This window comes from Rousettus aegyptiacus, unplaced genomic scaffold, assembly GCF_014176215.1.
Source record: "Rousettus aegyptiacus isolate mRouAeg1 unplaced genomic scaffold, mRouAeg1.p scaffold_m13_p_8, whole genome shotgun sequence".
NCBI lineage: Eukaryota > Metazoa > Chordata > Mammalia > Chiroptera > Pteropodidae > Rousettus > Rousettus aegyptiacus.
In genome coordinates, this window is record NW_023416311.1 from 33001094 (window position 1) to 33145272 (window position 144179).

Genomic DNA, 144179 nt, shown 5'->3' on the forward strand with positions numbered 1-144179 from the left:
AATAAGAATGAATTTTTTTCCCTCGAATGTTGACAGAATTCACAAGTGAAACTATCTGGACCTGGTAAGGTTTTAAGTTAAAACTCACTTTTTAACAGATATATGGCTGTTTAAATTTTCTCTTTCTATTTGTCTCAGTTTGGTAAATTGTTATTTTGAGGATTTGTTCATTTTATCCTAGTTATTAATTTTATTGATATAAAGGTACTTTTTAATATTTGTGGAATATGTAGTGATAGCCTCTCTTTATGTCTGATATTAGGAATTTGAATTTTTGTCCTTTTTTGTTGATTGATATTGTTTGGTATTTTGTAAATTTTAAAAAGCTTTCGAAGAACCAATATTTGGCTTTATTAAATTTTCCTCTATTTTCTTTTCTGTGTCATTGATTTGCATTTGTTGTCATGTTCTTCCTTCTACTCTTTTTTTTCTAACAAATTTACTCATGTTTTTCTAACAAAATCAAAAGTTTAACCCACTTCCTGTTTGCCCTGAGAATATTCCCTGGCAGTGCTTGTGGCTGCAGCATTTACCCAGAGATAATTCTCAGATTAGAGCCCTGACCTTACCCCCAAAGTTTGCAGCAAAAGATCTCACTTTTATTATTACTTTCTCATCACTCTAGTATAGCGATAATCTTTGGAAACAAATGGCATCATTCTATTTATAGCATTCTGTTGTTAGTAGTCGTATTTCTATTTACAAAATATAGAAATTCTCACTGAAAAAGTCAAATCCTAGATGTTCTGCTTTGTGTTGTTCTGTGATTTGAAATTTACCACACACAAAAAAATTATTAAATACTGATTGATCATCATATACCTTTCTGTTAGATTAGGATTGGAGACAAGTTCTGTTTAGAAATAACTCCAAGAATAGTTTTTATATTTTATTTTCACATTGAAAACCAGTCAGATTTGCTTCCGTCTCAAGAAGCATGTTTACATAAAATTAAATTAACGCTGGCAGCGAGCTGCACTTTTTTTTTTGTACAAGAAATGGGTTAAAAAGGGCTAATAAAATTTTCCTATCCTCCTCCAGATTATGTTGTCTTCTTTTAAAAGCTGTAGTTTTTAAAATTATTTATTTATTTTTCTTCTATTGGGAGGCAGTTATTAGTGAGTCCTCTTGTACCTGTTGGGCTTTGTTTTAGGCTTGTTTCAGTTTTGTCCTTGGTAATGACTTTCAGTCTAGGGCTTGGTCCTGATCCCTTTTGGGATCTCAACTGAATGGCAAATATGCACTATGACATTACTGCCCTGGCTTGCCTGGGGCTCCCACCTCTCTAGGCATTGCTGCACCTGGGCCCTCTGTCTGCCCATTGCCCCCCAGCGGTGGTTCTGTTCTAGGCACTGTGGAATCTCACTCCGCACACTCAGCCCAGCTCTTGGCCAAGGATTTAGGATGAACTCTCATACTGCATTCTGAACAAGGGATTTGTGCTTTTTTTTTTTTTTTTTTTTTAACTACCCCGTCTTGTAAAGTCAGCTATCTCTGCAGACTCAAACTCCCGTCCTTACTCCTCAACTCAGGTTGTCTTTCTTGCCCAGCACTCTGTGCTGGGGTCTATCTTTCTGTGCACTGTCTGGAAGTGCTCCTAGGTAGAATGCTAGGACAAACATGGAACCAATTTTGTGTTTCCCTTTTCTTAGCTGGCTGACTGTTGTCCAATTCCAGAAAACAGTTACCTCATATATTTTGCCTAGTTTTAGAGTTGTTTTCTCAAGTGGATAAATTGATACCAGTTACTTCATTGATAGAAGCAAAAGTCTCACTGTCATTGAAATTTAATTTCTAAAGTTCATTTACTCTAGGGGAATGTTACATCAGTTTTACTGTTGTGGAGTATAAGATATTTACATACAACTACTTTTGCTGAGCAGGAAATAAATAACGTGTTTTATTTAGAAACAAAACTAGTGACTACTATTATCAGGTAAATTTATCTCTGATACTGAAGGATTGAGTTGTGGTTTAAAGTCAAGGATATGAAGTCCTATCCATACTTACATCTAAACTGAAACACAGAAACTTGAAACCAACATTGCCAAAAGCAAAAGCAAAAACAAAACAACAGCGTAATTCTGTGTTTTAGAAACAAAGGTTAAATTTGTTGTTTTTTTTTTTCAAAAGATGCAGCTGTGACCATTCAAAACTTCAAAATGTCATTTTAATTGCTTGCCAACTTAGAGAAATTGTTTGGAATTTTGATCTTCTTATTTTAGATAAAAACAAAAAAAGACAAGTGACCTGAAGAAGCCTCCTCCTGACTCTTAATTCGGGACTAAACCTCACTTCAAAAAAAATTACTGGAGAGTAAACAATAAATGAAATTTTATTTTTCATTTTTAATTCATAGATTTAATTCTAGTAAACTACTTGAATTCCTTAAAGGTATGCACCTTGCAAATGAAAACTTCAATATACTTAGATTTTTCTGCATTTATTTTCTTGGAGTTTTCTAAAATGGAAGCATTTACAATTACTGAAAAAATAGGTTCCACAATAATTTTCGCATTTTTCCTTGGGAAATTTGTTTTACCTGTGATGTCTTGTTAAGGTAGAGGTCTACTTAGCTAAATTGCCATATGAATATGTAACTGTTTTCTACATTTTCGTAAACACTAAAATGGGTTCTATCTGAATGCCGGACTGTTACGGTTCTCCCTGCATGAAGGAAGGGAGTGGCAGAGAGTGGGGAAGAGGAGGATTTTGCTGTCCCTCCCCCCACGGTACATTTAACAATATCTGGAGACATTTTTGATCGTCACTACTGGGAGGGATTTTTACTGGCATTTAGTTGATAGAGGCACAGGACAGTCTGCCCACAACAAAAAATTACTTGGTCTAAAATGTCATTATTGCCAAGGCTGAGAAACCATGTTGTATTCTTATAGACTTAGGTTCAAATGCCAACTGTGCTCCCTGGTTACATATGTGATTTTGAAAAAATTATTAAAATGAGACTTACATTTACTTTCAGTGTTATCATGAAGGATAGCTATAAGGAACAAGAAGTCAGCACAGCGCTAGGAACATAATAGACCTTTAATAATCAATACTATTATTATTGCTACGATTGTTTTGCAATATATTAATTTTATATTTAGATGAAGTACCTTAGTGCTCAGTTTTAAATTATCACACCTTTGAGACAGGAGAGAAAAATATGTGAAAAAGCGATTAGCTTGTGTATGGGGAGTTTTCCACAGCATAATCCCTTAGGACATTAAAAGAGACCCAAAGGTTACACTGACTATGTGTAAGGCTACATACTAAAGATATTTTGGTTCAATCACAAATCACAGACAACTCTGTGGCACACAGTGAAAACTAACCAGATACATCTTTTGATTTCTAATATTACCAGTTCTGCCTCCACAAGTAAGATGAAACAACAGAGCCAACAATTGGAGCCCATTTCTCTGGTGACAAATACAGTATTTCAAATCATACCTTTTATAATATGTTGTATATTTTAGAATACATAATATATTATGTTACATATTTTAAAAGCATCTAGGGATACAAATGATGCTCTTTACATTGTGTTTATCTAGAGAAAGTGTGGTAAAGTTCCATCTCTAAAGACTTTCCATGTATAAGCTTGGGGATCATGCTATCATTTTGATAGATAATTAAAAAATGTTATCAAGCGGGCTTACTTTTTTATTGCAAGGTTTCCTTATCTTGTAAATGGAGCATAGAATTTTAAAGCAGAACCTTGATGTCTGCTAATTAACTGAGCTACCCAAACAGGAGGCATTCATTCCTTGATCGGTGTTTACTGAATGCTTGCTATGTGCCAGGTCCTGTGCTAGAAGTTGAGAGTATTGTTGTAAGCAAAATAGTCTAATAAGGGAGGCAAACATTTATCAAATGATAATATAAACATATAATTTCAAACTATAAGAAGTACTATGAAGAAAAATGAAAAGAGCTCAAAAGAAGTAAGAGAGCTCTGCTCTGAACAATTTTAGTAATTTCTAAAGATACTTTTGTACTAGTTTCTTTATTTGTTCATTCATTCATTCATTCATTCTTTTATTCATTCATCCATTCTTTCACTTATGTACTTGAGAAAACTTTATTAATTCTACCCCAGTTATATTCTAGTCAGAGAAAACAGTATGAACAAGATACTCATGGTATTTTCATAGAATTTATGATTTAGCTATTGGAGTGACCAAATATTTAAAAGAAACAAAATGAAACATTGCTTTTTCCCTGGCAAAGTCACAAATAAGGGGAAAAAAAGAAAACGAGACAAATTATCTGCAGATCAAATTAAATCACACGGGTATTATTAGTGATGCCAATTCCACACTGACCTTTATGTCAACACATGAACAAATCTGCCATTTATCATCAGCATTTGCAAGGAGAAAGGAGAAACTCCATTGACATCATTAAATAATGACCTTAGTTACCGAAGAGGAAGAAGGCACAGAAGAATGTCAGCAGAATCTCTTGATTACATGATGGTTTCCTAGCAGGCAGGAGACTCTGACTAGAAGACTTATCCTTTGTCATCCATTTCTAAAATTAATTATATTTGTTCAAATATTCACAAAACATATAATTCCTTTCTCTGTCTCTAGTAAATAGAAATTATAGATAGGTTTTAAAATTAGAGGTCTCAAATTTAATAACGTATTTTTAAGTAATTATTTAAAATTACATTTATTAAGGTTTAATTGTTGTCTCTTCTGTATGAGTCCATTGTATACCTTATAAATGTTTCCAATAATCACATGAAATTTTAATGGATACACAGTAATAGTCATTAATTTTAAATTAAATGTACTTGTTCACTTTAAAATCTAAATTTAAAGTGCCACTATAAATAACTCAGGAAAATAAATTCATTTTTACACGAGAGTAACTATTACTTTGGATTTTTATAACTATAAATACTGTTGTTCTCCTCAAAGAATAAAAATAACTGATAGAGAGCCTTTTGTGTGTGTGACATGTACAGGTAGTGATTATTAGATGTACTTTACATGGATTATTTAATTTAATTTTTATGCAGTAGTAAGGCAGACCTGGTCTTATGTTTACTTTAGAAATGTGGAAAAAGGTTTAGAGTGATTAAGTGACGAGTTAAAAGTCTTGTCTTCTAAGAGTTGGTAACAGGTTTTAAATCTGAATGTCTGAAATCCCATGGACTTAACCATGTTTTAGTAGAGCAACATCATTGCCTTCATTTCTGATTTCTAATTAAACTACCGTTAATTAGGTACTTTCTCCAACCTAGATGCTTTCTTGGTAAATACACTGTTGAAAAAACAGGCAAAATGATAGCAATGAAAGCTGGACACCATTGTCATCAGGGGAGGAGACTGCGGTGTGCTGGAATGGGCTCCTCCCGGCTGACAAGAGTCGGTGGTTCTGTATTTACCAGCATCTCCAGTCAACAAAGTCAAAAATCCTTGATAGGGAAGCGGGTCACCAATATATTTTTCTGTCTGCTTCAAGTAATCGCAATATGCTTTTTAATTTTTTGTGTTTTATTGGAAATTTTACCCTTGAGTAACATTTAAAACCTCTTTCCACCTTTATGTTCAGTATAACGGATAGCCATAGGCAAATACCCCATACGAAAAAAACCTCTTAAATTCTACAGAATTGTTTCACTTTTATATATTCATATTATTTCATTTTCATTTATACTTTATACCATAGGTCTAGAGGAGTATTACCAAAATAGTAAATACTTGCTCAAAACAACATATCACATAAGTTTTATTTTACCTTAATTTATTTCTACTTTGATGCTCTTCCTTATTTGATACAAATAGGAGTTTCTCATCTATATTATTTCCCTTCTCTATAGAACTTCTTTTAACATTTCTTGCAAGACAGGTCTACTGGTAACAAATTCCCTCAATTTTTGTTTGTCTAAGAAAGTGTTTATTTCTTCTTCACTTTTGAAGGATCATTTTGCAAGATACATATTCTGGGCTGGTGTTTTTTTTTTTTTCTCTCAACATTCTAAACATTTCACTTCATTCTTTTTGTTTGCATGATTTCTGAGGAGAGGTCAGATGTAATTCTTTGTTCCTCTGTAAGTAAGATGTTTTATTCCCCTCTGGCTTCTTTCAGGATTTTTTCTTTATCTTGGTATGTGGCTGTAGGCTCAGTGTTCCAAGGTAAGGGGTATGAGGCTCAGTTGGAAGAAAATGCGGGGAGATGTAGACAACTGCGACACACCTCTTTACTCCAGCAAGGGCATAGTCAGCCTTGCAGGGCGGCGATGCCTTTTTTACACGAGTTAAACAATAATGACACTCTACCAGATAACTTCTGCTTGGAAGTTAGTTAACAGTGTTGGGAGGGAGCCTGACTTTCTTCTTTCTCCACGCACTTGGGTTTTTTCTTTTCTCTCTTTTTTTGTAATTTTGCATTAGTTTTAACAAAGCTGTGGGGGAAATATTTATATATGTTTTGCTTAAATCAGTTCTGAGACAAATCATCTCCAATGCTCAGCAAAATAGATAACTGTTTTTGGGATATTGTTACTGCTTCTTTTCCTTCTTCTTCACTTCTTTTCCTTCTACTTTTTCCTCTCTCTTCTTCCTCTCCTATTTTTCCTTTACCTCTATTTTTCTTCTTATAACAATATAACATGGTGAACTCTTTAAATGAGGCATAACTTTACTGCTTTGTATGATTGACTGGCTTGTGTTTTACTGACTCTCAATGGCTGTAAGTGCAATAACTAATTTTCAAATGAATGAAGGACACTGTTTATATAAATTTATTTAGGAAGATGGATAGTTGAATGAGAAAATTGTATTTGTAGTTCCTATACGAAAGCAGATCATCTTGTCAATAAAATGTCATTGCAGATCATCTCGTCAATAAAATGTAACGTCTTGAGCAACGGTCTAGAATTACAGCATCTGCAAGTGCTTGGTGCTTAATTCGTAGAGCAAATTGCTTTTTCTTTTGAAAACTCATCATTTTGTCTCTAAGCATCTTAAACCTTTGTTCCTATTCTATGGCTTTAGGAGTCAAAAGAGAATCTTTTAGCATTGAGTTCCTTTATTAGCAATGCTGTTACTTAAATTTTGTAGTAATACTTGATGCCGTTTAAAGTAATTTCCATTGAGGAGATTTGTCTGTCCTTTTGAAAGCCTGTTCTATTGTTTGGAATCATTCTTGCAGTGAAATACTTTTATCTCAACCAAAACCAAAACCAAAATCCAAAAACAAAAACCGCCTCTCTTTCCTTAAAAAATATTCAGTTATTTCCTATCACTTTTTTTCTATGAAGATGGGAAACAGCTGGCCATTGACTTACTAATAACAGGACCTTCCATAATTACAGAGTTAATATGCTTATTAGTTTCTCTCTTCCACAATTAGAAGAAAAATAAATAAAGATAAGTAAGGTAACTTTAGAAGAATAAGTATAACCTAATTGGTTTACAGAATGGCGTGTTTTCCTTATCTGTTTGGATGATGTTACTTCACATTGAGACTGAATTTTCAAAATGCTTTGATATATCATGCTATGTTTCATCTTATAGAAGACTTGAAAGTCAATTAAGAAGCTCCTTTAGTTCTCTGATTTATGTGCATGGAAATGAAATCTTCATTCTCAAAGTGACACAGCTGGCGGAATTTAAACTAGAACTGAAGTATGCAGTCTTTTACCTGAGTGTTAATTTAATTAATCTCTCAGAGTTCCTTCTATTGTATATGTTTTAGGACATAGAATATTCTTTTGTGTTCATATGTAGAGTCCAAGAATTCAGCCCATTTCATATATTTGTTGAGCACTGAGTGAGCAGTAGATTTGAGCAGATGCTAAGTTACAAATATAAATAAACCCTGGAGATGCCTGTGGTAGTATGAGTGCAGACCCAAAATACAAAGTATATTAAGCTGACTAATGGGTGTCTTGGGAGATGTATTGATTGTGAGGGTGTTGTAGTTCTGATGTTGACTGATTAGTAAGGTTGGTTTAATTGACTAGGTTAACTAGGTATCTATCTCTTTCGCCCTTCATCTCTCTGCCCATGTGTCTTTAGAATTTTATCCCAGAGGAAAAACTTTCCAGGTGGGAAAGGGTAGATTATTAGCCAAAATATAATTATAATATATTTATAATTATAAATAAACCATTATGGAGGAAAGCCGCAGTGAGTAGGTGTTATTTGAACCAGTCCTTGCAGGATGAGTACTATTTCTACAGTGAAGGACAAAGGTAGGTGTGAAAAACACATTCCACGAACAAGAAATGGCATGGACATGATGATAACATACAAAGGGTTTTGCAGAAGGTAAAATTGTTAGGGAATGATGGGAGATGATAATGTCAGTGTGATTCAAAAGAATAGGATTATCTTTCCTTTAAAAAGTGAACTCAGAATGTGTCAATTTTGAATGACTTTCAGAATAATTTGATGCCAAGGCTTCAACTTGAGGAAATCAATGAATCAGAAAGAGCTTGTGGGGAGCATGAGGAAATATGGAAATTTTAGGAGAAAAAAAGAAAACTTGGAAGAATAAGAAATGGGAAAGATGTTGAAGACAAGAATGTGCTCAGAAAAATAAGTAGGAAATATCTATATAGTTGATGTTTACACAATTGCCTGTGTGTCTGCTGCTTGGGGAACTGGGTAAATTGTATGACAAAGCATTACTTTGAATGATGATTATGCTATAGATCTTAAGGTGTTTCTTAAAATGAAGTGAATTTCAGGACCTAAACAATACTTGTATTTTTTGGAGAGCAGAGAACCTCGGTTCCACAGTAGGATGAGACCATTCTTCCTCTTTTGACCATTTTCAATTTGAGATTCTAGAAGGAAAAAAAAAAAAGTTTCATTCCTGATAGCAGTATATCACAGTATGGTTAATGGTTGATTAGGGGATGATGTATTAAAATTAACCCAGAAAACTGTCCCCTTTGAGACTTGTGAAAATGAGAGGGTGTTAGGCTCTATTTGGTATCTGAATAGCACCCTTAAAACTATGTTCTTTAAGAAATTTTTTCAATGGGGGGAAAATGTTTAAATCTGGATCTACTAATAATCGCTGCATTAAAAACACAGCTACACAATTTTGCCTTTTATTTCTCTGGGGCTCAGGCTTTACTTGTGGTTAGTCATGTGCAAAACAGAATGAAAACTTCCACAGTCAATTTATGTTTATTCCCATCTGCCATGAATGGTAACCCATGATCTTTTCTCTATCGGGTATTTTTATTATGTTCTTGTTGCTATTTTGCAAAGAATCTGCAATCACTTATTCTGTGCATCTCATCCAGTTCTTGAAGAGAGACAACACTTGCAAACATAATGGCCAGATGATCTCAGGATGCAAGAATCCTTCAGATGTTTGCTGAGAACTATTGAAAGATGCTTCAGTTTGACAAAAGCAGGAAATGTTAATTTCCAGTTCTTTTATAAATAGAGGGATGATCTGTAAAGGGAAAACTGTTGTCACAGCAAATGTACACTTGAGTGACTCAAACCTAATTAGTGGTTATATGATTCACTTGGAATATATTTACTGTAACAACTGGTAAACTGCTTTTCCAAATTCAGCTGTTGAATAGTCTCTTTTTTTTAAAAAAAAAACAGCTCCGAAAATTTATTTTTCCCTTTTTTCTTACCAAAACCAACATTTTTACACCTTCATCCTTGATAAACATGCTACATGTAACCAATAATTAGTTCCCTCCATCTTCTTTCTATCCTCACTTTACCCCTTTCTGCAAAATTTCCAATATATTTACTTTAAGAAAACATATTAGCATCATCCACTCTTTCTCGGCAACAGAAGAATGTGACTATTATTTGATTAAAGGGTATGGCAACTAGACAGTTATTTAATTATAAAATATAAAGTCGCATTCCTCAAAAGATTTTATTCCACAAGATGTTCAAAGCAGTTGATGTATGGTAATTTTCTGCTATGCCTTCTTGTTTTGTTAAAAACTTGATTAGGTATGACCAAGAAAATAAAATTCAAGCAGAGTTTTGTGATTTAGTGATTAACTGTAAGCAGTTTGCAATATGGTTAATTTAAAGAAATCCTAAAAGCAGACATAATTTATCTCTTAGATACACCACAAATTTATTTGGGGGGGGGGAATTATTTTGAATCAAATAATCAGAAATTTAGACAATGTATACCCCAAACCAGCAATAATGGGAAGAATATTATTCTCCCCTACTTTATATGTTTTCAAAAATATGATCATAAAAATAGCAAGTTTGTGGTTTATATTTTGGGAAATGTAGAAGAATAAAAAAAACGTAGTGTTTCCACTACTCGTAATGTTTAGAGGTATTTGGTTCCCAAATGTTCCTAGTGTCTGAATATGGAACTGTATATTGATTTGATATGATTTCAGATCCACTTGTTTGTATCTCAGGTGAAGATGTTTTAATCCATTTGTTTATAACAAAGAAAAAATCATTTTGATACAAGAATGAAGTAAGTTGTTTTCGGGTGTTATCATCACACATCTGTTGTCAATTGATAAACACTCTGGCCCGGTTGATGATATACACTTCTGGGGGCTTATCAATAAAAACATATGAAGAATCAACTATGTCAAGGGGGCATTTAGACTATAAGTTTAGGAGAAATTCTGAGAGTTTTTCATATGGGTGGGGTGACACCTTGCTGGCCTACATAGCTCTCTGAGGACCTTTGGGGCATTAGCTTCTGCTGTGGTAAAGGCTACTCTTTTACCCATGGTGGGAGAACTGAGAAGTGGCCCCCATGAAGGACATCCGCTCTCCTGCCAACACTGGCACCGTGGTTCCCTAGCAACAAGGGACTTTTTTTTTTTAATTGCTCCAGCAGCTGGAAGTCAGCTCATGGTTGGTTAAGCCATCTCTCCTGAGTGCTTGCTTGTATAAAAAGGTACACCTTATCTACATTTTGACTTTATTCTTTTTCATCTCCCCTCTCCTGGAAAAATGGTGTAATTAATCTATCATTTTTTTGAGTATGTTATTTCTTGATTGTCTTAGTAAGAGACATATCCTGTATGCTATTAGCTTGTGAAATTCCTGCAGTGAACCTGTGTTAAATAAATTGCTGGCAAAGATAAACTGTCTCTGAGCGTAATTTGCTGCCCCAAAACAAAGCAGGAATTTAAAAAATATTTGGAATGTATTATGTACAGACTTTTGTAGCTTCTTTGAAATGAGTTCTTTTCCAAGTGCCTGCTTGGATGTCTACATACCTAACTGAGCTCTTTGAAAACCTGAGTCCTCCTTGTTCCAGAGATAGACATGGATCGACAAAGAATGCAGCTGTATCATAGATATGTCAACATGCATTTTCCTAGAAATGTGAGATACTTTTTGAAAATAGTAACTTTTACCTACTGATTTATGAAGGTTAAGATGTTAGAAATGAATAAGTTTTAAACATAAACATAAATGTTAATGCATATTTTAGAAGAAATAGTTGAGGCAAGGAAAGTTTTAAAAGGTTTATTAGGCAGTGAGAACAGAGACCTCCAGAACTGGCTCAAAGCCACAGTCATCATATAAGTGAGGGGGACAGCTGGGTTGGGAGGATTTCACTTCTCTACAGAGAAGAACAGAATTATTACTTTACCAGGTGATCATGCTTAGGAAGCACTGGCATTAGTTGGTTCTTTCAGCTGGGTTTGAGTACAGTGTAAGGGTAAGCTCTTGATTTTGGAATCCATGTAGGCCAGCTAGCTTTATACAGAAAAACAAAACAAAACAAAACAAAAAGCCCATTCTTTGGCTGCAAACAATTCTGCCCTGATGAGGTCAGTCATATCACTTCATTTTCTTTTAGAATCATAGCTAAAGAAATGAAAAAAGGATCACACTGACAGCAAAGAGAAAATTACTTTACATAGTGGATGGATAATGTGCTGTGAGGTCAGATTCTTAAATATTGCGGTTTGTTGGAATCTTTAAAAAACTTTTTTTATAAGGCTGAATGATTTTATTACCACTAATAACCCTTGTGGCTCTGTGAACTAAAATAATCTGGGTAATCAAAATTTATGCTTTAGGATGGAAGATGATTATCTTGCAGTTGAGAGGGAGGAAATTCCTCTTTTGCCAGTCCTCTCTGCTAACTACACTGTGGGTTAATAACTGCCTGGAGCTTTTGGCTAACGTTCTGTGGTGGAGGTGGGAGTCTCTTTGAAGATCACATTTTGGTCATTGTTGGCAATGAACTAGGCAAGTGACTGAATAATCCAAAACTTTTTACTCAGAGAAGAAGGACCACTTGGAGATACTAAAAAGGAGGGGAAGGCTGATCTTGAAATGTCTGCTCTCTTCATTTTAAACTAAAACAGCTGTTTATGGTGGAGATTACATTTGTTCCAATGTATAAAAGTTCTACCATTTTTGAGAGTCCTCCTTCCCTGTGTTCATCAAGATGGCTGGTTTATTTTAAATGAGGAGTTGGGGGAGAATTGGATTAAATATTTGCTGGATTTAAGCTGGATTTATGGAAGACAGGACTTTTTGTTTTCATGTAAATGTGAATGGATTCTTTTTGTGGATTTCTGTCCAAATAGTTGAAGGAAAATCATTCAGAGTGGAGGTAACAGATTATAGTTATGTGAATGTCCTCCATAATATTTGGTAGAAGAAACAGAGTTTACTTATTTTTTTTTCCTAAGTCTGATTAAATCTGATCCAGAGTCCTTATACATGAGGGTGGTGAGAAATATAAACTCATTCAAACTCATCCTTCTAAAAATGAACTTGTGTTTCAATGGTCCTACACAGTTTAGAAAAATAATCTCTAAAAAAAATCTGTGCAGGTAGTATTTTATTAATATATTTATTATGAAATATACAAAAATAGAAATACAAAGAGACATATATAGTAATCATTTTGAAGCATTTTAATATTAAATTAATGGACTAAATCTTTATAATTATTATTTATCATAATTATTGAACAAAACTTGATCAAGTGTACTTTATTGTTTTGAAAATCTTGGTGTATCAGTGATTCAAATGTTGGCTCATAGGTCCAGTTTATTTTCACACAGTTTTAATGAAAAGATACCTAATAAAGATAAATAGATTTAGATGGATGAAGTGGTAGCTTGACTATGTGAAATTATACTTTTTTCATATCTAATAATAGAAAAGTTTTGTTGCAATTCATCTGGTACATATCCATGTTCTGCAATGTCAGTGAGTTAGTGGTTCTCACACATTTGCTCAAAGCTATTCCTTTGTTACATTTTTACTAAAGGGTTCAAACTCAATGAAACTCTTTGTATAGACTATTTTAAAACAGTCTAGCAAATCATGTCTCTAAGTATTTAAAGTGTAATATATGAAGTGTCTTTTTTTTTAAAAAAAATATATAATATGCTTACTTAATTTTGGCAGCAAGGTCACACGTTTCCATTTCAAAACATCTATTTTCGAAATGATCTCTCCATAGCTCAAAATCCTTTCACAGTGTGGTCATTTTTGCCCCCTACTCTTAAAATGTCACCTTAACTTGAAGGAGCAAAGAAAGGTGTTTATATTCTTAGAGGCTCAGTACTGATTATCACAGGGAAGGTAAACAAATTTGAAATACATTTCTTTGCCATTAGATAACATTATATAAAGATGGTCATACCCCATCTCGTTCCACCACTCTGCAAGATTCTCTGTTTTAGATCATATAAATTTACAAACTGATGCATGGAGGTATAATACATAGCAGTACATGGGAAGTCAGAGAAAGCCTAAGCAAGCACTGCTACCCCTCTGCATTGTAGACCTACCACGTTTGCCTGAGGCTAGCTGCCTACTGTGGCCGATGTAGGAGAGTCTGACAAATGGACTATGTTTAAATTCCTCCTCTTTTTTTAAGTTTTTACTTTTAAAAAAATTACACTTAAGTACAAATCTAATCCTTAGATTGAACTACAAGGCGTATATTTACAACTGGGAAATGACTGGCATATAGTCTTTTAGGAGTGTCCACATTGACACCAGGGGACAATGTTCAAGCCCTTGAGGCTCTGTTACTTCTGTGTGCATCTTGAACTTGGGAATATTTGGTGAGGCTAGGGCTTGGCCGCCTGGTGTCCAGCCTTCCTACCGACAGTTACGTTTGAAGTCCAGCTACCTCACTGCCGTCCTAGAAGGAAATAGAATAGCTTTCTCTGGACCCATGAAATGTGCCTCTAGGGAGTTGTCAGTGTTTGCTTCATACCTGAAGTGCTTTATGCAGTTTCGGGGTACTCACCGTGAGGTTCTAGACTCCTGATTTCCAATAGTATGAGACATTTTAGTATTTTGAGAATATTCTTTGAATCTAGGTTAAATGTTGAGGGGCAGAAAGGGGGAAAGCCCGTGTGGTGCATTTGAGGAGTTTGAGGAAGGCTCACCTACCTTATAACTATCTCCATCAGGAAGCCTAGTATTTAAAATTAGTCATATGCATGTTTGAATAGTAACTCCACTGGTTACTAGTTGAGTTACCTTAACTTAGGATTAATTTTTTTAATACTTAGTTTTCTCTTCCACAAAACAGACATAGAAGTCTTATCCATCAGAGCTGGCGTGAGCATTAAGGATAATGAATGTAAAGTGCTTAGTACACTACCTAGGTATTCAATAATTGGTGGCTTTTAATTTATTTCTCCTCTTCCTTCTCCTTTTCTGTGTTGGTCAGATCCCTTTTAGGTGTTTGGATGGGACAAGGACAACATTATAGACTGAATGTTCATGTCTCCCCCAAATTCACGTGTTGAAATCTTAATCCCTTGTGTGATACTATATGGTCGTGGGGCTTTTGGGAGGTGATTAGGGTTAGAATGGGTGATGATGGTGGAGCCCTCATGATGGAAATAATGCCCTTATAAAAAGAGGAAGTGACACAAGATTCCCCCACCCCTCCACACCGTCCTCCTCTCCTACCTTGTGAGGATAGAACAAGATGGTGACAAATGGTCTACAAACCATTTGTAGAAGAGGGCTCTCGTATTTGATGTACAAAATATATCTTACTTTGCAATTGGGGAATAGGACTCAGAATGTTTGAATTGAAATCCCAGCCCTGATACTTACTGACTCTGTGTTATCTTGGAGAAAAATTTTAACCTCTTGGAGTGTATATCTTCATCTATAAAGTGGGTTTAAGTAATATAGAGTTATTGTGAAAATTGAATAAGATAATTCACTTAAAGTCAGTTCTTCACAAAAATAATAGCATTATCAGAAGCTGATGTTATACTCAAGGGATTTTACCTGTTGTGGAAAAGACATTGTTCCTACTCTCAAGAATTTTATAACCAGAAAGAGATATTTCTTAGCTTGAGGAATGATGCTAAAAGAAATGAGTGTCATACTGGGGCTGCATTGTTTGTACTTAATTATAAATTACATGTTTCTAAGTTCTTTATCACTGCCTCCTGAGCCAGATGTCTTTCTATGAATTATCTGCATTCAGCAAACTTTTTTTCTGATATGAAATCTTTCTTGTATATTGCTTTCTTTATTTGACAGTCTTAAGTTTGCTATGTAGTAACATGTCAAATAATTTGGAAATGAAGTTTTATTCTTGAGATTATTATACCCTACTCATTTCATTAAATAAAAATGAGAAATTCACATACTAAGATAGACAATTATTTAGGTTTGTATCAATAAAGTTCTTTTCAATCCTTATTATTTTCAAATAATAAATGAATATGAAAAGAGAAAAAGGAAGTATATGGTTTTTTTTCTTAGTTAAAATTCTAGATCTTGGTTACAAAATATATTATTGATAAGACAATGTAATATTTTCTGCTATGATGTCAAATGAATTACAGTGCTGAATTTATAATTCAAACATTTTAATATAACTCTTCATGTATACATTTTTCTTAAAGTGGGAGTGTTTATTTAGCTTGTTCTATCTGGGGGTGTTTTAATCCCTTACAAACACATACAGACTCCCCCCGAGAACAGCCTTTGAATCCAGCAGCGTCAACTCAGATTTGAGATTCATTGAAAGAGTTATGTTAGCAATTACAAGATATGCTCCTTTTGTTTATCACACAAACATAAAATGCATAATTTGAAACAAGCTCTCTCTCTTTTTTCCTTTTTTTTTTTTTTTGGTAGAGGGAAAGGAATAAAAAGTCTAGAATTCTATTGAGAATAACAAAGAAAAGAGACAGGATTATTCTACAGAGTATTATACCTAACATTTCTGCATGCTTATCTTGTATTTTCTCCTAAAAATCTGTGGAAAAGAAACCTGAAAATTATATTTGTTTCTCAACATTAAAGAGAAAGAATGATTATAGTTGTGAAAGAATAAAATGTTTTTAAGAATCTGAGAGAATTTGTCAATGAAAAGAAATATATCCGCTCAGAGGAAGACAATGTGCTATTACCAAAGGGATTTTACATGACAGGAAACGACACTGTTCCTGGTCTCCAGGAGTTTATGACCTAAAGGAGAAATAAGAAAAGGTCTGACTATCACTGAAATGCTAGGCTGCATTTTCCTATAACATTTATATAACCTGACTATATCTATTTTTTGGCAAGAACAGATTATTGAAAACATTTGGGAGGGCGAGTTCACTACATGACTCATAGAGAGTTAATATTTGTTTCAATGTCAAGTCCCTAAGGCCACTTTCCTTGAATCAGAAATATTATCCTCACCCCAGGATTGAGTCTTGATTACTCAGTGTCAATATTCCTTTCAAAGTGACCATTTTCTCCATCTCCATGGATATATATTAATTGTTCATTAGCTCCTTTCAGGGAGGGACAACTGTAAATACTTAAGAGCTAATAAATTTTATGTGTGTTTATGAGTAAGTTTGTCTAGATATTGCCTCTCTCACACAGAAACTAAAATTGCAGCCAATAGCTGAGGAGTAAAATAGATTTTGTCATATTAACCATTTTTCTCATATTTTTTTATACATAAACTAATTAGAAAAATTGAATTGACTGGATAAAAGTAAAAGTTTTGAAAACATATTTAGAAGTTAAAAAATTGACATAATGGAAGAAAAGAGTGGAAAATTGGAAAGGACATTTCTCTTTTGCAATCACTATTCTCCTACATTTCACCTTTGTATAAAATTCCTTGGGACGTATTTTAGAATCTCCCTTTTTCTATGTAACTATATTTTGCTATCAGTGTAAATACAAATGAGATCCTTTAAATTCTTTCTTACCCAATGTTGTAATTTTATGTTTTATCTAATATCTCAGTAACATTGATGTGAAAATGAATTTAATTAAGGCTAGATTGGTATAAAGAGATAGCGTTTGGAAATCCTAGAATCATTGAATGCTAAGGTTTATTGTTCTTCTACCTTCTACTTAACATTGGTTTTGGGAAAATAAATGGTATAGGAATATACTTCCCCCACCCCCACCCCAGCTTTACTGAGATGTAATTGACACATAACATTGTGTAAGTTTAAGGTATACATACACATATATTGTAATATAATTACCACGGTAGCATTATCTAATACTTCCATCACATTTCATATTATCATTTTTTTTTGTGCAGTGAGAACATTTAAGATTTACTCTCAGCAATTTTCAAGAATATAATATAATAAGTATAATCATGAAACTGTTTACAGATCCCCCAGATGTATTCATCTTCTAACTGCAAGTTTGTACCCTTTGACCAACATCTACTTAATTTCCTCAACCCCCAGCCCATGAAAACATCCATTCTACTCCCTATTTCTATGAGTCTGGCTTTTTAAAATTCCACACCTAAGTGATGTCATACCATATTTGTCTTTCTCTGCTTGGCTTATTTCACTTAGCATAATGCCCTCAAGGACATATGTTGTTTTAAATGGCAGGATTTCCTTTTTTCATGGCTGAATAATATTTCAGTGTGTGTGTGTGTGTGTGTGTGTGTGTGTGTGTGTGTGTGTGTAAAATGCCACATCTTTATCCATCTTTCCATCAATGGATGCTCAGGTTGTTTCCAGATCTTGACTATTGTGAATAATGATACAGTGAAACAGGAGTGCAGATATCTCTTTGAGATCCTGATTTCATTTCCTTTGAATATAGATTCAGAGTAGGATTACCAGATCAGATCATAATTCTATTTTTATATTTTTGGAGACACTCCATACTATTTTCCATAGTGGCTGTACAAATTAAATTCTCACCAACAGCACATGAGGGTTGACAAAGAGATGTTCCTGTCAGGTGAATTCTTCTCTGGTTTGGATAGACTGTCTTCTGGGAATTTGTCTAATTTTCTACTCTCAGTAGGACAATTGTAATGGCAATCTTTAGTTCTCTTTGCTGCTACCTAATGGGAATCTTAAAATTAGAGCATGTCCTAAGCAGCCAATTCTCAACTTTTGCTCCTTGTAGACTAATTTGTCTAGCTCTCCACCATCAAAAGTACCACTCAAGTATGTGTGTCTGTGAAGTCATGGTGTTGGGAAGAGAGTAGATGACATGACAATGAGGAGACAGTAAGAATGTTGATAAGAGAATATAAAACAAGAAGTGTGGCTTTTCAGAATCCAAAGTCTAACTGGACTGTGCCTAGCCTTAGCGTAGTTGTGCTTCATCCCGAAATGTCTTCATGGTCTGAAAAACTTTAGGTTTTTAGTGGAATATCCTAATACAATGTGAGCGAAGCATGGATTGAAAGTAGGTCTTGACCGATTACTGTTACTGGGCTGTTGTAGTCTTGATGTTACAGTAGCGAGGAAAATCATCTTCTTTTTACCAATGTTTTTATTTCCATTCAGTATAATGATGTGAGGGAAATAATAATAACTATGAACTTGAAAGGAAATATTTTAATAATTAAAGTGATAACATACTAAGAAATAATATAGATACAAAGCAAAGTGAGTAAAGTAAGATATATTCAATGAATGCCACAGAATCCATTGTCTTTGCAAAAACAATACGATGCAGTGAACTTCAATTTATTTTAAGTGTTTTCTCTTGAGAATCACTAGAATATTAACGTCAATAAAAAATAAAATTAGGTAGCATTCTCTGTTCGTAGAACTTTTGCTCTAGAACTCAGAAAAATTATATTTCAATATAGAATTCAAATGATAGGTTATTTTAAAAAATAATGTTACTGGATAGGAAAGTTATAATGTCATTTTGTGGGCAAAATATTTTCTCAGATTATATGTTGTTGAAAAAGATTTCCAATCTTGAAGTAGGTATTTTTTTTCTGTTATGAAAAGATATCATTTTATGTGTGCAAAAGCACATATGTGCACATGCGTGTGTGTGTGTAGCATATACATGTGTTCCGCTCTCATTCCCCACACCTCCATAATGCTGAATCACTTTGTTTGTGAAACTTAACTAATTTTGTTTCAAACTCCCATCTATAAGGTGCTGGAAGACCCAGAATCTGTAGGCATTTGGAATGGAAGGATTTCCATTTCTCTCATCTCTGCCTGTGAGTTTTGCTTTTACTGATGCAGGAGCTACACTATCTGATTTAACTCTGTGTAAAGCCCTTCTGATATATCCCCAAAGTTACACATATTACTTCCCATGAAATTCCATTGGTTAGAACTTAAGCCCATGGTCATACCTAGTTGCAAGTAAAACTGGAAAATATTTCTTCTGAGTGGCCATGTACTAAATTAAAAACTAAGATATCTATTCCATCCAACAACAGCAGAATATACATTCTTCTCAAGTGCACACAGAACATTCTCCAGGATAGATCATAGCTTACAAAACATGTCTTAGCAAACTTAAGAAAGTTGAAATCATAACAGTTATATTTTCTGGCCATGATGGTATGGAACTAGAAATAATAGCAGGAGGAAAAATGGAAAATTTACAAATATGTGTAAATTAAACAACACACTCCTGAACAACCATGGAGTCAAAGAAGAAGTCAAAAGGGAAAGAAAAAATATCTTGAAGTAAATGAAAATGGAAGCACAGCATACCAAAAATTACAGGATGCAGCAAAAGCAGTTCAAAGAGTAAAATTTATAGCAATAAATACCTACATTAAAAAACAGAAAGATATCAAATATACAGCCTAATCTCACACCCCAAGGAACTAGTAAAAGAATACCCGATAGAGAAAGAATAGTCTCTTTAATAAATGGTGTCGTGAAAAGGATGTTCACATACAAAAGAATGAAGTTGAACCCCTATCTTACACAACTCAACAGAAATTAACTAGAGATGAATTAAGAGTTTAAACATGAACCCTGAAACTTTAAAACTCTTACAAGAAAACAGGGAAAAAGCTCCTTGAAATTGATCTTGGCAATGGTTTTTTGGGATATGGTACTAAAAGCACAAACAACAAAAATAAAAATCAGTGTCAGACTACCTCCAACAAAATCTTTTGCACAGCAAAGGAAACAATTAACCAAATGAAAAAGCAACCCGTGGAATGGGAGAAAATATTTGCAAACCATATATCTGACAAGGGGTTAATATCCAAACTATATAGAGGACTCATGCAACTCAATAGAAAAAAATATGATTACAAAATGAGTAAAGGACCTGAATAATATTACTTTTCTAAAGAAGACATACAAGTGGCCAACAGGTACATTAAAAGGTGTTCACCATTGTTAATCATCAGGGAAATGTAAATTAAAACTATAATGAGCTATCATCCCACAACTGTGATCAGAAAGACAGGAGATAAGAAGTGTTGGGGAGAATGTGGAGAAAAAGGAACCTTTGTGCACCGTTGGTGGGAATGTAACTGGTACAGCCACTATGGAAAACGGTATGGCAGTTCCTCAAAAATTTAAAAATAGAACTACTGTATGACCTAGCAATCCTCCTTCTGGGTATATATCCAAAGGAAATGAGATCAGGATCTTGAAGAGATATCTGGACTTCCATGTTTGTTGGAGTATTATTCACAATAGCTAAGATATGAAGACAACATGTGTCCATTGACGGATGGATGGATAAAGATGATGTGAGATGCACACACACACACACACACACACTCACACACTGGAATGTTATTCATCTGTAAGAAGAAGGAAATCTTGCTACTTGTGATGACATGGATGGACCTTGAGGGCAAGGAGTGAAATGAGTCAGACAGAAAAAGACAAATACTGTATGATCTTCCTTACATGTGGAATCTGATAAATTCAAAGTCACAGAAGCGAATGGTGTTTGCCAGGGACTGGGCAGTGGTGGAAATGAGGAGACGATGATCAAAAGATACAAACTTCTAATTATAAGAGAAATAAATTCTGGGGATACAGTGTACAGCCTGGTGACTATAGTTAACAATGCTGTACTGTATACTTCAAAGCTGCTAAGAGAGTAGATCTTAAATGTTCTTACCATAACAATAACAAAATTATAATTATGTGAGGGAGGCGAAGGATGTATTGACTAGCCTTCCTGTGGTAAATATTTCACAAAATATATGTGTATGAAATCATCATGTTGTACACCTTAAACTTACACAATGTTATGTATCAGTTTTATATCAGTAAAGCTGGAAAGGAAAAAAAGGGGAAAACAAACCCAAACATGTCGAGTTCTTTTAATGTTGGAGGAGGAATCAATAAGGGAAACAGCTAGCGGTGTTCTCTCCTGGGGCCATATTCGTCACAGGGTCATCTCACACAAAGCACAGTGTAGCACGGCAGGGAAATGTGAAAATTAACTTTAGTGGTGCCCGGTCTTCAAAGTCCTTATAATATTCCATCCGGCAGGATTTCGTCTCTGGCCTTCTATTCCAGCTTTACTGTCTGACCGCATTTCAGAAACCTCAAACATTTCCCTTTCCCTCTCCTCTTTGGCTCTATATCCTTATTTTCCAACCTACAAAAGTTTCCTGTTTATGTAATTGAGAGCATTTACCTGCCTCCTTGCCCAATGCTAGAACGATAGCTTCGTAGTCAATTGTTACAAAGACCAATCTGATCATCTAAATAAGTGAAGTGGACCAGGTATGTGGCAGAAGGGAGTAGTGGAGACTGTGACAGATTAGAGGGTGTGTGCCCCATCCATGAGGAAAATAGCCTACCCAGCTCTGGGAATCGTGCCATTCCAATACACAGGCCAGGTGGCCACACCTCCTAGCTTTTACAGGAGAGCTGAGTTTGGATTCTTAAGTTAACTTTCCTCTCTATTTAAGTGTTAGCAAGTGATTCACATTTTTCCAAAACAATATGACAGCAAGCAATGTACTTACTTTTGCTGGCTGGTCCAGGGAGCTATTTTGCAAACTCAGCTTTAAAACAGGCAAGCATTACACATGGGGGACTCAGCTTCAAAACTGTCCTATTTGGGTTTCTCTTAATGGAGACTTTCCTCTCTCTCAGCGACTGTTGCCTTATACTCTCTGTGGAGGTACTGATGTTCTGATTTTACATTCTCCTTTATAGTTTTTAAAAGAGTTTTTACACATATTACATATTAACCTTTAACGATAACTCCTGAAATTTGGCAGAGCTAACATTATCTTTACTTTAAAGATGAGGAAACTGAAACTCAGAAGATCTAAATATTATAACTAAAATGAGGTAAAGGTGATTCAAGGATTCATATCTTCTGACACTTTGCTTAGGGCACTTTCTGTTTCATCCAGTCTTTTGAGAACTGTGACTAGTTTAAATATATAATATATTGTGAAATCTCAGCATTCAAGCTCTTAAGAAGTACTTGAAAATCATTAAAAACTAATTTCAGTTTCCTGAGAGGTAAACATTATTGTGCTATTTTATAAAAAGAAGAAAGAGATTCAGGTTCAATCGTCATGGGAATGTCGTCAGTTCCAAATTGTACTTCTTGTCTTTGTATTTCCCAGTTTGATACTCCAATAACTAGAATTTTATGTTCATTGTTATTCTCTGCTGTGATTCTAAATGTAGCATCTTCCTTGCCATGAGAAATCACTTTAAGCATTTAGTGAGCGCCTAGAGCATTGTAACAATTGTCGATGAACTGGAGAAGAGAAATTAAGACTTGTCTTTGCATGTGTCAGTTATGAGAGGAACACATGACCTATAACAAATAATGTGCATATTCATAAGAATTTTAAAATAAAATTAACGCATACATATGGTAAAAAAACAAACAAAACCAAGGGATGCAGAAGAGGTGTCTTAGTCTGGGTTCCTCATGCTGGTTGATTCTGAGATAACCACCTCTGGGAAGGTAGTTTATTTGAGAGATGATTGTGCAGAGACAAGGGAGAGTGGGAAGACTTAAAAAGGAAAGAAGAAAAGTTATTATAAAGGGTTATTATTACCGGGTTGCCCACTATGGGCAACTGTAGCTTGATCACACGAAGATCTTATGAGAAGCATTTGGAATGCCTTGATGAATGATCTGTGCAAGGATTGCCTGAGGAAGCGCTCACCATGGACTTCCATGCTCTGCAGGTTGCACATCAATGCATGGGATGGCCTTCTGCTGGTGTGGGATTCTGCAGCAGCATCAGAGAAGCTCGAGTATAAAAAGAAAAGCCACAGAGGTGGCATGCACTTAAGGTAAGGAACCATGAAGTGAGTTGAAGCCTGCACAAAATGATCTCCATGGGCATGGATAGAAACAAAGGTGAGGCTAAAAATCTATTTGGCTGTGCACGAGAAGTGTCTGATGCAATGGCTTGAAAACAAGAATAGCTATGTCCTACGTGGCTATTTTGGCCTTCAGTTTTATGGTGGGTAGTTCATCACACAACTCTAAATAATATAAATATTATACTATTTCTTAATTTATCAAATTTATGCACTATTTCTTCCTCTAAGTTGCTATTATTTTTAGTTATTTTATCGATATTATAGTTTTAAATAATATACTCAAATGCATGATCTCTTATTTTATTGGTTGACAGTTATTTTTGACTTCTTAGCAAGCTGAGATTTTTCCCCTTCATCTATCTCATTCTGTATCTGTCTCCAGCAGTTGACAGCTAAATCTTTTTTTTTTTTTTTTAGTATCAAGGATGATAGTTTTACATTCCATTTTGTGTTCTTAATTATCTCTGCTTTTCACTGTACTTTGACTAAGAGTTGATAATAAATGATATTTAACTATTCCGCCTATGTAAATATTCTATGCAAAGCTGAGAATATTTAAAATATGCTAGGCTATATTTTCCTTAACTGATCCAAACGTATGACCTTTGTACAACTTGAAAAAGAATGTTTCATTAAGGTCCAAATGAGTTATCTTTCTTATAAGCCATCAGAATTTGAGAATCATGCCATGTAGACTTCACTCTGTGTGCGTATGTGTGTGTTTGTGTGGGAGCCTGTACACATGTATGCATGTGTATTTCCCTGGAGTTTCTAAGTGCCTTTCATTTCTTTTTGTTAAAAGAAAAATAATACCTTATTCACCACATTACTTTCAGTTTCTTAATGATTCTATTTCTGGAATGGTATTTATCCTATGCATTTTTCTTCTTGAAGATATTTTTGATACTATTTTCCTGATATAAATTTGACCAATTGTGTTGTGCACTTAGTCCACTTTAAAGATCATGTGATTATATTTACTGCACTTCTATATTTTGTATTTCTTGACTCTCATATTTTCATTTTCTTGATTTTGACTGAGTTTGCTTATTTCAATATGTTCTCAAGTAACTCAGAAATAGCCTTGGCAAGAGCTCTTATATGTCTTTATATGTTTGAAAATGCCTTTTATTTGCACTCCTGTTTGATTGATGGCATAGCTGGTCTGGGAATCTAGTTCAAAATAATGTTCCTCGGTTCTTTGAAAATACTGCACTGTTGTCTTCTTGCATAAAGTTTTCTAAATAAGAAGTCTAATACCACTTAATTCTTCTGGCATTTTTGTTTGTTTGTTTGTTTGTTTTGGTGTAATATCTTTCCCCAAACTCTACTACAGAAACTTTTAGAATCATCTGTTTTTTTACCCTTGAATTTCTAACGTTTAAAACAGAGCTTCTTTTAATTCATTGCTTAAGAGCTGCTTTTTATAACAGGATACTTGTTCATGGAACTGTTTTATGATCTATGCTCAAAAACTTCCTTTTATACCAGCCAGAATCCACTGTGGCCTGGATTTTATCTGCTCCTAATTTAAATAACATCTTACAAATGATACAGTGCCGAGGGAATTTCTGGACTTGGCATTATGAACTCCCCGTAGCCCTTACGTCAGGATATTTGATGCTCACTGTTAGAGTGGCTTTGGCAATTGAAGACTAGATAACTTTTATCCTTGGACTAGTTCTTTTGGGGGTATTACAGTGCATCACTGGAGAAGACCAGTCAAAGGCAAACATAACATACGGTGTCAACCTGCAGAATGGACCTTCAACTTAACCCAGGCTACAAGGTGCAGAATCAGCCTGTTATCCATTTTTATGTCTATAGCCAAACCTCAAATGTATCATAATTTATTTATTCTTTTCAAATCCAAAATAAATTTTAATTTTTAATCTAAAAACAAAAAAGGTATAAGCCTGTTTTCAATGAATTTGTTCGGCACTCAGAAGCTCTTTTATTCCAAAGATTTATGACTTTCCATGGTTCTGGGACATTGTCTTCCTTTTTTTTTTTTTTTTTTTACATAAAAATATGATGCAGAGTCAACACTCATACCAACAGGCTTAGCTTTCCCTAGTCAGTTTATTCAATCTGTTTAGAGAGGATTTCTCTGACATATTTGCTTGGACTGCAAATTACCACCATGGGTTGCTGTTGCTCTGCATATGGGGAGGGAAGGAAAATGGTGTAGGTTTTACTTTTTTAGCCTCCCTGTTCTAATTTTTGCCTCTCATTCCTGCTTCTGAGCTTGAGGTCTCGAGAGAAAAGCAAGAAAACTGAATCCTACTCCTATTGCAGCCTTCACTTGAGAATATTTCTAACTTCCTTCACTCTCTTTTCAACAGCCAGCATGCTTTTCCCCGATTTCTACCTTCCAGAAATTTGTAGAACTCTCTATAATTCTGTGGTTCTCCTCCCAATCTAATCTTCTCACTAGCTTGGTTTAATTCCCTCTTATATTCTTTCAAGGTTATTTTAATGGCATCTCCCAAGGAGGCTTAAGGAATGCCTATTTTTATTTAAATTTCTTAATTCAAACCTTAGCTCTCTCTCCCCTGTACTTAATTTCATCTTGGAAAACACTGATTTCATATCAGTTTTCACTATGGTCATGGTAATAGAGATATTGGTATTCACTCCTGACAAATAGATGTGTACTTGTGAAAATAACCAATACCTTTTCTAATTGTTTCTGTTTTGATGCAATAAGTAACAAGATACTTTTCACATGTCCTTCAAGAGATTTGATATCCTTTTAGTATGTGGGAATATTTTTGATATATGAGCTCATTGAAAAAGGAGAGAAAAAATGTAAAATTAAATGGTAACATTTTACAAAAGTTATTGTTATGTAGTGAGCCTGTTTTTCTGTCAGCTGGGAGTCTTGTGTAGATAATAAATCCCCATCAGTGATTTAGCATGTATAAAACACATCAATCCTTTTTATTATATTTTGTGAGCCTTGACATTTATGATAATTTCCCCATATCTACTTAAAACTCTTTCTCTTATGATTGCATTATTAAAGTGGATTTTTGCCCTTGTTGGCTTATCTCATTAGCATGTGTTTATCATATATTTTCAGGGTAATTACCATTTTGGAATAATGCACACAACATTAAATGGATTCCCTAGTTTTAAAAGGTGTCAAGATAAAGGCAGCAGCTTTCACCCCTCCCATCTCTAATCCCCATCCCCTCGAAAGACTACAAAAGACATTTTGATTTCTTGTCACTTGGGTCAATTGGATAATGGCAAGGATAATATGCCACCCCCCTAACTGTGTGTCCACCGTTGGTCCTGGAAGGGAAAAGTAACACACTGTAGAAATGTGATGGGAATACATTTCTATTCTCATTTCAGTGCCTCTGTTGTCTATCAATCAGTGTTCTGATTTCTGGATTTAAGAAAGGACAGTATCCTAATTGATGCTTGTACGCAAGGCGAAAAGCTTGTTTTCCAATCCTCTTCTAGTCAGAGTGACAGTTTGATAGGAAAGTACAATTTAGGGAAGGAATCGTTTTTGAATTTATAATTATTAAGTCAAATGATAAGATATATTCCCATTTAGTCACTCTCTAAATAATTAAAATGGCTTCCTCTTGCTCCTTTCATAAACTTCTACATATGAAAGAAGAGCTAATGTCCTTCACTGTTATTAAAGATGAACATGAATCACTGGAAGATGTTGATTTACCTTCTAAATTGTCAAAAAAAAAAAAAAGAAAAGAAAAAACCACTGCTAAATTTTACCATTCCATTTGTATTGTGTGGCATTAAATTGGAAGTCTGTTAGCCATTTGTAGTATTCTTATAGAATTTATCAGTTAACCAGAATACAACAAATCAGAACGAAATTTGTAATGCATTTTCTTTGTTTCTTCTTTACGGTGTTTTTGTTGTGATTGTTCCATTAGAAATCTTGGATTATTTTATTAAGTATTATGAGTCATAGAGGATAATTTTAGCATGTACCATGGATTTGAACTATAATCTTGTTAGAGGAATAGTATTTGAAGAATGGAATTTAAAAATTCTAATGATCTATCCATTACATAAGAATAATAACATCTCCAATTTAAAATATTAGCTTTGTTGGTTTGATAACATTCAACAATTATATTCATTATGATATTTTTATGATTCCTTGCAAAAGTCCACAGCATATGTAAAACTTCTCAATTTAGTGGTTTTAAAAGCAAGATAAGAAGAGTGGACCGGCAGACTAAATATTTATTCAATAAATTTCTATTGCAGGCCTGCTCTGTTCTAGGCATCTTTAGGTACTGGAAATATAATGTCAAATATTGTATCCTATTTCCAAAACTTATAGTTCAGTGAAGCAGAGAGATAAAATGAAAGTAGGAAAATAAGAATAATCGTGAAATTATAAATGAAATGAAGAAAACAAACAGTAGTTAATATTTACTAAAGTAGTGATGGTGCAAACTGATTTTACATAATGATCTGGAAAAGGCTGTCTTAAGAAATTAGATTTAAGCAGAGATAGGAAGATCAAGAAGGAGTTAGCCATACCAGAGGCATGTAAAAATGCTGGGAGGCAGGGCTGAGTCTGAAATTTTAGTGGACTAATCAGAAGCAGTTTTGGTTAGTACCTATGAGTAAAGTGGGGAGAGAAGAAGGGGATAAAACCATAGCAGAGTGCAAGGAATTCATGAGACAGGTTTTTGAGAGGCCGAATATACAAATAGAAAATGCTAAATCAGACATAAAACTATGACCTCAGAACCTGAAGCAACCTGCCCAGGAAACTAACCCCTTATCTATAATAAACATCCCAGGAAGCCAGTCCTCTATAAATCAGATTTGCAGGAAGCCAGATTGCTCTCTCTAGAGACAGTCCAGGAGGCTAAACAATAACTTCCATAACAATCCCAAATGGCTGGAATTTAATTAATAATTGACAGCTTCCCTAATTTTTGAACCTGTTCCAACTTAGGAACAATGAAAGAAAGCCCAATATGCACCCATAACCAATTGCACAGGACGCTTGCCTTTAGTTAGGTTGCCTACAGATTCCCCGTGCACACATTTTCAATGGGGCACAGAGCCTTCCCTTTTTTCATTATAACTTCCTACTCCTCTGCCTGTTTCCATCTCTGTCAAAATGCGAGTAATGGTGGCTGATTCCCATGCTATAGTAAAGTCAGAATAAATAGCCTTATTTTTCTTATTTGGTTGGTCTTTGTATATTTCCACACTTTAGAGGTGACAGTAAGGAATTTGAAGTTTGTTCTAAGTGCAGTAGGAATCCCTGGAAGAACTTTAAGAAGAGAAGTGACATGATCCGAATGACATCTTAAGACCAAAGACCACTTAGAGCAGATTGTTTTGGGGCAATGGAAGAAATGGAGAGACACATTGGGAAGCTATTGCAGTGGCTTGGGTAAAAGGGGGTGTGGCGAAGACTGATGGTGGCAGTAGAATGGAGAAAATTGGATGGATATGAAATATATATATATGTATATATACATATATATATATATGAAGAGAAATCTATTTATAGAAGTAGCAAGTAAGCTATGCGAGTAGTCACCTCTCTGGAGGTTTAGCTATGTTCAAGAATATCTCTATTCAAGCTAGTTACTACAAAGTACAGAGGAACTAGCATTCACGAATTATGTGGCATCTGAAATAATCCTGTATCAACACATGAGTGGAATTTTAGGATCTTCAGATTTCCAGGTCTAGTCGGATTTTTACTCCGTGTTTGTGTTCATTGTTCTGGTTCTATGCTTGATTTCACCTCTATTTTTGACCTATTCCCTAGTCCTATTGTGCTCCTAAGCCCCAAATAGTCCAGATAATCTAGAGCTCTCCATGGAAGGAAGCAAAGAAATATGCCCACTAGCCCCTCCTCTGTGGAACCGGTAATATGAGCCTGTGTTTTAAAGTGGTCTTAAAAATACTAATAAGAAAGCAGCAACGAAGAGACAAACTCTCAAACCGATTTTCTAGACTAAGAGTTAAAAAAAAAAAATCTGCTTTGAAACCTGCAAGCCAGAAGGACTCTCATCTGCATTTCTGCTGTATCTTTCATCTCCAAGGAATTAAATACAGAGTGTTTATCTGCCCAAATCAATGTGGGAAGGAAGATTTGAAATGGGAATAAGTATGTAAAGAGGCAACAGGAAATGCCAGGGGAAATATTAGATAATATTTTATCTGGTTAAAGAATTCATTCAGCAAATATTGTGCTAATTCTGTGTGTCAAGCACTGATCTTGGCATTGGGAATGTAGTGGTAATTGAGACAGGGTAAATTCCTAATCCCGTGCCATTTATATACGAATAAATATATAACTAACATGTAAGTAAATAGATATGAAATAATTTAAGATAGCACAGAGTTGTTGTTGTGAAGCAAGATATTAGGGAGCAATTAGGTGGGTGGGCAGGAAAGACCTAGCTGAGAAGGTGAATACAATACATCCACGACATGGAATAAACTCACCTATTGAATTGTTTTTAGAACATTAAAATGTTTATGGAACATCAAGAGGCTCAACATCATTACTTAGTGAAATCAAATCAAAACTGTAACGAGATACTATTTCATGTCCAAAAGAATGGATAAAAAAAAAAAATCTCGAAAATACCCAGTGTTGTTAAAGACCTAAAAAAAACAACCTATCACACTTTGGGAGGGTGGGGGGATGTAAAATGATATAACCTTTTTGAAAAAACTGGTGAATTCTCGTAAAGTTAAATATACATCTTTCAATGACCCAGAAATGAAAACATATGTTCACAAAACGACTTGTACAAGAATATTCATAGCATCCTTAAAAACTGGAAACAACCACATGTCTGACTATCAAGACGAAAAAGTATAAATGAACTGTAATATATTAATATAATGGAATATTACTCATTAATAAAAAAGAAAAAAACTACTGATAGTCGACAACATGAAAGAATCTTAAAAACATTAGGTTGAATTAAAGAAGCCAAACACAAAGAATATGTGCTCTATTATTCCATTTATATGAAACCCAAGACCAGGCAAAAGTATTCTATGGTAATAAAATTCAGAAGGTTGAGACCTCTGAGGTGGTGGTGGTCTTGGTGGTAATTGACTGGAAAAGGGCATGAGGGAACTTTCTTGGGGTGATGATGGTTATGTTTTATATTTTGATTTAAGTTTTCAGTATATGAGTATATAAAAATGGCAAAAGTAATTGAGCTATGCATTTTTATTGTATATGAAACAGTCTAGTATAATAACATAACACTATAAAATAAAGTAGGTTTGGAAAAGAAAAAAATGACTTGTACAGGAGGAAATGCATTCTATATACTGCCAATAAATGAGAGAGCTACAAATTTGTGTGTTCCGTATGATCTAATCCTAATCTATGTACAATGGACAGAAGGAAAAGGACTAGAGGAAATACGTTCCAGTGTTAATGGTCTTGATTAACATTGTTCCTGGGACAGTTACAGATTGTTGTTATAAAGCATGATTATGATAGGTAGTTGATCAGTTAATTTAAATTCTGCTAAAGTAGAGAATCAAAAGAAAAATACACACATACTTTAAATCCTTAAATATCTTAAGCTTTCAATCAACAAATGTTCATCTATTTCCTGGATTCAGGCTTTCTTTTTTCTCCCCTAGTAAAGTTCTGCTAACTGGATTGCCATTTTTTTTTTCTTATAAAAACTACCACCAATTTGACTTCTTTAGTAAGGATTTAAAGAAGTTTGGAACCAATCTGAGCATAGATCATTATGATTAAGAAAATTATTATACCCACACTTAATTCAATAACAAATTTTAATTAGTTATCTTTATCAAGTCTTGCCAAAGGATTTAAATTATTTTTGTAGATGCAATAGCTCTCTTTCTTTTCATACTCATGTTTTCTTGGTTTATGTGACATTTAATTACACTTTATAAACACATTAATAGGTACAACTGGCATAAACGAATTTGTGAATAAATAACCTTATTTTGGTAGGCATACAAATAAGCTTGTGAGAGAAGACATTGCAAATATGCCAGAGATAGGCTCACCAGCCACAAGCAAATTCAGCATCCCTGGGCATTAGTCAATATGTTTCACAGAGAAAATAGAGAGTGCTAATTAATCTAGCAAGTCTGTTAAGTGGATATCACTTAAGAACTTCTAAACTTTTCCCGTTTCCCACCTTAATCATATATTTTTTTTCATCAGAAAAAGCAAGCATTTATGTTATTTGAGGTTGATATAATTAGCCACAAGAAAGTTGATAATATAAGTAAAATCATTTAAAAATGATTATTTGACTAAACTCTGTAAACTTTGAAGCTGTGAAGTTACTGCATGTTCCTAGAACTCATTTGACTTATTTTTACCTCTGATTTTGGGAAAGGGAGCCATATAAAGAAGAATGTTGGCAAATTCTCAAGGAGGAGAGGTTGAGTTCTGGCCTGAAGACAGCTTTGGGATGATGGCCTTAAAGGAATATGACAACATATTCTTAGCCCAGGGAGAGGCTGTGAACTTGTCCCAGCCCTTGGCCATAGAAGAAGGACACACTAGGAAGTAAGAAACAATCTGTGGTAGAAAATGGGTGGGCTTTGGGTCTAGACAGCTGGGGCTTTGCCTCCCAATTTCAGGAACTTAATAAGCCTACTTCTTAAATTTTATAATCAGGTTTATACCCAATTTAGAAGTGCTATTGTGAAGATTAAATAATATAATTTATCTAAAGAGCTTAGAAAAGTGCCCAGCACACTGGAAATGTTTTCAAAAAAGCATTCTTATCCCTAAAATCCTATCCTATTCTAAATATCCCTTTAAAAGTGTTACTTGAAGCAAATGGGGACCCCTAGATGTTTTCTTTGCACCTCTAATATGAGGTTACTCTTCACATGTCCCTGAGAAATGTAGATGGCTTTTCTCTTGCTATAACTTATGAAAACAGGCAGTTTTGAGTGGCGAGAGAAACCTGAGAGAATGCAGATCTGTTTCCTTCCTCCCCTCCTACCTACTGATTAATTCAGTGTGTTATTGCGACTTCTGTCTCCATGATTCCCTAAAACTCTCCCTTGCCCATGTAGCATTTAATGGCTTCCTATTACTAAATCTTGTGGACACTTTTAGAGCCTCTCTTACTTACACGTTTGAGACTTTTGATTTCTCTTATTTTCTTGACACTTTCTGTTCTTTTGGCTTCCATGACAACTCTTATTTCTGCTTTACTTCCTGCCTTCTGGTCACAAGATTTTAATCTTTTATAGACAATGCTTTCTGGCCCATCTCTTTATTACTGTTATTCACTAAGCTTCTTTACTAACCCTCACATGTTCTTATTTTTTTTGAATTGTTCCTGAATGATCTTACCTGTTCTCATACCTTCAGCAGCCACACGATTTCTGTTGGTACTCAAAGCTTGGTGTTAACTAGAGATTAGAATTAAAATCTCTGTATCTCCCTGCCTACTGGGCTTCACAGCATAGATATTTCATTGGTAAATTGAAACAACATATGCTCATTTCTCAGATTCATCTCTACCCACACATGTTATAAAAATAGGACCTCTTCCTCTATTCCCTCTTTTGTTGAATGACAAATCAATAAATGACTATCCAAGGCAAAAATCAGAGAGTTCTTAATCTTTGATTCCGCAGTTGATCAAAAGGCCAGCTGATTTACTTCTTTTATACTTATTAACACCACCTACCTAAGTTCCCTATTTCAGGTGTCTACCTCACTGCTATGTGACTCAGAGAGATATATTCTGATTAGCCTCAATCAATTCTTTTCTTATCCCAAACCCTACATCTTTTCATTCTAACTTCCTGTTTGAGTAAAAACAGTGAAGGACTCTAAGCTTTCCCATTGATTATGTTTCTCAGGGTAAACACGATGGAAATTTTTAACCCTGCAGTAGAATTAACTGTATTTAATTATTTGGAAACTTACTATTGCTATTTGTGCTATTTACACTGTGATTTTTCTCCACAAGAGTTTACTGGAATTTTTTAATACTAAAGTTGATCTCTAAACTCTATCCCATCTACATTTCAAATTGATAGTTGTTAGCTAAGTCTAATAATAGTTTGTATAGCTAAACCTGGCAATGGTCTTATGGATCCTCTATCAATAAAAACAATTTGTACTTGTAATGGATGTTTATGAATTCTTGTAGGGCTACATACAGTATGATGAGTTTGGCTGCAGAATGTGAATTCATATACATGAGTTCATATACATGTTACTTTGGTAGTTCAGAGACTACTTGGCCCAAGTCATACCTTATTTGATTAAAACAAAATCTGGCTTGCAAAACAAACATAGCTATGTAAAAGACAGTGAATACATGTGAGGGTTTTGCTTTAGAATAAAGAGCTCAGTAAATAGCTCTGTGATATCCAAAGATAATCAAGCTAACTACAGATTCTGTAGGCTTGAGTGGTAGAACCAAAGGCTGGATCAGACTTAGGAAAATAAGCTATTGAAATGATGGCCCATATTACAGACAAAAATGAAAAGAATGTTTGTCTTCCATTTTGGTTGTTTTTGATATGGGAAGCAATTCTGTATCTCAGATTGTTATCCATTGAGGATTTCAAGAAAGCCGCAGAAAGAAAATAAAATGTAACTTTCTTATGTTACTCATTTGCTTTTCATATGAAAAAAATGGTATTGTTTTGAAGATTAAGTTTAACCAATATTAAAAATATCTCAACCATTACCACGTTTGATTTTCCATTTTAAAGAAGATGTTGGACTTAGCTATTAAAAAAAAGTTTAATTATCTTCAAGTCTCAGGCTGGCACTTCAGTGTTTGATTTTTGGTCATCATGCAGATAACCTGTCTTGAGCCCACACATATTAGTATACTAATTATATGGCAAATTACACCTACATTACATGCTTTATTATTCAAAAGGGATGATATTCATTATTATTGTGCATTTCTATAGTGACTTTGTCATTGAAACTAGACTCGAGTCAGTTCAATTAAAGTCTAGTGCCTGAAATCACTGAAGGGATAACAATGGTCAACTTACACATGCAGAATATTTAACCTATATAATAACAAAAAACTACAAATTGAAATAATAATATAGCTTTCCTCCTGTCAAATTATAAAACTGAAAAACATAAAATCCAACATTTGTTAGGGTTTAAATAAATGGACAGTACTATGTATTCCAGGTGGAAGTATATATTAGCAAAGTGTTTTTGAAGACGAGCCATAAATACCATAAGCCTTAAGCGTATTCAAATCCTTTAACCCAGAAAACCTGCTTCTAGAATTTACCTAAGTAAACAACCAGAAATATGAAAATAATCATTCATTAGAACATAAGGTAGTATTATTTATAATTTTAAAAATTGGAAATGATTTAAACATTGATTGATAGAAAATAGATCAAGCTAGTTATAGAACATCCATTAAAATCAAATAATATTATGTATGGAATAATATGGTACAGTATATAAAAACGTGAACACTTTTGCTTACTTTTTAATCTTTTCTAGTGCTCTGGTTGGTTTTTAAAGTTGGATAAATGGTCATTGACATACAATGGCAATTACTGTATTTTAATATTGATTAAAAATAACTTTTTAGTTAAAAATCTATGTATCTTTACACAGATTCCACTATCTTCTCTGTTAATAACGGTTTCTCCTCAGTCATACAGAAGTTAGTGTCTCCTAAATGGGCTTCTATGAACATGGTTGTAGTGAGAGTTGCAAAATAACACTCAGACATGTTATATATTGAGGGATAATATAAATTTCTGTTTTATGTATTGATGATCGATTTTCCTCATCAGCCTCCACCTGATGAATTGGAAAATAAATGTAACTTAATGTTCATCTATTATAAGCCTTAAATATAATAATTTAGCCAATCTCTTTGGTAATTTTGGTCTCTTTAACAAATGCTCAGTGTCTCAGATTTCTCTTTCATCTTCCCCAACTCTTCTACAAGATGATGTCGTGGGTTGGGAGAACTTTTGCCATGTTATAGAAGGGCAGGACCCTGAGATTGCTAAATTCCTGGTTCCTTAGTACCCCTTGCATTTTAAGGCTCATAAGCCAGCGAAGCCAAGAGTCACAGAGACAGAAACAAATTTTTGGTGAGTTATTAATTGCTATAGAGATATGTGATTTGTATCATTTAGTTATTTAGTTCACTAAAGCTTCCATAGTAAAGTGCAACAGACTGGGTGCCTTAAAAAACAGAAATTTATTTTCTCAATTCTGGAGGCTGGAAATGCAAGATCAAGATGTCAGCAGGGTTGGTCCTTCTGACACCTCTTTCCTCGGCTTATAGATGCCTGTCTTCTTTTGATGTCTTCATTCTGTCTTTCCTCTGTGTGTATCTATATCCTAATATACTCTTTTTAAAAATATTTTTTTAAATTTATTTTTCAAATACAGTTGACATACAATATTATATTAGTTTTAGGTGTACAGTATAGTGATTAGACATTTATATAACGTATATGAAGTGTCTATCCTAATTAGTCTACTACTCATCTGACACCATACATAGTTATTATAACATTATTAACTGTATTCTCTGTGCTGTATTTTACATTCCTGTGACTATTTTTATAACTAGAAATTTGTACTTTTTATTTTTATTATTATTTATTTATTTACTTTTAAAATTTATTTTTATTATGGTGGCATTGGTCAACGGAATCCAGTAAGTTTTAGGTGTACAATTCAATAGTAAGGCATATATACATTGAATTGTGCACAATTTGTACTTTTTAATCCCTTTCACTTTTTCAGTCATCCCTCCAAACCCCCATCTATCTGGCAACCATCAATTTTTTCTCTATCTCTATGAGTTTGTTTCTGTTTTGTTTATTGATTTACTTGATTTTTTAGATTCTACACATAAGTGAAATTATTTGGTATTTGTCGTTCTCTGACTGACTCATTCCACTTAGCATAATACCCTCTAAGTCCATCCATGTTGTCATGATGGTAAGATTTTATGCTTTTTATGACTGGGTATACGTTCTGTTGTATACATGAACCACATCTTCTTTATCCTAATCTACTCTTCTCTTAAGAACAGCAGTCATTTTGGATTAGGGCCCATCCATACGAACTTATTTTATCATAATTAGTTTTGTAAAGGTCTCATATCCAAATGCAATCACATTCTAAGGTACTGGGGTTAGAATTTCAACATATAAATTTTGGTGGGGACAAAATTGAGCCCATAGCAATCATGGTTCTGTGTATTATGAAGATGAGATGCTGAACACATATTTGTCAGTGGTCAGAGCATATTTAGCATCATGTAATAGTATACCCTAAATTTATAAGATATTGTCTTCTAGCTTTTGGGTGATGTTGCAACTTCTGAATGATTGATGGATGTCATGAGTATCAGCTGATTACTTTATTTATTTCAGTATAAAATGAGTAAGCTATTTCTTGTTTTAAAAAATGATTTTCCAAATATCATTCCTTAACTGCATGAATGCTGTTGCTATTCACAATTCAGAGCAAAATCATTCCCAATGGAGAAAACCGTTACCTCTCCACAATGGAAAGGGTCCAATGTAATCAACTAGCCACCCTGGTTGTTTGGCAGCCTCCTGCAGTTTAGGGTTCTCTGTTACTGGCATATGAGACATACATTAGCCAGGTCAAACTTTCTAAAGCAAAATCCAAGTGCTAAACCTATGCATGACCTCTGATTTGCAAATATGGCTACCTTGGTCTGAACACATTTAGCAAACATTGGTATAACGATGTGAAGAAGTCAACTTACATCTACTGGCTTACTGGGGACATCCTCTTTATTGAGGAAATTTTGTGGGTAAGCAACATATGAGAACCAATTTTAGGCCCTTCCACATGCTCCCCTTTCCACTTAAATCCATTTCCTATCTTTTGTTTGTTTGTTTGTTTGTTTGTTTGTTTTACAATTCCCTGTCTATTTATTAGCAACTATTAGCCACTGTATATCCATGTATTGCTACAGATATCTGCATCCTTTCAGGCAAAATAGACCAAAAACTCCACTGTTTAAAGATCAATTCACTATGTTAAACATACACTTACAATATGACCAACAATTCCATTCCTAAGTATTTATCCAAGATATATGGAAGAACATGTCGATAAAATGATTTGAATATGAGTATTCTGAGTAGCTTTATTTGTAAAAGTCAAAAACTGGAAACAACCCAATGTCCATTATTAGTTGAATTGATAAATAAATTATGATGTATATATACTGTGAAATACTATCAAGTAACATAAGTGAATGAACTGGTGATTCATGCAACAATGTAAGTGAACTGCACAGACATTATGTTGAGCAAAATAAACCAGACAGAAAAGAGTATATACTATATGATTTTATTTGTATGAGGTACTAGAACAGGCAAAATGAATCTAAAGTAATAGAAATCACATTAGTGATTCTCAGTGGTAGGGAATGGATATGGGGAGATGAGCTGCAGACAAATAACCTTTTGTAGGGGATAGATATGTATCTTGATTGAGATGTTGGTTACAATGACATATACATTTGTCAAAACTCATCACTCTGTACATTTAAAATCTGTGGGATTTATTGCACTTAAATTATACCTTAATAAGGTTGATTTAAAAATTAATTCTGCCCACTGGGGTTTCTTCCTTTTTCACTATCATTCAAGGCTACCCATAAGTGGGGCTATAATTACTACAATAGCATAATTCCAGCTGATGCCAACATTTAATAAAGTACCATCTGCAAACAAGGCTTGAGTGATTTCTTCCCCAGTCATAGAGATTTTCCCTCAAGGCTCTATGTGGATTTAAGGAAAGACGGCTGTGAGGCAAGCACAATGGGAAATGGATCCATCTGCTCATGCAAAATATTTATGCCTCCATGACCTTCTCAAGGCCCATCTTGCATATATTACTTCTACTTGGAAATGAGAAACTGTTGGGCATTCAAAATTTTGTGGGTTGATGCATCAGATAATACCAAGTTCAAATGAGTATGCAGAACATAAGCTACTACTTGCTCATGTCCTGTGGGCATGTGTTCAATTTTTAGTAGGACTATTAGCAGCCAGACATTTTTTTAAAAAAAGGTTTGCTGAGAAGAGCATAACTGTTTCAAAACACAGGTGTCACTGCTGTGATTCCTCTATCTAGTTTCGCAACAGGCTCCGTACAGTATTTCATGCTGCCTCAGAGACTTGAAGCACAATTGAAGCTTCATGGTCATAAGGAAAAACTAGCAAAGCTATTTGAACTAGATAGCTTTCTCTTGCTCTAGGATATTTTCCATGTTAACAGCCCTTTGGGTTACTCAGAAAATAGTATCAAACAGCATACTCGAATCTGGCATATGTTGTTTCTAAAACTCAAAGAGGCCCTTAGATTTCTGTGCCACTGAGAAGTAGACAGTAAAATGTGTCACTTCTGATTACATAGGAACTTCAATATGATGGCGAGCCCTGACTTTTCTTTAAAATTATATCCTAAATTCTAGAACATATGTGTCAATCCAAGACACATATGCTTCCTTCTCTCCGAGTCCATCAATGTGATGCCATCGATATAGTGGAACAATATAATAGCGTATTAGAAATAAGGCGATTGGAATTTTTACAAACTGAATTATAACATAGAGCCAGAGAATCAATCAGTCTTGATGATACGAGACCATAATCATGTACTGCCGCCCCTTTATGTTTCCCTCCTTTGGATCAATAGCTGTAAACTGTGTTCCAGGGCATGCACACATTTCTTCCAGTAAAGAGGCTTCTTGATTTGCCACAGATATGGTTTGCACAGTAATCCATTGTAATTTTCCAAACTTTTTTTTCTCCACAATGCCCATGCATGAGTTTAACACTGGACTGGGCTTTCCCTCATATGTGCCCCTATGCCAGCAAGGGAGGCTAACCTTGAGACTCAGGAGTTGGCACATTACCAGGGTGGCCAGTCAACTGCACTGCACCAATGACCAATGTATGTTCTATATGTCCATAATCTGGAATAACAGAAACATGATCCAAGTGGTATGAGTGTAAGTGTCACATCTCACTGTTATATTTAGTGTTTCACAAACATTTTGCTTCTGTCTTCTAAACCCTTTGTTTAGAAGTCTTAGTACCCAAGAGACATGAGGAAACCCCATTGGGGACCAATCTTAAGGTCCCCAACTTTTATACTCCATAGCCTCCTCTCCAGGAAATGTTCCAAGACTGGCTTAATATCTCCTACCTCAAAGTCAGGGGAGCAATCAGAGGTTTAGACCTGAAAATCAGTCTTTTTTACATGCAGCAGAGCTTATGCAAACTTGGGTTTGCATCTTTGCATAATTCTAGGAAGATTGAATGTCTGATATTTTTATTCACAGAAGAATATTAAAAGCATCAAATCAGAAGGAGGGAAGGGATGCTAAAAGCAATACATATGGACAAATGGAAGAAAATCATTGATGATCTAACAGTAGACAAGAAAAATATTACTGATACAAAGTAAGAATTCAGAATATTTCACATAGACTTTCTATGTGTTCTAAGTACTCTACGATGGATAGGTATTACTTTTATAGATACACGTTAAAAAGGTATTATAAAAGGCTTCCCAGATGCTTCACATTTAAGAACGTATCCTTTAGTTGTTCTTGAGATACATAGAGAGAATAATACAAAAAGAACATTGATAATTATGATCTCTGAGGTGTAAAGCACCAATTGAATTACATTTACTACCTTCTGGGTAGTATGTCAGCAAAGAGTGAAATACATTTTTAGATATTTTGTTCAAGCAAAGTTCTTGTAAATATTTTTGAAGTTAAGGTACATTTTTCTTTTATAACATAAAGGTGCTTATGTGATATCCAATGATAATGGATAAACAAAGTGTGTTTGTATTTATGTATTTATGGTTCCTCTTTACATTGTATATAGCCACCTTCAGTGCAGTCCTTCCCCTATACACCCAGGTCTAATACAGCACATAAATACATAAATATATGTGTGTGTGTGTGTGTGTGTGTGTGTATACTTGTATTTATACTTGTGTATATATATATATATATATACATATATATACACACATACACACACATACACACACACACATACACACACACACACACACATATATTTTCTTCAGCCAAGATAAATAACAATACTAGGATGTTTAGAGGAATAAGCAACTGAGTAAAACAAATAGTAAATGATGTGATTAGTTAGGATATAGATTTGACTTCTATGATAGACTTCTAAAACAACAGTGGCTTAAACAAGACAGAATTTATTTCTCTTGCATAAGCTCCTATGGCAGCTTCACTGTGCAAAGTTATCAGATGTTTGGATGTCTCGTTTTGTGCTCTGCCATTCTAATCATTTTGCTCATATCCATATGGTCCAAAATAGTATGCTCCTTCTTTAAAGTGTATGACCCAGAAGTTAAATTATTTCTATACACATCCTGCCAGTCTTAGCTTAGTCACATATCACACCGACCTGCAAGAGAGGTTAGGGAATCTAGTCTTTCATCCGGGTGTTCATGCCCTCAGCTAAAAACTGGGATTTCTGTTGTCATGGCAGAAAGGGGAGAATCGATGTTGGAGGCTGACCAACAGTCTGTTCCACAATTATTATGGCCCTTTACAATAAAAGAAGTTGTTAAGGGCAAGTGAAGCTTGAGCTGAACTTGGATGAATGAATGGAGTCAAGTTTGAATCATGTAAACAGCCTGAAAATGCGCAGGGGATCAGGAAGGTGTTCACAAGTTTTTGTGATGTGCTGGGAACAATGAGGAGACCAATGTATCTGTAGCAGAGGATTGAAAGATAAAAATGAAAAAGCAAATTGGGTTTATATTAGAGAGGGCTGTGAGAGCAGATTAAAGAGTATATATATACATATCTTCTAATTTTTGGCAACACTGTACTATTCTAAATAGAGCAAGAATAAAATAGAATAGTTACTTTAGTAAAATTCCTTTGTCTTTGGTGTGTCATTTGGGCCTGGTGAAGGCAGAATGGGATATTTTCTTATACAGGAGTAGATCATGCGTAGAAAAAAAAGGCGTGAGTTTCAGAAATAAGCTGAGAAAGAGGGGAGATGTATTCCAAACAAAGAAGAGGCCTTACTCACTGCCCTCTGTTTTGGGGGAAAAGTAGGGATTAAAATCAGTGCCTCTAGGGTATTGAGCCTAGTATCTGTGGGAGAGGGAAGACCTGAGAACAGCCAACTTTTAAAAGAATATTATGAACTCAGCTTCAGTTTGAAGTGAGGGAGCATTATTCAAGAGGAAATATCAAGAAGGAAACTAAGGATGGAGAGCTAGAGATGTGTAGGAAGTGTGAAGAAGATAAATTCATCATTAGATGCAATGAGAATAGTTATTCTGAACAAAAGACTGGGCTAGAAGGAGTGTGGACAACTCTCTAACTCTCTTTATAAACTCCTGTGCCCAAGGACAAGAACTTAAAAGATGATGATGTCTGTACACAGCAGGGAAGAAGACAATTACATCTAGACGTAAAAGAGACAGGATCTTGGATACAATTAGCATGGAGACAAAAGGTGGCAAGCTGGTGCTGTCCATCATTCCTTTTTGAGCTTCCTCACTCTACCATACTTGAATGATGATGGTATCTTAACTTAGGGGCAGTGCTGCTCTGTCTGAAATATGGATAGGAGAAGAGCAGTAAAAGAAAAGCTGTCTTTCCAGCCTCATTCACTCTAACTTTGGCAAGTGCTTGGTTAAGAGACTTGACTGAGGCTCTCCTGATGGATGTTTTTGAAATTATGTTATAAAATAGGGACTGACCGTGCTACAGAAAAATGCTACAGAAGCAAGTTTTGACCATCCCCGTCCAAAATTAGTGAGAAAAAGAATTATGGTAAAATCTACAATCATTTGTCCTTGGTTCTTAAACCAAAATGATTCTAAAAAACAATTTTTTTTCATAGAAATGTGGCAAACTTATTTGGCGGTAAAATCTGACCTGAATTCTTGTGAGGCTGTATGTATATATTATTTGAAAACCAAATTTGTGTGAGCATTTATGTTTCATGGTGGAAATTATACCATTTGACAATTTGATAATGAAGACCCACTCTAGTTTCCACTAGTGGTGTTACACATTTTCTGATATCAGTACCATATTATTTTTGGAAAAACCCGAAATAATTTTGAGTGCTGAAACACTTCCATCTCCGAGGATTTTGGAAAACTCTGGCCTTGTAGTTTGTAGGTTTCACCTTCATTACCACAATTTATTAGAGTTATTGGGTAGAAATAGACATACGATCTGTTGTTTTTGAAAGGCCAACTGAGATATTTATAGATATAGATATGTAGATATAGATATAGATATAGATATAGATATAGATATAGATATAGATATAGATATATTTTCCTCCCTCCTGTTGAGCTCTAGCTTTGGTTTTGGTCTCATTGAAAGAAGAAATCCAGCAAAACCATTCCTGAAGGCAAGTCAGTTTTTTTAGCCCCTCGTGAAGCCTGCCAGAATCTTCAAAGATGCTCATTCCAACCAGAGAACAAACTACTGGACCTGTAAAAGGTAATTTGGGATCATAAAGGAACTGTGTTCAGTATCCATGAGATACACATTTCTCTACCTTTTTCCACCTGTATAAGAACTCTCTGCTTAGGTATTTCTCCTCCTCCTCAAAGCTGGTATCCCTCCATTCACTGTTACATATAGCCTTTCTATGCCCCCCTTTCACCTGCTCTCAGGAATAGATTTTTACCAGCATGTTTCTATTAAGCTGAAAATGACTGGTAAGGCTTAATTGTTATGCATTTTGAAATTTACATGCTATCAGGAAATAAACATTAAACAAAGGAATTAATTACTAATTGTCGCATTTCAGGAATCAGTGATCAGTCAGCTAGTGGATGAGGGAATTTTGGAAAGGGTGAGGCTAGTATTTCCTCTACATCCCTGAAACCACACCATATTAAGACTCTTCTGTTCAGAAGACCAGATCTGAGGAAAATTACTACTGCTGTGAATAATAATCTTAAAAAATATATGGGTCAAAACTTAGTGGATGAAGTTAGACATCATTCAGAGTTCTGATTATAAAGCAGAAGTGAGAGTACTTTTAATGTTTCTGCAGCTGTAGATACATATATATCTTTTTTCTTTTGCATCTCTAAAGAGTACGTATGACATTTGGGTACTCACCAATATCATAAGCATCAAATGAGTATAAGGGAGAAGCTTGTCTTCCAAGTTCTCATTTTCTGTAACTCTCTATGAGAAGGAAGCTGCACAAACACAAGGTCTGTCAGAGGTGAGCAATCCACACTTCTCTCCTTTCAGCAGCATGGGAAGAGAACCCTGCAAAGCCTGGCATTACGTCGGAATAGCCAAAATGCAGCTTTTCCTGCCTTCTGCAGCTGGGAACGTTTGGAGTAATGAGCTGAAATATCTGAGAAAAATATGCCCAGAATTGAACAAAGGCTTGAGCTTCACACATGAATGAACAAACATTCACCCTAGATCAATAATAGTTCAGCAAACTGTGAGTGGCACTACACCATGCTTCGTAGATCACTCCAGCAGGGACATTGTAGACCATATACTATTAAACTACTTTAATGGATGCATTAGGAACTTGCCTTTCACCTGGCTGTAGTAAGGAGTGTGGGGTGCTAGGTGTCCTGTTGGTGCCATGCTGAGCACTGTGAATTGCATTATCTGTCACTATTCTACTGGATATTACAGCACATTTCATAAGCACGATAACACTTATATTCCAGACCTGCATGATGACTTTTTATTGTCCCTATTACCTGAAGTCTAAATTTATGCCTTTGCAGCTTTATGAAATGGATTGTTTGCTTCATCTTTGTCATGTGCCTCCCTTAACATTCAAGGCAATATATTATCACCAATCACTAGGAGTCATACATTATCTGACATACTGACAGAAAGGCTTTTTTATCCACTTGTGTATGTAGAAAGGTTTGGGTTGGTGGGGCGGGGAAGGAGGGGGGTTAAGGGAAGAGAAAAATTTTGCCAAGGATTTGATTAAACAGTGCCTTAATGGTTTTTGTTGGTTAAAATGTGTTCCTTTTATTCTCCAGTTTCATAATTGGTTGCATTGTGCATTGATAAGTAAATAAAACTCTTATGGTTTTTTGATTTGATGATGAAATGAAAAAATGGAAAAAAGTGTCAAACAAAATGATGTTATGGTTGAAATAAATATTAATATGGATCTTGTTCAAAGAGATTTCCTATTGTTTTCCATCGTATCTTTTTTTATACAAATGGACTAATTATTTGAAATAGAAACGCATTTTAAATTAAAGAAAATTGTTAACGTTTACTTTAGTTTCAGGTACTTCAACTAGTCTGTAAGGGCTATATCGCTAAAATCTAATGCAAAGAAAGCTTTCCACAAGAAACATTACAACTTTCTAAGTCTGAGAACTACTCGCTTCTATAAATCCTTAAAAATATGCATGAATGACTGTGGCTTTGTGATTGATAAGTTTCTCAGTTCACTTTATAGACAGTTTAATTGTTTAGTATTTTTATGTTGAGAACATATAAAAGGAATATGTAACGGTGATTGAATAGTTTCTTGAGGAATTTCAGTTTATACCTAAGTATTTCATATAATCCAAATATTTAGGGGGGTGAGAGGCACCAGAAATTGAGAGAAAAGGTGTTAGTTGCCTGTGATTTGGTCCTTCTTCATCTTATTGTTTTGTGAGAAGACACATTCGAATGATTTATTTCTTTAGCTATTTCCTACTTATGGGGATAAGATTTTGGATTTATCTTGTTTACGTTGGTACTTACATGATCCCCAAAACTAATTTAATTAATTTAAGAAAACTGACGGATTGATCTAATTTAATTGACCTACAAATTAACTGATTTAATTGTCGAACCAGAGATAGTTTAGGAGTGAAGGGTAAATGGGTAGTGAAACAAGAGGTGAGCATTTTCCCAGGATTTGAGGAATCATAAACATTATAAGGTATTCAAAGGAGATATGCATCAAAACACGAAAAGACACACTGGAGACCGTTCTTATTTGGCAAGCAGTATTAGTTGAATTTGGGCCAACGAACTGTCCCTTAAAGATTCCTGAGAGAAACAAACATGCCCATAAATCAAAGTGTGGAAGTCGGGGTTATTGCAAGGATGAAGGCTGGATGGAAGCTAGTGTGTGATTTATACTTTCTTAAATTTGTATTGGGTCTTTCTTTGAAAGAAAGGAAAGACGTGATTTTTTTTTTTTTGAGTTTGTATGGTTCAGATGGGAGAATTCGAACAGAATTTAATGGTTTTTATCTGGAAGAGTGGAATAGATCAATAAAATGACATTTAGTTTACTAAGAAATACTCCTTTCCTTTGGAAGGAATCATATCTTATAATTACAATGAAAAGACAAAGATAGAACACTGAATTGTAAGATTTTGTGTCACAGGTATTGTAGCTCCCACAACCTAGGGTAGACATTCTCTGCCTCTTTCCCTCTTAACCATTGCCTTTTGTTTTATTCCACTGGGCTATTTATTATAAATAATTTTAGATTTTTTTAATGCCATGAAGTATGAATTCTCTTTTGACTATTATTGAGAATTCTCTTAGCTTCTACACATTTTTCTCACTTTTCTCTGTACTAAACCTTCCCATATGGTTACTGCTGTTCGTATATTTAATTGCATACCTCTCTGGAATACCCTGTCTTGCTTCGATGTTGAGGATACCAGCTCCAGAAAACTTGGGTTTTAGAGCTGGCTCCATAACTCACTGACTTTGTAACTTCCAGCAAATTGCCAAATCTTTACAGAGATGGTTCTACCATCAGAAAAATAGGTTCTACCATCAGAAAAATAGGGATAAAAAAATGCAATCATTACTCAGAACAGTTATGAGAATGGAAAATGAGCAAATATATGTAAAAATTACTTATAGGTAAGAATTAGTAGTGTTTTCAATCTCTTATTGTTGAGGAATTGTGGCTCAGGGAATTTAAGAGACTTTGCCAAAGTCACAGAGTGCTCAGTGAATGATTGACCCTATATCTTTTTTTAATCACCAATCCAGTATTTTTATTACATTAATTAATTAACTTATTTTTGAGTTATAGTAATTTTTTGGTGAACATTTTATCAAAGTATAACATATATATAAACATATTCTTTTTGATATATTTACACATTTTATCATTTATACATATATTTCTTTATATATTTTATCAAAGTATAACATATACTTTGATAAATTTGTACATTTATATTATGTATAAATGTACAAATAATAATTATGTAACTTGGTGAAACTTCAAAGTGAAACAGATCTCAGAAATAGAATATCACCAGCACCATAGAAGTCCCTCTCCTGCCTCCCTCCAGACATGATCTCTTCCACCCAAGGATAACCACTATCCTGGCTTCTAATAACATAGACAAGTTTTACCTGTTTTAACATCATTTGGTGCAGAGGGAGAAGTAGAACTGCAAAGTGGACTTGCCAGCCTCAAGCCATCCCCCAGTGAGCTCTGAAAATAACATGGCAGATCAGAGTTATCCCACACTGGGTCCAAATTACCAGGCCTTTGTGTCCTTGCTTCCATCACTCACTGGATGTAGGTGAGACAGTTTTCTGTAGCTGAGGTGCTGCATAAAGAGTTTGGCTACTGAAGGCTGTGTGAATTTCACTGTGTAAATACACTACGAATTATATATCAATTATATTGCTAATGGATATCAGGCTGTTTTCCCAGTTTGTGGCTATTACTAATGGTGATTTAGACAGTGAATATTTGCATACATTTCTTGTGGTTACTGAACGTTTGGGGTTGGGATGAGGGATGTAAACGTAGGGATAGAATTGATGAATAATACTGTATTAATATGTTCCACTTTCGTGGATACAGCCAAACAATTTTCCAGATTGTATGAGAGCTCCATTTGTTCCACATTCTTCCTTACCAATACTTGACACTGGCTATCTTTCCCATTTTAATCATCCTGGTGTATATATGGAGATATTGCATTGAGGTATTAATTTGCATTTCCCAAATGACTAAGAGATGAACCTATTTTTTCTAATGTTTATTAGCCATTGAAATATTCTCTCTTGTATAGTATCTTATTAAGTAGGCTTAAACACCGAAAGGAAAATTCATACGGAAGTAATTCTGAAAATGAAGTAAATTCCGTCATTGTTAGGTGCCGTTTGATATATGTGCTGAATAGGTGAATGTTAATTGTGGTTGGTGTTAATTCACATATCCTTATGAACTGATTTTGTTGCCTGTTCTATCAGCTATTATAGGAAGTGTGTTAAGATCTTCATTCAGAAGTGAATGTGTCTACATTTCCTTTTAATATTCCATCAGATTTTTGCTTTACATATTTTGAAGATATTGGAAACATACAGATTTGGAATTGTTATATCTTACCATTGTGCTGGCCACTTTATCATTATAAAATATTTCTGTTCTTCTAGAGAAATTACATATATATAATTTATTATATGTATTAAATTATATATATAATTTATATACATATATATATATCCATATCCAATCTGATGTTAGTGTGGCTGATCCAGCTCTCTTTTGGTTAGCATATACAAAGTACATTCTACCATTTTAGGTTTACCACTTAGCTGTTCTTACATTTAAGGCATATTTCTTATAAGCAGCATATAGTTTGTTTTTGATTTTTATTCCCTCTGATAAACAGCCTTTATTTAGACTATCTAGTCTTCAATTTTTCCCTCAGTTCTATTGAAACTATCAATATTTCTCTGACTTCTCTATTTTTGATTCTCAGATTCTGTCCTGTGCTCAAAATTGGTAAAGACGTTAAAAGAAAATGCAGCTATAGGTAGACTGTCCCCTGTTTCTCCCAGGGTTTTCAACTGGTATGATGAAAAAACTTGGTGAGTTTTTGCCTTCTGTACACCAGGAGATTGCGTAAAATTTCCCACTGCTTTTAAGAAATTTTCAGCATCACTAGAAAGCATCTAAGAATACTCTGCTTCAACATTTGACAAATGGCTTGAGGGAAAACTAGCTATGTGTTGAAGTTCTTCGAAGTCTCCAGTTTTATTATTCCATTCCCATTGTATCACCAAAAGCTGTCCCAGTTTTACTGTCCACAGAGCAGCAACCCTCTACCTGGACCAAGCTCAGACTCTCAGCTGCTAGCACATGCTGAATGTCGAACAATTTCCTCAGGGAAGATAACTGCAATCATTAGCTCAACATCTAGAGCTTCTCTTTGTACGAAATTTTAGCCTTCTAATTCTTATTGTTTCTGCAACTATCTGAAGGGTCATTTAACAGATATATAGATCTATCTATCTATCTATCTATCTATCTATCATCATCATCATCATCATCATCATTATCTATCTATTATCTATTGATATATCTAAGTTTATTAGTTGCTTTTGTGGAGTGTTTTTCTACTGGCAGCTACTCCATCATCTCTCAGGCTTTTCACTTAGATCAAAATAATTTCTTCAGTTTATAATTTATTTATCTGTTAAAGAATTGCATGATTACTATAGAAAAATTAGAAAACTCAAGGAAAAGAAGGAAAGCAGAGACCCTTTAAACACAGTCTTAGTTATCTATAGCTATGTAACAAACTACCTCAAATCTCAGAGGTAGTTTTAGTTTAATCCACAGTTTTCTGTGTCTGATAATGTTTGGTTGAAGAGTTTGTCTTAAAATTTCTTCTTAAAATTTCATACGTTTATTTATTTAATTATACAAGTAAATGTGAAAACATGGTTATTAGAGGAAACACTAAAACAACACAGAAATATATGGAATAAGAAGTGAAATTTCCTTTAAGATTTATCCCTCAATTTCTCTTTTTTTCTGAGATAACTGTGGTTAACAGTTATAGAGTTTTTATATGAATTTTCATGCATGTACCATATTATACTTGACCCAGATATTTTGATTCTAGATACTATGAACACATGCAGAAAATGTGGTTCAAAGTTATGGCCCAAACAGATGAAAATAAGAAAGCCTCCTCTTCCCTAATTATTCAAGCTTTTGTCTTGCTTCTTATCAGTAAAATATTTTTAGCTATGTTCCAGTACTTTGATGACTTACAAACGCTTTTGGTAAAGATACAGCTTTTATTCCCTAGAGGCTGTTTTGTTTCATCACCAGTTATTGGTCTATGCTGCATGTCAGAAATGTGGGTGACCAATGTATTTCAAATAAGGTTAATGTCAACAGCTTGGCTTTACACATAAGTGCAATTTATCATCACTTAATTACAGAAAAAGTCTTAGTGTTAAACATCTCCTTTAGAAAAGAGGAATTTCCAGCTTTATAAGGCTTTAATATAAACCTATTTATTTTTAATGTGATTTAAATATAAAATGAGTTTTACTGTAAAATTCTTACATGTAAGTATTCAAAAATTTCAGACTAATAAAACATGTAGAAGAAAGAAAAATTATTCATATCATTATTTAGTTTTAGGGTTGTAAGTCAGCACATGTTCAACAAGCTTTGTCTTTATGGCCCACAGATAATTACCTTCACTAGACTTTTAAGTAAGAATTATATGCCTTCAGGTGAAGCATAATTATAATGGTCAGTTTCAGTTTTGATTCATTAAATCTAGGCTTGTATTGTTTTGTAAAATGTATTAATCATAAAGCCCAATAGTAATTATTAATGCGATGATATATTTTCAAATTCAAATATTTGTGTCTCTAATTCGGTCACAATTAGTCATATGATCATGTGAACTAGAAATAGATTTTGTTTCTAGGATGCTGAACTTGCTATCTGAACACAATCCTATCTCCTTTGCCCTTTTTTGAAATCTCCTCTGTCATTTTTATCATTTTCTTGAATATGCAAACTCTCTCTCTCTCTCTACAGGACTCTTCATTTCTAAGTATTTAGTATTTCTCTACCCTAAAACATTTCAACTCTTCTTTTCATTTTCACTTATTTTGTCAGTGTGATTTTTTCAGTCTGCTGTCTGTTAAATTTCTTGGAAGAGTTTACTTGCTGCTTCTATTTCCTTTTGTTTCTCTACTTCTAGTTCAGTGTTCATTTTCAACACCGGGTGGCTGTACCTCCCCCTTCATCATCAGTTGATGCTGTTGATCATTGTGTGTGTGTGTGTGTGTGTGTGTGTGTGTGTGTGTGTGTGTGTGTGTGTGTAAAATCTATTTATTTTGACTTTCATACCATCACTGACACTTCTTCCTCTGTGTATTGGCTGCCCAGGAATTTATTCTCAGAACTCTTCTCATTATAAATACCATTATCCTGAGTTAGATTCATTCACTCTTAGTGTCCCCACTTCTATCTGACTAACATATTAAAAAAAAAAACTTTTATTTTGAAATAATTAGACTCACAAGAAGTTGCAAAAATAAAGAGGCGCCATGTACCCATCACACAGCTTTTCCAATTTACAATATTACACGCAATTAAAGGAGAGTGTCTCAATCTTGACACTGTTGACATTTGGGATAAAAAGTTCTTTGTTGGGGAGGCTGTACTGGGGTTGTAAGATGTTTAGCAAAATTCCTAGATACAACTCACTGGATGCTATTAGAAACCTATCATCCCCAGTTGTGAAACCTAATACAACTTTCTTCAAGTTGTGACAAACAAAATTGTCTACACATGTAGGCAAATGTCCCTGGAGTGCAGAATTCTTGCCCTGCACCTCTCCTCCTCCCACTCGAAAGCTACCGAATAAGAGAATCAAGCATTTATTGAGGCCTATATATGCAAGACTCTGAGCTAGTGTATGTGAAGTCATGCTTTTTGTTTGTTTTCTGTACACAGTACTGTTTTTAATGAAACAATGTAAGGTAACTTCTTTCTGAGTAGAATTTCAGAAACAGCCATTTTCCTAGGTATTTCCTTCTCAAATGAAGTGCTACTCGATCTTTTAAATGCAAGATAATAACATTTTCTGAGGAAAAATTTACACCATATTGTTGAAAATAATTATTTTACTTGACAACATATATCAAATTAGTGTGCCAAGCTTTGAGAAGACTAAACCTAGTTGTCATCTCTTTGGAGGATTGAAAATATGGCTCTTGTAATGTGATGCATAAAACATTTTTTCTAAATATCATGAAAATCATTTTTCAATAGTACATGCATTTTTGTTTTACTTTGGAAACATGTGCCTCCCAAGACTCTGACACAATTGTTCCTTGGACCCTTCATTGTCTTAGAATATAAATTTTTCAGATCCCCAAGTTTAGTTATTAATTTGGAAGGGTGTATTTCTTTGTTAAATTTGGAAGAAATGTAATTCTTACTTTCTTGTTTACGTTTTATTGTTTTACCTCTGGAAAAAGATATAGTATAACAGTATCTTATATTTCTAAAACAATATGTGGTTTTCTAAATTACTTCATATATATCATTTGATATGATTTTAGGAAGTACATGGAACATGGGAGTTGCTCAGTAAGTATTAATTACCCAGGCTATCTTATTTAAATAATCAAAGAAAAAGTCTTAAATTTTTCCACTCTAATGAAAATAAACTTTCAATTACAGTCTTATTTATCTTTACAATTTCTGTCACTAGTTGTTATTTTCTATTCATGACAGGTTCATCACAAATTTTAGCACATATTTTGATAATTCTCTCTTAATTGCATAGAAAACACTGATGGCCAACTGTTGACCTCTGCTCCTCACCAAAAAACCCAGAGCAGACACTGTCCTACATATTGAGTTTAAAGTGATTAATGGCAAATTAATAAGAGGAAACAGGAAACCATTCACTCATCTGCACCATGGGATTTATATCCTTCAAAATAACTTAATTCTGATTTCATTTGGTTTGATACAAGTCCAAGAATACAAGATCATACCATCTGCCTTAGTTTTGATAGTCTTTGTTGTGTTTGCCTTTTAGCCTCTTTAAAAAAAAATACAAATGAAATGATAGTTTATACACAATATGAAATAGATTCAACCCTGATTTTTAGGAAGGCATATTTTCACCAGTTGTTATGAACCAAAATGAAATGGGAGTGTCTTATTTCCCTTTGGTTCAAATGGAATAAGGCTTGTGTAGTCTGAGTACTGTGCTTTGTCTGCCTGCCTTAATTCCAGGCAATTGAATAAAGACCCTCATATGTATATATGTACAGCAATAACAAGAAACAGTACAGTGAACAGAGATAGTGCCGAATGTCCTTAGATTTAGGATAATGGGTATATTAGAGATATTATTTTCCACTGACTACTTTTATTTTTATTAGAGGACTTCTTGAAAGATATTATTTTTGTTACAAATGATGAATGAATTAAAAAATAATTTTAGATAGGTTAAAATGATTAACCTGAGAAACTAATTTAAAACAGTGTTGATTCAAATCGAGATTTCAGGATCTTTTTTTCTTTTTTGATGTAATAAACAATAAAATCCATTCTAGTACATAGAAACCATTCATTATGGCATCTAAAGTTTGAATTTGAATTGATAGTAATCTTGAGGAAATATTTGATCCCAAAATGAAATTTGCACCCTAAAGCAGTAATATACATGCTTTTCAAAATAAACACCAACCAGTTCTAGTCTTTAGAGATATATTTCATGTGAAAATTGCTGTTTGAAATAGAAAACTGATTTTACATTTCAGATTAAAAATATAATGCACTACCGAAGGTGTTGATTTGTTTCATCTATTGTAAATCGGGTCTTATTAATAAAGAAGACTTCTCTGATAATATGCTCCATTAAACTACATTTTTGAATGTGTGGTTAATTCTCATGGCTATACATAAATGGTATTGTGTGTGTGTGTGTGCGTGTGTTTAATACTCGAAATATTCCCAAATACATTTTGAAGTAATTGGCAGGGCAGCATCTGTATAAACAAATAAGCTATGTGTTCTTAGCTGTATCCAGAAGCAGCCTCTTCCATTAGAGTTGGTTTTATCGAAGGATGATGTATTGGCTGAGACATCAGCCTGTTCCTAATTCTTTAGAAGAGACATTACAGAACTTTTATCATCCACCTTGACCATCTCTGGAGAGCAGACCCTTAGTTCTCCCAATACCATCAGCAAAAGTTGGCCTTGTTAAATTTTCATGACATTAGATGTCCTTTTTCATCAGTTACCAGCCGTTTTTGAGCTTTGTTAATGAAGGAGAGTCTCCTTGCATTGAATATGCTCATTACATACAAATTAGAGTTAAAACAGTGGCTTTCCAACCCCAGGAATGTAAGTGCTAATGAACAGAAAAAGGGTCACCAAGGAAAAATAACTCAGGAGAGCTACATCTCTGCACCAGTGTTTGCAGCACGTGGGGAAAAGTTCTAATATTAATGCCTCTTGTCAGAAAACCCTTACAACCTCTATTAAATCATCTTCTCTATTGAAGGTGCTATAGTTATAAATAGGCTCACAATGAATTCTGGATTCTCTACATGTAAATCATGCCATATACCATTATCTGATATCCTTGAATTAGGTATGCGTGGCCTTGGGGGCAGTAAAGGATAGGTCGATGCAGCCAGCTGTCTCTTTTAGTAATAACTGCTGCACGTTAAAGACTAACAGCCAGACAATAAATAACATTTTCAAATCTGCATCCAGACTTTGAGTGGGAGAGAAATGAATAATGATTTCCTTGTGTTAGATTGGACTTAAGGAAAAGGTCAAACCTTTCAGCAAAAGGAACAACAGCGGTACAATCCAGTTAATCACAGACAAAAGTGCGTGTCTGTAAACCTGTAAGCAGGACAATTAACGGGTCTACTTGCTTTTAGTGTATACCATTGTGCCATTTTATTCTTGCAAACTTCGTTTTCTTTCATGTCTATCGCTCATTCTGACTCTCTTTAAAGGAAGGTGAGAGGTTAAGAGATTAAATCTAGTTTAGAACAGGAAGCCTGAAGTAATTGATATTATATTTGAGCATTGTATTTAAATAAATCAAGGACATCTTTTCAATACAGACAATGTCTTTTTGTATGGATTACACTGTTAGAATTCTATATTATATAAGTATAGTAAAATATCAGAGTCTATTTGTATATATTCTATGATCACGTAAATATTTCTGATATTGACTGAGCTTAGTAGAAAAGCAATATGCGAGAAGTAATGTTCTTAAATTAAAAAAGAAAACAACAAAAACAGGGATAAACTGGTGCTGTGAAAAACCTGCTGTGAGATTTTAATTTTCTTTCTTTATATAGCTCTGTAAAGATCACCTACATCAAAAGATTAAAGTCATGTTCATGTTTCTTTTATGAGAAGAAAGATCTGAAGGTCTGCAGTTTATTTGGAAGTAATTTTTGTTTTATTGTTTTTATTTGTGTGATTGTGTGTGTATGTGTGTCCAAATTGTGCTTTAATTAGCAATGGTACAGGATTTCAGCTACTCAAATGTATTCTGTTTAACCGCAAATAAACAACTTCAGACTCTTAACTGTTTACTTCCCAACTTCTTCTATCTCTGCCTCTGTGTGAACAATACAAGAAAACCTCTGTCTGTACCCGCTTTGAGAGGGAGTTTTTCAGTAGTGATACAAATATTGTTGTTTTTGCTGGCAAGTAATTCACCAGTGGCTCATTTCCTTCAGCTTTTATTTCACAGCAATTGTAAAATAAACCACTCGTAGCACATGCTGTTAATGTCTGGTCCCTGGGGTGTAACTGATGTTCGTGGTATGGGTCATGTGCTAGCTAAAGTGTGCATTAAAAAGGGAGAAATTAATAGTACCACCACTGATTCGAGCTAAATGGTATTCAATGGGCAATGTCACTTGTTTAATAGTACCATAGCATATCATTTTGTTGGTTTCTTTTAGAGTCTTATTTTAATGCAAAAATAAGCAAAAAAAAAATCAAAACATAATATAATGAGTTTTTCTAAGGCAGAACTGGCTAGATGCTGAAGTTTTATTTTTACATTGCATTTTCGTCATTTCATTTTTGACCTTCATTTTATATTTGATGAGGTAGTAAAATTCCTGGCGTCATCACTAGATTCTATGCTTCTACAAAAGTTGATATAAATAATGCTGTTCTTTCGTGCTTGGCTATTTGTGTATTCAGGGATATATTTAAAAAACAAGATAAACTTTATTTCCTAATTATATATTCCTCTTAGGGATATAAATCACATAATTGGTTTCAAAGATGGGACTTATATAACATGTTATGTACTAATTTTAAATGAAAATTATTTTATTGATTTTTATTTGGCAATAATTAACAAGTCCATCATAATACGATTTATTTAAAAACATATTTAATACTTCCGAAATATTGTCACTTTTATGCTGACAACATTCTCTCAAGATTGATGGATGGCACATTGTTCACCTTCCCGATAAAGATGTTATCATTCTAAAGAGGTTATTTGAACACACAAAAGCATGTTTTAACTGCTTGTCAGTATCAAGGTCTGGCCTAGTCGATTTCCTGTTTATACAGAGCTGATGGTATTCAAACATTATACCACCACCAAAGAGCACAGTGTCTGGCTGCACCAGCATAATTTAGACATGCAACTCCATCGCTTTTTCTAATTTATACCCTTGCCTCTATTAATAGATGTTTAAAATTCTTTTCATAAGACCCTCATATAATCAGCTTTTATTAAATACAGCCTATTCTTATTATTTGCAGTAATGTTCTATACAGTCATTGTGAACTCAATTAGCAAGTACTGAATTATTGCTTCTAGTGGAAATATAGGGTTAGGTTCCTGCAAGCCTTTGGTTACAACTTTTTTTACCAGTTGATCAATATAAAACCTTATTTTATGTTTGTTCAAATTATTTAATATACATTTAACATATATTTTTAATTCATTAACATTAAATCCATGGCCAATAGTACGATAAGTCATGCCTGAACAAAGCTTATCTATCACATGTATTTTTCTCAGAGGAGAACTAGACAAGACCATGGCACTGTGTTTGGGAGCCATTTTAAACAGTGTACTCATCATCAAAAATGCACAAAAATGAGAAAACTGAGCACGAAATAGATTGCAAAAAGGACACTTGTTTACAATATGAGAGCTGAAACAAACAGGCAAAAGGTCACCTTGTTCAACCTCAGTCGGCAATGTGTGTTTTGTGTGACTCAAATTTTTTGCTGCTCTGCACTTGTCTGCAAAAGGCTGCTAAAATGTCTCTATTGTTGACTTTGAGGTTACAAATATATATTAGCAAGTAGATGTTTAGCAAATATGGAATCTACAAATAATAAAGATCAACTATATTCATTGACATAGAAAACAGCATAATCAAAGCAATGGATACCACACACCATTTAAAATTGGATTTATCTACTTTTCTACGTATAATATTGTATTAGTTTTAGTTATACAACCATATATATGTGTATATACAAACATATGTGTGTATATAAATACATATGAATAATTATTGCAATAAATTTATTTAACGTCTATCACCATCCAGTTAGAAAATTTTTTCTTGTGATGAGAACTTTTAAGAATTACTCTCTTAATAATATTTAAAGATACCATACAGTATTATTAACTGTAGTCACTGTGCTGTACATCACATCCCCAGGACTTCTTTATCTTGTAACTGGAAGTTTATCCCTTTTGATCACCTTCACCTGTATCCATTCCTATGTTTTAAAAATCTGTCACATATTTCATCTCTTGCTGAATTATCTCTTCCCCTCTCCAAATTTCCTACTCCAACTTTCCTTTCTAGACTTTGTATCTCTCCCCAGCACCAACTCCATGCTCTCTTTGCCTTTTTTTCATTGCTTACTGGACAAACTGAAATTCTTCAACAATTCTTTTTATATCCTTTGGCTATAACTTCTGCTGGATTCCTGGCCTCTAGTTTGGTCCTGATATGCAGAACAATAGTTACTATTGCCATGCTTCACTGCTAAACCATTGTTTTAGAATGCTATCCGAGTTTTTGCTAGTGTTTTCTAGTACTTTTCAGTCGTCTCCACTGGCACATCCGTGAAACGTGAGGCTCTAGCTCTCAGTCCAGAAAGCTAGAACATTCCAGTCATATTGTTCTTGGTATTTCGGAAATGCCAAGAAAAATACATCACTCAGACTTCAACTTTGGATTTCAAAACAGACTTTTGATACCAGTGAAAGAAACAAGAGTGTTGAGGGAGAAGGTTATTTTTTTATTGTTTGATACATAAGTGACTAGTTTTGGATTGGCTTCCATATTTTGAGGTCCACAGCAGCATTCTTAAACTGGATGCAACCCAAATTGTATTATATTTGTTTATTAGACTCCTACATAGCAAGGAAAATGAATAAATTACATGCAAAAATATGAGTGAAACTCATAATCGTACTGTTGAATGGAAGAAGCTAGATATAGTAAATATATATACCAATGGTTTCCTTTACATAAATTTTAAAAAAGCAAAACTATGCTATAAGTGAGAATAATAAATACTGGGTAGAGGAGGATGGTGACTGTGAAGGGGTGAGAGTGTGGCTTATATGCTCATTTTTCATTGGGAGGAGGTTAAATAGATGTGTTCACTGTGAAAAAAATACATTTATAATGTGAGCTTTCTTTCTGAATCTATATTTATTAAAATAGTTTTAAATTCACCATGAATGGTGTGGATCTATTTATATAAGATGTACTAGATGGTGGATGAATAAATTAAAAAATAGCTTTAGGCCTATATCTGTTAATTTGTAAGAGTATCCAAATTACATTGTTAAGTGAAGGAAGCAAGTTGCAAAACACACACTATTCTGTTTTGGTGAGACAAACAAATGAATAAATTACCTACATGTGTATATATGTTTATATGTATATGAGCAAGGGGAAATGATGTCTAATATACACCAGATGTCCATGTTGGTTATCCCAGTGGGAGTGGAGTTAGAGGTTTGGAGCCTGTGCAGGAGGGGGATGATTAGCATTGCCTTTTACATCTTTTATATTTGATGTGTTACAATAAGCATGCTTTTATTTTATAATTTCAAAAACATAAAGAAATGGAAATGTTTTATAAAGACAAAAGTGAGTTGAGGTTGACTTAAATAAAATGCATATGAGAATATGTTGATCCACCAGAGTCAAATATTTCTACCTGCCAAAAATAAATGAAAATCCTAAGAGCTGCGAAGAAGAAATAAGAGGCAGAGAGAAAGCAAGAGAGTAAGATTCTAGGGGATGAAGAAGCATGACAACAGCTAACGTGTATCATTGGTGGTAGCACAATAAACCCAAATGTCACCAGTTTTCACTAGTCTTATAAAAAGCAAAGCCATATTGACATAAATCACTCATGTTCTTGTCACTTATTAGTAATGCAACTTTCATGCCCCTTGAAAATACCCTCGTCTGTTTCTGGGGACCCCACAAGTTGCCTCTTAGGAACTCACCAACCCATTGATTAGCCAGTCACCACTTGGTTCTCACTAACACTGACAGAAAAGATCCTTCAGCCCTGCCTTGCCTTCTCGCCTCCTCTGCGTGTTCTCTCCTTGGTCCTCACGTCGGGCCTGGTGCCTAAAGAATAGAACAAAATAAATGTAAGTGAATTTTTAGAAGTCTCCATATACAGTAACACATGTAAGTAAATGCCCCTGGGGGATCACCGACCACAGCTTATGTATCATCAAAACTGTGCCTGTGGGTCTGGGCTCAGGCAGGTGCCCCTCTGCAGCGATGTGAACGGGATACTGTCTGTGGGAACCCAAAAGCCACTGGTTGGAGTTTCTCACGCTTCAGCTTTACAACTTAATCTGTGACCAAATAGAGTTATTTGCTGATTTTTTTTTAATCTTTACGTTTTTCTAATAACCATGCCTGCAGGGAGGCTCTTTTACAGTTTCCCTACCTATAATATTGTATTACGAAATCTATGCATCTTCCTGGCCTTCATTCATAAGTCCTTTGAGAAACTGTGTAGGCAATGCTGCTTCCTAATTTTTCTCATTCCTAGGCTCTCCCACTTTTATGTGTTGTTTGTTTATTAATTAATTTGTTCCTGAGGTAAAGCTGTTCAAATGTTTTATTAGTTCTAATATGCCTGCTCTTCTCCTTTGAACAAGCATCACCAAAACAGATGATGATGATGCACATTTGGCACACTTCAGCCATTGCAGCCACTTAAAATTAGCCCATTGAGAGTTAAGGAATGGAAGATGTCCCGAGTGCCCCCTGTCACCATCACACTACAGGTGAACATTAGAAGTGGATGTGCACAGAGTACTGTGATTGCCCACTAGCCCAGACGTGCCCCGTCTGGATTGTGAGCTCTCTGAAGGCAGAATTTGGGTTCTGTCGATTCTGAATCTCTACAACCCAGAGCATTCGTTGAAACAGGGGCCACACTAGACCAGGATTAACTCATTAAGTATACTGTGTCTCAAATGATTTGCCACATCTTGAGGAGGTAAAGATGAATAAAACAGAGTATACAGCCTCAAGATGTTCACACTCAAGTAAGGAAAAAAGACAGTTATAACTGAGTGGGGAAAGTGCTTTACTAAAGACATATAAAATTGTTAAGGAGCAAACACAAGGGAATGATTGGCCAGACGCCTTTAAATGTTTATGATCTGGAATACCCAATATTTAATACTATATCGTGGCTTCTTGCCTATGGGCTAAACCCTCTGCAAAATTTTCAGTCCTTTTTGGAAAGAGGGTCGTATTTTGTCACAAATCTGATTAGCACAAACCATACTGTTAAATAAATCAATGTCTGTGTATGCCTCTACGCAGTCTCTATTTTGGCATAAAGACCTTGAATTATTTAATTGGTTTATGCTACAACTTGATTCATTTCATTCTGCATATGTTTTCCAAAAAGAGATGAATGAAATTAGGATTAGTGTGCACTTAAGAGCAGTCCTGCTTCCACATCTGACGTCTTTCAAGCCCATTCTTTCTGGCCTTTGTTTTTACTAAAATTATCTGTAAGAACATCTTTCCAAAATCTTGCCATCCCAACTATTTAGGTGAAAACAAGGGCAGAAAACAGCTTGAACTTCATAGAATGTTCTATTATTAGATTACAAAGCTTTATTACCTCTTAGAAGAATTTAGCTCTCTTTTAACATGTGAAAATAATAATCACTAAGCATATGCATATAAGAAAGTAATATCGTCATTGGGATTGATGGTAAATTTTCATAATCCTTTTACTCTCGAAGATAGTAAGAGACATCTCTTTCATTCCCAGCTATGCCAGGTCCTAAAATATAAGGGAAAGAAAATACAATAAATTGTGAGCTTAAGAATCAACTATTAAGATTAACGCTGTATCCCGCAAAGTTGTCAAAAACCCAGATGTGTCATATTTGACTTGCGTTTTCATTATGTGCACATACTTGGCTTTGAGCAGAAGTATATGAATCGGATTAATTTTTTATGTGGCCCTCCAGCAGCTCTGTGCGGAACCATATGGGAGACATTTGGTTCTCATCAACCCTCTTTTACCCTTCCTTCCACTCCATTGCTTTAAACAGAACTTTCATTCTCTTTAACTATCTGCAGGTTTTATTCTGTTCAGAGAAGAGCCACTAAAATATTATGACCTCTAAGTGACGGGATGTGAGACAGGGTCTCTCTCCAAAGCTAGCCCGCAGCTGTGCATTGATCGCACGTGTCAGTGGCCTGGTGTAGGCTGTGTGCTGGGGGGCTGGTTAAGATCTGTTGTCTTTCATCTCACTGGGAGGATACTTACAGGATGGTTTGCTTCTCCCTTGTGGTCTATAAGGAAGTGAGAGGATTCAGTTTGCAGCCCTGTTATTATGGTGATTTTTGTTAAGCTTAAAATTCACTTTTCAAAGGGAGTGGATGTTTTACAAGAGGAATGGTTGAGAGGAGATTTTCTGAGATTTAACTTCAATGATCACCCTTTATAATAATATCAAGGCTTCCCTGTAAAGATTTCAGATACATCAGCATTATTTGCTAACCGCTTTTCAGAGGAGGGATGTGGCAAATATCACTGACTTTCTATAAGGAAGGAGCCCGAGACTGGCAAGTTGGTAGAATGCCAGCCAGCATTTGAACTTAACGTTTTCTTACTACTAAATATCTTTCTCCCTTCATTGTCTGTCTCATTTGGTTTCCTTCATTTCTCTGGGCAGAGAAAACACCGAAAGAAATAATTCGAAAGCTGTCTCTCTGTGCATTGTAAATGCATGCATTGTGTTGAACACCTGAGCCCAGAGCATCGCTTATAATCATGAGGTCAATTATCAGTTGACACAAGAATTTGAAATAATCTAGCACTGGAGGCATTTTACACTAGATAGAAGCGGAGTCTGTGACATGAATGGAATTTTAATTCCAGTCAACATTTAGTTGTTTGAAAATGATGTATGAGCAAATGATTACTTAAAAGATGGCTGCTACTTAAAGTGACTTATGTAACGTGGGTGCATTCTATCAAAAGACAGCTTCCCTTATAATGAAGTAAAAGTACTATATGAAGTTAATTGTCACTTAATATTTTTATTTCACATTCCTGCTCAGCATATTAAGTAGCAGACACTTTCATATAATATAGTTAATCCCTTGATGGAGCTTGAGAGCAGGCTAGAAAGTTCTTTTCAATTTTTTAAAGTCCATATCTTGCTCAGGTTTAACATTTATTCGTGATGACACCTCATCCCTTTCCTTCCTATTTAAATGCCAGAGGTTAAAATTTCTTATGGAAATTCTACTTAAAAGAAAGCTTTATTTTGCATAATTATAATCTGGCTCAACCTCAATTCATCCAACATTTATTATAATATTTAAAAGTCTCGGAAATACCTCTGAGATGTTTTTACCTTTTTTCTTTTTAAACAAATGAAACAATTTTCATAAGTAGTATGCCCCAGTTTCTTCTCTCTTTCTCTCCCTCCCTCTCTCATCTCTCTCTGTCTCTGTCTCTGTCTCTCTCTGTCTGTCTGTCTCTGTCTCTCTCTCTCTCATAGCAGCACTGGGCAACTCTTCTCTGATTAGCTAGGTTCTCATTCAACATTTCTCTCCAGCCCTGACCTAACCTAAGCCTCTTTCAGACTTACCGCCATCAGTCTATCACTTTACTCAGAACCCTTGGGCTGAAGCCTGAATATATTTCATAATCTACAATGTAGTAATTTATTATTAGTAATTCTACTTCTTGTCCCTATCCATTAAACAGCATGATGTCTAGTCACACAATTTGGTTAAATGAAAATGTGAACATTTATATAGTTACAGTTTATAGCAAAGATAATGTAACTGGAATGTTTTGAATTATGGTTCTGGACAATTATATATTTCTTCTAATGTAATTGCTAACTGACCAGAGTGATCTTAGAGCCTGGAAATATGAGAATGTTAATTAAAACTGAAAATATTAAAGGGCCAGGGTATTATTTTTTGTATTTAGGTATTCAAGGATAGATAATTTGATTAAATTTAAAAAATGTTAAGTTTTCTCAACTTAAGAATGGTCTTGAAAGTTGCCGGATCACTAAGATATGTCTGACACAATAGCTAAGTGTTGTTAGGGATTGTGACTCCTTTTATTACAACATTTTATTTCCATTCCAACTTCTCTAAGAAAAAAATGCTGTTCTCTGTGAATTTTTGAAAAAATAATCACTGCTATCCCATCAGTAACACAATTGGTGCCTAAGAACATCAAATGGTAAATCCAGGCATATTAATTACATCATTAAAGTAGCATTTGGCGCCCTGCTGAGATACATTACAATAACAATAACCTTTGTGTTAATAGGATTCACTAGCAGCGTGTAATGCAGAAGTTGCATACAATGAAGATATCCCATTCAACCACCTCATGGCATAAATCAATATAGTCAGAGCAACAAAGAGTGAGTATTTCCATAAAAATGACATTAGACTATTTGTGTGTGTGTGCATGCCTGTGTGAGTGTGTCTCTGTGTGGAATGCCACAATTTAAAAGCCAGATAAACTGCTCGAGAGAAAGCAGAGTTGCTTGGTTACATCTGCTGAAAACAATCTGTGCTGTGTACGAGAACTCATGTCAGCCCAGTAATTACCACAACTGAGATAAAGCCTGTGCTAAATGTCACCTGCCGCTGACAAGCACAGGAAGCCAAGCACCGCTAAATGAGTCAGTTACTCCGAGAGTGCTTAGCTCTACTTGCAGGCTAAACACATTTGTCTCGCATTTAAAAGGAAAAAGTATATATATTAAAAGAAAAAAAATCATAAACACATTTATAATGAAAACCTCACCCCAAATCCTCACTGCCCACTCGGAAGTGAATTAGGTAAGAAGGCTAAGAGATGCAATTGGGGCAAAGAAGAAAGATTGGAGCATTAATGAGCATTTCTGTGAGTTGGGCAGAGCTTTCCACCTTCTACCACAAATTGGTCATTTAGTCAGTGCAATGCAATTTCCCATCATCTAAAATGATCCCCCAAAGACAGCTGAGGTATATATTGACAACAACAAACCAATAACACACCAAAACAATTTGCTCGTGTCTGCATATAAAGCCTATGCACACAATGTGTGTGTGTGTGTGTGTGTGTGTGTGTGTGTGTGTGTTTAAATCTTAAATACCAGGGAGTTTACTGGTGTTTTAATAAACATTTCTGACAAAAGCAGAATCAATAATGTTGGTGTGAAGAAAATGCCCTCTCTCCTACTCATTTTCTTTCATCACTCCTTTAAAAATCATTCCCTCCCATGATAATTTTATTTTAGCTGTTTTGTAATGTGACGTGATTACTAAAAGACTCTCCAGTCATCTGATCACCTAATGCTTTCTAAGCACTTAAATGAAAACCTCTAGTTCCCAGGCAGAAGATCTGGAGTGCAGTAAGCACCAAGACCCGGAGGGAAATTATATAGCCAGAACAGCTTATTCAGCAACCAGAAGGGTAGTGGTGAGGAGTGATATCAGGATGATGATATGAATCTCAAAAGAGGCCTTAATGACCATCTTACTACCTTTATGAATGTGCCAAATTTCAGGGTCTGACTGTCAGTCTTTGGCCTCAGGAATCTTATTTTTAGAATACTGCAAGTAAATTCAACTTTTGGGGTACAATCTCATGAAGTAAGCTCACAATTAGTTGGAAAATGAATATTTACAATAATACATTAATTCTAGAGCCTGAGACTATCTGAAAGTAGACTCTCTGAGCAGCCAAATTGTTGTTAGAAGATGTTTTCTGATGAGAATAGAACCAGAATCAGGAGAGTTTGATGAATTTGAAAGTTTAATTTCTTCCTTCTCACCGTTGGGATGGAATTGCCAATCTGGCTACAGTGGGATGGGAATATGGAAATCTGTTAGCTTTAGCTACAGCATCTGTTTTCACATTAAGGATGTGCTTGCCCTTGGGACAAAACTTGCAGCCTATCAATAATCTATAATTATTGAATTCTTATTATGTAGCAGGTAACTGTCCAAAATGATTTCCATGCTTTGCCTTCTTTATTTATCAAAAGGTCTGTGGAGCTAAATATTGTAATTAACTCAATTTTACAAGAAAACTTATCTAAGCTCACACAATCCAAGCAACATTTGTTTTCATCTGTCACCAGCCAGTTGTCGATTGGCCCACACCAAGACCATTCATTCATTTTAGACAAATTGAAAGATTATTATGGCAATGTAAAAAGTAAAAGTAAATCATAGTTAAAACATTAGTAGTATTTTTTTATATATATAATTTAGAGTAACAGTGGGCAAACTATGGTCCAAGGCCAAATATAACCTTTCATCTGGTTTTGCATGATCCATGCTAAGAATGACTTTTATGTTTTTAAAGGGTTGCAAGGAAAAAGAAAAAAAATACTGCTTTGTGATACATGAAAATTATGGGAAATTACAATTTCAGTTCCTGTAAATAAAGCTTTATTGAGACATAGCCGCATGCGTTAATTTCAGCTGTTTTTGTGCTACAGTGGCAGAACTGAGTAGATGCAACAGAAGCCACATGATCCGCAGAGCCTACGTAAACTCTCTGGCCCTTTATAGAAAATACTTCTCGACCTTGATTTAGAGGGACGGTATTTTCCAAACCTTTTATTATAGTTTGTCCATTGGACTTGGTGGTGGTGTACTTAAACTTTGGGTTTAAGTTTTTGGGTTTAACATTTAGAATTATTTATATTTTATTTCTACTAAATCAGAAAGCCTAATTTGTAAGAGGTCATTGAAATAGTATGAAGTGTTCGATAGTTGATCAAACATAGACTCAGGAATGAAAGGTGAATTCTTACTGAAAACAACCTTCAGAACTCTCTCAGGTGCTGCCATAGGAGCATATACAAAAGTTGGAAGGTTGACTATTTCTCTGTGGAGATCCACTGGGTGGACATCTACTCTTAATTTTGGATGCATTAATCTCTGCAATGTGTTTCATGACATTCTGGATCATTGCTTGGATATGATTTAAAAATGTGACTCTATAGAAAACAGTATGGAGGTTTCTCAAAAAACTAAAAATTGATTTACCATATGATCCAGCAATCCCTCTATTGGGTATTTACCCCAAAGAATTGAAAATTCATATCTGAAAAGATATTTGCATACCAATGTTCATAGCAGCACTATTCACGGTGGCCAGGACATGGAAGCAACTGAAGTGTCCTATGATAGATGATTGGCTAAAGAAGCTGTGGTACATATGTACAATGGAATATTACTCAGCCATAAGAAGAAATGAAATGCTGCCATTTGCAACAACATGGATGGACCTTGAGATAATCATGCTAAGTGAAATAAGCCAGACAGAAAAAGTTGAAAACCATATGATATCACTTATATGTGAGATATAAACCTGAAAGTAATAAATGAACAGGACAAACAAACAGAGACTCATGGATATGGACAATAGACTAGTGGTTACCAGAGGGTAGGGAGGAGGGGTTAAGGAGGAGGTAGATGGAGTAAAAGGGGTCAAATATGTGGTGACATTAAAGAATTGAAAATAAATAAATTGATGAAAAAGAGAAAAAAATGTGACCCAGAATTCTTCATAAATTTATTTTTCTAGTGAATGAAAAAATAATCAAATGGGAAAAGTTAGGCTCTTGAGGATGAAGCCATTTGCAGCCCTTTTGGGTCTTGACAGAAAAATTTTTTGACATTTTTCTCAAAATATTAAAAGTTATGCATTTTTTGGCCCTGAAATGTAGTTCTCCCATGCAACATACTTAATAGATTGTTGAGATCTGCTTCTTGAGCAAGCTACTTATCATAATGAAAATGGTCTTTACTGACATTATCAATTACATGAAGAAATGTTATACATCTTTTATTGCAAAAATTCATGTTAGAATCTTTTCTTCAACTATCAGGGAAAAGTTCACTCAACTTTATTGAGAAAAATAGTATTATATACATGGCTTAATTCTTTACTTGTCTAAAAGCATATATACTTGGTGACTGTAGTGCCACAATATTAATAAATTTTGCTATTTCCTTAAACAATTAAGTCAGGAACCTTATTGTTTTTAATTTTTTTCAGGCTTATTGTTTTAAAATTTAACATATTTTTTAATTAAATAGTTAGTAGACAAATACATTATTATTTTAAAAATATTAAAACATTAGAAATAAATTTAAAGTACCCTTTACCACACACATTTTAATTTTTTTCTCTAGAAGCAACAATTTTATCAGCTCAATGTATAATTTTCTCAACTTTTTATATGAATTAGCATATAGAAATGTTTTTTGTTTTGTGTATAATTTAAAGTAAATATTACAATACTATATGTGTTCTTTGGTAGCTTACTCTTTTACTCAACAGCACATCTACTGTTTAATGATACCAAACACGTCCTGTAATATATTAATTCTCCCATTGAAGAAACATTTCTTGGTATCGCAAAACATTACTGCAATAAATATTTTTGTTTAAATCCTTTTGTGCATATGAATCAATGTTTCACAAGATTCAAGAGGTAGATTTTCAGGAAGTTTACACACTTTCAATTTCAATGCATACTATTAAATTGGCCTTCAAAATGTTGCACATACTTATTTATATTATTGCGAGAATGATGTGAGGGTTGTCATTCTCCACGCCCTTAACAGCATTTTAATTTTTGCAAAGTAGTAGGTGATAAATTGTATCCATTGTTATCATGTCTTATTTTTAATTTTTAAGGAGATTAAGCATCTTTCGTATGCTTTATTGATCACTTAATTTTTTTCCTCTTCTCTGAATTGACTGCTTATATGTTTTCCCTATTTTTCTGTTGCACTCATTGTTCTTTACTTATGCACTTTATATTCTTTTCATATTTTGAATAGAAAATATTATTTTCCCTGGCTACCACTTCCCTTAACATGAATGGTAGCATCTCATGTCAAACAGAGGTTTTAATTTTGTTATCAAATGTATTAGTCTTTTCACATTTGTTTTTGCTATGCTTCTTGTTTAAGAACTTTCTAAGACATGTAAAAGTGTATTTTCTTTTTTATATGATTTTTAAATGTTTAAGTAGAATTTAATTTTGTATTGGTATGAGATAGAGACCTAACATTTTCCCCCAAATTATTAGCAGATTGCCCCTGTAAAATTTATCTAGTATTTATTCTTTTCCACTGATTTGAAGCAGTACTCTTATTAGACCTTAAATTTCTATATGTACATAAGAATTTCAGGGCCTATATTCTATTCCATTCATTCACTTGCTATAGTAACCTGATATTTAAATTTCTATATCTTTATGTTTATTTTTAGTGTTTTGTTGTGTGAGTCCCCTGCCATTATTTTATTTTTCAAAATTCTCCTGCCGATTCTTTTATATTTCCTTGTATGATTATAAAATTAGCTAACTAAAGTCAATGGAAAGACACGAAAATTTCATTGTGATTTATTTGGGTTGAAAGATAAAATTTAATAAGAATTTCAATATTTTTATATCAGTGATTTTTTTCCTCTAAAAATATTGTAGATCTCATCATTTATTCAGATTTTATGTCATTCAGTAAAATTTTGTGGTCTTCTTTATAAAGAAATCCATACATTTTATATTTATTCAAATATATTTTAGTTTTATATTCTATACAGAACAAAATATTTTCTACTACATTTTGTTTCTGCATATTGCTAATATAAGTACAAATTTGGCTTTTCATGACAAGACAATATCCATATGAAACAACCAGTTTGAGCCTTAGGAAGAGATATGGACATTGGCTTGTCTAGTTGGATGTTCCCACTCGAGACTGACTCTTAAGGGAATGATTCAAATATTTAAGGAATGATGAGGAGTTGGTAAAGGAAGCACTAAGTTCAAGTGACTATGGTGTTGTATGTCAAGTGGCAGCTCTGCCAGATGCATTACTGTAATTATTTTGTATGTTATCTTGGCTATGTTCCACCATCTTGCCTTCCTTGGACACTACAGTGCCTGACATCTAATTCATCTGTGTTTTACATGATTCCCATTTGTCCCATGACCTACCTGTTGCCCTTATAACAAATTCCTTTTCTATTTAAATTAACCAGTTTGTTCTCTCTCTTGCAAACAAGCACACTTGGTAGATAGATTTTGGCACAAAGGAATGGCTTTCAGGTGAAAGTCCCTCAGGAAAATGAGGCTATAGAGAATCTGGGATTGTTTATCTGTTCTGAGTTTAGTAAAGATCATGAAAATACCACTAACATCCCGTGATGACACTCTGAAAGCTCTCTCCCAGTAGTGGCCAAGAACTTAATTAAATTATCATCAGCAGTCACCTTGACCGCAGTGCTGATTGAGGTCAGGGTTTGGAGGAACCATGTTGCTGTTGCCACATAACACTAGAAAAGGCAAGTGAAATTCAAGGAATGTAGAACAAAATAGCTAGTTCTAATAATGCTGCACAGCTTAAAGCAAGAATAATCAAACCCAAATCCGTAAATTCCTGTCCCATGACTGTGAGCAGAGACTTTGTATTTTTTAAGTTACAGAGCTAAAGTAGCTAAACTAGATAAAACTAAATATTTGGTGCAGCACGGTGCTGAAGTACATTGTTATTTGAATCCATAGCCTCACCAGGTAATTTTTGCGAATGTTAGGGTATTGATTATGTAAGAGTAGTCCTCGACAATTTGGATGGGGATCAATTAAAATAATTGAAGGACTCTCCTCCTCCACTGAGCCTTATTGATTACTTAAGTGCATCTCTCCCCTTGGTTGATGAAAGATATCCTCCCTTGTTTGAAGACACTATACCCTTTCGTACTTGGGAGTTACCTTGCAAAAAGAGTTCCATTCCCCTTTTGCCTGTTTCTCTCCAAACAACCAGACAAGTCCCAACAGGACCCAAACGGCCAATTGGAAAATCACATTTGGGGAGAAGTGAGAGACTAACAAAACAAAAGAATTGCACGACTTTGGTAATTTATGTGAACAGAATTGAAAGAATATATGAGAATGAATTCTGAAGTTTCACAAGAAGAGAGAAACAACATTTTAGATCAGGTAGAATTTAGCAGTGTACACACACATACCAGAGTTCTGATTCATTAGCTAGCCCAAGGAGCCGTTTGCTGTGCTGCTGAGAGAACACTGGACTCAGTGGTGCCCCATGTTAAAGGAAATTGTCAGAAATTAATTTGGGTGAGACAAAAATTAAAAGACACAGATCATATTATTTAGCCATGGTTAAAATTCTAATAGAAACCTTTGACCACGTATTTCAAGGATACTTAATAAAAAACATTTAGTGAGGTTATTGACACAAGTGCTTTTGGGAGTGGAAAAGCCATTACTTTGGTTAAGGGAGAAATTTAGAGATTATTTACTAACCATTCATTATAAAACTTAAATTCAATCCACACTTATTCTTTTTCTAGCCAACACAAAGTTGAACTTTTATACATTTTTACTGAAGTAAGAAACATTATTTTTCTATGATATTTGGAAACCATTTTAAGGCTTACTTTCCAAGAACTGCTCTCTTATTAATTTATAAATGATTTATTTGTTATGTAAAACTACACTTGTTAAAATGTGTGTTGCTAAGAATTATGTTTCTTCATTTCTCTATTAGAGTAGACTAAATTTGCTGATTACCTTGTGAAAATTAACCCACTAAATATGACCTCCCTGACCTGTGATAATTAATTGAATCTGTATATACTACTAATGTATTTTATTTTTTAAAATAAAATTGACACATGACTAATAGTTTACTCTTATAACACCATGTAAAATTTTGTTCTTCTACTTTGATATATTGTGGAAGAGAGAAGTATTGGTGTACATTTAACATGTATCATTTGTTCCCCACTGAGTAGGCCTTATAACATTCCCCCTACCAAAGCCTTGAAAAGTACATAGATGATAACAGAACCAGCATCTTTGCAAAGAGATGTGTTGGCTCTTCTCTCTGTTATGGGAATTCTGGTGGGAACACTTCAATTTAGATGGGCTCCATGATTTTGATGGAAAGGGAATACCCAGGGAATAGCAAAGGCCAAGAAGCAGTTTGGTGAAAGCTAAGTTAATAGCACAACTATTAAAACCAAAGAGAGCCAGTTAATGTAATAGACAGCAAACCCAATTTGGTAAATGGAATAATCTAAACCACATGAATCTTAACTGATTATGGGAAACCTAGATGGAAACAAACAATAAAATAGCTGCCATGCTCTACTATTCAGACTTTCAGATTACATAAGGCATATTTGGGGCATGAGTTTACTTCCAAAAGATCCAATTGGACCCCAAACTGATCTTGTGAATATTAGTCTAGTTCCTGAATATAAAGTAGGAATTAATTATACAGTAGATGCTTTTGGTTCCTTGTGTCACATTCTCTTGGTCCATTTCTTTTTAATTAAAATTTTTTTAAAATTTCTTTTTCTGTCTTTTCTCTTCCTAGGAGAATGAGTATGATGTAGCGTTACTTAGTGGATGAGATCTAGTAGATAATTGAAGGAGTTGGCCTTTTCTAAAGTTTGTACAGTTAAAAAGAGAGAAGGCAATGTATTAGGACACAAATGCAGGGGGCAGATAGATGTGTTGGAGAGATCTTGTGGAAGTTCACTTCTGATTGCTTCTCCTTGCTCTGAAATAGGAAGGAAGTTCATAGATGAGAGAAGGATGAGGGAGGAGAATTTTTAAATTTGAGTATAGAGGAGACTACATACAATCATCTAGGTAAATGGGAGAGTGAAATGGTCTGAGGAAAAAGAATAAAATTGCCAGGCAGCATTATGGGCCCATTTAAAGTGATCAGCATGGTTGTAATAGTGAGATGTCTGTGTGCATGTGTTTGTGTGTGTGTGTCTCTGTGTGTGTGTGTTTTCAATCTCATTCAACTACTTTGGTGCAAATATGAAGTAGGCAGAAAATGAAACTTAACTAAGGTTTTGATTTAGCCAACGTAAGAAACTAAAGAATTGAGGGTATATATGATGGAAGGATTTTAATGACTGATCAGGGTAAGCTGCATGCCCAGAGAAATGAAGATGTGCCGGAGTGAGGGAAAAGGAAAAGGCTGTGGAAGCAATGAATTGTGAGTAATGATGTAGATAAAGGATTGTTGTGTTTGAAGTAATACGTGTGTGACTTGAAAAGATAGGAAAGGTCAGAGAACAGGAAGACTAAAATTAAGATTTTAGAGAAAGAGACAGTATTTGGTAAGAACTTTTAGGGTAGGGTCATGGGAATGAATAATCAAGGTAGGCTGTAGGGCAATATCATTGAATGAGGATAAATAAGACATTAGGAAGTCAGAGATTGACAGGCTCACGTTTGCTTGTTGCAAGCACCAGTGATTATAACCAAGGCGACTATATAATTTATTGCCCAAATTGGAACACTTTTGAGAGTAAAATGTGGATCTATTCAAAATTACCACAGGACAACAAGTGATATTGGGACCATAGTTATGTAATGGAGAGAGTGCCAGTGAACAGTTGATAAAATCTTTAGGTAATGAGAAGAGTGACCTTGAGGTTATCAGTAGAATGAAGGACAGTGGATAGGCTGATGGAATGGGTTTAAGTTGGTGTTTTTTTTTGGCTACTAACATGAACAGTGATAAAGTATTTGAAGAGTAAAATGGTGGAAAGGATTTGGTGTTGAGGTGTGAAAATAGTTTGGTAGGAACCGGTTCAAGTCTGGGGCTCCAATCAAAACTCGACTTTTGATTTCAAGTCTGGGGCTCCAATCAAAACTCGACTTTTGATTTCAAAAGTGTGGAATCTGAAAAGATGCAGTACACATTCTCTACCCTCTTGCCTTGCTGGAAGTAGCCTGTGTCCACTAACCATTATCATCTTTCCCTACACTAGATGCTTCAAAGGCTCACATGACGCTTATGCCCAACATAAGGGGAAAGAGACAGAACAAGGAATGATCTAATGTGTAGACCTCATAGAAAAGAAATGAGAATAATCTTTTTGGGTCAAGGACTTGCCCCAAGGTTTTAACCTGCTGTGGTTTAAGGTTTTTTATTTCTACTTCATTCAGATGTATTTCAAAAAAGGTTAAAAGGTATTCATTTAATTGCCTGTGTGTGAACGTTCAGGCAGAAATTAGCGAAAATATTGGAAAATTAGATGAAAATGTGGTTTGTTAATAGTTCATCTTCAAGGCTTAAATGAAGACATGAAAAGAAAATGAAAATGGGCAAAAATAATAGACAAAGCACATATCTCACTAATTTGGTTTTATATGACTTGTGATAACAATTAGCTTTCAGGAACCAAAGATAGCACGTAACTGGCTTCCTTTGTCTTTCCTGTTATTAACCATGCTGAAGTACTGGGGTAGGCAAAATTTCCCGATACACGGGGGAAATGCCTTGCCATTTTGAAGAACAGCTTAGCTGATGTTATTGTTTGACTCAGAAGGAGATCTCGTTTTTTTCTAAGGAAAAAAAAAAAAAAGAAATTAGTGCGGATAAAGTACCAGGAATCTTGAAGTAAACTCTTTTTAGTTTGTAAATAAGTGAAAATCATTCACTCTTTGTCACTCTGTTTCTCTCCATCTTTCATATCGCCGCATGAGGTTTCAGACATACATTTAACTGCTGAAGTAACTTGAGCTACAAATAAGTGTACTTGAAAAAAAACCTCTACATCTGTGAAAAACAGCTTCAAATGGAATATTAATACATTTATTTAAATTTAAAATCCATTTTAGATTTTGAAAAGCCTCAAGTTTAGCTACTTTTTGCTCTGTGACAGTGTTTTTATGTTCGAGTCAAATGGAAGAATTGTTCTCTTTGGTCTCTTTGTTTTGAAGGGTAAAGTAGATAAAGCAATGAGGTTTGGGAGATGATATGTAAGACATTTTTTTTCCTTTGAGCATATTTAACTCCTTAGTAAGTGGTATGATAAACACACATCAAAGGCCATTTTGAAACATCGCTGTCCACTACTTTACCTGGATAACCCCTAGTTATTCTTCAAAACTCAGGCAGTTGTCATTTCTTTCAGAGGTCTTCTTGAAGGCCCACAAATAGATGCTTTTCCTGTTGTAGCCCTTCATGTTTTCCTCTACCACAGCACTCATCACGTTATATTGAAATTAAGGTTCTGATTCATGTTTATATGCTCAGTGGTATCCACTATAGGTGGCCTAAAAGGAATGTTCAATAAATGTAGGTTTAATTAAAATGTACAGAAAGGTTCTTTCACTATTTCTCCTATTGTGTATATATAAGTCCTTTTTGTCTCAGAGAAGCAGTTACATATTGCAATGAACCTTCCAGAAATGTTCCGCTTACAATCAGAAGGCAGTTTAAGTGTTAAGAAAACAATAAAAGTTTATAGTATTCTTATGCTAACATCCCAATTTATCCTAGGCAAAACGATGAGGAATTTAAATAAAATTCTTCCCTTTCAGCATCAGAACCCTCTCCAGTGGTGCTTCCATTCATGTTGCTCCCTAGAGTCTTGTGAAAGTTGTCCTTCCAGAATGATCTCTTCCTTCTCCCTCAAAACTTCTTTTGACTGACAGAATGTTTGGAAAGGTTATAATTTAAAAAAATTCTGTTTAAAATGTCACTTACTGATAATAGGTATGAGGTGTGGCCCTCTTGTCTTTTCTTTAAAGCTTTTGACAAACCCTATTCCTGGATGAACCAAATAATTCTCGTTTTCTTTGTTTTCACTTGAACAAGAAAGTGGAACTTAGGAATCACCAAAGTAAAATGAGTAGTTTTCTACGCTATATTCATCATCCCCAGCCGCAAATGGGCTTTCAAATTGCCAGATGGTATTTTTTTCAGATTTTTTAGCACACAAAGATTGAGGCAAGGATTAATATGCAGTTATTAATGGGCATGATGGTAAGAATGTGGACAATGGAGGTGAGACGCGAACAAATGTGAAAGAACACAATAGGATGTTATTATGCTACTTCCCTGCTTCATGTGAACTGTAAAGTGTCTCAGCAGGCGTGTTCTCAGCAGGTGGAGAAAATTTCTGTGGTTGGGCTCTAAGGAAGATCTGTATCTCAGGGCAGTCTGTGACAAGAAAAAAAGGGGGGAGGGAAATAACACCCAGTTCTTTTTGGTTTCCCATTTCCCAAGCACGGGGGCACATTTTCTTGCCCTTTGGTGGGTGTTCAGGAAGCCCTGTGGTGTGGCATTTTACTCAAGGCCAGAAGTGGAAAAGTGGCTTACCATGGATAAACACAGTGTATGGGATGGGGAGCCATGTAGACATGGCACTCAGAATCTACCCTGAGAAGCTTGCCAGAGGCAATAGTGGTCACAGTGGCTTGGTACAGGTAGGAGCTAGTCCTTTCTAAAAAAAAAAAAAGTAACAATCAAGGGAATTTAGGGAGGGTGTGGTGGCGTTGTAGTGTGTCAATGTAGCTAGGTTGAATTCATTTTCCAGAATTCCTCTCCCTGTAGATTTCCTTTTAGGTGGGCCACAAAGAACATTTCTACATGAGATATAAAAGGCAGAAGTGAAGCGCCTTTTACACTACTAAGGTTGGGACTAGAGCTTTTATAGCTCACATGTGTTTTTGCTTATGTACTAACTCAACTCATGGCAATGCAACTGTTGCATTTTCCTATGGATTTTCCCTCACCTTCACTCCTGGGCCAAGTGTGTATTTACTTTGATGATGAAAGGTGCCAGCTTCTCTTCAAGGACACTTGCTCTTCAAGGTGGGGTATTAGTTTGTTCTCATGGATTTCAGTTTGTTCTTGTTCTCCCCATTTTGCATCTATCTTCTCTACTGCCTGCCCTCACTTTTACAGAGACTGTTTCAGCAGTGTTCACAATTGTATAATGTCAAACACTACCTAGCAATTACTTCTTTGATGAAACCCTGACTGACACAGAGGGAAGAAAGGTTTTTGTACATTACAGTCTACCACTTGTACCTCCGAGAGCCTTGTATCCTCCCTTTCATCCAGGTCCCTTATTTTCTGTGTCTGAGAATGGAGTTGCTCTTGCTTCTCCTTTAAAGAGCCCAATAATATACACAGACACTTTCAAGGCAGTATTTAGTTTTGCTGTCCTGAATAACTTAGCAAAGAGAATTAGTGAAACAAAGCCATAGTCCGCATAATTGGCAAAAAGAGATGGTGGGTCCATGCTTTGAAAGAACATGCCTCATCATGTCGGGCACCTGGTAAGGAAAGAGTTAATTTTTCTAGCAAAGATGGTTCCGTATATTTGGGTTTTCAGGATGATAGCATTCACCCGCCAAGATATTCCTATCCCAGGTCTCAGTGTCCCACTGTCTCTTTCCCACTGTCTTGACTATAATATCGGCATCTGAAAATTGCATATTTGATCTCCATTGCATTTTTGTCATCCAAATAACCAGATCGTGGGTTTGATTTTCAGTACAGTCTGCCGAAGATACAGAAGATAAAGGTCTTTTTAAGGGCTATCACTGAGATGATTTCGCTCTTAAAACATTACCCCCCTCCTTTTTTTTTTTTGGAAGGGAGGGGACATGATTGTCTTGTACCCGTCATTTTCTTTTTGCACAGTCTCTAGGGTTGTCTTAAGAAAACATTCTAATGTACATTTTTATATTAACGTATTTTCCATACTGGTTAAGTGTTACAGCCACTGAATTACCAATGCCTTGCTTTCTACAGGCACTTCGTTCCTATTAATCACAGGTGGTAGCTTAAGGACCAACCCAGTTGCCGCCAGTAGCTTTCTGTTGGTTTTACACAAATGAGCAACTCAACAAGTTTTCTTGACCATCCTGACCATCTGTTTTCTTGAACCACTTCCCATACTAATTGTTTTAGTTTAGGTATTATGAAAAGCTGAGCCTAGATAAAGGCAAAGGTGCAGAATTTTTGTGCTATTCAAGCCCAAATGGAAAAGGTGAGTAAAATAAAGCAAGCAAAAGAAATACATAAACAGCAATAAAATGTGATGGACTATTACAATGGCTACCAATTCATGATAAATTTTGAAGTAGCACATCAGGACACTCAGCAGGCATGCTTGCTTGACATATGCTACAAGTAGGGACTACACATTGATTAGTAGAGGGAAGGGAGAAAATGAAGGGATTCATCTAGCTGGGCCCCTCTCATCTCTTATTTTCCATTGGCCAGGTTTCACCCCATGGGAGATAATTACCTTGAACTGTTTGGGCTGATCCACCTGGCTCCTTGTTGGATGCTCTGGGAGTCATATTCTACCCCTGACGTATATTATTTCACCTAAATGCAAAGTACAAGAAGGCAAAAGCATGGACAACAGTATGTGATTTATAACGGCTATGGAGTTGACCTTGGGTTTTAATGTGGACTATAACCAGCTCAGAGATCTCAGCAATGGTGACAGTGACAGTGGAATAGTGGTCTTGAAGGCAAGTGGTAAGTTCTGAAAGAAAAAAGCAGTTGATGAAACTGGAAGAGGTACATTTGTGTCTAATACACTGGTAACACTAGTATGATTCCTTAGCCAACTCATTTTTGCATCCTCTACAACCATTATTTAAAACTTTATCTAATCTAGCCATCCTACAGACCATTTACTCCCTTACATCCAACAGAAAACAGTGGCTCCTCTTTTATAAACAATTTAGGAATAATGAAAAAGACACTTTCTCATGTTGTAAAAATCAAAGATGCAAGCTCACCTTTATCTGTATCCTCGCTATGCTCCTTATTTCCTCTTATACAATAGAAGAACTATCTTTGCTTTTATTAAGATCTTCAGTTTGTCTATTGTGTTCCATTTCCTCTTACCATCTCAGGAACCTGAAATCACTGGCTGACATTTTTTTTTCTTTCTCTCACATTCAAACTCCCTCACAGCTATCATGTAGCAGGCTTTATCTATATACTTAGGTGTATATCATATAAAGGTGGTCATGTGAAACTATCTCTGACTTTAAAAAACATTTAGTTAATTTTTAAAAATAATACATGCTCATCGTTACAAGTTAAATATTATATATATCGAAATGCTCATATCTTTATCTTTCTACCTCTCTATTATCTCTCCTCCAGAGCCTGAATATTAACAATTTGATGTGTTATATATACATATACACCGCAGAAAGGACAATAGTGCTTATTGAATATCTTCTTCATCTCCCAGCCCCACTCCTTTGCTGATAGATTGGGTTCATATGACTAGCGCTGGCTAATAAAACTGTACTGGAAGTGTGTCTGAGGCCCTGCGCTGGCAAACTTAGAGGTTCCAGGTTCCATGTGGCATAACTTCCAGATGGAGGAGGCCTCCTGATCGACATGGGCAAATTTATTTTTTCACTTAACAGTAGTCCTAGGGCTTCTCCATCCTTTTCAAAAGCTGAAACATATTCTAGAGTATGACTATATCATAACTTTTTTCACTATTTCCCTACTGTCATATTTTCAGATTGCTTACAGTTTTTGTTTTGGTACAGTTTTGCCTCTACGAGCTGTGTTGCCAAGATTACCTTTACATGGACAGCTTTACATACTGACATCTTTGTTTTTGTAGTGCAGTTTTCCCCAAATGAGATGCATGGGTCAGGGATATATGTGTGTTCATTTAAGTAGAGATTTCCTGACTATGTTACGAAAATGTTTTAAGCCTTTCACACATACATCAGAAATATATGAGTGCATGTTTTTCTTTAATCTTAACAACACTAGATATTTCTTTTCACAGCTTTTGCTGATATAATTAATATACTCTGCTTGTTTTTGCTTAACTATTATAAAGTTGAATGTGCTTGTATATGTTTACTGGTGATTTAAATTTCAATTTCTATAATAGTTTCTATCATATTATCATTTTTTTGTTTCTTTTTGTATTTTTTTCTTACCAATACATAGGAGATCTGTTTTTATGGAGTACAAAGACTCTGTCATATATGTTGGTAATATTTTCTCTTAGCTTGTCATTTGCCATTTTAAAATTTAAATTGATATTTTTAGTAGCTTATGTATTAAATGATTCAGAATTTAAAAAGTACAAAAATGTATTCAGTGAGCAATTGCTCTCTCATTCCTGTCACTGAATATTGAGATTCTATTTCTATTAATTTTTCATGCATATATTAAGATTTTCCATAATTATGCAAATACATTGTATGTATTTTATGCATCTACATGCAGCATGTATATATACACATACATATAAGTATATATATATGTGCATATAAGTGTTCTTTATTCTCCCACTGTTTCCCATGCTTTTGTGTTTTTTACTTAATGGAATATCTTGGGCATTATTTTATATCAAAAGATAAAATGTCTTTTCATTCTTTCTTACAGTTACATAGTGTTGTACTATATGGCTGTATGATAATTTACCATATTTAATTAGTATTCCTATGGATAGACATTTAAATAGTTTTCAATCTTTGATTAATGAAAAGAACTGCAATTAACAACCTTATTTACATTGTTTTACATATGTGCAACAGCAACTGTAGAATAAATTCCTAGAAGTATACTTTCTGGCTTGAAGGATCTGTGCATTTGTAATTTTGATGGCTATTATTAGATTGTCTTCCAGAGTGGTTAGTCCGATTCCCACCATCAATGTATGAGAATACCTGTTTCCTCAGACCCTCTCTCCAACGTTTGTTGTCAAACTTTTTGATCTTTTCAGTTGGTTATTCAGACTGGACTGGCGAAATGGTTAAATAATATCTTTTAACATAAATGGGATTGTTAATTTTGAAAAGTCATTCAAATTTAATTTTCTATCGACTATGTTTACCTTTTTCGTTTCCATTTTTGTCTTTCTTAATTGAATTATTGGTCTTTTTCTCATTGATATTATACAAATACACAATGGCCAGACTGTATGTATGTATGTGTGTGTATATACATATACATATACATATACATATACATATACATATACATATACATATACATATACATATACATATACATATGACTCTCACACATACCCAGGAACAAACAGTCCAGGAAACCAAACTCTAATTTTTGTAACAATCAGCCCCAAATGGCCAGGACTTGATTGATAACTGACAGCTTCTCTAATTTTGGCCTCTGCTTCCAACTTAGGACCAACCAGAGAAAACCAAAAACGTACCTCTAACCAACCACACAGGATATTCCACATTCTAGTTAGTCTGCCTACAGCTTCCCCTTGCAACAGTCTCTGTTTAGGTCTCACTGGAAGCCTTCCCATTTTCCACTATGGAGCTTTCCCACTACTCTGCCTGCCTTTGAGTCTCTGCCAAAACACAAATGATGGTGGCTGACTCCCTTACCTGAGCAGACTTGAGTAGGCTTTGCTTGTTCTCATTTGGGTGGTCTTTGTTTATTTCTACAATATTTAACAGTTCTTTCTATTTTAGGGATATTAGCCTCTAATATGATTTGAAGTACAAGCATATTTTTGACCTCGTTAGAGTGTATTTAAATATCAACATTTAACTTATGCGTGAACTATATACAGAGAAGTGCACAAATCATGAATGTACCCCTTGATGGCTTTTCACAAAGTAAACACTTACATGTAACATGATCAAGAAGTGAGTGTTACCAAAACCCGAGAAGCTCCTTTGTGCCTCCTTGCAATTACTATTCACCCCTACAACCTTTACTTCTCTTCCCTCATAGTGTAACTATTCTCTTAATCTCTAAAACAATAGCATAATTTGCTGCTCTTGAGCTTTATAAAATGGAATCATACAGTATGTACTCTTTTGTTTCTGGCTTCTTTTATTCAATCTTGTGTGGATGAGATTCATTTATGTATGCAGTGAAAATTAATTTATATCCATTGCCTTAGTATTCTATATGGATAGACCACAATATATTTATCCAGTTTACTTTAAACTAGAACTAGTGGAGATTGACTTTTTATTTATGTTGGTATTTCCTTCTTTCTTCTTCCAAATTCCACAAAATGTTTCGCACAGGTTTAAGAAAAGTAGTTGTTTAATAAATGTTGAATGAATGATCTGTATTAGCAGTGCTGGGTGGTCACATGGATGATTAAGAAATTGCTTAGTGGATAGCTTTCTCATCCTTAAACACATTCAAAAACATCATAATAGTATTGATCTCATTATTGTTTATCATGATTCTCACCCATTCTGCAACCTAGGTGAATAGTAGAGCAAATTTTTCAGAAACAAGAAGAAAATGAGGAGAGAGCGTGATGTGGATAGTTTGGATTTTTTTAGTGAGAGCTTGCTGGAAAGAATGCTTTCCTAAAGACTGGTTGAGAGTCAGCATATAGCTGTAAACTGACCTTGGAGACACTGCTGTGCACACTACATTTTATATACAGTGTACAACAGAGATGGTCAGACTTAGGCGTGATCTTTCAGCATGGCGCTGTTATTACATAAATGGGGTAATAACTTCTTACAACATAAACAGAATTGTTAGGATGCAAAATTATTTTTTGCCTTTTTTGTTTATCACTTTAAAATAGTATGATTTAATATGTGGTCTACATCAGTGGTTCTCGAAGTGGCATCTATCCCAATCAGTCAGAGGGCCACTTAAAACACAAATTACTGGACTCCACAAGAGTTTGTATTTCTAACAAGTTCCAGTGTAATGCTGATGGCTCTTCCCAGGATGTACTTGGAGAACTAGATTAGACAATAAAAAGAACAATATGAGTAAAGCAAAGCAATGATAATGGAGATTAGGAAGTTTATCTTTGAATTTTTATCACTGCGCAGGGCATTCATGAGTTCTTTTCTTTTTCCTAGGTGCCATTTTCTTGTAGGTGATAGTTCTACATGTTCTTTAAGGAGAGATAGGAAAAGCCTGTGAATTATTTGGGAAAATGGCTTGAATGATAGGGTTAGAATCCTATGTATACATAAAGAAACAATGGCTTTCAAAGAAGTATCTTGAAATATAAAATTGACACAATATAGTAATAGAATATTTTAGTGGATAAGAATACAGAGACGATGGGAGAATTTAGAATGTGTCTCTATTTTATCTCTATGAGTCCAGATTAGCAGACAAGCACTTTCAGGTGACTTCCAATCATATTATATGCACTGTGTCAATATTTTGTTGGGTCCACTCATTGATTCATTTGCCCTTTAAGATAATTAAAATCATGTCATAACATTCCTTTTGAAAGCTAGTTCTCTTTTTTGTTTCTTTTCCACAAAACATTTAACACCATATATTATTTAACATGAGTAAAATATTCATGGTCTTTCCAAGATAATCATGAGAAAGTTTTTGGGAATACAAACAACGTGTCATTATTATAGAAATACCCTCAATTCTTCTCTAATATATATTTTAAAAGTAAGTCATTAAAGAATTTAAAAGAAAGAAATTAAAGAATTTTTAAAAAAGAAGTCCGTTTCAAGTTCTAAATCTGTAATTATTACCAACCTAATTTATAATAACATTGTATAATAATACGGTTATTTTATTGTATAATACTGTTATTATTAACGATGATTTAACTGTAATTATTGCTTTTATTTAACTACCAGTGCCAAAAAAAGTGTTATATTTTTCACATTTTTATAGTACACCAATGCTTGTACCCCAGTGTGAGAATTATTACTTTGGGAAATTTTTTGTGTTTGAGCAGACTAGCCCAGCCTACAGGCATTCCCAGGAACTAGGTCTGTTACCAACATACAAAGATGTCAAGAAGTACATCCTAGCCTGCAGTGCGCGTAGGAGATCATTCTGGCGCTTGGCCATTAACAGCTTCAAGATCTGATCCAATTTAGGGCCTAAGACTTCATAGAGTCAGAGGTGATTAAGACTAGGAAAGATTGTAGTCCAACCCCATTATTCTTCTACAGAAGAAACAAACTGGAGAGATTAAGGGAATTACCCCAAATCAGAATTGTTTAGAGACTCAGGCAATGGTATAAGAATTGATCAAATATATCTGGTGCTTTCTCTGTGTCAGGCAGAGTTATTTACATGTATTATTTCATTTACTGCTTATGTTTTGATATTTAATAATATCCCCCACTCTGAAGATGTGAAGACTTAGAAGCAGAGAAGGTAGCAGTCTTTCCCAGTACCACATACATAGTCAGGACTGGTAGTCTCAGCCCAAGGCTGAGCTCTCTATCCTATATCCAGGCTTTTCTTATTCCCAGTCTAGCATCATATTGTACCCAAACTGTTTCCCATAAGCTGCTCAAAAGCTACATTACAATATCAGAAATTATACTTTGCGCTGTACAAATGCTAAATATCTTATTAGAATTAGAAAAATCCTTATACTATTCAAAAGATATCCTTATGAAGGTAGCAGAACCTAAGTAAATAGAGTTTGGCCATGATAATCTCATTTACCTCCTTTGCATCATACACTCAGACATAATTTCAAATGTGTGGTAGGTTGTTGGTATTATCTTTCTTATAGTCCTTCGTCTCTTTCCTTTTGTATTAGATTTAAGTTTATTTTTTAACCTATTAATCCATCTGAAATTTAATATCTGTTCAATGGAAAAGAAATCAATAGCTTTTCCTATTAGGCCTTTATACAGTGATCAGATTGTGGTTTAAGCACTATACATTTCACTTTCCCTTACCATTTTTATAGGCAGATTATTTTTATGGCCTAATGGTTCTTTAATAGGCCATAAACACCTTATCCATTTTCAAGCTCCCTGATAACAAAGCAAAAGGAACACGTCAGTTCTAAAATTCTCAAAAGCAGGCCTCTGATTAAAGTTTTCAATAAAAAAAATCTGTACATCATTAAAAAAAGAATGGTTAAATTTCGTTGCTGTTATATTAAAATATTATTTTTGGCTATTGTTACATGCAAACGTAATGGGGTTCTTTGATTGTAACTTTGTGAAAACAAAACTTACTGGAAATTTTGCTCCAATGGACCAGTAGGACTTTGCATACATTTTTTGAGACAAACACTTGGATAGAATTCTTTTCTTTGCTCTAGCCGACTATTGACTTTGTCTCAAAAAAGGTCATTGTTATGGGACATTTGATCTTATAAGATTGATTTTATCTATAGTTATCACATCACCGTTTTTACTTGCAAAAGACCTCTGATTCCAGTTCTTTATTTTAAGTAGTAAAATGTAAACCAGATGCAGAGAATGCTGAGATTGAATTTCTCATGGTCCATTTAGAATTGTCGCTACTTCCCTCTTGTGTGGTAGGTACTTTATAAATAAAATCAGAAATGGGAGACACCGCTCGTAGCATCTTATTTGCTAGTGAGTTTTGGTATCATCCCATTAAATTTTGCTTGTTTACAGTGTGTGTGTGTGTGTGTGTGTGTGTGTGTGTGTGTGTGTGTTGGGCGGGGAGACTTCATATTCAAGGGGTTGTATGTGTCTACTTAAAAAAAGATAAATCTATAAACTCCTTGAGGGGGTGGAAGTAATTGAGAGGTTGGTGGTTTAGATCTTTGTGAAACAAATGCCATGTTCTTTTTTTCAAGGTAAGAATTGTGGAAATGCATTGTGTTGAATTGCAGCAGAATTTTTAGATGAACCGGTTCTGCATTAATCTTTCTTTACTGGAATATGCAAAGCATTTGTAGAGGACTAGTGGTAACTATACCTGTTCTGAAGTCCCACAAACCTGAATTTCTCTTGGAACGATAAGGGCACAAGCTTAGCCTGCAGGCAGATTCCATGTTGTGTTGAGTGTTGCTTTCCCGGGCAACTGGCAGCAGGCTCCTCGGTTTTCTGCTGGGGCTTCTGCCAGATGGAACGTGGAAGCATGGAAACATAGAACGGCTTGTTCTTCTGGCCACAGACCCCAAAACAGACACCCCCATCCCTTTTTAAACAATATTATATAAAACAAAGTAACACTTGCTCAATTCTCTTTCTCTCTGTCTCTCTCTGTCTCTGACTCTGTCTCTCTCTACGTGGCAAGATTATTTCAAAATGATGTTGCTTAATGGAACACTCTGGAAATATACTTTCATGAATTAGAACTAAATTGACATTTAATTTTGTTCTTTTCTGTTGTTTAGAATTCAGTCAGCTGCTAGGACCTTATAGAACACACATATGGAACATTCATATGTGCTGCTTGATTCTGTATGCCACCCTCATATTTTGAGATTTGTCCATACTAGTCAGCTTGAATTTGATAATATCCTGTCAATTAAAATAAATCTTGTTTTCAAAGCCAAATAGCACAAATGCCCCGGGCACGTGCAAAAAACCCAGGCACACAGGCTCAAGTGGATAGTTAGGTGTGCAATTACTTGATTTATACACATGTGTGTTTCAGAAATTACAGCTGCAGGGTTTTGTGGTCTCTGTGGGGGTGTGAACAGTTTTGCTGGCAAGCCCAGTGTGCCTTACTTTGGAAATTTGGCTCTCAACCGGAATTCCCCTCCCGTCACTGATGGAGAACAAAGTCTGTTTGTCAATTTTCCATTTACCTTCCGCTACGATTCAGAAAGAAAACAGTCTTATTTTGCTGCTCTGTTTGGGAATTGCTGATTCATCTCACAAGTACAGTCATTTTTGCTATTCATTACACAAACATGAGCTAATGATACTGTGGATGTGCTGGAAGTTGGCATGGGGAGGGCAGGCTTTCCACCCCCGTTACTGACCCACATACTTATAAATTTGCTTGAGGGAACACAGTTCTTTCCACAAAACTCTCCTACTTCAACTTAAGGTTTTGAAACTGAGGCATTCATTTAAAAGAAGGTTCTGTTATTTTGGTTTTGTAGCTATTTAAAAACGCTTGCCTTGAAGTTTACTATGTATACTTTTAACCTTTGTCTTAGCTGTAGAAAAGCTTATTACAACAAACAGACTCAATCACTCATGATAGTACAACACCCTGGAGACCTTATCCTTGCATCGTCTAGTTGAGTAATTAAATGCAGGGTAGATTTACAGTTCTGTGAATTCACTCAGGGTGGAGTGGCAGCCATATCCTCTCTCCTTTTAGAATCTTTCAACTTCGCACTGCAGCTTTGTATCATGATGATTGGAATCAAATGTGAAATCAAATATTAAAGAGCAAATATAGACTATAAACGGGGTGGCACATGGGAAAAGAGAGACAAGGACATTGAAGGATTTTGCCATCCAAGCAAAGGGAAATTATTCTAACTTGTGTAACTCCGCAGCTTTGTTAATATTAGAAGATGTAGCTATTATTAGATTGCCTCTTTATAAGGAAATTAAACAAGGTCATTTCAGTAACACTTAGAGAACTCACACTTTCTGCAAAACCCTTATTTCCTCAAGCGGCTAATAGGAGCTCAACGTGGATAGAAAAACCACTCCTTTCATCTGTTCTCAGAATAGTTACCTAGAATCATAATGGCTGGAGATTGAAAAGGCCTATTCAGCTCTGGCTGCAGCCTCCAGGGATCTGGGCAGCATTTTTTCTCATACTATAGTACATTTTCCACTGTTTTGTATGGTTTTATTTTAATGAGTCTCAAAGCATTCTCTACATCTATGGAAAACTTGTTCCAGACTCTAGCCAATCTCATTACAAAAATTACGTTCTTACTAGAAACTGAAAGATAGCTCTGCTTTTTTCATTTGGCAAAAACTTGTATTAGACACATAAATGTAGTTAGAGAGATTTTACATGTTTTAACTAATTAAAACATTTAGTCTTGGGAAAAAAACCTCTATTTTTTAGCCAAAATAGTAACAGTAAAAAGTTCTAAGTGACTCTTTTTTTTTTTTTTTTTACAATATGGAGATTTCAGTGCTGTATTTGGTGTGTGTAGAATTGTCCTTTGAGCTAATAAAACTGGAAAGAAACATGGATTTATCAAAAAAGAGAGTAGAGGCTCTTTTGACATCTTCACACTTAAAATAAAAATCCTCTTGGTTTCTATTAATCCAAATATCACCCAATCTTGGCATTGTTTACGTGTATGTTTTTTTAACTATATAAAAAATCAGACAAATTACCAGTTAGTTATTGTTTGAAAAAAAGCCTTATTAGACTGTTCCCTCTCCTATCTTTCAAAGGCTTATTTCTAAAGAAATTAGACAGCGTTTCTTTACTTCCTAGAAAACATAACATTCAGAACTCAGCTTATAAATAGCAATATAATGTACATATCAGCTGCCTGAAATCATTTTTGGGAAAAGTCAAGTTATAAATACTACAAATGGAAAAATACAAGTATGGAATATCTATATCATACCTTAATAACATATTTGACTTGTCATTGCTAATTAATTAAACAACTATTTTTATCTTCTTGGAAATTTCCTCAATATAAATATTGAGTTCACTCATTCATTCATTCATTCATTCATTCATTCAAATAAAAGTTGTTGAATACCTGCCATATGTCAAACACTGTTGTGGGCTCTTGGGATTTAACGGTAAACAAAACAAGGTTCCTGTCTTTCTGGAACTTATATTCAGATGGCAGGAGATGGAATGTACAAAACAAGCGAGTATATAGTTTGTCAAATGGTAATGTGTGCTGTGGAAAAAAATCAAGTAGGATAAAGGAGATAAGGATCTCTCTTATAAGTCTGTGTATTCATATTTGCGTGGATTCATGTGCCTGTGTGTGTGTGCGTTTACGTTGGAGGGAGGTTGCTATTTCATTTAGGTGGTCAGATTGGCAGGGTGATCATAAGAGAAGAGGACCCAAACAAGTACTGACACTAGATTTTCCAGATTGGAGATATCACTAAATATAAAGGTGTCAAATGCTGCTAATATATGATTAAGTAGTATGAAGACTGACTATTAGATGGAGAGCATTTGTAAAATGGATAAAGAAATTTTAATTAAAGCAGAAGGTGCAAAGGTCTAAGGATTCTAAGGAAAAGGAGGAACAGAGAAATTGGAAGCATTATATAAAACACTATTCCTGAAAGTTTTCTCCCAAGAGAAAGAATAAAATAGAACATTAGCTAGGATTATGGGATTATAGGATTTTATTTTTTCTTTTAGAGTGGAAGAAATAATAGGATGTTTGTGCACTGATGGGTAAAACTAAGTGTGTGTGTGTGTGTGTGTGTGTGTGTGAGAGAGAGAGAGAGAGAGAGAGAGAGAGACATACACACATAATCCCAGAGGAGCAGAGAAATGGGATGGAATCTGGAGAATTATATGCAGCTGAGAGATTTTAGAATGACTGTATGCTGTTAGTAATGGCTAGTAAAGTCAATACTAGAATGACAGGAAATGAAGAAGAGGAGAAAGACAGGAAACAAAGGGGTGATGTGCAATGTCCAGGAGTAGCCTGAAGGGTTGGGATCTGGTGCACAAATGGAGAGACTGGCTTTAATTTGGACAGAATATTCATAGTGGCAAGAGGGAAGATCAACGATATGGACACAAACATGTGTAATGGAATGTGGGGTCGTAAAGTCTGTGAAAGCCATCTTCTGATTTGTTCCATTTTTTCAGGGAAATGGGAAGGGAACTGAGAATAAAGATGAGGGAGGAAGGGTTGAAATTGGGAGAACAGATGATCAAGCAGGAGACAGTCTAGAAGAATGGGAGGAGAAGACTAGCAAAATGTAGCAGTCCTGCAGTTAGCGGTCGTGGTTATTAAATGAGTCCAATGGTTTTGTTTTCTTCCATATATCAGTTCACAGGCGCGTGAGCATGTGGAGAATTGAATTTAACTAGGTTGGAATTTTTCCAGGAAATTATGATAAATATGTGTGTGTGTCTGTTAGGTGTATGTACAGGAATTATTATATTGATTGAACATGAAACTTAATCTGGGTTAAACAGGAACGTGAGGACATAAAGGTAGTGAGGCAAAGCTAAAAATAAAATGTTAAGATCAAAGTCTGAGGGGGTTAAAAATGGTAGGAATCAGAACCCTGAGGGAGTGAGCTGGATACGTAGGAGCAATTGGGCAGGGGCAGGGAACCTTGAAAAGTAATTCTAGATGAAGGACATTCTTAGATGAAAAACTTAATTTACAACCACATATACTAATCACACAACTTTTCCTTGCCATCTTGCCATATCATGTTTCCTTCTTTATGACTCTCTTTTGGGAAAATAAACATTCTAGAAGAGACCTTAAGATTTAGCTTCCCCTTCCAATTTCACCACATAATTACAACTAGAACATTTATATTGGGCTTTATGGTTAAGAAGTCCTTTCACATACAATTTCTTATTTAGTTCTCATAAAAAAGCTGTGCATCCACATTTTACAAAAAAAGGAAATCAAGTCTTAGAGAAGTTTAGAAACTTTGCAAAGGTCAGAGGGTTATTTATTTCAGCTCCAAATACAGAGTTGATTCCACAAATAATTTAGTCACAATACACACATACATCACAACCTCACCCCCAACACATACACACTACACACACACACTCACACATACCACACACACACACCATACACATGCACACACTCCTCACATGTTTGGAAAAGAAAATTAGAAAATTTCAACCTTTCTTTGCAATTTCTTTTGACATTTAATAACATTGCACTTGTCTCTCTGTGTCTATTCTTCCCAAACCTTCCCCTTTTCCCTGGCCAATCTATTCTTCTCATCACAGCCAGAATAATCTTTAAACAAGAAAAGATTACCATGCAGCCTGCCTGTTTCAAATCTTTCAACAACTCCCCTGTATTTTTTGGATGAAGTAGAATTCTGTAATTTGGCCTATCACACTCTGTATGATTTGATCTTAAACTAATTTTCATTTACTCAATATTATATCCCCAGCATCTATCCCAGTTCCTGGAATGTGATAGTAATAGCTAACACTTAGATAGCACATAGGCCAGCCCTTGTTCTAAGCATTCTCTACATGTAAGTGTATTGTAATCTATTATTCTCTGTCTGTCTGTCTGTCTGTCTGTTTGCCTATCACTATTTCTATCATCATTTAATCCTCACAGCGCCCTAGAAAGTAGGAGTCATTATCATCTTTACAAATTAAGGAATCAAGGTACAGGAGTATCAAGCAACTTAAAGTTTCATATCTCTCATGTGGCAGAGAGAGGGGTTGAACCCACACAGGCTGGCTGCAGCGCCCATGCTCTTTGTCATTACACACAGTGTCACTAGCCTAGTACATAAGTGAATGAACTAGTTAACAAATGAATGGAAATATTTTCTTCTGTATGGCCATTCTACATGGATTATGCTGCAATTTCTCTTCTATATTTTAGTGAGGATACCCCATCCTGTGCTGCTCAAACTCATTACTGAAACCTTTACTAAAAGACACCTGACCTTGTTTTTGCAAACTGAAAAACCTCCTCTCCTGAACATTTTCTAATAAGTAGTCGATACTGATGTTAGAAATCAGAAAACACTAATTCAAAAAGATATATGCTTCCCTATGTTTATTGCATTATTTACAATAGCCAAGATATGGAAGCAACCTAGTGCCCATCGATAGATAAATGGATAAAGAAGACATGGTACATGTATACAATGGAATTACTCAGCCATAAAAAAGAATGAAAGCTTGCCATTTATGATGACAAGGATGAACCTAGATATTATAACCTAGGTATTATACTAAGTGAAAAAAGTCAGATAGAGAAAGACAAATACCAAATGATTTCACTTACATGTGGAATCTAAAAAACAAAATAAATGAACAAAAAAACAAAACAGAAACACACTCATAGAGAACAAACTGATGGTTGCCAGATGAAAGGGAAGTAGGAAGATAGGTGAAAAGGGTGAAGGGAATTAAGAAGTACCAACTGCTAGTTATAAAAATAGTCATGGGATATAAAGTACAGCATAGGGAAGACAGCCAATAATGTTGTAACAACTATGTTTGGTGCCAGATGTTTACTAGACTTACTGCGGTGATCACTTCGTAAGGTATATAAATGTCTAATCACTATGTTGTACACCTGAAACTAATATAAACTATAATTTAAAAAATCTTTAAAGAAATAATTTACAGTCTTGTGAAATAAATATTTTCTAACATTATTATTAGTCAAATGAAAGAGTAAGGTAAACTCTAGAGAACCTTAAACATACACAAGTCTTAGCACTCTGTAGTATTGAAGGGTAAATAAGGGCTAAAAGATAAACGAAATTATAGACAAACTGACTTTACATCATTAAAGCTGTTTGCTTACAGAAAGTTGAAACATGAAAATGTTAAGTTCAATAGAAAACACTACTTTTCTACATATACAATCACGAATATATCATTAAGAGAATTATTCCTTTTCAAAGAGTTGATATTTTTATTGTGAAAACAGAGCTGCAGACATTTTGAGTCTCAGAGGACCATAGGTGTCCAGTTGTACGTCGATTCATTCTTCGTACGAGTTCCTTCTACTGCATCAGAAGGGTGCCTCTGCTTGAATATCCCTGTCATACCTAGATAACTGATTTTGAGCAGTTGTTTTTAATCGCCTCTTACCGTTAGGGGTTTCTTTTTTATCTTCTGCCTACTGGACTTCCCAGACATTGGTCTCACTTTTGCCATTTGGAGTAATACAGATCATCTATCTACCTGCTTAAACACTGTGCAGATGGTCACTCTCAATAAACTCCCAACTGTCTGAATAAGATGTTGAGCCTAGGTCTCTTTCCATCCTTGTTCCCATTTTTTCTATTTTTCCTCATCGTTCTCCTTATATTGTAGTACAGTATACAAAATATGACATATCTAGAACAGGATACAATATTCAGACTGAAGTCTAACCTTCATTTTGGATACTGTACTTGCACTTAAAAAGGTATTCAATCTCATTTGCTGTTAGTTCAGTGTTTGTTTTTTTTTCCACCTATGTTGGTCCATATTGAATTTATGATCAACTAAAATCCTAACATAGCTTTAAATCTGTTTTATAAGAATGATAAAATTTTAAAATATAGTGCTATTACTAGCTTTCTGTTCTAAGACTATCATAGTTTTCATACTTGAATGCAAGAGTTATTGAGAAGTATTATCTTCCAGACATTAATTTTTTAGCCATCTCTCTATCATTATTTATAATTTTATTGCTTTACAGGTAAAGTCTATATGATATTGATTCTTAGGAATTTGTTGAGATGTTATGGCCTTGTACAAGTTAATTTTTAAAATTTTTAGATTTTACTTGAAGTAAATATATAGTCTCTCTATAGTTTATTAGAGCTTACTTTTTTTTTAATCTGTAAGAAATATATTTCTTTTTTTTCGTCTGTTTGATTTATCTGAGTTATTAGTTAATATCTCCAACTACAATTGTTGATTTATCCATTTTCCTCTGTAGTTTTGTGAGTAGTTTTTATATAATATTTTGTCTATACTGTTAGATAGAGATAGTTTCATAGTGATTGTATATAACCAATAGATAACATCTCTGTTTTTCTTATGATCATTTTTATTTTAAATAATTTTATTCGATTCTGGCTTTCTTTTAGTCCATATTTGTGTGTAGTCTTTTTTTTTTTAACCCTTTATTTTCAAACTTCATGTGTTTCTGTTTGATATTTCTGAACCTTTAAACAAATCTTTCAGAGGATCTTTTGCTTAATGGTAACAGACATTTTTATTTAATTATCTATTATTGAGAGTTACTTCTGACAATGTAGTCTGCTTTTTAAACATTTTAAACTAGAGTTTTAATTCTTAATTGTTGTGAACATTTTCTTGCTTTTTAGATTTTTTTCTTATGGTCATTGCTTTTATAGATCAATTTTCCCCTAAGTTATTTATCTCCCCTTACTTCCCATATATTTGCAGCATCCTTCTGGATGTATTTTTTTTACATGTCAAAGGGGTTTTTGTGTGATAAACTTTTCGAAGCCCTTTGTGCTTGATAATGTTTTTATTTCGTACTCACATTTAAAGAAAATGTTTAATTGGATATAGATTTCTGGTATAATGTGCTTTTCTTTTAACAATTTGAAAATATTGTCTTCTTGACTATAATGTCCTTGAAAATTTCAAGTCAGTCTGATTCTAGCTCTTTTATGAGTGGTTGGATTTTCCTCTCTGGAACTTTAAAAAACTTTTTATTTTTACTTGATGTATTTAATTTTCACTATAACATGTCATGGTGTGGGCTTGTACTAATTTATTCAGTTTGCCATTGGTGCATTCTTTTAATCTTAGGTCATATATATATATATATATATATTTTTTTTTTTTTTAAATTCTGAGAATTTAAGTTATTGTTCTTAAAAATGTTTTGCCCTCTATGCTTTTCCCGTAAAATTTATATATTAATTTATGTTGACATTTCTATTTGTATTCTTAATAGTTTTATAACGTATCTTTCATTCTTTCCATCCCTTTATCTCTTCTTGACATTTTCAAGGACCTTTTTTCAGCTTGCTTGTGGTAGAGAGCATTGATAGCCTACCAACAGTCATTTCTACTTTTTTTTCTTGTTGACTTTGTATGACGATGTGCTCAGACCCACGGAATGTTTCATTACTGTTTTAAGGTAATCAAGAAAGTCCAACTGATAATGAGCAAGGAATAATCAGTTGGTTTTAGGAATGAATACCATGCTTAAGACTAATGGTGCTCTGCCATTTTCTGGGACCAAAGAAAGCAAGGGAGACAGAGTCAGTACAGCTGATAGCACACTCTTTTTAACACTGGCAAATGGAGTCTTGGAGTTCAGATTATATATTTTTTGAAAATGTAGAAATATAATATTTTTGTATCTTGTGTGTCACTGAGCATTTTGTCTCCACTATTAACATATTTGAGAGCATTATTTTATTTAGCTAATTCTGGCTAATGGGACATGAGGGAAAGTATGCTGGAGACTTTGAGAAATTATTTTTTACTGCTACTATTCATAATAATACTAAAAATTGCTACTACTAACTATTGCTGTTGTTTCTGATGATTAGTATTATAAAGGAGTGCAAAGGAAAAACCCTTTTGGTCTTAACACTGAGCTCTTTCCTTGACTCCTCTCGCACTCTGATCTCTAATTTACCTGGCAGGAACAGCAACTACGTTTGCTCCTCATCAGTCTCGGCACCACGTGTAACCAGCTGGTGTCTAGATTCGACCCAGGAGAACCCTTAGATCTAAACACTACCATTAGCCTGGTGCCAAGTTTCCCATTGTCATCTCAGTGCTTCCTGTTGAGAATGCCAATCCTGCTGATTTGGATGACTTGAATTATTCGTCAATATGTTCTGGATATTGGCCTAGTTGCTGTCTTGATCTTGTCTATTTTTTGCCTTAACAGCCTCTGTTTGCCCTCTTGTTATTGCCATCCTACGTGTTGAGACTGCATACTATTGGGCACACAGCTATAATCTAGAAATAGTGCATGTCCCCTAGGAGACAGTAATCTGGGGTAGAGAGACAAATAGATAATTGCAGTATAATCTCAAATATACTATAGATGTAGTGTTAAAATGCTATAGAAGTGAAGAGAGTAAGAAGTTCTTTTTGCCTGGAGAAGTTGAGAATTAATTAATAGGAATGCTGACATTTGAACTGAGCCTCGGAAATTCAGCATTTTCTTTCCAGGAGAGAAAATGTCATGTATGACTGTGGAAATGGGATTGTGAAAGACCATGGTGTACCTGAGGACTTAGGTAGCAATTTATCTGCACCCTTTTTGAGTACTTGTGTTGTCAATGTAACAGGATGAAATATTGAGAATTTAAAAGTGCAGGGTGCACCAAATCAACCATGTTATTTATATTCTGCTGCCTGTGAAAGAATGGGCTTTATGCTTTGGGAAAGAGGAGACTGGTACAACATTTCTTTGAAATGACTTTTTTTGGCCTCAAATAGGTAAGCAGGTATTTTCTAGTTCGAAGGTCTGCAGCCTGATTCCATGAGTCATTCAGCATGTCTCTATACCATTATACATAACAGTTATAGGAACCAACCAAGAGAGAAATATTAGATTTTTTACACAGTTGGAAAAGAGAACATCTAGTGCCAATGACAGAATAATTTGCAATAGAGAAGAAAGGAGAGGGGCAAATAACGTTTCAGGTTTTTGAGGGTAGAGAATGGAAACTCATTTGAATGTAGTGCCTTAAAGTAAGCTATTTTGGAGTGTTAGAAAGTGGCCACTAAGTGCTTAGATGTTCTCTGGAAGTCTTGACAAAGATCAGAGGAGAGGGGATAAGGAGAGGGAACCCAGCTTTGAGAGGCTCTGTTTGATTGGCATAGTGCACCAGGATGAACCATGACCTTGAGAATAACCACTGTGCACTAAGGTCTAAGATGATCTGCTATTTTCCTGGGACCAAATTGCAAAGAAGAGGGGAGCCTGTATGGCTGATGATGCCCTTATCAACAGTAGCAAATAAAGTCTTAGAATCCAGATTAGATTTTTATTTCAGAAAATTAAGAAATATACATTTTTTTTTTACATCTTGTGTGTAACTGAGCACTTTGTCCTTATTATCAGCATACCTGAATGCATTATTCAATTTAATTTAATATTTCTTTGCAACAACATGGACACTTCGAGGATGGGCATTGAAATTTAATTGCCTTTGTAACCTCAGCAGCTCACATAATGCTGAATACAGAGCAGGTTCTCAACAAATACAAGCCGACTAAACAAACAAACAAAAAAAAATGAAAAAGTGTTAGGAATTCAGAGAGGTTGATATTGCTGTCTACTGTAGATCTTGCAGACCCACCTTTCACAGGACTGAAGGTCTCCAGATTTATAATGATTTAGTTCTTTCTAAGTGACAAAATAATGCACTCTTAATTATAATGACAATTTTCTTTAGCTTGTCTGACACCAATGTTACTGTCAACATAGAGAAAATGGCATAGCCTTACTGAGAATGCTATCACTATAAACAATACACAGGAGAGGGTTTTGTTCCTATACTGAAGCACTATCGCCATACATATAGCAGATCTTGTTAAGTGCCTCATCAGTCTCTGTGTAAGTTTAGAACCTATGATCCCAAGTCATTAAAAAAAGTCCCCTCCCCTTCTGATTTAAATATATTTTCAACTCCTCAAGCACTTCTACATGTAACAGGTTGTTTTTGGTTCACATTTTTCACGTGTGTAGGTCATTGGCATTTTATTACTGAATGTCATATGAAAGGTAACATCATTCATTAATCATGAAACCTCAAATTAACATCCCTGGGTAGCAATTACATATTAATATGCTAAATGCTTTTCAAGATTTGAAGCAGTATCTCTGGCAAGATGGAATTGTATATAAAAAACAAAACAACAGCAGCAGTAGCAGCAGCAGCAGCCACAACAACAACAACAACAACAACAACAAAAACCTGGGCTGCCTTTAGAGGTGTGGTGTTCAAAGTCAGTTGATCAGGATTTAAGAACTGATGGTACCTTTTGCCGACTGGTTGACTGTGAACAAATTATCTATTCATTTTGACATGGATGTGTAGCTGTGCTTACCTTGCTGGGCATGAAATGAATTAAATATCTAAAAGCACTTATTATTACTTGTTACTAGTATTTTAAAACTCTATCTGACCATCTTTTGTCTATTACTGGAAATATGTTGACTAGTTCAATGTGTGTGTGGTGGGGGTGAGGTAAATAAAAATATGGTCCATTCTAAACCATGTATCTTACGGTTTTTAGAGATTGGTTAGGCATAAAAGAGCAAAGTAATAGCAATTTTATAACTTTTTAAAATGTACAGCAACAATATTGCATTTACGTAATATACTATCTGAAGGACCTAACACCAGGGCCAAACAAGTGAATTGCTTTCAATTAGGGATATCAGCTTAGTGCTCAGTATTTACATATGATTATGTATGTATGAGTTGGGGGCTCATACTCTTTCAAATGGATTTAGAAATAAGCAGCTTGATTTTACATCAGATTTAGCCCTCTAAAATTCAAGCCTAATAAAAATACTGTGTCTATTATATGACAGCATTGTAGATGATTTTCTTAGTTAATTTTCTATTACTCATAATGCATGGATATTCCTAATGATTCCATTAGAGTTTAAATAACAGAATTCAGCACAAATGTATTTTTACTGAGCAGAAGAAACATAATTTCTCTGGAACTGCAGCTGCTGTAGTCGAAGATGAGGCTGTTACTATCCCTTAGGGAGATTACTGTCTCTGCCAGCTGACTTAGTTTTTATACAGCCAGCGATTTATTAGATTGCTTTGCTCTTAAGTGTGATAATAGGCCTTATGCTTAGCAAGGTTTAGAGACTTCCAGTGCATTAATATTTTATGGCAATGACAGGCAAGACACATTTTGTTTACCTAACAAGACAAGCCAAACCAGAGCTGATGCGTATTGGAGATTAGCACTTTTAACTTGGAGGAACCCTGCCAATGATATATTTAGGGCTTTGCAATGGCTTTTATAATTGTAATCTAATCAGTTCCTTTTTTGGTACATCCCTATTATGTGCAAAGAAATCATCATAGCTTTACAGTTTGGCCTTAATAAGAGGTAACCTCACTATTAGCTGACTAATGTTAAGCACATAATGACCGTGAATTTTCTAGTGACTTGTTTTCTTCCAGTACCAGATTTTATTTCACTTGGAAATCATCCAGCCGTGGGCCAAAGCTTTGGTAGTTGCACATGTATTCCAATTTTATTCAGAAGGTTCACTCAATTGATTTGAATCTCCTACCTGGGAAAGTTGTATCATGGTGCACTCGAGTTTTGGAATTTTATTGTCATTGTTGCCTTGTTATTTTACATGCTGTTTAAAATAATGTGATTTCTGGGCCTTTTACAGAATAGAAGCACAAATAAAACATCACTAGATGACATAGACCAATTGGGTTACTATAGTACTATCTTAATTTTGTTTTCTTTCTTCTTAATGTAAAACAATCACATCCATTTCCTTGTTAGACAAAAGTCATAAGTCTCGATGAATAGTAAAGGTTGGGAAACTGATTTTCTCTAGTTTCAAATTCTAGTAGTATACCTAGCTCATATGTATATTTTTTATCATAAAATTATATATGCAACATTTCCTCAATGTTCTTAAGGACTGTGAATGAGTGTTCCAACCCAACTATTAGACACTTGCTATTTGTGATATCAAGCTGCATTTTATACATTAATTAATAAACCTTTAGTTTAGATCCTAGCTATCATAACTATAATTTAAATATATAATGCAATTTGAAATTTATCGAGTTGTCTAAATCACCTCAGCATGGAGCCGTAGGCATTGTTTGCTCTAAGAAGACAGGGACATCATTTAGAAAGAGACTGAAAAGCTTCTATAAAATTGGTTAGAGTCTAGTTTGGGAAAGAGAAACAGGAAGGACAGACACAGGTTAGGAGTGAGGGGACTGCGCAATTGAAAGGGAAAGAATGCTAAATCTGTTGAGAAGTGAGTCAGTATATTTGCAAAACTGGAAAATACTAGGCACATGTAGATTTAGAGGAATTGCTAATACCCACAGTGTTCCAATGAGGCATAAACACAAACCATGTCGTGCCCTGCAGAGTCTCTCTGTGTGTTCGTTACTTTGAATATCATTCCGTGTAAGCCTCAGAGGAACATAGCCAACTCCCACATCTTGGGGTTAGCGTCATCTTGCTGGCATTTCTCCCCTGCTTGACTAAGTCTGCTGATGTTTCTGAGGGAGGGAAGGAGGGAAAGAGGTGGGGTGGGAGGCGAGGAGGGAGGGAGGGGGGAGGGGGAGAGAGAGAGAGAGAGAGAGAGAGAGAGAGAGAGAGAGAGAGAGAGAGAGAGAGAGAGAGAGAGAGAGAGAGAGAGAGAGAGAGAGAGAGAGAGAACATTTGGTTTGAGTTTATAGATGCTTTCTTTTTAAAAGCGGGGGCAGGGTGGTTGAGGTGGGTGGGAATGAATGTTGTCAACTGAGCTAAAGTCTTGAAAATTACAAATGCACAAGAAAATGAAATTAATCCTTTGTGCTAATCATCAGGGTGTTTGCTGTTGTTTTTCTTTGGGTGGAGGGAGGGTGGAAGTTTCATGTGAAACCAGACAGTGCTGAAGTTGTGACTCTGCTTTTAGAGAATTTTTCCTTTCCCAGCAATTGCCTAGAGAGTATTTATTTAAATGCTAGTTAATTAAATTTTAGTAAGGACCAATGCAATCAAATTTATCTTGGTCTCTTCATCTTCTGTTCCTAATTTAGCTTTTAAAGAGTACTTTCTGATTGCAAACCCCACGGAAGAAAAATCAGAGAGCTATGAGAGGAAGGAATAGAGATTGCGTTAAACTTCCTCAACCGGGAAATAAAATGAGAATAAATTTTCGAAGTGCTGGGAAAGAGTAGAGACACATAGGCATCTCCTCTGCGCTTGAGTATGATAGTTTATGTTCTCCATTTTATGAATGCGTTCAAGTAATACTTTTTCTTTGCCTCTCCTCCCTTCCCAGAACAGTGTGGTTCTCAAACTTGAAGAGAAACTCAAAATACAATACCGCTGGGAAAGAGCCGATTTTGGCTTTCTTTAGGGAATTTTAAGGGCCCAGTGACTTGGAGCAAATCACATGGCTGGTGATTGGCTTTGTCTCTGTTTTTCTAAGTGATTAAAAGGAAAACCACTTCAATAATCCTCAGACCTCTGCTCTCTACTGGGATCTCTTCCAACAGGGCTGCTCAGTGGAACCCCTGGGAGGAGGAAAGCACACAAGCTCTGGGCCAAAAAAAAATTAGAAAAAGGAACAAAGACATTGGAACCAAAAAGTTCAGCGCAGGCTGAAATTCAAGGGCATTAACTTTTTTCTGGTTTGAGCCTCACACTCTATAATCCGATTTGTTTTTCAGATCTTCCTCACTCAGCTTTCAGGACTTCACAAAAGCTTGGATGGTTATTTTACATATGTTTGTTTTGAACTCATAGACAGTTTGGCTGTGAGTTGCCACTAGAAATGTCATAATAATGATAACAATGGGATAAGTAGCATAAGATTTTCAAGTGTATTAATGCTGAGTTGGTGGGGACAGAGGAGCCTGCTCTGCTGTGGGTGAGCATTCTGAAATGAAGGAATGTCAGATAGACTCCCAAATGATTGAGTTTCTGAGTCCTCAAACAAACAATAAACAAAATCTGCATTAATTTGGCATTCATATGCATTTTAAAAAATCTGAAAATCAATTGCCTAGCCAGTGAGGAAAACTGTGTGTTCCAGGTTCTGAATTCTGCATGCCTAGGTTCGAATCCAAACTCCATCACCTATTTGCTCTAAGATCTTAGGTGAACCCGTGACCATTCTGATTCTTCTTTTCTCCTCTATAAAATGAGTTAATCATAAGGAATTTATCCTCTGGGATTGCTTAGAGCAGTAAAGGAAATAATGTATGCCAAATATTTTACACAGTACCTGCAACATAAGTCCTTATTTCCTTTAGGACAGGAAACTTGTTTTATGTTTTACTGTATTCCCATATTATCCAGCTATTAAAAAGAGAAGATGGAACAAAGGGTAGTAATTGTGGAAGATAGTGGTTTGTGGTTATTTTCTATACATTCCTTTTTACTTTACAGATGCATGATAAAATGACTGAGTCTTTTTTTTTTTTAATAAAATGATATTTGAAATATTTCTTTTAGACTGCTGTAGTGTGTGTTTTTTTTCTTTAAATAAGTAGATAATTGTCCATCATGGAATCACAGTGGGTTTAGTGTGTGTGAGAACTTTGATATTTTCTTTTGTTTATGGTCATAAAATTGCAAACAAAGGATTAAGGCTGTATGAAGTAACATCTGTACTTAGAGCTGCATTCATTTAATAATAATGTTTTATTACTTTATCACTTTTAAAATACATTGTATTGCCATTTTTGTTTCACCCAGAAATATCATGATAAAATTAAATCCAGGAGTAATTATAGGAATTCTACACTTAAGACTTGCTATTTTGTTTTATGCCGTTAGCTATTTAATAGTACAAGTATTTGTACAATGGTCAAAACATTAGAAATAATTAGCCTAAATGTGTTTAAACCTCAACAGAAAACACTTGTGCTCTAAAAGATCTAAATATTTAATGAGATTTTTGAAAACCACAATTATAGCTTTTTATAGAAGGGAAGCTTTACCTCTGAGACCTGAAAAAGACTGTTTATTATATAAAGAAAGAGACTTTTATATTTTTAATGTTTAATTTAATAAGAATTTTACCATTCCAATCTTAAAATCCATAGCTTGAGAAGAAAAACAGAAAAGTCATGTCAGAAAAATATTTTAGAAGGGTAGCACCTATTTATTTTTTAGGAAAATGTCCAAAGTATATAGAAGGCAGAAACCTTATTCAGACTGTTTTAGTTTATTGAATTTTCTGTGCCTTGAAAATCATAGCACAATTCTCTGGAGACACCTATAAGGATGTATTACATCATAAAGTACACCAAGGATAGTAACCCATGTTATTAAACTGTCAACATACATTATACTACAATTTGTCCTCCATCCAATGCAGCTAAAAGCCACATTGTTGGCAGGAAGTTTAAAACATAAGACTATTCTCTAATCATCTAAAGCCTAAGATACTTTGGGGAAAAAATGCTGTAATAATTGCTCCACTACTCCATACCAGCATGTGTGAATTTCATTGGTTTTGTACAGCAAATGTTCAGCTATTACAAGAAAGGATTCAAAAGGATTACCACTTGGAGGCTTTTTACTATCGATGCTGTAGATGTCTCATTTCAGAGCATATTAATAGTGGTTTTGTATAATAGTAGCAGAGAGAAAGAAATCTTAGAAACTAGAATTTAAATCATGTTTAAGTTTCACGCGAATGTTTAACGGAAGACTGACACTGTAATTTTGCCAGTACCATCAGACCTCACAATGACAGAATCCTTTTAAATTCTGAAATTTAGGTCATCCACAGAAACGGAAATCTGTTGGTGAAGACGATAGCTTCCCTTGGGTTTCTTCACATCCACTAGACTTTTCCCCCACCTCCAACTTGGATGATTAAGTAAAATACAAATTTGATGAACCTAGTATCCTCCCATTGCTTTTAGAGTAAAGATGGAAATACCTGAAGTGATTTATAAGGTTTTGTGTGATCAGCCAATCTTTCCGATAATATGATTTCATTCAATTTAACATTATTTATGTCTTGCTTTTTATGTTCCAGTCATAGCTTTCTGCTTCCAGCTCCCATTGTGTAGGTCACTCTGACATATTCTTTTATTCACATGTTAAAACCAACCACCTGAAGTTCTCCATTGACCCCTAGAGTATTATGTGTTTTTATAGTGCTGCATTTTCTTTCCTGAGACTTCTATTGGTTTGCTTTCTATATTTATGGGAGTATTTGTTTATCTGTCTCCTAGAATATCAGTTTCACGTAGGAAGAGGTATATTTTGGAGTTTTTGTTGTTGTTGTTGTTGTCGTTTTAAAATACCATCTCTGTAGGACCAAGCACTGTCTGGCTCATAGTTGATGCTGAATAAATAGTTTTTAAGTAAATGAAATGGTGACCAATTGCAGTAATTTAATAACTAAATATAAGAATCAAAATGAGAGCCCATCCCTTTAGTTTTTTTGCCAGAAGTGACTAGAAAGGTATTGTCAGCTCTAATATGTGCTAACATTTCTTTTGCAAAATTAGTGGTAAATATAGGCCCTGGAATGGTACAATGCAGACACAGATTGATCTGATGGTAGACTCTGAAGATTTTTGATATTTACAGCATCTTGGCAGTTCTGTTGTAGAAGGGTCCTGCCTTCCTCAAAGGAGCACCTTTGGAATGCTATTTCACCATTATTTCCCAATTTTGGCACCTGTCACCATGACACTGTTGGGGAAAGAGTCAGCCTACACTGTGATCTTTGTTCTTAATTTAGAGATATTCATCTTTAGAGATTTCTAGTCCTTTGTAAAAAAAAAAAAATCCTCTGCTCTATCAACATTAAAGTTTTGTGGTTTAACTCTACATCTTTGGCGATGGCAGTACTAATTTGGCCTCATAAGTGTCCTGCATCAGTTTATCTGTTACATACCCAAATTACTTAGATTCTACATAACAATTAAGGTCATGGTGCAATGTTTTATGCCAAAAATATATGTAATGACCAATAGCTCAGTATACAGGATGCCAAATATAGAGTAGGCAGTACATTGTCTAATCTTTGAGGACAGGAGGAGAAATAGTGATGACAGCAGCTTGATTTTCAGACTTTTGTTGCCACTTTAATAGAGAATCCAGAAAAATGTGTTTCTGTTAAAGCCTTCTTCCACTCTATACAGTTGAACTTTTTATGCTCATGTGTTAAAATGCAAACATCAGCAAAATAAATGGAGACGATTCTTTAGGGTTGTTGCAGATGTAGATAGCACAGTTTACCTAACACCTATTATTAAATCTATCAGAATGCCTGTTAATCTATAAAGACTGCGTCTAACATTTGTCTTTTTGTGTGTACTATAATGCAATTTTACCTTTTTTTTTTTTCCTGCAGTGTTCCATTGACTACAGAACTGATCTTTTCAAACTCTTCTATGATTTGTTGTGCATGGAGTTCCCACACTACAATTCTCTAGCGATTCATTTTTTAACTATCTCAGGATCTAGAAGAAGGAGCCTCTGAAGTCAGGTGTAAGTACTGATGGTTGGAGTTTTCCTAATAAATTGAGATTACCTGAAAACACCGTATCTGTGGAAGAGAGAGCTAGCTGTTTGCCCGAGATCTGTGTACTTCTTCCATGGCAAGGAATTCTTGAACTACCTCAGGCAGAGAGATACCCTTGAACAAGAAAAGTGTTTGGAATTTACAGGAATGAAAAATAAACTTGTGTTAAGCCACTGAGATTTGTGTTAAGCTACTGAGATTTTAGGATTTATCTGTTATAGTAGCCATTGTAACTTCACTAATATAATTCCTTACAGTAAAAGTAACAGAGCTTAGCTGGAATATAGAAATTTATGGAATCAGAATGATTTTCTTTGCTGAAAGGTCATAACCAGACAGTCCTTGACCATCCCTGGCTAATGGTCCCTTTCACAAAGAAAAATACTTACCTCTTATTTTCCTGTTAAATCTATTTCTAACCTCCTAAAATGGTTTCAGGGTCAAATGTTTTTGTTTACTGTACAGTTTTCATACTTTTTTCCTATAAGAAAAAAATACGAAAAGTTTATAAGTAAATGTGTCTTTTGCTGATTCATCCAGTGCCTTGTAACATCCCATAATCTCTCAGTGATCTTGTAATTAAAGATATGAGAAAGAAGAATCAAAAAAGATGATGAGAATGCATAAAACAATCATATCCTAAACTATTCAAAATGAATAATAACATTGCCTGATTCATCAACAACCAAAGTGTGTAGCTCTTTGCACATTTTTTTTTTTTTCCTAATCTGGTGGCTATGAATGTCAGATAACAAAATTAACATAGGATTATGAACTAAAAGATAGTGGCCTAAAAGAAAATAGATTACTTTCTAAATTTAGATTCTGCCAGTTTTTCGATTCAAGTGAGTGTGTGTGTTTTATTAACACTCTTGTTTCCTTCAGACATTTTTCAGTATAGGTTAGAAAAGAATATAGATTGAATTTTTTAAATTTTTTATTTTTCAATTAAAGTTTATAGTCAATATTATTTTATATTAGTTTCAGCTGCACAGCATAGTGGCTAGACATTTATATAATTTACAAAGTAATCTCAATTAGTCTAGTACCCATCTGGTACTATACATAGTTATTACAGTATGATTGACTATATTCCGTACTTGACATCCTCATGACTATTTTGAAACTACCTATTTGTACTTCTTAATCCCTTCGCCATTTTCACCCAGCCCCCCAAACCCACCCCCACCCACTCTGGGAATCACCAGTTTGTTTTCTGTATCTATAAGTCTTTTTGTTTTGTTCGTTCGTTTATTTTGTTCCCTAGATTCCACATATAAGTGAAACCAGATGGCATTTGTCTTTCTCTGACTTATTTCACTTAGCATAATACTCTCTAGATCTATCCATATTGTTGCAAATGGTAAGATTTTATTTTATTTTTTGGCTGAGTAATATTCCATTGTATATATGTACCATAGCTTTTTTATCCAATCGTCTGTTGATGAACTCTTAGGTTGCTTCAGTATCTTGGCTATTGTAAATAGTGCTGCAGTGAACATAGGGGTACATATATCTTTTCAAATTAATGTTTTGTTCTTCTTTGGATAAATACTTAGAAGTGGAATTGCTGGGTCATAAGGTAGTTCTTTTTAAAATTTTTTAAGGAAAATTCATACTGTTTTCCACAATGGCTGTAACAATTTGCAATCCTACCAATAGTGTACAGTGGTTCCCTTTTCTGCACATCCTCGCCAACACTTGTTTTTTGATTTGTTGATGATAGCTATTCTGACAAGTGTGAGGTGATATGTCATTGTGGTTTTAATTTGTATTTCTTGTATGGTTAGTGATGTGAGCGAGCACCTTTTCATATGTCTATCGACTATCTGTATATCCTCTTTGGAGAAATGCCTGTTCAAGTCCTTTGCCCATTTTTTAATTGAATTGTTTGTTGTTGTTGTTGTTGAGTTATATGAGTTCTCTATAAATTTTGGATATTAACCCCTTATCAGATGTATCCTTGGTAAATATCTTCTCCCACTCAGTAGGTTGTCTTTTCATTCTGTTAATAGTTTCCTTTGCTTTGCAAAAACTTTTTAGTTTGATGTCCTCTCATTTGTTTATTTTTTTCTTTTCTTTCCTTGACCAAGGAGATATGTTAGGAAAAATATTACTAAGAACAACGTCAGAGAAATTGCTGCCTATGTTTTCTTCTAGAAGCTTTTGACTGTTTTTAAAACCTGTATTAGCAATTCTTATTTGTAACCCACTGTTTCAATATTACACACAATATTAGATGCCATATCTTCATTTCTACATTTACAACCATATATATATTTGGATACTACTTGGTTTCACAGAACTTTTATACAGTAAGCACTCTCTCTTATCCCTGTATAGACACATGTTTTTGTTTACCCTTGTATACCTACATATAGATAGTACTAACATTTCATACTCTGAGACTTAGGAATGTAAATCAGGACCAGATTTGTGCATTTTATCTACCAGGATCACATCTGAAGTAACATCTCCGGATGTAAATTTGAAAGAGAAGCGAGTTGTTCTATAGATTGCATGACCAACAGCAGTTGGCTTTCCCTTAGTGTAGGGTGAGGCTGATTTGATTGAGTTAAGTAAGCCATAGCGGTCACTAGTAAGTGACATTTCATTTTATTTCCTCTGTTTCAAATAAAAGGGTTGTATTGGGTGTACATTCTGCTGTTTGTGGTAAACTGGTATTAATAATTGTTTTAGAATTATATTGTATTTGTCAAGGCTTTTTCTTTTTTCTTTTTGAAATAGATATGTTTCAGCATGAATGCATTTTCATACCTGCCTCCAGGCCATTTACTAAATATTAATTAAACACATAAGTTCATTATTTTGTATGATTATCTTATTTACATGATGGCAAAAGGCTTTCATGACAAATGCTTCTATCCACTTGATCAATGGACCGAACTGTATTTTGAGATAGGGCAGACATAGCTACAGAGTAACTAACTATGACTGGGATTTTTGCTGTTTACTTAGCTTATAACATTTAGAAATATTCTTTTAAAAATGATGAAATATATGAAAGTCTATAAAATATAAATACATAGCAAGGTGAATAATTATAAAATATAAGCCCTCATAACCACTGCCCGATCCAAGAAAAAGAATACTGCTTATGGCCTTTATATGGTATTTTATTAATGTATTTTTTCATTGACTCCAATTTGGTCTCAGCTATCCTGTATATGATCTAACACTGATGTGTTCCTTTCTGAAAATAAGTTTAAAAGGTTTTACTAATTGCGTAGCAATATGATGTCTCCCTTTCTCAAGTGAAACAGGTAAGTTTTCATTTTGCTTCAAAGATATAAGAAGTCAATGGTAAGTTTGTTGATTTTTGTATTCCTTTTTGTTTCTGTTTTACGTATCTCATCTAAATATTTCTAAAGTTAGAGTATATATAAGTCAGAAAAATGACATGAAATTTTATACCACTGTGGTCAGGGCCTGGACCACTGTAGGAGGTGGATTTTCTCTGTTCTTCTCTTGTTCACAGCTGGCTTAGAAGGCTGCTGCCACTCTAATTGGTTTTGCTGCTTATTATGAACATGTTGCTTCTTTTCTCCAGAACTACACTTGTTACCTGTTAGGATGAAGATTAGATTTAAGCTGCTAATTTTTATATCAAAATGAACTAATCAGTCATGTTATTATATACTGCTAAATTGATCTCTTGCTGTCCTTAGAAGGGAATAAAAATGGTCTGATCCATTAATTACTCACATCATACTTATGCCATTTCATAACCTTTGTCTCTTTGTGATGCTATTTGGATTTTGCAAAAATGCTGCACAAGTATTTCTCAGCGGGCTTCTCAGTGGAGGGTGAAGTTGGTTTGAAATTAAGCTCATCGCATCAGTCATTAGAAAGTAGATTTCATTTTATTTTTTCTATTCAAATGCAAGTGTTGTATTGGGTATACAGTTTGTGAGTAATTGGTATTAGTGTGCTTATTCACAATTATATTGTCCTTGTCAAGACTTGATATTTAGAAGCTAGGTAAAATTTTAGCACCAGTTCATCTTCATGCATACATCCAGACCATTTACTAAGAATTATCGAAATATATAAATTCATTATTTTATTTCACCTTCATCATATGCTCCTATAGAAAATTTGCAAAAACTATGTAAGAAGTATATAGAAAAAGTGAGCAAAAAACTCTTACTGATGTACTTATATGCAAGTAGAAGTATTTGTTTTTGGATATACAGTTTGAGATGCATTACAGATAGGAAAAAAATACTAATGTGGAGCTCTGGATAAGGTTGGGACTAGAAATTCAGTTTGGGACTTGCCAATAGAAGAATAATCAAAGCCATGATTTTGACTAATACTTATATTATGCTCATATGTACAGGGCCGACATTTGCCTCCAGTTCCTAATAAATTATTCTAGGCACTAAGAATGAGAGAGGAAGTTCTGAAAAAAATCATAGACTTAATGTGATATGCCTATTGTTTAGGTCCTTGCTTTGGCCGTGGCTAATAGGATGAGATTGAATTGTTTGAGACTTACTGTAGTTAGGTAGCCCATGCAGTTTATTCTTGTTTTAGCTCATATAGATGAGACTTTGTATAAAGTATATCATTCCTTTAAGATTCATTCTATATGGGTTATTTAGAAGTACAGGCTGGTGGATTCAGAATTCCAGAGAGCAGAAAACACATCATAATCTTTGAAATATGTTTATTTCTTTTATTCATCATCTTATTACTGTGTTTTTAAAATCATCTGAGTTTTTTAATCTAATGTTCATAAATGCCCTGTGAGTGAAGAATATATTATAGATATACTTTTGATATATGCAGAAATAGACACTTAGAAATGTAAAATGACGTGGTCAAGATGACCCCTATTTTAAGTGGTAGAGCCAGGACTTGAATTCAGAGATTATACTCATGGCAACAAGAGTTTATTTTTTACAGCACATTGAGAGATGTGATCAGTTGGGTTAGTTGACAATTGAAGTTTTCATTAATACATATTTTTGAAAATATGTATTTCAAGATATTATCATTTTGTTTTATAACTGAGGAAATTAAGGAGACAAATATCTGATGAGCACCAGGTCAATGTATTCAGACAGAGTAGTTGTTAGCACATTAAAATTTTGACTTTTAGGCTACAGAGAATGATGGAGATAATATTTTTAACCTAGAAATATGCTATGCATTGTAATTCATTATAAAATAGAAGTTAACACAAGTTGAAAGGGAAATTTATGTGTGGAAGCATTCTTTTTATTTTTAGAAATGCTTACTAATCTTTTACTAAGGCATAATAACTGAAATTACAATAATGCAATTAGATATATTTTTATATTTTACATGTTGCAAAGAGAAAAATATCAAGTGGATTAGGTCATGAAAACATAACCTTTTAAAAGAGTAATGCAATCCAAATTCTCTAAGGGATATTCAATTGGGGTTCATTGTAAAGTGTGTCATTTGGTTATAGAGAAATTAAACAAAGAAATCAATTGTCATAATTAGTACAGGACTTACTCTAAATTAATGGTGTATACTGTTAATGAACCATTACTGAAAAAAATGGAGCGGGAGAAATAAACTCTATTCCTAGCATTGTTCATATTCCTCTAATCAAGTAGGCTAGTACCCAACCATGAAATCTGTATTGATTTGGGCAGTTTTTAAAACAGTAAGTAAAAGAGACAGCGTCTTCCAGGGGGCGGAAATGACATAATTAAGAAAAATCATTTTATTTTCAATTTAAAAAAACCAAGATCTTAGATTATAGAGAATGTGAAAATACATCTTAACATAATTATATGGCTCAGGAAAGCAGCGAAGGAAAAACTTTGTGTACAGGTAGCAAAATAAACATCATAATTATCTGTTGTGTAGAATACACTGATTAAAACTTCGCTGGAATTGAAAACTTTCAATTACTTTTATCTAATTTTGGTAAATGATGTACATTTGTCACTGTATTCGTTTTTGATATTTAAGTATAAATAAAGATTATTCATGTTTAAAAGAATATTCCCTTTTTAAATATTCTTTAAAAAGAATATTTCCTATGGTGTACATTGCAAAGAGTAACATTCAGGAAAATACTTGAGTAGAAGCAGAAGTTGTAGCTTCCCTAATTTAATCAACAGTGCTTTAGAGTACACCTTTTCTCATATATGTTAGTAGGTAAAGCAGAGAGAACTTTGTGTATTCTCAAGTGTGTACTTGGTGGTGGTGCTGGTAGTGGTGGAGGAGGCATTGTTCGGTTTTGACTATAGAGGAACTCGAGGCTGCATAGTTCTGTAACCAAATATAGCTCTTACGACTTCTTTTGAAGCTGATCCAAGATCTCATCCTCTTCCCATACCAACCCAATGTATCAAATCCTTCAGTCAGATACATTGCAAGGTTTCTACATTGTTTTATTAACAGAGGGAGTAACCATAAATAACTTTTCAGAAGAGATTGATTTGAGAAATATCTATTAATCTAAATATTAAATATCTAATATCTAAAAGTTAATTTTTAGGAAAAGGAAAAAATGGAATTTCTGAGGAAAATTAACCCAGTGGTTCTTGTTCTTATCAGATACAACACTTTAAAAAAAATTGGGGAATGCCTTTTTATTGCACTTCAATGAAAAACACTCATAATATAATCTACTTACATATAGCCAGTTAAAATATTGATATAAACATCTTAATTATAATATAAAGGATAAATATTAGAAAGCAGTTTATAGTCAAATATTTCAATATGTGTGTAAATGCTTATTTATCTCTGTACTAAAAGTTCTGTTAACGTAGTGGGATACCTATGCCGCTGTGTAGAATTACTCTGAATATGTCAGCTATGATTGTGGACTGCTATGGCAGCACCAACACCAAAACATATTTTTCTGAATCAGTGGGCCATTCTAGGTATATTTCCAGGCAAAACACAGTACGATCTTCTTTTATTTTATATGATAGCTGAATTTTTGGAAAAATCAACGCACATTAAAACTCTGCCAAACTATTTTGCAAAACACAGCTAGTATCTAGATGCAGAAAATTATAAACAAGATTTTCACCTACGTGGCTGTCCAGCAGGGTGTTTCAATTCATGTGGGGACATGGGGACAAAAACTTCTTGCGCAGTATTCTCCACGATGTTACAGAATGTCAAGCACCCCTGATCTCTGACTTCCAAAAAATTCTGGTACCATCTACCATCATGGAGCAAACCAAATGCTCTCATATAACTGTTCAATTTGAGGGGACTGTTTTTTGTTTGTTTGTTTGTTTGTTTGTTATTAAAGTCTAGATTCTGATTTGCTTTGTTTTATTAGTTATAAAGATGTCATTGTTGCTGGAGACTTCATGGTATTTTGATCCAAACTTTACATGTAAGGAAAAATCAAGGCCAGGGAGAGTAATTACGCACTTTCAAAATATTAAAACAGAACATTTAGCAAAATAATATCAAAGCTCCAACCACATGTCTACCAAAACAGCTATTTGGCAGAGTAAGTGAAAAATTATAAAGAACCAAATCAGGCAACGTAACACCCCAGCAATAATTTTTGCTTTCAACCATGTGTTTGGCATTGTGTGCTGGCCTAGTGATAAGCCCAAAGCAGCACTGGGCTGGATCCAGTCCCAGCTCTGTCATGGATTAGTTATGGTACTGGGATAAGTCACTTACCCTTCTCTCTGTGCACTTTCCTCATCTATACAATAGCATAATACTCACTTCATCTACCTCATTATTAGGACACAGTAGTACCACATGTGAAAATATAACATTTAGGAGTATACCTTGTTAGGTCTCTGTTTAGTATGTGATCTGTTTATCTCTATTGCCATTCTGGCTTGCAATGCGTATTGCCAGCTTTATATGGTTAAAAGAAATGGAGAGTTTGAATGTTGGAACTTATCGTATGAGCTACCTACAGCTTAGTAAGTTAACCTAAGAAATCTATATCTATATGCAGTATATTGATATATATATATTATACACACACACACACACACACACACACACATATAAGTATCGGAAAATATCTTGGACATACAAAGTTTGTAGCTCATTGGTCTTCGAAGTTCAGTTCCAGCACTCCTCTGGGTCTCTGTCACCCTTTCAGGATGTCTGCAAGGTCATACTTTTCTCATAATAGTACTAAGACCTTGTTTACCTTTTCACTCGCTTTCTCTCTGAGTGTACAGTTGCATTTTCCAGAGGCCACATAATGTTGCAGGGGATTGAATACAGAAGCAGAAAAGAGGATTTAGCTGTCTTTTATTAAGCATCATGAGTTGCAAATTTAATATCACTCTTATCACTAAATTTATATATATGTCTGAAAAATATCTTGCTTTTGATTTCAAATACAGTAAACATCAATAAATATAACCCACATAAATAAAATTTTGGGGGTACTTAATCATTTTTAAGAGGTGAAGTGTTCTTGAGACTAAAAAATTTGAGAACCACTGATTTAGATTATGCTCAAATTCTCTCCTCATTAAAGAATTGGCGAAATTGTTGTTTTTTTAGAAAGTGTTTGTTTCCTGGTCCTATGTAAAGCTATATCATCATAATGCTCATTCAATATTCTCTTTAGGTTCTTTGTGAATCATTTTGATCTGTGTTGGAACAGTTGCTTCTTCCGGATAAAATTGCTGTAGAAAACGCAAAAATATTTCAGCTCTTTTATTTGTAAACGCTATCTTCTCAGGTGGCATTCTGCATTCCTCGGGTCTATGTAATCTGCAAAATGCCCAGACTTGCCTCCTCTCTGCCTGCCTGTGATGTAACTTGAACAGCTCTCACACTGCCTCCTTAAGAGTTGCATTGAAGCAAGGGATGGATTTTATAATCATTGACTTTTTGGCAGAAAGGAAATCACTTCCAGGGATGTACGAGCTGCACTAATGGCATTGCTCTGCAGAAATAATCGACTCTATAGGCTTCTGATATGTACATCCCTAACAGGTTCCTGGCTGCTGCAGTCCAGGGCCTTGACATTGCACTCTGTGACTGTGCCACAGAGTCTACAAAGTCTAGCAGGAAATATGTTAAGCCCCTTATGAATAGAAAGATCTATTATAAACCAGGTTTCCTTTATTTTCCTTTTCATTTAAATATTTTTATCTTTAAACAGTGTTAGTCTTGAAAGGTTGATTGCTTTGATATATTTTAGTCATGTCTCTAGGTAGCTGCTACATATGTAGAACAATATTATTATCTACTTCTGCACAGCTGATACTATTCTCTGCAATGGATCTAATCTTGCTTTTAAGCCAACAGAATTGTACTGCCCAGATTCTGTAATAGTTAGTTCCATTATTTTTTGACATTACTTCATAGGTCCTCACATTAGTAAGTACCCAATCAAAGAAGATCTTGTCAGTCCCCAACATATGAATGATTTACGTATAAAGAGAGATGTCAGAGACATCATTTGGGGGTCACTACCCCAGGTGTCTGTGAACAGGAATCCTCTTGCTACCCTCCTCCCAAGCCCAGTTGAAGACACTTAGACAGGGAGTAACCAGAACCTTACCTACATACTGTGTCAAGGAGATCCAGGGCCCTGATCAAAGGTTCTGATATCTCGTAAATTAAGGGAACCTTGTACATTACAGCTCACACTTGGGAATTTACAGAGGATGTCCCACGTTAAAATTCTGTAAATCCTGCAGGATAGGAACCTGCTTAACTATGCGTAGTCCACAGTTTCTTCAGTGTCATGAGCCACAGAAACCTTTAATGAAGGAACATATCTGAATAAATTCTACGGCACTTCTGTTATGGCACGCATCATTTGTAATGTACGGACTAAGAGAAAATCCATCTCTTAAGTAGTTATAGGGAATTATCGTATTTCAGATCCCACAAGTGCCCATCTTGCTTTCTTTTTCCTTTTACCACTTGTTCCAGGTACCACCAAGCAGAGGTTAATCCTATATCATCAACTGGAGGACAGAGTGGATTTTTTGACCGGAGCTATGTAATCCACATGGGTATGCCCAGCTGAATTAGTACTCTGGCGCAAATGTCTGAAGCATTTTTTGGACTTCTATGGGAAAAATTGTTCTGAATTGCAAATCTATCTACTTAATATTAAATGCTTAAAAGATAGACAGCAAATTGAGAACTCGTGACACTAATTTTTTACCTTTAGGTTTGGAGAGACAATATAACTTTGAAATACGTTCAAGAGCAATGGAATTATTTTAGCAGAAAAAAAAAAGACAATTTAGGATGAAAAGAAAAATGAAAATATGAGAACTTTTTTAGTCCAATGCACTACTGAATTTGGATCACAAATGGCAAAACCTTTCATACATGTCTGCAAAGGGGCAATTATCAACAAATATTTCTTAAAAAATATCCGGCTGTGTAACACTGAATTGGTTTTTCTGAGGCAAGAATGTATGATGGAAATATCCACTTGAACACACACAGCCTCTAGAACCCAGGAAAACAAATATTCATCCATTGTTAGTTATTTCTTCCAAATCTCCCACAACCAAAACTGGAACTTAAGAACAATGAGATGCCAAGAGAATAAATGTGTGAAGAAAATGCTGACAGAATATAGAACTGATATTATGTCTTAAATAAATCTGAGCTGCCAAGTCCCCTCTGTGTATAGCAAGCCAAATATGTTAACTGAAGAAATTGTACTCCAAAATCAACTTCAAAAGGTAGACTTAAAAAATCTTTTGGAGGCTTTTCTATCAAAGTGGCTCCGAGGAACTAGCTTATCCCAACGACTTCAGCTATCTTAGAGACGACTCTTTTCTTGAGCAGCCCTGTCAATTATTTGAAGCTGTGATAGCATAGTTTTAAAATAAAACCTACTTCAGAATTCTTCAACATTTTGTTATTAGTTGGGGAAATTTCTAAGTTTCTAAGGACCCAGGGAGAAAAATATGAAATGAAACATCTCATTATGAAAAATTAAAAATACGAACCAACCAATCTTCAAATTAGGGCAAGAACTAAGCAGTTTGGAGTAGCTGAGCTTGGTTGCTTCTCTTCCTGGTTGGGCTTGATGCTTTACCTCTGTGTACTCAACTTAAAAGGGACACCCTTATTTTATTTTAGCCAACTATAAAAATAATTAAGAAAAATAAATCACTTAACAAAAAACATAAAATATAGTGTTTTACACTTTTTAAGTCTCATTTTTTTCTCTTTTTCCATTCTCTTTTTCTTAACGATAGATTTAAAGATATTTACTCTGGGTATTCTAATAGCATTAATTTTCAGCACCATATAACCAGCTGATTGGCAATAAATATTTGCTTATGATAACAGTTTAAAGTACTTTAGTCATGGTATTAGGGAATTACTTTCTGCATACATTTCCACAATTGTTCATTTGCTTTAATTTTTTTTGTTTTTTGGCCTGTTTTTTGGCCTGTTAACAGTTCCCTGTTAATTGGATGTAAACACTTGATGGACATCTAACCAGATTACCTGGACCAAATTCTTATAATCTGGAAGCTTCATAGAAATGCTATTCCTGGGTCTGTAGTCTTAGCTCTTAAGGAATTCCATACATAAATGTTGCCCTACTACAACTCTAACTAAAGGATAAATTTGTAGTGAGTGTGTCCCAATGCTCGTTTCACTTATGTTTTCCCTTTCAGAAGTACTACAAAGCTTGAATTCATTTACAATGACTTAATCAGCTTTTTTGCAGGGAAAAATTCTTTAGATATACCTGACAGAGTGAAACGGAGTAACTGCATGAGTACCCCTGTTTTTTTCATAGGAGTTTATTTAATATTTGTTTGGGGAGATCACTGCAGGAAAACAAGTATCTTTGTTTCACAGAAACATCTTGAACTGCTTTACTATGCTTTTGGGTCATGAAAACTCTAAACATATTTCGTCAAACACTCTTCAACTTTGAAACCCATGTGGATAGTCAGGGAAAAGCAATCTGTATGTTTCTAATTAATTTACACTTGACTCATCAGAATGTTGTTTTCTAAGAGCTATTTGATGTGTAAGACCCCTTATGAGACTTTAAAATATGGCTTCTAAGCATTTTTTCTTTGAACCAGAAAGTCACTTTTTTTTTTCTCCCCGAAGCAAATGGAATTCAATCCTCAAAAGACTTGATTTGGTTCAAAAAATTGTCAGACTCCCACAATCTGACAAAACATGTTCTCTCACTTAAATGGATTAACTCATGCAGCAGGCACTAGGTATTAAAGGGCATTTTATATAATTAGGCCAAGATTTATTTAAAATGGCCACAGTGTTAATGAAATTTTTATTTAGCAATGCTCTCAGATAACAATAAATACACTATTGTGAATGGGCATAAGTACTGTTGCAGGAAAATACAAAGGAATTAAAATTTTTATCTGGGAAATACACGTTGGTCTTTACAGTGTATGTGCAGAGGGGTTTTGAGTATTATTCCCCTGGTTTCAGCCCTAAAGTCAATGTTGTACACAGGAGACTCATGTAGAGATTGGCATCAACCAGTATGGCTTCTTTTACCTTTTATGTAGGGATCCTAAAAGCAGTGATTACTACAGTGAAATACTGGGAGAGAACCAGAGCACTACCATTGACAAATGTCCCGGGCATATCGTGTTGCATTATGTTTACACAGTCCAAGTGTGTAGCAGTGTTATATTTTCATTTAAGTTTTTTTCTGTATATTAATCTTATAAGTACATGTTTCCTTTCTATCGAATAGCCACTTAATTTGAAATATCCATATTGATTTTCAAATTCATTGTATCATAATTGCCTGACTTACTTTTTACCTACTCACTGTAGCAAAAATTTTGTTTAGAGGCTTCCTGTCAACTCACATACTACAGAAATAAACTCTTGAAGATTCCTTTAGCTATCTCTTCTCTCCAACATATATTAACCTTTAGATAAACCCTTGTGATATCTTCTACCATTTATACCCGAATTTCTCCCTCAATTCAGATACATACTAATTCGTCATCTGTTTATAACTTATGGTAAATGATTAGTTATCGAGATTTTTTTTTTTAGTTTTTTTGAAAGACAATTTTAGTTTACACACAAAGATATACACAAAGATTTTACATTATCACTACTGAATTTCTTGGGTATACTCTTTTGACATTAGAGCCAAATAATTGATACCACTAAGTGCCTACAGACCACCTAAATACTATAAATTTCTATTTCCAGGACAACTTTCTTTTAGTCTTCTTCTAGGACATTTTTTTTCCCTAAAATAACATAAAACCAAGGAAGTTTGGGCATAATACAAATAAATGCAAATCCCATAGAATTAAAAACACTTTTGTATAGAAGTGAGTATTCTATAACTTCTGAAAGTTTTTAATATACTCATTGGGCTAGAACCTATGTTATAGATTAAGTTCAGAAACATTTTCATAGAGGTAATATCCATGATTTCAGTATACACATGAATATTTTAATATAAAAAATCTTCTGAGTTCATTGTTGTCATAATCACTGAGTCATTGGGTGTTTATTGCATCCATGTATTTTTTTATGGACTGATTCAGAGAGTTTGGGCAATATTTACACCCTGCCTTCAGTGAATTTATAATTAGATTATAATCCAGATTCCAGAATCCCATTTTCTTCCTTTAAAGGGCTGTAGAGCCATATTTCCCAATTTTATCTTTAGTGTTCAGTGCCTGGCCTTTGAAATTAAGTTAAAAAGTCACTGCAACAACCCTTAAAATAAGTTCACTTCTTTGATTTAAGAATGTTCTTGGCATATCTCTCAGTGAAGGAGCTTGTTCTGAGAGAACACTGTTTAAAGATGTTATTACCATCCTCTCACCTCCCCCTCTGCCCTGCCACCAGGAGACTTTCATTTTCAGGCAGCATCTGTACTGTGAGATGAAGTGGCTCTGGATATTTTTGTCACAGACAGAAGGACACTTAAGTAGAGCAGTACATATATATTTTGTAGCTTGTTCCCTGATAACAAATAGCTAAAGCCTACTTTCCCCTGTTGGCAGATCGTTACTGGGAACCAGGCCGGTTCATTTGTGGATTATAAACACATTGGTTGGGATCGATTCTCTTACAGTATAAAATGCAAAGTATTATCAAAGAACAAGGAGATACTGAGTGATTATCTTCCAGTAGATTCAGTTCTACTGCAGTTAGAATTCAAATGAATAGGACCTCCAGGAGAGAGACGGAGAGAGAGAGAGAGAAAATGAGAGAGAGAGAGAGAGAGAGAGAGAGAGAGAGAGAGAGAGAGAGAGAGAGAGAGGAAGGGAAAAGGGGAAAAGAGAAACTCAACATTTGAAAATAAAAAGAAAACACTATTTTTGGCTTTCAAAATTGTTTCATAGATGTCTACCTATTTGTTTGGGTTGTCTTTATGGTTAAATGGGGTGAGAAAACTACCCAAATCGGGCTTTAAATCACTAATCCCTGATGTAAAATACCAATGGTGTCTCAATAACTACATTTAAACATAATAGAAATTGAATCATTCTACATGAGATCAGAATCCCTTTCAACAGGTTAATAATCTTGCTTATTAATAGAAATAATTAATCCAGACTAGAAGTCTACTTTCTAGAAAGTATAAGTAGGATTTTACAAGAATAAAACAATCATGTAAACCTATTTGAATGCTCTGAGAGCCCCGTGTGCCCAATGAACATTTAGCGTAGTGGGCATCATGTTTCTGTTATGTTTTCCTTTCTTTGAACTCAAGAGTAGTTTGAGAGAATGTTATTGGAACAACATCCTTCAATTCAGGTCGGCGGTATTCTTCAGAAATCATATTAGGGTCTGCATGGCTTGTCTCAAATTGCAAGACAGCTGCCCTATTGTGAAGACTCATCCATATGTTTCAGTGGGTTAGGTTTTATGTTTACATAAGGCAATTAGCTTTTTAAGTTTAAAAACCCTTTCAAGATATTAGTTTGTCATTGTTTTAAGTGTAAAAGTGTTATATCCCAAATGTAATATACTATAGTTTACTTTAAAATGGAAATATTTTCAAATATAAATAGGTTGTTGAATTTTCATACTATGATGCTTTTTATTTTTTTAATGAAAAAGATAAAATATTTTTAATAATCTGGTGTATGTTTTTATCAAGGGAAAACTACTCTAAAAGAAAGAGGGCAGTTGGATGCCTAAAATTGAAAAGGTAAATTGCTGCTTTATCATACGAGTGTCTTTGTATGCTGGAAGTGAAAAATATTTTTAATTTAAAAGTGAATTTGGAGATCTGAGCATGCTCACTGTACATCACTTTAAAATTATTAAAGTAGTTTGATTTAATAGAGTGAATCTCTCAGGCTGAGGAGTACTTTACTTTGCACTGCATAAGCTCAGATGTTAGAACCCGATCACTTCCCAGCTGAAGAGCTTATAAAAAATGCCAAGTACTCTAATAATTTTAAATTACTCTATATTGCACATTTTCAGGTCTCTGATCACCTCCAAATTCAAGTGCTTATAAAACTGCTCCCATAATTTTAAATTGCTATGTGCACAGTGATTTAAAATTGTGAGAGAGTGCTTCAAAGTTTTTTAATAAGTGCTTTAATTTAGAAGCGAGTTGAGCAATACTCCAGTATAACTTCAAGAAATTATTAAACTGATGTAAAAATTTATCCTCTGGAAAGAAAATTACACTATGCATAAAAGGGTGAGGCTCTAAAGGAATATACATGAAGATGAAGGTAACGAATGCTCAGGAACAACCAGTAAATGAAATGAGGTAATAGAGTCTTGTGGGGGTTATTTTGTTAACTTTGCTCATTGCTTCCCAGAGGCTACAGTTCTTGAAACTCTGACAGGTATTTCACTTAATTTAAGGTGAAAAATTGCATGTAGAGGACTTCGCTTTAGATTCTTGGCATTTTCAAAGATGTCAGAAAATTTCTCTTGAAATTATGGGAAAATGGCATTGTTAGATGAAAGAGATATATCTTAGAAAAAAAGAGAAAAAGGAAAGTGGGGGGAGAGAGGGAAAAGAAGTGGGAAAAGGGAGGGAGAGAGAGAGGAAGGGGAGAGTGGAAAGGAGGGACTGGGTGGGCAAGAGGGAGTTTATTGTTGAAGAGGGCTCCCCACCCTCTTGTCAGTCAGTTAGGTATCTTTTGGACATTCCTGACTAATTTCTCATTTTTCAATAGTAAACAGGGAATGTTTTAAATTGTATTCATGAATGATAAGAAATTGCTTTCAATAATAAGAGAATTCCTTTCATAAACCAGTGGTTCTGTTACTATAGAGAGGCACTTAGATTTTGTTTTCTATCTGTACACCATTATTATTATAACACACCAGTTAATTTGACTTTAAACAGGCTACCATCCTAAACAAATCCAGCATTATTCTATATACTGGGGGGATAAAATATCTTGTGATGTGCCATTTGCCAACAACCTGTTTTCCATGTCTCCTCCAGCTTATTTTTGGTGCTGTTCAGGTCACTGTGATGGCATGCTTCAACAGAGTCACTTGATTTGTCTGACTGCACTGTATCTAGACTATCCAACTGCTTGACAGGGACACAGTCCTCACATATATTTAACTGGAATTTTACAGAGTCTTTGATTAATAATAGTAAATTGAAATACATAAAAGATAAGGATTTTTTTTTTTTTTTGGTCAAGTAGTTAAAGGTTTGGGATTAATAATGTATTGTAATTCCTGGTACTCACAACCTTACTTCTAAGGAAAAGAAATTTACATTTTATTAAATTGAAGATAAAATAAAGGAAAATTGACTGTGTTTCAGCAGTTCATGTTTCAATATGGGAAATCATGTACATCACTGGATTCTAAGGTATAATAAATGGATGAATGCTAGTTATTATTTTATATACACATTGCTACAAATATTACTGTGCCCAAAAACATTAGAAATAGTTCTTCTCATCTTCATTTTGGCTTATATGAATATTCTTTGAAAATAACAGTATCTTCCTATATTTTCTAACTATAGAAGGTTAATCTCAGTAACTGTACGGGAAGTAAGACTTTCTGAAATGTAGTACCATATACATATGCAAAGTAAAGAACAGAAAAGATGTATGTAAAATCTTAAAAAAAGAGACACTTTATTTAGGGCAATTTATCATTTGTCCTGTATCACCATTTTCTAGAACTTTCTGCCATTGCTAAAACAAATTGCATTCTGTGTTTCCAGCATAGCACCCACTAGTGGCCTGGAAGTATGGGGCTACTCTGACCAAGAAGCCTCATGGAAGGACAGGAGTTGTCTGGTTTCATGAAAATCAGTGGTTTGCCTTCACTACCAGAGTCTGGTTATAATTTCAGGGTAGAATTAGCTCATTGTTTTCTGCCTCACGGGCTGCATTTCTATTTCTCATATCTCCACAGGCACTCATCTAAAAACTCTCCCCAGTGATTTTGTTCTTACTGGGGATATGGATACAGTGGGGAGGGAAGGACAGAAGGAGTTTCTTCTTCTGAGTCAATTCTGGACAGTAAATAAGATGTGTTTTTCTTATAGTTGTCAATGAAATACCATCCTTTTAACTGCCCAGCTTATTAGTCATATGCATTGCCTTAAGATATTGCCCGCCAAAATCAATACCCTCATTTCCTTTCCATCTGCCTAGACCAAGATAATTAGGCTCTTTACTTTGTTTTGTATGTAATGAAGGAGGCAAGTAGTGCTAGTAGGGAAAAAAGGCTCTCTCCCTGTGGTAAATGTATTGACATTTACAGACACCGACAGAGCACAACATGGAGAGAGTAATGAGAAATTTGACTGCTTTGCCCGCTTTCTCCGCTTCCTGCTTTAGAGCTGCTGCATCCTACAGTGAATTACTAGCTACAAAGAGAAGGGACTGCTTAGGGACTGACAATTGAGAGCATTTACAATTAGCTGAATTGATTAACCTTTACAAATGCTGTTACTTTATGAGGTGTTTTTCTCAGTCCTGGTCGAACAGTATGCCTTATTGATTCAACACACTCCTTTACGGAAGCCCTGATTTGTCTGTGACTCCAGCAGTCATAAATGTCTGCCTTGCTCATTGCTTCTGTGTGTTTTTGGGAAAACTTGACACAGAAGACTGATTGGCATTATGTAACGGAGCCCATGTCTCCCTCTTGGAAGAGTGTGCATCCAGCAGAAGTCAGAGAGCAGACTGGCCTCTTTGCATCCCTATCTCCAGGGAGACACAGAGGATACCAGCCCCTGTGCCAGTCTCCAAGTGCCACTCAGTTCACAGTCTCACTCCAAATAAGTGGCCTGTGACAGGAAAAGAGCTAAGATAGCCCTCTGAAGTTTCCAACTCCTTTGTATTTACTGGTTTTTATTTAGATTTCCTGAAATAACTTGAATTATGTTTGTATATATGTAAGGGAAGGGAATGGTGGAGATTGTCAAGAAAAAAAATAGATTTGTTTTTAGCTTAATTTTTTTTAAAGATTATAGACTGACATTGAGTGCCACTTTGGTTAGTGATACCGAAATCGATGACAGAGGCATTTTCTTTTAATCAGTTTCATTCAAAGAAGCTCTGTGCTCAGAAATAATAAATATCACCTAGAAATGGCTGCCTTACATCCCTCATGCCCCATAAAACTATATGAATACAAAGTAAATATTATTTCGTTTTCCCTCCCTTTCCTCTCTGCCCGTTTTCCTTTTATCTTTCCTTTATTCTTCATTTCAAGAGGTAAAGTTTCGTGATCTTAAAGATAAAAGGTCTGACAGCTTGAAATACTACAGGGTAAATCCATCAGCTGTTCCACCAGTGTTCCTACAACACATCCTGCACCCAAGACCAGTTACATGATTTGTGGTGTCCAGTGCAAAATGAGGATGCAGGGCCTCATGTCCATAAATTATTAAATGTATCTAAACAGTGACAGCAAAGCATTAAACCAAACTCAGCTCTTCTGAGCATGAGGCCTTGTGTGACTGTGGAGGTCACTGCCCAGGAAGTGGGCCCTTCCTTCACCTTGAACATAGTGAGAAGATTGAGGGAGATATGGGCCTGAGACAGTGGTATTTGCTTTCTTTCCAAAATAGAATTTAAACTTCCCTAATGTGATATTGCATATGTTTGTATACCATTTGAACTGCTGCTTAGTTGGATCTGAACTGAAAGCACCACCTTTACGCACATCCTCTGCATAGCAAAGGGAATCCAAACCAGACCCCTGTGACTTGAAATACTTTTTTCCATGTCAGAATTCTGAGACTGGTGTGTTTGTCACTTTGTGTATCCAGTACCTGCTGAAGAAAGTTTGATTTGCTTTTTGTGATTAAACTACTTGGCTTGATGCACATACGTGCATATATGTGCATTTTTTTCCTAATATAATAGATGCACATATTCAAATGTACAGGGTTTTTTTTCATACATATATATGCATTACAGAATTGAGTTAATGGCATTCCAAGACACAGATGAACAATGATGGAAGGCAGCCATATTTTTTTTTAAATGAAGAATTGATGCATTTTTAAAGAAAAAAAATCAGGAGCTGTTCTAACAAAGTCTGCAGCATTCACAGCATGACAAACAAATTAGAAAACAGCAGATGCAGCACAAATTAAGATGTATTTAGCACAGCAGCCCATCCGATGTGTGAATGTCTTTTGTAACTCAGCTTTGCAAGGTTGATGTATTGCACTTTAGACAGCTGATAATGAACCCTCCTAGCAATTAGAAGTGGAAATACTGAGGAGTCAAGATTGCACTGTTCCCAATGGGCCAAAAGGGGGGAAAAAAAAAACAAAAAAAACCCCAAAACAAAACAAGTGAAACTTACTTCTTTATGTCCTTGAAAAACAGAGAATGTTTCAATTTATATACTGTCGTGTTTGAATTTCTCTTGCATCTTAAAAATTCCTACTTCATTTTAATTACCATCCGATTCTAAAGTGTCATTAAATAAGTATGAATTCTGTTGCCGCTACACACATTTTATGGCCAATACAGTCTTCCCTTTATGGGATGCATTATTTAGTAATCTTACATTAAGACAATAACTTCAATCATTGTGCCTTCAAATGGCAATAACCATGGTAATGGCTTCTCTGAGCTGCTTCCTGACTCTGTCACTGTGTTTTCTCTTTAATATTAGAAGATTGTTTTTATTTCTATGCAGAGAATGTGTTTCCTTCCAATTTCTGTTTTCTGAGAGTGGAAGCACCTTTGCAGTAGGGGACAAAGCATGAAGTCTGTTTGATAGGCTAAACTCTATCCTAATCCAGTGCCAAAGCTAACAAGGCAACTGTTAATATTTGCTCCCCCATCAATATTTGATTTAAGCAAGCATATTATTTCCTTCCAGGAGGAAGTGGTGCCTGGCAGTAGACACTCTGTTGAGTTAGCAACAGTCCAGTATTTTGTCAAGTATGGGTTCTGGCAAACTTAGAGAGGTTGAAAGGACTCATAGGAGAATATGCCAACAACATAAAGGTGGAACACAATAAGAAATAAGAAAAGGAAAACTAATTGCTGTATTCTGCCTAGGAAAGAGATATCTGACCTGTGATTTAAAATGTGATCTTCGTATGTGAAAAACCTAGGTGATTCTGATGCTCAGGGTCTTAAAGAAGTCAGCATCGCAGAGTTTATTTCCTGCTACTGTGTTATTGCAATCTCTATTCTTAATTCCAGATCCCCAAAGAGCAACCTCCCAGGGTCAATTCTAAGTGAAGTTTAGAAGAGCGTAAGACAAATGCAAATACAAACTCATGTGCTGACTGGTCATATTGTGAACACAAAGGACAAAATTTACTTCACAAGGTGGCAGCCTTTCTGGGCTCCCCAGAGAGGGGTCCAAATAGCATTGTTCTGGGTTCTCATCCTATTTAAAGAGAAATTTTCACATTGTCTGGAGCACTCGATGTCCTGCAGATGGAGGAGGAGGATGTCCTCAAATTCCTTGCAGCGGGAATCCACGTGGGTGGCACAATCTTGACTTCCAAACTGAACAATTCATCTGCAAAAGTAAAAGCGATGGTGTCTACATCATAAGTCTGAAGAGCACCTGGGAGATGTGTCTGCTGGTGGCTCCTGCCATTGCTGCCATTGAAAACCCGGATAGAGGCTGCTTTCCCGCGTTACTGATCCCAGGGCTGACGGCTAGCCTTGCGTGGCGGTAACCTATGTTAACCTCCCTGCCATCACTCTGTAACACAGACTCTCCTCCATCCCACGTGGACATAGCCATCTGGTGCGACAACGAGGGGGCTCAGCTGACTGGGGAGTTCTGCGCATGCGTGGGGTCATGTCCCGCGAGCATCTGCGAGAGGTCACACCTGATTTCCGCTTCCACACAGATCCTGAGATTAGAAAGGATGTGCAGGCCACTGCAGAAGAAGCTTTGGCTTGGGAGGTACTGCAGGTGAATGCATTGCTCCGGCTCCTGAATTTACTGCTACTCAACCTGAGGTTGCAGTCGGGTCTGAAGGCTTTGCCAACGCAGTCTGTGCCTTTAGGCAGTGCCCTGTTGAAGACAGGCGCTCAGCTCGCAATTGAGGACTGGACGGCAGCTCCCATGACTCAGGCCTCTGAACAGGTAGGAATGGCCGCTGAGAGGTCTTATGTTGTTCTTGTGCATGCTCTTAAACAGAAAATGAAGGAGGTTAGAAATCACAGGGCCAAGAGGAGAGGTCATAAACTAGCCAGGTGTAGACTGGAATAGGCCTACAGATGTTTTATTTATTTATTTTTCAGTGTTAAAAAAATGCATCAATTTTAAAAGTCAGGATATTTTCATGCAAAGATTTGGATTTCAGGTTTTTTGTTGTTGTTTTTGATAAATGAGCTGGCAATGGGCCTGCATGCCCACAAGGTCATAATTAGTTTCAGGTGGACTGGCACACTCCAAGTTTCACAGTTCTCCCATCCTCCATTGCCTATTCCACTGAGACCCTATGTTAAGCTCCTATTCATTCTGCTTGCACTGTTGGTTTTCTGAGACCCGAGAAAGTTTTCTTACTCAAATGATTTCCTTATTTATGTTACCTGTCCAGCCTTTGTAGGCATTTATGGTTATGACCCCAACCGTTCTTAGTATCCTCATTTATGAAATCAGAGGGATGAATTTGGAGATATATTTTTCACATCTAACATTCTATGATTCTGTTTTCTATTTCTATTTGTATAAGCAGACATAAGGGGAAAATGGATTAAATAACATTGGGAGAGATTTAGAGTGGTCATGAGAAAGACCTGCTAGAAGATAATGTGAAAGAAACATTGTGGTCTTTTTTTCTGATGGACTTTTTGAACTCTCTTTATCCTAATATAAAGAATGATAATCCCTTACATCTGTACAATGCTTTAGTACTTTTAAAAGTGCTGTCATATAAAAGAACTTCTTTGAGCTCATTTTATGAGGCTCTTTTTTTAGAAAGGACATGGATGATAGGCAATAGATAATCCCATCTTGGATGAACTCCACCGTGGGTGTGGGGGGTAAATTAAGGGCCTTATCGTACTTTCTTCTAGTTGTATAATTCCATTTTTCATCAAAACTGTGACCTTTTCTAAAAGTGTAGTAAATACTCTGCAAAGGAATGAAGCTTTTAGAGTGTGCTGGTGCCTTACAATGATGGTTTAACCCAGGTCTCCTTATTATACTGATTTATGAGCCAGGTGGTACTGGGACTCACCAAACTTATTACGACTATTTTTATTTTAGTATTGTAAATCTACAACACACCATGATGTTTAGAAATAGCTGGAAAGAATTTGGTAATTTCTGTTGAGGGAGGCCTCTGATAAGCACCATCATGCCTATAGAAGTCATTTGGTGGACTTCTCTTTTCTTTATTCCCACCTTAGTTTGGATATATAGGGAGAACGCTGTTGGATAAGTATGGAAACCTGAGGAATATGGTGCCTGTGAAGGAGCACTGGCCTCAGATTTTGGAAGCCTGGGTTCTGGGCTTTCTCTTACCCTTTGCTGACTTCGGGTTGTCTATTAGAGGACGATTACTTTAGCTTCCCTTGTGAGCTGGACACACAGACCCTTGAACAAAGAGTTCAGATTGCTTCTGTTCCTTCCCTCCCATAACCAAGGTAACTGCTCATCCTCAGAACTGTTGAAGACAGTGTTTTACATCTTCCCTGAGGGAGAGTGTTTGCTCACAATTGCTAAGACCCTTTCAGAGTCAATATTCAATAATATTGGAGCCTCCGGAAAGTTGCTTATATCAGATGGTGGCGGTATAGTTAGATCAATGGATAATCTGGAACAGAACTATGAAGTAGTGTATTTTCTGGCTCCCTTTTCCTCTTCAGTGGTCCTCATATATCTAATTGTCCAAAGTCCTGTGATCACCCAAATCTCTCAACTCTGTCTCCTTGAACAAGTCTTCACCAGATCCTAACTCATTTGCTTTTCCTACCAAATAGAGGTGTCTCAGTTTAGTAGGCACTGCTCCCTAGACTGATATAGTAGCTTACAAATAGGTGTTAATGGCAAACAATGACTTACTATGATTCCTCACTGTTCGTCTGCATTCTAATCAGGAACATCCACAACAACAATATATAAAGAGATTATCACTAATGATAGAATTAAAAATACCAGATGATTGATGGGAATAAGTATTTGGGGACAAGGTCATCAGTCTTTCCAACAATCAGCATAAGGCTGATGAAGAGGGTAAAACTGTGCAATAATAGTCCAGAACACTGTTGTATTGACATTCAAAAATGACCTTCTTAGGCTTCACATGTCAGTCTTCTGGAGTGGGACATTTTAGTAGGAAAACTCTAGGTTTCTTTTTTTTTTTTGGTGGCACATGCATAATAGCAACATTAGAAAATTTTATTAATAAAAGTTTTAGGTGTATAACCCATCTCTAGGAGGAATCCTATAGAGAAATGTAGGTTAAAGGAGATACAATTATAATTACATTTCTGTATTCTCCCTAGTCTCACTTCTGCATCCTACCCTTGTGACTATGAAAAAATAAATAAAAATAAAAGTTTTGACCTTTTCTTGGAAATTCTTTTCTTGATTAAGGGATGAAAGAGAAGGTAGTCAATGCAGGATTGACTTTAAAATGATAAACTGTCACATTCTGAGCCCCATGGCATTGTCAGTTAGGAGGAAAGAAGCCCTAAAATGACAGGATGGTCACTGTTACTGAACACCGGAAAAGAAAGTGCAGCCTGTGGCATGCTCTAGGAGTACATTTTTAGAGATAATTTCTTTACGATAGCAAAATTTACCCTGTTAAAAGCTAGATATATTCTGAACCTCATTTAATATTCAGACTATAGCATTTGACCTTCATTTTCATGCTGTGTAATATTGGTAGTTATCATTTGATATGATAGTTTTAAAATTAGACAAGATTGCCAGCCAAAGGACTCTTACTGACTTTAATCAGAATGTGAAGAGGATTCTCTCTGGGCAAACCAGGTACGTTTTAGGGCCTTTAGAAAGAGAAAATCAATCTGATTGTTTTGTTGTTTTTCTGCTGTTGTTTTGCTTTAGTTTAGATGTTTCCTACCTATGACCCCCATACCCTGACATCACTTCTTTGGCTTATTTGTTTACTAGTGTCTAATGTCTGATAAAAAGAAACAAACTGCAGCTGTATATTTTTTTAAGATAAAAGACCCTCTGGACATGAAATCATTTCCGCATAAAGGCCAAATATTTTTTTTTTTGTTCAAGTAGATTATTTTCTCTTTATGCTCAGTTCATCCTCTGCTTTTTATCTTTCTGTTGAATATGTTCTCTATGGCCTCTTAGCTAGCATGAGCTTTGGTATGTATTTGTATGATTATAGAAGTGTAATGCCAAGTTGAATAGTCAAAGTTATAACCAAACGATGGCATTTATAGAGCACACTTGCCACTAACAATGCTGTAGCATGCCTGCCTTCTTAGAAATGCTCTGTTAATTAAACTGGATTAATGCTGGTTAATTAAATGCTGGATTTAGAAATTCAGTCTTTTTGTATTATGGTAATTTTTAAAACAATTTATTATTTTCTTGCATGTTTAAGATGGATCTTTTATAATAATTTCTAACATTTGCATACATTTTTAAAGTTTATAACATTTTTACATAAATTATTTTAGTACTCACCACAGCCCTGTAAGTTGAATGTTATTATCCCCACTTACTAGATAATAACCTGAGGCTCAGGAATATTATGTGATTTTATTAACATTAAATATCCAGTGACTGATGAATCTAGTACTTGAATGTGGTCTGGGATACTGGGAGACTAATTTTTTGTGGTTCTTTACAATATGAGTCTGTTAATGCTATTTTTCTTATACTGAAACTTTAATTTTCTTATATTTTTCTCTCTACTGCATGAAAAGAACCCAGAAATGTTGAGTATTCTTTTTCACTCACCTTCTCTTCCAAAATTGCCCTTTTTTTACTTAACAAGAGACACATGATCCTCATCCGTGGTACTCTGTTGCCATGAAGTGAAAAGCCTTCCTCCAACCCCTAACAAACACTTCTTAAATGCATTTTTTTTTTTTGAGAAAAATGTTCATAACAGCAAAACAAACAGGCATTTTTTATGGACTATTGAAGGGGGTGGGACCTTATTTCATCTATACAATAAATTAAAATCAGAGAAATATTTCTGACTGCATATCCTCTGAGAGAACATGTAGAAAAGACCCGAGAATTGTTTTTCACATTGGAATGCAAAACCTGACATAGCTATGTTGTGACTTTCATTCCTCCTTGATTGAGTGGGCTATTGAGGGCCTTAAGTCCCCATACGTCAGAGGTCGCCAAGCACAGGGTTGAGCAGGCTCCCATGGCACTGAATGAATCTCTTAGATAATGTCAGAGACACAGCGCTTCAGGGAGGAAGTTGTCTGTGTTCTGGGAACTGTCTAATGTCACTGCATGTAAACTCAGAGGGAGGCATAAGTGATATATAGTTGTGTGTGTGTCTGTGTGTTCATTCAGATTTGGGTGAGGTTTTGATCACATGTACTAAGATGACATGGAATAGGGACTAGATCCAGAAATGCCAATATTCTGTCCAGTTTGCCCTAATCTTAGAGTTTCTTGAAAGAGATATGAAGAAGGGTGGTAAACAAGGAATATAGAATTTCTTGATTATCAGAACTCTCTGGAAAATGGGGCTGGAGCTCATGACTTTATCTTAAGTTTTAAGTAGGGTCTCTTCCAACCTTACACCAAAATCCTATTACTTTTTAGTCATAGGGCTTGAAAGGATGATTATGGGTGATTGAAGATATCTGTATATATACACACAAACCGATTTATTACAAGGAATGGGTTTACATGACTGTAGGGGTGGTGAAGCAAATCTGAAATCCATCGGGCAGGCTGAAGCTGTTGTCCATGTGCAAAATTTCTTCTACTTTAGTGAAGCCTCAACACTACTATTAAAGGCTCTCAACTGATTGAATTAGGCCTACTCAGATTATCTACGATAATATCCCTTACTTAAAGTCAACCGATTACATGCTTTAATCAAAATACCTTCACAGTAAACCTAGCTTAGTGTTTGAATAGCAGGAAACTGTAGTTTAACTAAGTCGATACAAAATTTATCATCACAGAGGACAAGAAAGAGAGACTATCTGGGGCTCTCCTAGGTGAAGCAGGACCTGGCTCTTATTTTTTCTTATGTTCTGTGAAGAAAGTGCTAAAGGCATGTACTTACTCTTGACTTTTACTTGTGCTCTAAGACTATCCACTTGTAATTGTGGTTCTGTTGATGACAGACTGGTATCACCTCCTGTATGGAAGAACTAAGGGTGCCTAGAAGGTTAGAAGGGTTTTCCCTTCTGTCTCAAGAATGTGTGTGTGTGTTTTAAGGAATTATATACATATTTCTTTTAAGCAATTAGGCTGAAAAGCCAAACCTATTGGAAACTAGAGAGATGGCTTATCCCTCTTCTTTCCAGAGGACAAACAGGAAATCAGAAGATCCTTCACTTCTTATATTTAATTGTTTCTCAGGTTATACAACTCTTACACATTTGTCTGGAATCAGTGATGAGTTGGGCTGTTCTGGCTTATGAGGAATGCCTGTTTGCTGTTGAACAATAAAGTGTCTAAAATGGATCATATTATGACATCCATTAAGTTAATTGCACAGTTATATTGTATTTTGATCAAATAGTCCCTTTTTGTTCCATCTGGCTTTACACCTACCCAATTGTCTCACCTAGTGCATTTAAATAGGTTATCCAATGAGCAATCTACAATTTTATATTCCTCAATCATTATCAGCAATTCAAAAAGGCCCCAAATTTGAACAAGACAAATACAGTATTTTAAATTATTTTTTCATAAGTATATTAAAGCACACAAATGGAATCACTCATCATGTAGAAATGAGACGTTTAGTAAAGTTCAAGTCTGAAAATCTTCTTTATTTAGTTTTCTCTTCTGTGCAGTTCAAAACAGAGGACACTTACTGATGTGCTTAATTCATGACTGAATTCCTTCTTATCTGGTAAAATCCTACATTAAATCATTGCTCCCAATGACAGGAACTAAAAACATACTAGACAGAGAGACAGATTGAAAGGGAAAAACCCACAAACTAAGAGCATACATAATACTACTCAAGCTACTAAGTTTTCTACCTCTTTATTAACTCAGATCTCATTTGGAAATGATAGCTTGCATAATAATTTGTCTTTTAACTGGGTACAAATTCTTTCCCCAAATAAAATTAACTTGTTTTTATGGCTACGTAAGAGTATAACAATGGCAGGAACGCTATTGAAGGCTAACTTTAATACATATTTTAAATATCTTTGGTGGCTGTAGGGTTAGGACTGGAAATAATACATAACATAAATGCACACCAAAAACATTTGGGAGCCCATATCTGCCCTGATAATGATATGATATTATGTCATTAACTGGAGGGTACTGTTGGTTGAAATCTGTGTACTTAGGGCCCATAAATACCCCCAGAAAAAAAGAATATACTTTCCAACTCAATATGTTATTTAAAGTCTTAGAGAAATGAAGAGGAGAGTTTTCAAATTGGAAAAGTAATCCACTATGTCATATTAGTTTTACAAGGGAAATATGTGAACCGAGTATGAGTAAGCAAGATACATTTCAGGGCCTCTATGTGATCTTATTTTATGGAAGTTCCTAAGACAAAAATTTCAACTATTTTTCTCCTGGTTGCTTATTAATAAATAAAATGTTTATTAAAATGCTTATGTGATTAATTGATTAATAATCAGAATAACTTTTAAACACTTAGAAATATATTGTAGTGAACACCTTAAACGATGATTTAATCAAAGCTCTCATTGATAAAAATATCACATACTCTCACATTTATTTGAGATAGTTTGTATAGTAGTAGACAAACTGTCTCAGATAGTAGGTAGAGTGAAAATTTCATTATGCAAATATTTAATGTTTTCATTTAGTGTTTTTTTTTTTTTTTAAATCACCAGTAGTTTGCCCTGTAGTGAACTTGTGTTCTCCATTCACTGTGTATTTTGCTCTTTCATTTCTAAAGCTTTTCTCATTCTTCAATGTTCTCAGCCCATATTTATTGTCATATGATTTTTTATAGTATATTTGGTCATTGCTTTAATGTCCTATTGGCATTTCTTCTGTTTCCCTGAGTTCTTATACATTATGAAACCACTTGTTTACCTAAAAATGTATCAATCTCTGATCATGTAAATAAATGCTCAGATGTGCTTAGTGTTTCTTGCTTAATGTGATCTTTCAGAATCCTGTAGAATATGTTACATCATTTGTAGAATGAGTTACATCATTTGCTCAGGTTAGGTGTTACAGTGGACACATAATGTGAAAATTATAATAAAAATTATTTCCAAAAATTCTCTTAGATCAGCCATAAAATGGAGGATACTTGGTGTTTGGGATAGATTATTAGTTTAGTTTAACCACTGGCTTAATTAGCTTAAATGTTATATACTATTTATGTATGTGTGTATATGCATGTATTTAATATATATACATATAGAGTTTTGTATATATATATAATACTCTGTACATACGCACATTCCAAAGGAGCTCACTTTCTTGGAGATAGTAAAGAACTAAGGCTAGCCAAAGAAACAGCAGTCATGTTGCCTATCTAAAGTTCACTTCCAGGCATGTGTCAATGAGTGAAATTGCTGAGAATTGAATGTACTCTTTAATTGATTTTTCTTTGCATGTGTCTCATTGATTGTATTTCTGTCCTCTTGGATGCATAAAAAAAATGCACATATAATATGTTTACATAGAGTGATATACTGAAACAAATTTATCATTTATTTTACGATTTGAGTTAATTGCAACATAGATAGCAAGGTTTTAACTTGGAGATTATAGAAATTTCATGCTCATGTTCAGATAGCTGGAGTAAATAAAACTCAGACACATTCTCAGTCATCTCTGTCAACATTTATATGTGAGCAAGTGTACTTTTCATGTAATTTCAGGCACTGACACATTCAGAGTTTGATGTGATCATACAGAAATCACATCCAAATGAACCTTGGAAAAACATATTTTTATTTCTGGAAGAGTGTGAAATTGATATTATTACTTCTTAAATATTTTGTACAATTTGCCAGTGAAACTGTCAGTTTCTGAAAATATCTTTTTTGGAAGATTTTGGACTGTGAATTTAGCTTTTTTAATATAGGACTACTTAGGTCATCTAGTTCATCATGGTTAAATTTTAATAGTTTGTGGTTTTTGGAGAATTAGACCATTATCTAAGGTGTCAGATTTACGTGTATAGTGTTAGTCCTAGTATTCTATTATCCTTTTAATATCTTTGAGGTCTGCAATAACATTTTCTCTTTCATTCCTGATATTAATTTGTTTTCTCTCCCTTTGTGTTGCTAGAGGTTTTTCAATTTTATTGATGATTTCAAAGAACCAGTTTTTTTTGTTTCATTGATTTTCATTATTTTTTGTTTTCAAATTCATTGACCGCTGCTCTTATTTTTATGATTTCCTATCTTTTGCTTGATTTGGGTTTATTTTGGTTTTGTTTTTCTAGCCTTTTAAGATAGAAACCTAGATTATTATTTGAGACCTTTTTTTCTATTCTGTTAGGATTAAATGCTCTAAATTTCATATATGCACTGCTTTAACTGTATCTCACAAATTTCATATTTTCATTTTCCCGTAGTTCAGAATATTTTATTTGGCTTTTGACTGTTGTTTAAAAGCATATTGTTTAATTTCTAAGTGTTTGTTTATTTTCCTGTTGTTTTTCCTGTTGATTTTTAGTTTAATTCTATTACAATCAGAGAACATGCTTCTTCTAAACTGATAAGATTTGTTTCATAACCCGGGACAACAAACCAAAGGTTTGTTTCATGATTTATCTTGTTGCATGTTCAATGTGCACTTGAAAAGAAAATGCGTTGTGCTCTGGTTGGGTGTAATGTTTATAAATGTCAATTAGATACAGATGGTAGGTGGTATTGTCTCGGGTCTTCCATATACTGCTTACTAGTTATATTTATTACTGAGAAAGGAGTTTTGAGCCTTCCAAACATGATTGTGGATTTAGCTATTTTCCTTTTAGGTCTGTCAGATTTTGCTTCATGTATTTTGAAATGCTGTTGCTAAATGCATTGAGAAAGAGGATTTACATGACATGAACAAGACTATTCACAAAAAAATAAAAATAAAGGATTTATATTTTATTATAAGAGTATATCACATAAGATTTACTAGAGGTGAAAAGCTTTAAGTTTTTGGAAATACAGTTATATAAATAACAATTGTAATGTGAGAAACAATACAAATCTAAGCAATATCTGATCTCTTTTCAATATGTCACAATAAGGATTCATAGAATATCTTTCAAGAGTTACAAAGGAACAGACTTAACCATCTTTGCCACCTGGAGAAGACAATTACAGTTAAAAAATGATTTTTTGAAAACTAGATTGTAAATGAGAATGTCATAAACTCAGCTCTTAATAGCTTGCTGTGCAAGACTATTAAAATTAGAAAAGAAAAAAATGCCTTTTCCCATTTAAAAAAGTGAATATTCTGGGTGAACTCTGGTTCTACATGTAAGGAGCTTAGAGGTCACCACTCCACCCAAATAACATGAAAAATTGACCAGACTGAAAAATCAGCAATTCTTCTTGGATCTGTAAGAGAGGAGAGGAAGGGCAAACAGCTGCCACTAAGACTGGAGAGACAGATAAGTGAATACATGACGACATGGCTTATCAGAGACTTGTGAGTGGAAACCAGTGCCAGTATAGGGCACACTAAAAAACTGACCTGTAATTGGTGAATTACTGGGGGCTCAATGTGGAAAACTCTGAGAGTTAATAACTCCAGGGGTTCCCAGTCATGGGAGCCCCCATAATATTGTGATTTATCAGGATTTCAACAGGTATTATACAGTAACATCAGAAGGAAATCTCATGTTATTGGCAGGAGGAGAAGAAGAGGGACTATTGTGAAATACTCCAGAGCAGTCTGTTCTTAACAAACCCTGCTCTCAGGAGAAACTAGTTAACCATAGTCTAACCTACTGGGTTATTCAGATCCTAAATGACTTGAGGAATATCCAACTCTAGCCCACTGTGTCCTGTCCCACTTAAGGGGGGAAATAAAAAACCTTGAGACACACTTGTGAAGTTCATAGTCCAGGCTCACTAAAAGACTAAGACCTAATCATAAGACTATAAAACATTCCCCTCTTTCTATACTTTACTGACACATTACTAAATTCCTATCGACAGCATTTCCTTTTACTCAGTATGTTATTCTGATTATCAAGAAAAAATTACAAGGAAATCAAAAGGCAAAAAACACAGTTTAAAGGGAAAGAAAGCATCAACCAGATATGGCAAGAGTATTGGAATTATCATACTGGGAATCTAAAACTTTAATATAATAAGAGTTCTAATGGATAAAATAGATAGCATGCAAGAACAGATAGGCAATGTAAACAGAGAGGTGGAGATCCTAAGAAAGAAACAAAGAGAAGTTATTGAGATCAGATCCAGGAAAGTCAGAGAACAACAAGCAGGATTAATAACCCCAAGAAACTACACCTGGGCATATTATTTTCAAACTATAGAAAATCAAAGATAAAAAAAAAATCCCGAAAGAATACAGGGGGAAGAAAACCTTACCTATAGAGGGACAAAGATAAATCTGACTTCTCAGAAACCATTTAAGCAGGAAAAGAGTGGAGTGAATATTTAAAGTATTGAAAGAAAAAAACACCAACGTAGGATTCTGTACCCTGCAAAACTATTCTTCAGAAGTGAAGGAGGAATAGACTTTATCAGACAAACAACAGTTGAGGAATTTGTTGTCAATATATCTACCTTGCAAGATCCATGGAAAGAAGTTCTTTAAAGAGAAAGAATATACTATAGGTCAGAAGCTTGGACCTACATAAGCTGAGGAAGAGCATCAAAGAAGATATAAGTGCAGATGAAATAACATTTTTCTTGTTCTTCAATTGATCTAATAGATAACAGTTTGTTCAGAATAATAATACCAAGAATGTATTTGATTATGCATGCCTACATATCATATAATTATGCTTATGTATGCTTATAAATAAGTAAAAGGAATGATAGCAGTAATATAAGGGATGGGAAGAATTAGGACTTAATTATTTTAAGGTACTTATACTACCCATTAAGTAGTATAGTGTTATTTGAAAGTGGACGTGGATTAACTATAAATATATATTGCAAATTCTAGAGCAACTACTAAAATAAAATTATATATATATATAGTAAAAAAAAAAAAAAAAAGATACAACCGCAAGGAGAAATAGATGTATTTACTCTTATAGCTGGAGACTTCAACATCCCACTATCAGAAATGTCAGATCTAGCAGGCAGGAAATCAGTGAGGACATAGTGGAACTCAACATCACCAGCAGTAAAGTGGGTATAACTGACATCTGTAGAACTGCTTCATCAAATAACAGCATACTACACTTTCTTTTCAAGCTCACATGGAACATTCACCAAGATAGATCACATGCTGAGCCATAAAACATACCTTAACAAATTTAATACAATAAAAATCATACAGTATATGATTTCAGATCACAATGGACTTGCACTAAAAATCACTGGAAAGTAACTAAATACTAAAAATAACTGGAAAATTCCCAAATACATGGAGACTAAATAACACTTCTAAATAACACATGGGTCAAAGAGAAATATCAAGAAAAATTTTAAAGTATTTTGAACTGAATGAATGTAAAAATACATCAAAATTTGTGAGATACAGTAAAAGTAGTATGTAAAGGGAAAATGCCTGCATTGAATGCATATATTAGAAAAGAAGAGTGTTCAAAATCAATAATCTAAGTTTCCATCTTAGGTAATTAGAAAAAAAAGAGTAAATTAAATCTAAAGTAAGCAGAAGAAAAGGAATTAAACAACAAATAATACTTGCAAGTAACCGAATATGGTTTGAATTCCATACTAGCTCCAAAAAAAGTGACAAACATCTACTTGCCTTTATCTTTACAAAATAAAATACATTTAAATATTTTTCATGTACTTGCATGAAGACACATTATTAATTTAATGCTGATTACTTTTTTTCTGAAAGTTTTCATAGTATACATTAGTACCCTATTTCCAATGTACAAAATTAAGCAGCCTCAGTCTTTTCACAGAGAAAAAAGTTGAATATGTTATTATTATTATTTTTGTTCTCATTAGCATATCCAGCATACATATCAACTTATATGGTATAAGTATATTTATTTTAGAAAAATAAAAGTGATCAAAAGCTGAATTGTAAGTTATTGTCTTATTCAGTATAATTTCTAGGTTTTGGCTTAGTCACCATCATTGAGTATACAGAAATGCAAAAACTCGGTTTGTGGATCACTCAGATCTAAACCGAATAGAAATAGCAAACTTCTGACCAACTTGTAAGCAATCAGCTGCCGTTCTTTGTCATAAAACATAGATTTTTAAAGCTCAAATTTGTAACTGCATTTTTGTTAGTTGGCTTTAATATGTTTGTTGAAGTCAGATCACTAAACTTCAGAACTATGTAACAATTTCAAAGTTTATAGGGAACTTAGTTTTCAGTGGATTAAGGTTGTTATTATTTGGACAAAACTCACTTACCATTTGAAAACTGTAAATAGAGAATATGCAATGTGTGCAATAAATGGATATAGTATAAGTCTTATATGTTTAGTGGTGAACTATTTCTATGCAAAGAGAATCACTGTATATTCTGCTACCTAGTTTACAGACAAATGTCATGCTGTGACAGAAGCAGATTTCTCTAGAGATGGTGATATTTATCATAAATTTTATAAACTTACATTAATATTATTCTTGCCTTGCTTCTTCAAAGAGTAGAAGTTATAGCTACAAAATATTCAAATATGTGAATAAAAACAAGAAATTCAATTTATTATAAATTCATTGCAGCTATGGAGGTGCCAGACATATGGATATGGCAATAACTGAAAGTTTAAGATCTTTCCCATTGCTGATGTGATCATGTCGATAAAGATGAACCCAAATAAGAACTAGGAAATGTGGGGGAAAGAAGAGAGCAAAGCCAGAAAAATAAAACCAAATATTCATAACAGTAGTGCATGCCAATGAAATCTGAAAGAACAAGCAAGAATTGGAATACTTTCCTATATGTTGTGAAAGAGACCATGGTGTCAGCTGTCATACTAGTTTGACAGTGCTAAATGGTGAGAGCAAAAGGTGGTCAGCCCTTTTCTGAATCGAACTCTGGGTCCATATCATAGAAGGTCCCTGTATTCTGTTTTCAATTCAAGAAAAACATTTTTTCTTTTTGGAAAAGAGAGCATCCTCATGAGTCACTCAGGTGGCTAATATAATCTAGACTTCCTTTATTATTTTTGGTCTTACCTGGAAGTTAGGGAGGAAGTAGCCTTTAATTTACAGCCAACTTTGCTTTTAATTACAAGCTCTTGACTTTCAGCTTCCCAAATTCTGAGTCCTCAAGCACTAGAATTGCCTTTCTTGGTCTTGTTTATTTTGTTTCTTAATTTGTTTTCAGAGCATTTGAAAGGTAGAGCACTGTGAGGACCTCTGGGCGAGCATGGCTTTAAGATTGGTTTAACTCACACACACACACACACTGAAGGAGATGGAAGCATGGTATAAAATGCAAGTATATAACTGAGCACTTTCAGTTGCTCCATTGAACAGAAGGCAGTAGCTAAGATTCTGTAATGATCGCGCAGTTAAAGGTATGGACTACAGAGCGAGGCCCCTGAGTCTGGCATGGCTGAAGTAGTTTCAGGGCACCCAAAAGTGCAAAACTTGGAAAGAGAGGGAGCCTACAAGCCTTATAAAGGAATAATAAACAGTGTAGAAGACAATGTAGACCAACATTTAAACTAATTAAACTCTTTGATGAAATCTGTGTGCGTCTAGCATTCCTGAGATTCATCAGGTAAAATACCACAGCCTGCCAGCAATACTCATGGTCCGAGGATTTCTTGAAGTTGGCAGAGATTGCAGTTGTACTGAGGTGGTGTAGGGGCAGTTTTCTTGCTTGCTGGGATATTTGGTGTGTTTAAGCCAATTCTCTGGTAAACGAAAGTAAATTTCCCACTTCAGTTACTTTTAACATAAGGTTTGATGAAGCCAAAGTCTCCACCTTCAATGGCCTTCTCAAAATGCTTGGAAAGTGGTAAGGCTTAGATCATTATGTTGAATGCACTTCATGTTTCCCACAAGAATCAATGGAGGAGAAGAAAGACAAATTCTTGGGCAAGGTGAATAAAATTTGGTTGCCCAAGAAATTTTAGTATACATGTATTTATCTGTGTAATATTTGATAAACTATATCTTAAGATGGAAATTTTAATCTTTGGAATTATAATGACTCTTAGGGTCTAATATCCAAAATATACAAAAAAAACTCATACAACTCAATAACAACAACAAAAAAACAAGAAATCCAATAAGAAATGGGCAGAGGACCTGAATAGACACTTCTCCCAAGAAGATATACAAATGACTAACAAACATATGAAAAGATGCTCAACATCGCTAGCTGTTAGGGAAATGCAAATCAAAATCACAACGAGATACCATCTCACACCTGTTAGAATAGCTGTTAATAACAGGACAAGTAATAACAAATTTTGGAGAGAATGCAGAGAAAAAGGAACCCTCATACCATTGCTGGTAGGACTGCAAATTGGTACAGCCACTATGGAAAACAGTATGGAGGTTCCTCAAAAAACTAAGAATTGATCTACCATATGATCTAGCAATCCTTCTACTGGGTATTTATCCCAAAGGCTTGAAAACTCATATCTGAAAAGATATTTGTGCACCAATGTTCATAGCAGCATTATTCACAGTGGTCAGGACATAGAATCAACCGAAGTGTCCTACGATAGACAATTGGGTAAAGAAGCTGTGGTACATATATACAATGGAATATTACTCAGCCATAAAAAGAGATGAAATACTGCCATTTGTGACAATGTGGATGGGCCTCGAGATAATCACGCTAAGTGAAATAAGCCAGACAGAAAAAGTTGAAAATGACATGATATAACTTATACGTGGGATATAAACCTAAAAGCAACAAACAAACAGGACAAACAGAGACTCATGGACATGGACAATAGATTAGTGGTTACCAGAGGGTAGGAGGTGGGGAGGGGGAAAGTGGGGTAAAAGGGGTCAAATCTGTGGTGACAGAAAGAAATCTACTATGGGCGATGAACACACGATGCAATATATATATGACATACTGTTGAATTGTACACCTAAAACTAACTGGATTTCGTTAACCAATGTCACCATAAAAAAATGAAAAATAAATTAAAAAATAAAAAATATTAATGTGTGTATTTAATGTGGAGTTTTTGTTTTCCTCAGAAAAACTGTTATCTTAGAATCATACAAATGCAGTATACATAACTGGAAATAGTTAAGTACCCTGAGTTGTTGAAGGTAAACAAAAAGAAACTTCTGTCTTTCATAATGATGTGTCTGATGTGTGGATTTTGCTGAACTCAGGCAGTGAATGATTGCTCTTCTTGTACTTTTCTCAGGAAAAAAATTCTTCCTTGAGATTATAGGGAAGAGAGAGAACTCAGGAAAGAAAGAGTGGTTCATTCATTGAGTCAGGTGTTGTCTCTCATTTCTCTTAATTATATTACTGTAGACCGATTTCCTCTGACTTGGATGTAAACTATTTGGGATTGCCTTGTGTTGTGGATTATTGGGAGGGTGGGTTGTTATAGGGGAAGGTCCCTAAGATGGAGTTGTGGTTCGTGCAGTGGATATTTGAAGGAGAAGTTTAAAAAACAAGACCAAGGTCAAGGACACAGGTCTAGGACTATGTGCACTCTCAAGGGGAGTCCCTGTGAAAGATTTAACATTAAAATTTTTTTTTCACTTATGGAGATAATATTTTTAATTGGCTACATTTATATTTCACTTTGACTGTGTCTCTTCAGGAAAGTCTCATTTATACCCATAAACCCAATGATTGTGTTGGAAAGAATCAGAAAATGTCGTGGGGCAGGCAGGCATATCCTGTCCCACATTTGCTAGACCTCTTAATGTTGAGTCTGGACTTGCAGTAGTAATGCCCTGTTAGGCTACTTTAGGATTCCAAATTAGTGACTAACAATGAAGTTATCATTGACCCACAGAGAAATTGAAAAATAAAAGATGAGATTTCAGGAGGCAGAATGAAGAAACCATTTCCAGACAGATGCTAAGAAGATATTTTAGGACAGGCATCAGTGTATACATTATTTTGCCATAGGCTATTCTTGTTTTACAGTTGTTTTCTTCTTCCATTCAGATCCCAGGGATTTTTCTGAAAGCTCCAAATTGTTTCAGTAAAGACTTCTGTAATGCTACTGGCTTTGAATTTAGGGGTAGAAGATGGAGATCAGGGAGCAGCAGGAGAAAGAGGAAGAGTGGCAGTGGGTTTGTTTATAATTACTAATGAGTAATAATAGTGGAAAACCATATTAGGCCATCCTACCCAGAAAGGTTTTCAAAAAATAGGAGTCCCATGACATTAGGAAAATGAGATCCAAAGAAATGAAGAGATGTATTCGAAATTTTAGCTGTTTAGTGGTGTACTCAAAGAAACTGACTCCTAGAAACTTTTCTTTTTAAAGCTATCCTACCATTGCCAGTCCACAAGCATTAATTATTTTTATCTAATCATTTTATCAATTTATGTCAAGGAATTTTACCTGGAAATATTTGGTTAGGCTGAGTTTTAGTTATTCTGTGCATTCAGTGATGATAAATATCATGTAGTATTTAAACCTGGTCTGTTCTTCAATCAGGCTTACTAGATTTCCTCATGGACTGAATGTTTTAAAATATTTCTTAAAATCTCATAAATTGGCTATCTCCATTTGGATTCATTATATTCTACTAATAATTCCAAAAGACAAATACTATAACATTTTGGAGGCCCACTGTATCAAAACTCCATTCTATAATTATATGAAATCCTACCTTGGGCCAATTTAAGTAAAAAAAAAAAAACAACAACAAACCAACCAAAACTTTAGTTTGAGATTCATGTATCTGTTATAATATTTTCCCACATGGTTCTGATGCATACTAAGAGTTGAGCAGGATGATTTAGTAAATTATGTGGGACAAATTAAAGACATTCTAACCCTAAGACAACTAACCTCCCAACAATTAGACTAGTCACTATTTTAGTCTAACACTTTATGTTAGAGAAAAAAATATCTACTTAAAAAGTGTAAAATGTCCTGATATTTTAGTCTTTTAAATAATTCTAATCTGAGAAGTTTAAAATGTTTAACACTTACCATAATTCTATGCTGAAGGAAGAGAGATAATTGGAAGGACAGGTCAAAATAATTACTTGAAATATGTGAGGTACAGGCTTGAGAATTTTCTGCCTCCAGGTTCAGTACTTTCTTTGTCTAGTACTTATTTTTGCTTCAAGAAAATATTTGTTGGTATTGCTGGTATGTTTGTGTGTCTATACTTCTTTTGTTGTTGGTTTATTTGGAATGACTTAAAATAATTTAACTTCTAGGAAATTCTGAGATCCCTTTTAAAATTGCCATGATGTACTAAGTTCATTCAACTTCGATTCTTTTATCGGGCTTTAATGTGAATATATTTTATTCATAGATACTCAGGGCATAAAGCAAATTCAGCCTTTCGGTCTAAATCCAATCAGCAGCTACCAGTCACATATTTAAACACCTTTTTTTTGAGTTTAACTTCTTGGATGACTGGTCACCTGAGCGTACTGCCATAGGGGCAATCATTTGCTTCAATAGTAGCCTTCATAGACATTGTCCCAGAGGATGCAAAACAGAGAGGCTCAGAGACAAAATTAACACCTTGGAATCAAATGGTTTATTTAGTCAGTTTCCAAAATGTAGGGAGAAACAAAGGCTAAGTATTGGTGTAGGTTTACATACTTACAATAGTAGGATGCCTCTGGAGTGGAAGGAACACATTACCCTAATCCTGTGTTACAGTGTTCTCGCGCTTGTCTTTCTCTTTCTCCACCCCCGCCTCATCATCCTGCTCTGCTGACAGTGCAGTTCCAGGGACCAGAGTTGAGGTTTGGAAATGGCACTCAGAGATATAAGGTCCTCTGACCCACTACTTTCTTGTTCGATTAGCGAGACATAGGGGGCAAGTACGCCTGGCCAACAGCTGTAGATCATGATGACTTGTGGAGCAGCTATGGATTTTATCTGCCTATCTCTGGCAGAGGTCACAAGGGACCAAAATGGGTGTTATCAATGGATGACAGTGTCACAATAGGGATCACATTACTGATAGCCGGGAGTAATATGATCCATGATTTATGAATATTTAAGGTTTAATCAGTCCTTCCATCCCTGTATCTCTACAAGTTAATTCATTTGTTCCATCGTATTTATCTGTGTTCAGCAGACATGGGCTGTATTTATTCTATGTCTAACATGTATTACAGGTTAGCAACCTAGTAACTATACTTAGCAGGACTTACACATTTCATCCATGTCATTTGTTTATTTTGTTCTCCATAGAAGAGTTGAATATCTTTAAATAATACAGCAAATACACATTACAGCTTGCCTAGGATCTGGTGTTATATAGTTGCAGGATTTAGAAATATTGTTTTTATTTCTATAGAAAACAACCAGAAAAGAAATTACACAGCAGTCTGCTTTTTTCAATAATTATTTTAGAATAAAAACACGAGTAAAGGCTAACATAAAAAAAAGGAAAACTGCAGTTTTTCTCTCAAGGTCTAATGTAGCTGTTGTTAACATAGCTACTCCTGGCTTTTTATGCTTATTCTCTGTATAAAAAACTTTTTCCATCAATTTACTTTCCAGCCTATCTGTGTCTTCATATTTAAAATTCCAACTGTTTTGAAGGCATACAATTTGGTTTTGCTTTTTTAATTCTGACAAACTTCTCCTTTAATTTTATACATTAATACATTTATTACGTTAACCTTTAATAAAATTACTGATATGATTGGATATATGTCTCTATATTATTGTTTGTTTTTCATTTGTTATCTCTGGAGTTTCGTGTTTGTTTTGGTCATTCCTGTGTTCTTCCCTGCTTTTATTTTAATTATTTGAATATTTATTTATATGATATATGATCTATATCTTTAGCTATTGAATGTTTGGTTTTACCTATTTGCATTAGTGTTTTAGTGTTGTGGCAATTACAATATAAATCCTTAAATTCTACTTCTACTTAAAGTTACTGTTTTATAAAATGTAGAAACTGCATCTAATAGATTTCTTTACTCCCTATCCTTATTCTACAGATGTTACATATATCTACATATATATAAAACTCTCAAGACAGTGTTGTAATTTTTGCTTCAAGCATTCATATACATTTTTTAAAAATCAAGAAAATGAATGTTTTATATTTATTTGGATATTTAAAAGTTCTGATGGTGTTC

General features: G+C 34.8%; 1 protein-coding gene and 1 long non-coding RNA gene across 2 annotated transcripts in view; both read left to right on the plus strand.

Moving 5' to 3' along the window:
* Positions 1-23353: 23353 nt before the first annotated feature.
* Positions 23354-77116, plus strand: LOC107501052. Its single transcript, XR_001594673.2, has 3 exons — positions 23354-23461; positions 63219-63315; positions 76988-77116. It is a non-coding gene; the product is annotated as an uncharacterized LOC107501052 (long non-coding RNA).
* A 47354-nt stretch (positions 77117-124470) lies between these two features.
* The window catches only part of LOC107501051 (40S ribosomal protein SA-like), a 20332-nt gene continuing 623 nt past the window's right edge, over positions 124471-144179 (plus strand). Inside the window, exon 1 of the mRNA XM_016126813.2 lies at positions 124471-124799. Within this exon, the coding sequence (XP_015982299.2) occupies positions 124497-124799 (303 nt within the window). The 5' untranslated portion in view covers positions 124471-124496. The remainder of the gene's footprint in view (positions 124800-144179) is intronic.